Source organism: Notamacropus eugenii, chromosome 1, assembly GCF_028372415.1.
Source record: "Notamacropus eugenii isolate mMacEug1 chromosome 1, mMacEug1.pri_v2, whole genome shotgun sequence".
NCBI lineage: Eukaryota > Metazoa > Chordata > Mammalia > Diprotodontia > Macropodidae > Notamacropus > Notamacropus eugenii.
The window spans coordinates 512,441,615-512,565,254 of record NC_092872.1 but is presented as its reverse complement, the minus strand read 5'-3'; the positions used below and the strand labels follow the sequence as shown (position 1 = coordinate 512,565,254).

Below are 123,640 nucleotides of genomic sequence, written 5' to 3'. Positions count from 1 at the left end.
GGTGATGCCCTTAACAATATTAGGGAATGTTTAGGAAGAGGGGAGGGTTTGGTGGAAAAGATGAGTTAAGTTTTGGATATTCTGAATTTCACGTCTGTGAATTTGAGATGTCCAGTAGGCAATTGGTGAGAGGAGAGCAGAGTTCAGGAACAAGGTTAGGGCTTAAATGGAATTGAAAACCATCTGCATAGGAATGAGATGGATGATGAGAATGGGCAAGATTGGCAAGGGATAGCGTAAAGGGAGAAGAAAAGAAAGCGTATGATAAAGATATAGCAAAAGAGACAGAGGAGGTGTTTTTGGACAGGTAGGAGAATTGGGAGAGAGCAATGTCACAAAAATGTAGAGATAAGAGAATATCAAGGAGAAAAGGGTAAAAGGCGCAGAGAGATCAAGAAGGATGAGCATTGAGAAAAGACCAGACCAGTAGATTTGGCAATTAAGAGACCACTGATAACTGGAGAGTAGCTTTGGTTGAATGATGAAGGCAGAAACTAGGCTGCAAAGAGTTAAAAGAGAGAAAAGGAAATGAGCATTGATTACAGATGACTTTCTCAAGCAGTTCAGCCAGAAAAAAGAGGAGAACCATAGGATAATTGGAAGAGTAGTGAGAATGGGGATAATAAGAGGGGCCAGTGTCCTGGAGAGGATGGGATGGGATAAGAGGGCTGGTAGAGGGGTCTGCCTTATGGAAGACAGGGGTGAGGGAGCAGAGAATAGGAGAGGACTTTCCCAGTGTGGATACTCTTTTTCCACAGAATCGTGCATTTTGAGACATTTGTTGCCAAATTTATAAAGTAACATGGTGGGAGAACACTATCTTCCAGAGCAGGTCTCCATCTACTCTCCAGACTTTGGAACTTTGGGCCCTGAACAGGGAAGAATCAAGTACCCAGCTCAGCAGGAGAGCCACAGTCAAGGTCATGGTCACAGTGGTGGTTGCTAAAGTGGAGCCAGAGCAGGGGACCAGGGAAGGAACCCCTTCTCACCCTTGCTGTGCTCAAGTTTCCTGCAGCAGACTCCCTGTGGCCACTCTGCAAAGGGCATCCCTGTTGGAGGACAGGTGTTCTGTCCGTGAAACAGATGAAATCTGGAGCAGAGCTTTGGGCTGACATAAGGGGAAAAATTTGTTTTCTGGCACCCTGAAGTCCAGGTCTACTTGCTGTTCTTCACACATGATGTTCCATGTCCCATGTCCCATCTCCATATCTTCGCACTGGCTGTCCCTCCTTCCTGGAATGCTCTCTCCTTACTCAATTCTGCCTCTGGAATGACTGGCTTTCTTCAAGATTCTGTTCAAGCAGCTACTTTCTGAGAGAAGCCTTTTCTGTCTCTAACCTCCCTGTACTCCACACTCCAGTTGCTAATACCTTCTCCTTTTACTATGCCTTGTATAGTGTATACTTTGTATGTATCTCGTATATAGTTATGCACACATAGTTTCTTCTCCATTAGAATATAAGTTGCTTGAGAGCAGGGACTGTTTCCCTTTTGTCTTTGTACTCCAGTGCTTAGGAGAGCATCAGGCAAAGCAAAGTTGTTCATTTGTTGATTGATTTGCCAGGCAATATCCGAAGAGTGCAGACAAGATAAGAAGTGGGTAGGGAGAGACCGATGTGGGCTGCAGTGTCCAGGAAAGCTTCCTGGGGAGGTAGACCTCGAGTTGGAGCCCTGCTGGATGGTCCAGGGCTGGAAGAGTCTCTTCAGGGATGAGAAAGGCAGAATGCCCCTAGTGCCCAGGCTTGCTAATCAGACTCTAGTCTGAACCACCTGGACAGCTCCATAGCTTCTCCTTGCATCTGTCTCCAGGCGGTCCATGCACCTCCTCTGATTCCAGTAGCTTTACTCTACCTCATCCATCAACCCAAGGGAGTCATTGCCTGCCTTAGCCTCAGGCACTGTGTGTCTCCTTCCCACCCCTCCGTCCCTACCCCTTTGCCTCAGGCACCTTGATGTCTACTGGCAAGCCCTTTCCTTTATACTTTTGAGGGGTGCTCTGGAGAACCACCTTTACAGGCCCAGGATTATTTCAAAGGCAAGTGTGTTTGTCCGTTGCTGAAGAAGACTGTGTCATCAGAGAAATAATGACATGACTTGCACTTGACTTTGTTTTGAGTGAGGGAGAGTTGTGTAGGTCACCAGCCTCACTTCTACTCCAGAGCCATCTGAATCAGTGACCAGATATTCATCAGGATGACTGGAAATGACCCAACATGAGGCAATTGGGGTTAAGTGACTTGCCCAAGGTCACACAGCTAGTGAGTGTCAAGTGTCTGAGGTGAGATTTGAACTAAGATCCTCCTTACTCCTGCACTGGTGCTCTATCCACTGAACCACCTAGCTGCCCTCAAAGGCAGGTGGGTAGTTACCGAGTGGCAGAAGAATATTCCCATAGGGTGTGGTGCCCTCCCAGAAAGGACTGAGTCTATACCCTATATCCTTACAAGTATATCCTCTATAAGAGGCCAAAGACTGGGGCCTGGACTGAAACCAACCCTTGACCACATTCAGCTTTGGAAGAGCCCTACCAAAGGTTAGTGTGTTTTCCAATCATGTCAAATCCAAATAAGCCTCTACGACTTTTACCCCTTATTTCTAGTTTGGCTTTCTAGGACCCAAAAGACCAAGTGCTGGGAGAGGTTGGGGGTGAGGCGAGGAGGGAAGGGATCTGTGTGGAAGACGGGCAATACCTGAATGGGATAATGCCTGTCTCCAATTGCATTTGTCCAACTTTGCTTGCATTCCGCATCATAGGTTTTTTTCTTCAAAATGACCAAGGGAGTCATACTTCAGATCTTAAGTACAATTAGCAATGAAGAAGAAAAGCAAATTGCAGACAAAATTCTACCACTGAAATTTGTTTAAAAGTATTTTTTTTTACCTTTTAGCTACTTTTCTATTCTGTGATTAAAAAGGCACAATGATCCAAAACCTTTCATCTTCTTTGTATCTTGTATATATCTTTTTTATGTACATGTTTCTCCCCCATTAGAATTAAAACTCTTTCAGGTTAGTACAAACAGGTTGAAAAACTTGGCATTTGGGTCCACTAAAATTGCACAGCTGTTTTCATCAAGTGAAAGTAGACTGAAAAGAAAAAGATACATGGATATAAGTGGTAACTTTGTTATTTACCTGATTTTGGATTCCAGAGGAAAGAATAATGAAATGCTTGGAATTCTATCACGTAAGGAGTGAAGCTTTGTTGTATCTTTGATACATAATTCATGTCTTAGTTTCAAAAGGCCTTTAAAATAAGTCTAAATATGTTTATACTAGTTTTGTCAAATAGCATATCAAGTATGTGTGTCCATGAAAGTTTTAAGTGATCTATTTACCAAAGAGACTAAGCAATAGCAAGAGATACTAGGGAAAGGATTTTAAAAATAAATTTAGATACATTCATAGAATCTGAATAGTTCTTAGTAAATAACTTGGGTTTGCTTAAGACCTTCATCAAAGGCTACAAAGACCGAAAGATAACGGAAAGAAATTTTGGATATAGAAAACAAACTCTAATTGTTACATATGTCACAATTGAATTTTTACCCACCTTTATACTGTGCACTTAATAAGAGCTGTGAGCTATGCAAGACAATGGCTAAGTATAAAATATGGATTTTCAGTAGTTTTACCATACAACAGAGACCCCAGAAAGATAATAACATGCCTTTCTCTATCACCAATGGTGGCATAAGGACCCCAAAGAGCAAAGTCATATGAGAACTGTGAACATGAAAGAAACATGAAAGCCAAAGTCAGTCAACATGATGGAAATAGTTGTCCATATGGTCTAGCTACTCTGATGATTTTAGCCGTCTTAATTATCAAGATTATAAACTTTCCCTGGTATGAAACAGTGATGTGTGCAGAGCTGGAATACTAATACTCTGATTGCTATACCCCAAGAGAGACATAGTGGAACTGAATTAGAATTATAGAAAGTTAGATAATTACAGAATTAGAATTGTAGATAAAGGCCTGCAACGACCATCAGTGCCATCCCATAGCCAAACAAGAATTCCCTCCATGCCATCCCCAGATTGTGGTCATCTGGGCCCTGCTTGACAGTCTCCACCAAAGGTAAGCCCACTTCCTCTTGAGGTAGCTCATTCCATTTGGATATCTCCAACAGTAAGGACATTTTTCCTTATATCAAACTTTAATTTGCCACTTTATACCATTATTCTTGCTTTGCCCACCAGGGCCAAGTATAATAAGTCCACTTTTTCCTCCCAGATGAAAGACTTTCAAATTCTCAAAAACCAAACAAAAAACTCCCCCATCACCACCACCACATCATTGTAGTCTCTCTCCTCCTTCCTTGATCTTTCCCTCTTCTTCTCCCAAGTCTTCTCTTATCGAAGTTAAACATCATCATATCCTTCAGTCCATCTTTGTGACATCATGATCCTTCATTCATTTGGTCATCCTTCTCTAGAAGGTGTATTAATGTCCAAGATTCTCACCTAGATCTTGCCTGATTCTAAGTCTAATATGCTTTCCTTTTTGTGGAATTGTTTTCAATCATGTCTGACTCTTTGTGACTCCATTTGAGGTTTTCTTGACAAGGATAAGGTATAGTTTGTCATTTCCTTCGAAGCTTTTTTTTTTTTTTTTTTTTTTTTTACAGCTGAGGAAATAGGTAAACAGGGTTAAGCAACTTGGCCAGGGTCAAATAGCTAGTAGGTATCTGAGGCCAGATATGACTTCAAGAAGATGAGTCTTCCTGTCTCCAGACTCAGCACTCTATCCACTTGTACTACCTAGCTGACCTGATCTTTCCTTTTACACCCTGTTATCTCTCATCCTGTGCTCTATATTTGTCATACACCTTAGAGGTATGTGTTAGGTGCAGTGGATAGAACACTAGGCTTGGAGTCAAGAAGATCTGAGTTCAAATCCAGCCTCAGATAATAACTACTTATGTGACCTTCAGTAAGTCACTTCACCTCTGTCTGCTTCAGTTTTGTCATCTATAAAATGGATATCTCAATAGTACATACTTCCCAGAGATATTTGTAAAGCACTTTACAAACATGAATGAGCTATAGAAATGTTATCTGTTATCATTATTATTGCTGTTGCTACTTTACAATTTTCAAAGAGTATCCATATGTACTATTTTGTTTAAAAGCCAGAGCAGTCCAGCGAGGCAGGCTCAATTATAAGGAAGCAATTATCCCCATTTTACAGTGAGGAAACCAGTTTGGATAGGTTAATTGATTTATCTTTGGTAACTTAAGTATTGTTTTGTGCTAAATATTTTGTGTACAAAGCCAAGACTGTAATATTAATTATCCTGATTCCTGGTCCAGTGCTTTCCCTACTATACCATGATGATGTGTCCTATGAAACTCAACATCAGGTATAATGGGAGGGGGTCCTGGACACAGCATAGGAAAGTATTAGGAGGGTGGTTTGGAGAACAATGGTGGAAATGGTCACCAATGGTCAGATGGAGACCTCAAATCCTCAGATGAACAAACTGGTCTGATGTGAGCCAATAATTTCTGTGTTTAGGAATAGGGCACTGGGCTCATTGGTGTGGGTCAGAATTATTAAACTTGGCCACATGAAACCTGAAAAACTCCAATGGCAGATTAAAATGTAATTGAGAAATATTTAAGAAAATAAATAGAAATACAAGGCTGGGGGTGGTCTGACTAGAGATAATTTCTCTGTCCAGGGGTCACTTTCAGCCCCACTTCCCATTGAAAAGGGTATATAAACTGTGAGCTCCATTGCCATGATTGTTTTTGGTCTAAAAGAGATGGCCAAATGACCATCCTTTTGTTGAATGACAGGGCTCCATATGTGCTGAAGGATAGCTGCCACAAGCACAAGGTGATGTGGGAGATAGGATGAGCCAGTGTTGGAGGTTAAGTGTCATTTTGCCTATACATCTGCTGCTGGTTCCTGGGTAATGATTAGATTATAACATCCATGAAGGGCTGTCACCTGATACAGTCAAAAGTGGCAGGGGTAAAGGGTATTGAGAAATAATGAGTTAAGGAGGTGATGTTGTCATGTTGGAGACAAGCCCATGATAGGGTATCATGGGGACCAGGGAGAGGATGTGACCCATTTTTCCACCCTTATTGATAAAATCCTTTTGGGGTCATGCCATAGGTCACTTAGAATGACTATACCAACTTTGGAGATTATGGTCCTACAGTCCGCATTTATAGGACCTGAGTTTCCTCCTTTTGTAAAATTAAGGATTTGAGTTAGGTAATCCATAACATCCCTCTCAGGTCTAACATGCAACTTTAAAGGTTGAGAGGTAAGGGACAGCTTCAAACCCTACTTCAACTCTTTCTCTTAAATGATGAATAAGTGACCTTATGATCTAGTCATCAAGAATGATTTGTTTGAATAGGATTCTACCAAGTGGCCAAGTAACTGGGGAATTGGCAGTTAATCCGTTTACTTCCTCATAGTATCTAAGGGTCTTTTTCTTTCCACCCTTGGAGGGAGTGAGGGAGGAGGTAATGGTGGTGATGAAGGATAAGTTAGGAGCATCTGAATGTGTACTGAGGCCACTTTCACAAAACAACTTCCATATATTTGCTTTTCCATGGGGACAGACTGCTTGGTTGAATAGCTCTTTTACCTGACCCTGAATTGATGTCTAATAATGACAATTTGACGTGGCTAAAGCAATTATCATTGATCAGAGAGATAGAAGAAATTATTATTCAGTGTGAAACAGAGAACTCATTCCATTGCCAGTGTCTGTTTATGTGAATTAAGGATTCAGAATCTATCTATCATGTGCTGACCTAATATTTTTTCCCCCATCAGCAACACAAACTATTAAATTAGTAAGAGAAAGAATATTTCTGCTTTGGAACTGAATTAAATCTTTTTTGGGGGGAGAATTTGGGGGTTTTCTTGACAAAGAGAGTGGAATGGTTTGATGTATCCTTCTCCAGCTCATTTTTATAGCTGAAAAACTGAGACAAATAGGGCTTAGTGACTTGCCCAGGGTTACACAGCTATTAAGTGTCTGAGGCCGAATTTGAACTCAGGAAGATGAGTCTTCCTGACTCCAGATCTGGCACTCTATCCACTGTACCACCTAGCTGAGTCTATGTGTCCAGTAAATTAGTTTCTTGTTTACTGTATTGTGACCATCTCCACCAGTGCTGATTCCAGCATATATGTCTGCCCTTGATGCTAAATATACTTAGGTTAATGTCAGTATTAATGTATCTATATACTTTTTTACACTACAGGTATGGGAAATGGACCTGTGATTTCATTGGTATAAGGAACATAAAAAAACTCCCTCTATCAAAGCAACTTGTTCCCTCTATCAAAGCAACATGTTCCCTCTACCTCTGCAACTTATAGACTTAGATGCCTAGGATAATGAAAGTTCAGTGACTTGTCCAGGAACTCACAGCCAGTATGTGTCATAGGGAGGACTTGAACCCAGGCCTCCCTGACTTTAAAGAATGTCTATGCCTCTCAAATAAGATAATAAAATTAAAGCTATTCGTAACCCTTTAAGTGCTATCTAAATACAAGATACTATGACTATTTTAAGTTCATTTTTTGCTAGTCATCATTTGGGGCCCATTTTTCAAGAGCTTTGAATTCCAGCAAAGGAATATGGAGTTCATTTTGGAGGCAATGACAATTTAAAAAAATTCTGAATTTAACGATTTCCCCCAATAACAAGAAGAAGAAAGAATATATCCATACACAAAGTGGCATTAAAAAAATAGGATTCACTGTGAAAGCTACTAATCTCTACTAGGTATAGCTTTCTTGTTTGGAAATATATAATACATTCCACAAGTTACTTTCAAAGCTGTTTTCATTTCCTTTTCTTTTCTGTTTAAGGCTTGCAAATCTCTTTTTATGTTTTCATTTAATTTTTAAATGAATTTTTTCAGTTATCCAGCATTTTAAAAACTACTGAATTCTGTGCATTTATAAAAAAAAAAATTCTATTATTTCCACTAGTCTGGCCATCTCAAAACTCCTCATGTATGTAACATGCCATTTCCTATCTCTGTGTCTTGGACAGGCCATTCCCCAAACCTGGAATATAGTCCCTCTTTCCTTCTTAGAATTCTTAATTTCCTTCAAAGGTCAGCTCAAGCCTCACCTTCTATATAAGCCCTTTCCTGATTTCCCACTGCTGCTAATACCACCAGCCCAAAATTACCTTGTATTTGTGAGATAAATATGTATGTGTGTGTATATATGTATATATATGTATAGATAGATACAGAAAGATAGATCAATAGATATAGATACATAGATATATTGTACCTGTTCTCCTCCCAGAGGAATATAAGCTTCTTGAGGGAAAGAACTGTTTCATTTTTGTCTTTGTATCACTAGATGCTTAATAAATGCTTGTTGATTGATATAATTCAGTGCAACAAACATATGTTTAGCACAGGTTCTGTTCTAGGAACTGTGCCAGGAAGTAGGGAGCCAAAGGCAAAAGAAGAAGCACTCTCTGCAGTCACAGAGCGTATATTCTATTGGAATGGGTTAAAATCTGCACCAGTGAAGGAAGGGAATGTCCATCTCAATGAAAGGTCACAGATGCACTGAAATTTTGGAGAGTTAAGAAACAAATGACTCAACAAAAGGAAGTCATGCAGAGATTCTTCACTAGAAAAAAACAAAATACTGAACATTTTAGAGTATTTTTTTAAAGAGAAAACAAATGTGGCTGGAGACATGATGTCAATAGGCCAACAAAAAAAAGGGCAGGTTATTAACCTCAGGGTATAGAGGTGCCTTCAGAGAGAGGAGAAAAAACATCTGCTATTGACCATTTTATTATTACCACTTCAGGGTAAACTAATAAAACTCTCAGTTTCAATTAAATTGTGGAAGTCCATGTTTCCCCTTTCTCAGCTGCCTTTATGCTGCAATAAAAACCAAGGTGGCCCAGGAAAGATTGGAGGTTTGTCCTTTGAAAAGATTATCAGCACCAAACAACACAGGGTCACAGAATTCCACATTTTTCTCTGGGCTCCTCCTGATAGAGGAAATGAAGCAGATGTAACAGCTTAAGAGTTTTCCTACCATAGTCCTCTTGAACATAAAAAATATAAGGCATTAGATGTTATTGTTAATGAAGAATGGTTATAATTTTTTGGGGGGTGGATGATGAGAAATGACAGCACTGCTGTCCTCAAGGAGCCTGTTATCTAGGAGAGGGCTTAGAAGGATGTACGATAAGAAAAGGAATACCCATCAAAAGATGTAATTAGGTGTCTAGGAGAAATCGAACAAGCCTTTGCACTGACTCTTCACGGTTGGTTGCATCCATATTCTTTAAAGAGATCTCGTTTCACCTTTTCATGATTAATATTCAGAAGGTGTATAATACAGCCTGGGTCAATACCTTTCTAGTCACAGGATTTATATTTCTGTATCAGGAGCTATGCCACAGAAAATACTGAAACTTGTGAGCATCTGCCTCCTGCCACCTTCCTAATGAAAGCCTGGTCACAATTTTGTCCAGAGCTGCAACTGGGGTGCAGTTGAGGTTTTGCCTCAAATGCCAACATTTTTCAGGGGTTGCCTAGCATGCTTCTTCCCAGAGCAGATGACCTTCCTTTCTGTTGTAGTTGGGAGACTGAATGCATCTTATAATTTTTACCATCCAGTGCTCATGTAGAGATTTTGATGGGGGACAAGGTGAAAGGCAAGTCCTAAGAGAGGGCAAGAGAATGGGGTCCTGGACCAGCAGACATTGTGTTTGTAACTTTCCTCCCATTACCTTTTCCTTGAATAACTGAGGGAATCACTCTTTCCATAATCATGTCCCCTTCTCTTCTTTTGCCTCAGGTAGTGAAATTTATAGTTACAGTTCTTATTTCACTGTTTACTTTTGAGTCTACATTGTTAACACATACTATTTTAACAGAGCTTTGACCTTCCATTTGAACACATGTAATTTTGACAAAGCTTTGATCCTGTATTGTTAACATATGCAATTTGATTTATTACAAGACAAACATCTATGTGTCACAGAGGAATTTTATGTCATAGAAAACATGTACACATGTAAAAGGTTATGTTAAAAGTGTCCCTTGTTGCATATCCTTGTGTATTTCATAAAGTGGCTAATGACCTGGCTGGTTCCTGGCTCTATCTATATAGCATTTTGTCTGGTTTTTTCCCATAATTCAATGGTTTGTGCTTTCATCTGGACAGCTTCATACGTTGCTATATTAGGCTCATAGGATCATAGATCTAGAGTTGGAAGGGATCTCTAAGGTCATCTGGTTGAACTCCCTCATTTTATAGGTGAGGAAACTGAGAACTAGGGAGGTTTTCCTTGTCTAAGGTCATAAAGAAAGCCAAAAAGTGTCATACCCTGGTGGCCCTTCCTTGTCTGATTTGAACTAAATCAGGTTGGATCTCAGAAAATAAACACTGGGTTCTTTCTAGGCATGTGATTTTTTGTTTCTTCCCCTTCTCTTCCCTTCCTTTCCCCTTTCCTAACCCTACTCAAGTTTTATTCAACTAGAAAAGGTTGTGAAATCCTTGGGTCACTTCATAATACATCAGAGTAGGACTCTGGTGTATTTTTTTTACCTAAACATGAACCTAAACCTGAATCAGAACATGCAATAAATTACATCTTCTCTTCTCCCAAACTTGATATTTTCTTTCTACTTTCAAACTTTTGCTCAGGCTATTTCTCATGCCTGGAATCAACTCCTGCTTCATGTCAGCCTCTTAGAATCTTTCCAGGCACATCTCAGTTATTACCTTTTATAAAAAACTTTTGATGATTCCTGTTAGTTTTCTCTCCTTCTAAAATTGCATTTATTTTTCTCTTTTCATGTTGAATACCTCTAATACAGAACTGCACAACTTGGCAATAGGTAGGGACCAAAATTATAATAGGTCAAATTTCTTTGTGCTTCAAATAGGTCAGACTAGAGACAGACTGACAATGGATTGGTTGCTGAGGGTCACGTGACAAACAGGAGCCAGTGCTAGAGCCAGTGACAACCTTACATTTTTCTTGGACCACTAAATCCTTTGGTAGGCAGGCTACTTGTAGTCCTGGCCTGCTCTAGTAGAATATAAGGTCCTTGAGGTCAGTGACTGTGTGTTTTTCCTTTGTTTTGTATCTCCACTGGAATTAGCATCCAGCGCTGAGGTGTTTTAGTTGCTTAATAAATGTTTGTTGAACTGAGTAGAGTGCTAAACTTAGAGTCAAGAAGGTTTGAATACTGCTCCTGGCAATGACTAATTTAGTAACTAATCAATTCCTATCATTTCTCCAAGGTTCCATTATTTTCATCTGAAGATTAAGAATGACAATATCTGTGGTAGTCACTTCTCAGGGTTGTTTTAAATATCACATTTCTAAAATACTTTGCACTTTTTGTTTTATTATTTACTAAAATTAAAAAATATTAAATGTGTTTTGAACTTAAATACAAAAAGATAAAAAAATAATTTCCATATATATAGCACAACATAAGAAGAGGATCCAATATCAAACCATGAATTTCCATTTCACAGTGTTTACTTTAAAAAAAGCAACTATGTAATAAATGCTATATATCATTGTCAAAGCTGTCCTGCTTTTCTATGCTCTTTTATGTTTTTTGCTTTTGAAATACTTTATAAAGGTAAGTTATTTACTTGTGATATGGCAGAGGTTGTTTGAATAACTGAACATTTTTGAGGTCTGCTCAACCATTTTATTTCTCAAGGATCTACTGTCAAGTGAGAAATTCAAGTGTTCTTAAAATATTTGAATCTGAAAGGAAGACACTGTTATCAAATCTCTTGTATGACAAACAACCCACATTATTTGCCAACTATGAATATGTAAGTTTGCCAATATTCAGAGGTAATTTGTTAACTCCTACTTATTTCTCCTATACATTCTTTGTCCCACTCATATTTTGAAACATCTACTTTTTCTTAGTCACTTAAGCTACAATATTTTCTCCTAGCTAAGGTTTTTTTTTTTTAAATTTTAATTTTTTTTGCACTTGGGTATAAATGACAACTACTTTTTTAGGGCCATATGAGGAAAAGTAGGATTCACTGAATTTAAGGTTGGAAGGGACCTTCATAGTCACTTAGATAAGTTTGTTCATTTCACAGATCATAGGATCGTAGATTTTTGAGCTAGGAGGTACTTTAAACATCATGTAGTCCCTAATTTCACACATGAGGAAACAGATGACCCCAAAGGTTAAGTGATGACCAAAGTCTTACAGATATTAAACAACAAGCCTTCACATCCAGGTCCTTAGATTCTAAATCTAGTCTTCTTGTATACCATTTGATGGTATACCTACATCATGTTCACTGCACTGCCCGCTCCATTCCTTACTCTCTAGACTTTTCCATCTCTTTGCCAGCAGCCTTCTCACCCTGGAGGTGCTTCTGTCCTGAAGCCTTCTCTTCTGATTGGTGAGTCCTGCCCTAGGCCATCAATCCAATTCAATCAATATTTATTAAACACTTACTGTGTGCCAAGCTCTGTGCTAACGATACAATTAATAAAATAAAAGATAGTTCTTGATAATCCATCTGAAAGTGGGGGAGGGAGGGAAGACAGCATACAAAACGAGGCAGGAAAATGAGGGGTGAGGTAGGATGGGACTCCAAGGGGTGCTTGGGGCAAAGGAATCCTGTTCTGTGGAGTTGAAAACAGGCAGAACAGCAGATGCAAAGTGGAGTGACCATCATTTCACTGAACTACCCAGGCCTTACTTTCTGGCTCTGGGATCCCAGTTTCTGCCTCTCTATAAAGGAAGATATTGGGAGGAGTTTGGTACGCCACCCTCCAGCCCTCTAATCAGAGAGGAGAAGAGGCTGAAGAGAAGGGGACGATCAGGGTTTGAGTTAGCAGCTTGGGTTGAGTTTAGAAGTGATGAGCTTATTCTGGGAGGTGCACCTTGTTCACGTCACTCATAAGGAGTGACATGAGGCAGGGCAGAAGTTACAAAGCAGAGTGACCATCATTTCATGGCAGTACCCAGGCAATGCTCACTTCACTCCCAGCTCTTTGTATTGCTTACTCTCTGGACTTTTCTACCTCTTTCCTAGAAGTCTTTCTTCTTGAAAACCTCCTACACTTTGCTTTCTAGTCCCTCATTATGTGTTATCTTCCCTTAGTAAAGGAGAAAGTCCTTGAGGGTAGGGACTGTTTTTTTTTTCTTTCTTTCTTTTATTTGTGTCCCCAGTACTTAGCACAGATCCTAACACATAGCAAGGCCTTAATCTTTAGCTTGCTATTTTTATGAAATGAGAAAATTTTCATTAGGCTTCTTTTGTGATGAAATATTTGGTCAAATACTTCCATGTTAGAAACATGTTGGATGAATAAATATCTTGACCTTCTTTAGGTCACAACAAGATTCCATACTAGGTTAACCTATTTTCATGTTTACCCAGGAAGTTTAATTCTTGTCCAAACTATAGTTTAGTCCAGGGGTTAGGAATCTGCAGTCTCAGGGTCACATATGGCCTTCTAGGTTCTCAAGTGTGGCCTTTTGACTAAATCCAAACCTCACAGATCAAATCCCCTTAATAAAAGGATTTGTTCTGTATAACTTGGACTTAGTCAAAAGGCCTCACCCAAGGATTGAGAAGGCCACATGTGGCCTGGAGACCACAGATTCCTCACCCTTAATTTAGTCTAAGTTAGTTTCATAACATAATTCTAAGGGCAGCAGTATTGAGCCTCTATTTCTCAAGATTGAAGGATTTTTTTTTTTTGTTCACAATTCTGGCTTTGTTTGAAATTAACTGGGTAGATGTGATAACATTGTTTTTGTGTTAGTATTGAGAACCCAGATGTCATGCTTCCTTCTCTGGTAACTATGGTTAGACATTTGGGGTCCAATTATCTGTTGAATTCAGGCAGAGGAAGTCACGTTTGTTGACTTTTTGATTTCTCTGTACTTTCTTTGAAGTTCAAGTGCTGACTCCCTTCAGTTAGGTGAATGATATATGTGCTTGGTTAAAGGAATGATACACGTGCTTGATTAAAGTGATTGTTAACCCCTCAAAAGTTGCCTTTCCTTCTATGAATGCAGATCTAAGACCCTGTGATAGCAAGCCCTCCCACCCATGTATGTTGAGATGCTTACTGTTTCAGTAGAAAAAACCCCACACTAAATATTGAATTTCATTAGTATGTGGCATCAGATGACTTCTAGGAAAAGGAAAGTAAATAAGCATTTATATAGCATGTTATCATGAGAGTTGAGGGACAGGTAGACACCAAAGCAACCCTGAAAAGGTCTTTGCAAACCTTCACACCTCACCTGTGGCTCCAAGAAGTGTAGCATGAGCAGTACCACGCCTCTGTAAATGACTCAGCAGAAAGGCTAAACCAGGTTGAGAGTAACCAAAAGGCCTCAATCCCATAGATGAGTTAGAGGGGTCTCTATCCCAAGCATGTGAATACTTCCTCAGCAGAATGGGCAGATAAGAAAAATTTGTTCAAAGGACATGAAGGTGGTTGAAGTAGGCACTATGGCGTTCTTAGATCTTGGTCAGACACCAAGGTCACCCACTGCATCTTGGTCAGACACCAAGGTCACCCACTGCATCTTGGGCCACCACCAGTTGTCTTGACTTTTGTCTTGCCACTGGACACTGATGGCTCTGGAAGAGAAAGGGAAGCTGATGACTTTGGCAACTCTGCCTCACTTAAATCCAATTCACATTTGAGTCAAGACATCACCCCAAGATATCATTGGTCCTCTTCAAAAATGAAAGACAAGCAACAACAACCACAAAGACGTACCATGCTGGTGCTCAGTGCTCTATAAATATCTCATTTGGTCTTTACACCATTCCTGTGAGGTAAGTGCCATCTTATCCCCATTCTACAGTTGAGGAAACTCAGGCAAGCAGAGATTAAGTGATTTGCCCATAGTCACAAAGCTATTAAGTATTTGAGATTGGATTTGAACTCAGCAATTCTTGACTCAAGGCCCAGGGCTCTATCCACTAAGCCGTTTAGCTGCTCTTTCTTCTATTATGCTAAATATCTGCGGGACAAAAGAATATATAGGTTTACAGGATAGCTTTCTATTCTCCATTTCTCAATTTCATTGCTTTGTCTGAAGCTTTGGAAGATAAATCAAAGAAGCCTGTTAAGTAGACAAAACTTACAGATAGATGTAGGTTCAGAGAGGCATCAGTTTTATTACATATAGAAAATTAGCATTCAAAGATGGAGATAGTTCATAGAAGGATGAAAATATAGAAACCTTACTACAGGTAGAGCTATTTCATTCCCCAAGAGTCAGTATGACATAGTGAACAAAGTCCACCTTAAAGTGAGGAAGACTAAGCTTGCTTCAGGTTTTACCTCTGATGGATACCTCTGATGTGACCCTGAGCAAGTCACTTAAACTTTTAGTGTTATAAGCAACTGTCTGAGATTGGTCAGATAAGGTACTGGACACTGAGGTCCTCTCTCAAGTTAAATTGCCAAGCATTCAAACCCTATTTTGGAGAGCACAATTGTGATGGTCTGTTGTTCAAATATCAAACATATGTTTACCTAAAAGGCTATTTTATGGAGAACACACACAAGATAAGTGATCTCACCTGGAGGTCAGAATAACAGATATAAGGACACTTGTAAGCCAATGTGATATTCACAGCACCTACATTGGCCATGAATATCCCAGCACAATTCTGAATCATGAAATACAACAGACTCTCCACATGGAGGACAGAACCAAAACATTTATTCAAACACCAGAAAGCCAAATTCATCATAATCTCTACACAATAACAATGCAGAGGGCAACACCAGCCTCAAGCCTTCCCCCTGCTAGGCTTCCCACAAACCAGCTCCATTAAATAAATCACCAGCAGGCTCCCTTAGACAAAATCACTAACAAGCTCTTTCACTCATGCTAGCCAGCTGCCTGCTTGCCTGCATTCTTCCTAGCTGTGACTGCTCTCATGACTAACTTCCTCTCAGCTCTACTCTAGCTCTGCCTCTTCCTGTTCCACCCTTTCAACAAACTCTTCCCTCCACAGACTCATTTGACTCAGGTTTCCACGTCACATGGAAGGTATAGCAGAAAGCAGGGTAGGATTTGTTTGTTTGGAGTTATTTTCCAGGCTCAGGCTCAGTTGTGAGTGCCTGAGGGTTCACAGCTGTGCTGAGTCATGTGGATTTCGTGCTTACTGACTCTGAGACAATCAGAAGCCAAACCTTTGTTATATATACTGGGAGGTTAGTATTTTATTTTGGAGGCTCGCTTATGAGAAAGATCTTGTGATTACCTGGTCAAGACTGAGTGGCTGTATGTTCAACACCCCGACTACTCAGACCTAAAGGCTCTCTCGATCCAAGGATGTATGTAAATTGTATAGCAATATTGCTCTGATTCAGGCAGTAGAACCCTGTCTGTTGATTATGGTAAAGATTAAAAGGTTGTCTCTTGAATGGATGGAAGGACTGGTAACTTTGGGAATGTAAAAGATAAAAAGGTGTGTCTGGAAGCATTTGTTTGAACTGATTAAAGTGATTGTTGACCCCTCAAAAGTTGCTTTTCCTTTTATAAATGCAGAGTTAAGAACCTGTGATAGTAGGCCCCTCTGCATATGTTGGAATGCTCACTGATACAGAAGGTTACATGGTGGGTCACATGGGCCTTTTAATAAATGCGAAAGATCTTTTACTTAAATTACTATTACAACACTCTGAAGGTCTCTCAGAAGAACTTTAGTATCGATTGTGAGACATGAGAGACACTGGCACAGGACTGCCCAGCATGATGAGCCTGCATCAAAGAAGGCACTAAACTCTGTGAACAAAGCAGAATTGCAGTAGCACAAAGGAAGTACAAGAGGTGAAAATTTAGAGACATCTCTATCCCAAATATTTAAATGAACTATTTGTACCTGAGTTGTGGTAGAGCCTTCCAAATTTGCATTGGACTGATCAGTCACAGTTGAACATACTATACCTTGACCCCATGTATCGCCAAGGCAATACAGCACTGATGGTGACTATGAATATGCCATTGTAGTTCTAAATGGCAAAGTATAAAAGACTCTCCATATAGAAGGCAGAAGAAAAATATTTATTCAGATGTCAGAAGGCCAAATCCCAACACCAGAAAGTCAAATCCATCATAGTAATCAAGAAGTCAATACACATTAGCACTGCAGGGGACAAAGCCATTCCCAAACCTTCCCCCCAACCCCCAACCCTCAAGTTGTGGCCTCCCCACAAACAAACACTCATAAGACTATCTGTGCCAGCTGGTATCCTTTCTCCTCCACCCCTAACCATTCTCACCAACATCCTCCCAGTTCTGTTCCACTCTTCCTGTCCCCTCTGTTCAGTGAACTCCTCCCACCACATGTGACTGAGGCTTCCATGTGATTTAAGCAGGTCACATGGGCTTGTTAATGAATGGGAAAGATCTTCCCATTTAAATGACCATTACACTCCAACATTGTGATGTCATTGGTTCTCTTTGATGAGAAGGATGAACAACAACAACAGGAACAACAGAAGTTGAAGAGAAGGTTCTGACCTGCATTAATAAATTTTCTCACTTAGGGCTTCCCTATACCAATCAAATCAGAGTTGTAGTCCCTCTCTCTATTTCAGTCTTAGTTATTTTGTTTGCACTTTATTTCATTTAACCTTGTTTTCCCCCATTCTTATTATCTTCTTATTTAAAACTTTCATGTTCCTTTTCATTCTATAAAGTTAAAAAAAAGTTTGTCTTTCCATTTTGTTTTCTGATTGAGACAACTTACACTTCAATTTGAAATAATAGAATTAAATTGCCCCCCTTTCCTAGTGCTACAAACCTTTTTAAAGGTTTCTATAAATGTCAAAACTACTTTTTTCCCCTGAAAAGTAATTTCCCTGTCATTTCTTGGTCTCTTCCTTTGAGATATGATATCATTAGTCAATGATGATTTCCTTAAAGAGCATCAAAGAACATTCTCCAATGTTTTTGTCATTTCACTGATTTAGAGTGAATTTTCACTAACTCAGAGACCTGTTACTAAATGACTAATTGTGCAGAAAGAGTGGCATCATTTATTATTTATGGAAATGGAATAATTTTCAAGGAAGAGCCTGGCAGCCCTTAAAATAGTATCAGTAGACTAAGAACCAAGACGATATTCCTACTTACCTTTAGTAGCAAACTACTGACTCTCTAAAGGCAAAAATGAACATCATAACAGATAAGGGTAATGCAGTTTGGGAGTCAGGAGAGTAAAGGGTTAGAGCTTATAGCAATAATATATTACTAGTAATATAGTATGTAAAAAAAAAAATCACTAAAATGAGCAGAAAGTACAAGCATATTCATTAGGTACTTGTAATGTCAATGTGATGCCCATAGCAACTGCTGGAATATACATGCATATCTCCATGGTTGGTTTGCAAAATATAACAAATTCTCTTCCTCCAAGACAAAATCAAAATATTTATTTGAAACATCCCTATTGGGATACCAGAAGGCAAGACTTAGTAAGGGACTCATCATCAATCCAGGGAACTCCCACATTTCTCTCCCTCAAGCCTTCCTGCAAGCAAGTTCCCCTAGGCAAGTTCTTCCCTCTGCTTGCTTCTCTCTCCACCCATTCCTTTCCCTCCAAGCAATAAAATACATACTGTTTCCAATCAAAGACTCAGTACTTGATTGACTTAGTGCTGAGAAGCTTGGAAATCAGTACTTAATCAGAAAGGTGTGGAAATGTCTGTGACCCAGGACTTAATTGGCTGTGTGCCAGGGCTCCATGTGAGGCCTATTAATGGACAGGGAAAATCTTATATCCCATTAACCTTACAGCACTTCACTCAGCTCTGGAATTACATAGCTATTTAGGTGTGATATGTTATAATGGATGCCCCCATCATAGGCCAGAAATGAACTACAAATCAAATATTTACTTTGAAAGAGAATGAGCAAAATAAAAAACAAACAATAAATTCATCAAAGGAATCATTCTCAGTCCCATTTCCCCTACCCAATTCTAATTCGACTTATTCCATGGTCTTATTTTTTTTTTCCCTTTTCTGGGCATTTTCCCAGCCAGTGACTTGACTTCTGAGTGTCCTCTCCACACCTACCTTGCCTCCAGATCCACCCAGCCAGAGCTTGGGGTCTGAGATTCAAATGCTGCTCCCCAGCCTCAGGGCTTTTGGTGGGGGCAGGGCTGCTATTCAGTGTGAGATTAAGTTCAGGTGCTCAGGTGGAGGCAGGGCCGCCACAGGGGGCTCAGTTTCCTCAGGGGGTTTATGTGGAAACCTTCAACAATGGATCCGAGGTCCTGCCTGCTTTTGGAGCCCTTGTCTGCTGCCTCTGCTACTGCCTCCCAAGGGGGCCTGAGTCATGGGGACACGCTGCTCCCCTCTTGGTGAGCCAAAAAGACTCTCTCACTGACCTTTGTGCCTGTGCGTGGAGGGACCTGCGCTGCTGCTGGAGATTCTGTCCCTGAAGCCTGCTCGGATCTGCTCCTCTAGGTTCAGCATGGCCGAGACAGGGCTGGGCTCTGCTCCTGTCAGGGGCGCAACGGATCTTTTGTGTTCGTTTTTCAGGGCTCTCTGGAACAGAAATCTCCTCCACTCCATTGTTCTGTGGCTTCTGCTGCTCCATAATTTGTTGGGAGTTCTTCTTTACAGGTATTTTATGGGCTGTGGGTTCAGAGCTAGCATATGTGTATCTTTCTACTCCACCATCTTGGCTCCTCTCCTCGACTTATTCCAATAAGAAAGTGAATACATCTCTTGAAAAATAACTCTCCCAACTCATGGATGGGTTTTAGAAGGCTCCTTCACTTGTACTGTGCCACAGAAGCAATCCTTTTTTTTCTGTCAGAATATTCTTGGTTCTCTTCTTGCTGGCTTACTGGTGTAGCACCAGACCAGATGCTTCTTAACTCTGAATGGCATTCATTCCTGCTTAGTCCAGCAAGTTCATCCCTGTACTGTTGGATTCTTGCTCCCAAATCTGTCATCTGCTTCAGGTTTTTTCTCTGTTTTTGCTTTTCACTCCTCTGTGGTGTTTTCTTACTGTTATTCAAGAGTTTTACTTGCTGCCACATCATGGATGTGTGTTAATCACTTTCATGCATTATAACACTTGAGCCACATACTGTGTAGACCATTCACCCCTTTTTAAATAGTTCCCTAGTATCCACTCAGTGATTCACAAATGGGATATTCAGGCAGCTATGAGACTTCTCTGACTGAGCCCATCCCTTGGAGTGTCCCCAATCCTTACTTAGTCCCATCTGGATTAAAGTGAATTCTTACCTTTACCTTGACTCAGAGTATAACCAGGGGACTTCTCACATACTAACCAACTCCCACCACATCTTTCTGAGCTTGAGGATAAGCATTCACACCCCTTTTTATTTATCCTTTCCACTATTATCATGTCCCCACATTAACAAGCATCTGATGATGCAAGTGTCTGTGAAGGATCAATAAGCATCCAGAAAATACGAGAAACACTGTAGGGGGCAAGCTCTTAGCTTCTGTGGTCATTCATGCTGCCATAGCAAAGATCCCTGTTCCCCTTATGCATGCATCTAAGATTAGAAATCTCATAAATCTTTTTAAATAAGTACAGTTTTTCATTAGAGATCTGCCAGTATCATTGCAGATAACGTGCTCTCTCTCTCTCTTTCTCTCAATATTAGAGAAAGATGACTGTTATGGGAGGGATGGGTTGGAATATAAAGGAGGAGAATGATCCCCAAACAAGTGGGATCACAGAAGATTAGTGGTAGAAGGGATCTTAAAAGTGCAGTTATCCCTTCCAGCCCAGGGGTTAGGGAAATGATCTGGAAAATCTGTGTAAAATTTTTTGACCCACCCTTCATAACAGAGAAGAAGTCTGAAATTTTATTTTTCTTTTATGGAGTGTTTATAGTACCTTACTGTAAAGTTTGGGTTAAGTATTTGGTCATAGACTCTGTGTTATTTGCTGGTCTTTGTGTGTCATCCATGGCTTCTGCAAAACTCCCCCAAAATTGCTATTTAATTTCTATGCTAACCCACAATATATCAAAACCATGATAGGGAAAGTTGTGATGTAAAAGGGATAACTGTAATCTCTCTCTCTATCTCTCTCCTGTCTCTGTCTGTCTCTCTGTCTCTCTGTCTCTGTCTCTGTCTCTCCATCCCTCCTCCCTTTTCCCTCTCTGTGTCTCTCTGTCTGCTTCCCAACCCTTCCAATTTGTTCATTTTACACATAAGGAAACTGATACTCCAAGAGGTAAATTAAGCAGGTGACATGGCTAGTAAGTATTTGACACCAAGTTAACAGCTGGTAAGTATTTAGCAGAGAAAGGACTCAGACTCCAGACTTCTTATTCCAGATATAGCATCCTTTTCTCAATAACACGTTAATTGTGTTTTAGTGCTGCTAGCAAATCAACAAACTGAGAGCTCAGGCACTGCATTCTTTTAAGTAGCTCTCAAGTACAGAGATCCATAACTGGACAGCACAATTAAATGAAGTTTTTGAACAGAGATGTCATAGAATGCCCAAAGTGAGAGGGATCTTAGAACACATAATATCAGAATTAGAAGGGACTTTTAGAACATAGAATATATAATGTCAAAGAACTTTGAAATAAGGAATGTTATAGATTGGGGGGGTGGGTGGGGGGAAGAAGCCATCTAGAGCAGGGGATCTGTGGACTTCCAAGAGGTCCATAGATAGAATTCAGAAGATTTGTGAACTTGGATGGGGGAAAAAACTTTATTCTAATATAATTAGTTTCCTTTTGTAACACTATGTATCTTATTTAACACATTAAAACACATTATTCTGAGAGGAGGTCCACTAGATTCTTAAAGGTGTCCATGACACAAAGACCTTTGGAACCCTGGATCTAGATGAATCTTCTTCATTTTACAGAAGAGAGGAAGTTGAAGCTCAGAAACCTGAAGAGACTTACTTAAAATGATCCAGCTAATTTTAAAATTCCTTCTGGAAACCAAGTTGTTAGACTTGTAGATGGTTAGCCCTTGACAATTTATCTCATTTCAATTCTTATGCCCGCCCCCTAAGTATTCACTTTTCTAGGCTAAATATTTCTCATTCTTTCTCCACTGATTTTCCCATATGACTTGGCACAGTGCTCAATAAATAGCAAGCACTCGGTCAATATTTGTTATTTGTCTATTTTGCATCTGAGGAAGCCCAAAATTAAAGAAATTAATTTACTTGCCTGAAGTCACACAACTAATTAAGGATGAATCTAAGGGTAGTCCTGAGGTTTTTTGGCCCCTATATTTTCTACTGTATCACCTGTCCTTTGTCTTGACTAGCCTAATACTTGCATTCAATAATGAATACTCATCTTTCTTTCTTTGAACAATATTGATTCAGGACAAAAAGCAGTCATTGATTTTATCTGTTGAGAGAAAAGGTAAGTTGAAGTGAAAATAAACTGAAAAAGAGCTTGGATATAAATTCTGAGGTTATCTTTTTCCATAAATGACTTTCTTCAAGGGGAAGATTTTATTTTTGATCATATGTGTATACAGATATATATTTCCTTGGAAACATATTACATTATGTAATCACATGTAATCATGCTTACACACATATCAGTATATGTATGTATGCATGTAATCACCAGAATGGTGGTAGTGGTCACAAGTTTTTCTTTTCTTTTTTTTCTGGCCACTTCGATTCAACATATATGTCTCCTAAGGCATAGAGGGGCTGTGATGTACATTGGTAGATGGAGTATCCACACTGATAAAATCAAAGGTCCTGGCACTATTGTCAGCATATATATACATGCAAGAAGAAGGCAGGGTGGATGAAGAGCAAGCCACAGAGCCAGAAGTCTTGCTTCTGACCCATATTGGCTATGTGACCTTGGACATGTAAACTCTCAGTGCTCAAGGCAACTCTTTCCTTTACTTGAGGGAGATTTCTCACTATGAGTTCCCTGCATTGCGGAAATCACAGGTGTGGACACACATACACATTATTCTTGTCCTGTCCCCCCAAACCTTGCCCTCTTCTTAATGTTCTTATTTCTATGGAGGGTAATACCATACTCCAAGTTAACCAGGCTCACAACCTAGATATCATCCTTGACTCATTACTCTCTCTCCCCTCCCTTATCTATTCTGTTGCCAAGTCCTGTCAATTACACCTTTGTAAGATCTCTCTTACATACTCACTCCTTTGACACTGTTATGGTCATGGGGAAAGCTCTCATCACTTCACACTTGACGTACTGGAATAGCCAGCTGATTGACCTCCATGCCTGAAGTCTTTCCCTACTCCAGCCTATTCTCCACCCAGATATTAAAATGATCATCCTGAAGTATAAGTCTGACTATGGCACCTTCCTTGACATTCAGTAAAGTCCAGTGGATCCCCATCATCTCCAAGATCAAATATAAAATCTGTCTGGTTTTTTAAATTCTTTCAATTTAGTCATTTCTGACTCTTTGTGACCTCATTTGGAATTTTCTTGGCAAAGATATTGGTGTCAGTTTGCATTTTCTTCTCCAACTCTTTTTGTAGATACAGAAACTGAAGCAAATAGGGTTAAGTGACTTGCCCAGGGTCACACAGCTGTAAGTGTAAGGCTACTTTTGAAGTCAGGATGATGTCTTCCTGACTTAAAAAGGCCTAGCATTCTATCCACTTTGCCACCTAGCTGCCCATGAATTTTTTCCCTAAGTTGGCTGCTACTTGTTTTTCTCGTCTTATACGTTACTCCTCTCCACAGTCTCTGTGATCCGGTGATACTGTCCTCCTCACTGTTACTTACACAAGACGCTACATCTCCCAGTTTCATACTGGCAGATCTCCATGCTTGGAATTCTTTCCCTTTCATTTTTGCCTCTTGGCTTCCCTGGAGGAACTAAGAGTGGAAACTTCCTTCAAGTCTTAATTAAAATTCTACCTTTGATGAGAAGCCTTTCTCAGTCTCCTTTGACATTAGTGCCTTTTCACTGTGATTATCTCCATTTATTCCGTATGTGACTTCTTTGCCTATTGTCTTCCTACTGTTTTATAAGCTCCTTGAGGGCAGGAATTGTTTTTAATCTTTCCTTGTATCCTCGATGCTTAGCACAGTGCTTAACATATAGTAGGCTCATAATTAATGCTTACTGACAACTTCTTTCTTATCTGGGAGTTTTCCCCGAAGCTCTGGGTCCTTTTTTTCTTTTTATCTTCTTGATCATCTCACCAGCTCCCATAGATTCAATTATCATGCCTATGCAGGTGACTCTCAGAGCTATATTTTGATCCTTATTCTCTCTTTTGAGCTTTAGTATTATATCATCTACTACCTATTAGATATTTTCAAGTTGATATCTTATCGGCCTATCAAATTCAATATGCCCAAAATAAAACTCATCTTTTTGTTAAAGTTCATTCATCTTTTGAAAGTATCTCTTTCTTTTGAGGTATCACCACTTTTCCAGTCATTAGGTTCAAAACTTCCATCATCAACTCCTTATTCTTTCCTAGATCTCTAAATCAGTTACCAGTTCTTAATGATTCTGCCTTCCAAACATGTCTTGTATCCAGCCCCTTCTCTCCACTCATATAGCCCCCATCCTAGTTTAGGTCCTCAACCCTTCTCAATTGGACTATTTCAACAGGGTCATAATCAATCTCCCTGATTCAAATCTCTCCTCACTCCAATCTGTGCTCTAACAACTGCAAAAGTGACGTCCCTAAAATCCTTTATCACTTTCCTACTCCAAAAACTCCAGTGACTCTCTACTGAATATGGCACAAAGTAAAACTCTTCTCTTTGGTCTTCAGGGCCTTTACCAATATGGATCTAGTGTTTCAGTTTTATTACACAGCGTATTCCAAAGAGTCTTAATGTGGTTTTAAACTTTAATAACCTAAAATTGCACTAAGACTTTTGGGGCATCTTATATATTATGCTCCTTCATTCACTCTTTGGTCTGTCTGAGCTGGATTTCTTGCTGTTCTTCATACACAATATTCTATCTCTTATATCTGTGGCTCTGTATAGGCTCTCCTCCATGCCTGGGATATATTCTCTTACTGTGGACTCTTAGAATATTTCCTTCAAAGCTCAACTCAGGTGTCACTTCCTACATCTCTACTCTCCTGATCTATCCAGTTGCTAGTGTTCCACCCTTCTCGCCCCAAAGAATTGCCTTGTATTTATTTTATAAATATTTAATTTTAAAATAATTATATCTAATATAAATAATTGTACATATTGTGCCCAAAATTATAAGTTGCTGAATATTACATTAGTAGAATATTGCATTCACTGAGAGATGGCTATGCCAAAGAAAAGGTATTACACCGTAGTCCAGGACATTTTTTCCTTTGGTACTATGTGCTTATTTTGTTTATCTCAATAGAATATAAACTCCTCCAGGGCAGGTATTTTTGGTTTTTGTATCTCCAGCACATGGTACAGAGTCTGGTACATAGCAGGTATTTAATTAAGTGATTAATAAATGTCTGCTGCTGCTTGACTATTGATATGTACACATTTCCTTATATAAGCATCACTTTATGGCATCTGAGTAGAAGCAGATTTGTTGGTTGGCTGCAAAAATGCATAAAATGAAAAGACACATCAGGCCATTTCAGAAACATAATGAGCCGAGAACTGTCAGCTCAACTGTACTACCCTTTCCCTGAGTATTGATATTGAGCTTTATTAGGCGCTTCAAACCTTGACGAGAATTTAAGTAGTTCCTCATGACAATCTACTGATTAATAGAATTGCTTAAGTGAGGAGCTCCTCCTCACTGGAGGGATACATTAACTCCTGGAATATGTCAAGTGCCTCATGAAGATGAGGAGTTAGGTTGCACCCTCCCTTTGGAATAGCTGACATGTTTCCAGGTCCATTTTTTTTCTCCCATGACTTTATATGACTCTTTCATAGGACTCTCTTTCATAGGACCTATCTATATTGATTGTTTGTTCTAATAAAGGTAGTTGCTGCTTTCTTCATTATCAATCATCTCCTGGCTAAAATCTACATGTTTGATCTCTGAAGATAGCAAAGTCCAGGGTTAGGGACTATTTTTTTTAAGTTTTATTTTTTTTAATAATTAGTTTATTTATTTGCAGTATTCTGCAATCACTTCCATATATCTCAGATTTTTTCCTCCTCCCACTCCCTCTCTGATATGGCATGCAATCTTATATAGGTTCTACACATACACTTCTGTTAAATACAATTTCAGGGTTAGGAACTATTAAAGAGTTTCAAAGTACATCCTTTTGTTGACCTCAAAATGATTTTGCCCTAGCAGGAATTTTGGAGTTAATGAATATAGCTGATATTGGCTTTGAAACCTAGAAATAGAAGATATTTTTGAGGCGATTTACTCTTAGAGTTTCTCAGGGTAGTAAATGCATATTGCTTCCTAGAAGGATGTTTATTCTGCTTAAGTGCAAAATGTTAGGAAATTTTTCTACAAATATTCAAGAATTGTGTCTCCTATCATTTATTTTACAATTAAAGACTAAATACGAGAGTTCTCCAACTCATACTTTATGTAATAATAGTAAATGACATTCGTATAGCATATATTTTAATTAAAATTTTTTTCTTAGAATTTACATTTTTTTATTCCAAATATAAAAATAAAAAGAGCATTTCCATATATACTATGGAACACAAAAAGAGGATTGCATATGAAACCATCAGTCTCTATTTCATACCTTTTGCCTTTTAGGAAAACATATGTAATGCATTTCATATTTCACTTTCAAAACTGTTGTAGTTGTCTGTACTTCCTTCTGAACTTCCTTATGTTCTCTTCAGTGTATTTAAAAATCTTTCAGGAGGTTTTTAAACATGACATTATTATTGTTATTGTTCTCTCCTCCCCAAGCCTGCTGCTTGAGAGAGAGAGAGAGAGAGAGAGAGAGAGAGAGAGAGAGAGAGAGAGAGAGAGAGAGAGAGAGAGAGAGAGAGAGAGAGAGAGAGAGAGAGAGAGAGAGAGAGAGAGAGAGAGAGAGAGAAGAGAGAGGAGAAACAGATAGAGAGAGAGACACAGAGAGAGAGAGACAGAGAGGGAGAGGGAGAGGGAGAGAGAGAGAGAGAGAGAGAGAGAAAGAGAGAGGCCTTGTAACAAATTGGATTGTGAAGCAAAATAAATCCACAGTGATCACATCAAAAAAAGTATTTCTTTCTGCACTTTGAGTCTATCACTTCTCTACTAGAAGGTGAGTGGGATGCTTCATCATAGGTCCTCTGGGGATATGGTTAGTTATTGTTTTGACCAGAGTTCTAAAGTCTATCAGAATTGTTTTTCTTAATATTTTTGTCCTTATATAAATGTTCTCCTGGGTTTACTCACTTCATTATGCATGCATTTACATTTCCCAGCATTCTCTGATATCTCATTATTTCTTAAGGCAAAATAGTATTCCATTATTTTTATACACCACACTTTGTTCAGTCATTCTATAGTTGATAGTTTTTCCCTCATCCTGAATCCTCATTAATTAATTTTCTTTAGTCCTTTTTAATTCTGTCTTGAGGATCAGGAAGGTGTTATTTGTTTATTTGTTTGTGATTATAACTTTTCTGATTAGATCCTTTTCTCGACATCCTCTCACCCTGTCTCCACTTAATTTTCTATTAGTTTGATGTATTTCTACATCAAACTACATCATGCATTTATGTGTAAATGTGTTTTCAACCTTTCTTTGTTTCTGATGAGTTAAATTCATCTGATGTCCACTCCCCATCCTTTTTTCCATGTTTGTGTACTCTTCATTTATGAGCAATAGCAAATTCTACCCCCTTCTTTGACCTTTCTACACTAAGATTTCTTTCCTGAGACCTGAACCAGACCTCCTCCCTCCTGTTAGGTCTTCTATTTTTCTTATTTAATTCCTTCAGTATCCTTTAAATATATTAGATTTCTGAAGGGACAATTTCTTCTTTCCATTAGTATGTTAGCAAAACAGCTTCATATAGTCTCCTCTAATTACACAAACAAATGCTCTTTTCTAAGTTTCTCTGACTACTTTTATTTTTATTTCAAAGTTCCCACCCAGTTCTAGTCGTCATCAAAAATACTTAGAGATTCTCTTTTCCATTAGAGGTCTATTTGTCAATAGGATACTAGGCTTTGTGGATAAGTTACTCTTATTGGTTAGCCTAAATCTTTTGCCTTTTGGAACATCGCTTCCCAAGATCTTCTCTTGTTTATAGTTGAAGTTGCCAGGTCTTATTTGACTGTACTTCCCTGGTACTTGAACTCCTTTTCAGTATTTTTTTCATTGTTGTCTGAGATCTGAATTTGGACTATGCCATTCCTGAAACTTTTCCTTTTTAAAATTTCTACCAAGAAGATAATTGGTAACTTCTTTCTATTTTCATTTTGCCCTCTGATTCTAATGGATCCACGTACTTTTCATCTTTGATTTCTTGAAATATACCATCTCAGTAAAAAAAAAAAAAAATCATGGTTTCCAAAGAGTATCACTGTTTATAAACTATTTCTCCTTGATTTGTTTTCTAGGGTAGTTGTTTTAAATGCCCTATATCTCATATTTTCTTCTATTTTTTTCAGTCTTTTGATTTTGTTTATTTATTGCTATCTCACAGAGTCATTGTTTTTTTTATTTTATTTTATTTTATTTTATTTTATTTTATTTTATTTTTTTTACCATATTCCATTTTTCAGGAAGGCTGTTACTTGGACGAGATTTATCACTTTCTGTTATGTAATTTATTCTCTTCATCTTTTCCTTCAGTATCTTTATTTATTTTTAATTTTTTGCTTCATTTCATCTAGGTATTCTTGTAGTCCTTGTAGATAATCCATTTTTTCCTTTTGAGTCTCCACTTACAATTGTCACAGTTATTCTCTTCTTCTATGTTGGAGTTTTGGGTATCCCTGGATTTATAATAATTTGTATTTCTGTTAAGAAATCTGATAAATCCAGACTTTCCCATTGAGAAGGGGGTAAGCTAACTTTTCTTTTCTCTATTGTTTTTTTTAAAATTGGGGATAGGTTTTTTTTTGTTCGTTCGTTTGTTTGTTTGTTTGTTTGTTTTTTAGTACCAGACAAACTGCAACTCAGGAAAATTATCTATCTTATTTGTTGAATTGTATAACCATACATTTAGGGATGAGTGTAATCTCCAGACCCACCAGCTATGTATTATTGACATTGGATGCCTGAAAAACTAAAGTTTCAGATTTTTTAAGAACTTTGCCACATGCATTTTTCTGAGACTCTTTGGTACAAAGATGGCACTTGAAAGGATAATGTTAAGCTCCTCTAGTTGCTACAGAACAATCCAGAATTGGGAATGTAGATAAATGTGCCCAAAGAATGTCAATTTTTTGGATAGGTACAGCAAATATTTACCTGGGGAAGAGTGTGATGTGGAGTTATTGATCAGTGCACCTCTGATCAATTGATTTTCTCTCATCCCAGTTGGTGAAATGATCAAAGTTAAGGGACATGTAGTAGAGACAATGAAATATTAAGACAATAAATGTTAATGTAAAGAAGTATCTATGCTTTATTTCCCTTTTAATAGATGTGAAGGAGTTCTTGGTCAAGTTTGAAGGAAATAGAAGGTGGGGGGACTATTAGTTGATTGAATAATCTGCCATGACCCCTTATGGTCCTTTAAACTGTTGACATTTTCTATGGAGTATGAGTCAGAAGACAGCTCTGTAGGGTATGAGATCTAATAGGTGAGGAAATAGTTGCCATGTCATAGTTACCAGCTCTTGAGAGGGAATTGTTCTTTTATTCTTGATGGTGGTGGGGAGGAAATTCTTTCTTTCATCTCCTCCTATTGGTAATGGTACATTACAGAAGATCCATCTTTCAGAAGAGACCATGTCCAGCAGGAAGAAGGCCCAGGGAACCTAACAGAGAAATTGAGACGAAGGGAAACACTGAAAGGGCATCACAGGAAGAAAAAATAGTCATTGTGATCCTATGGCTTTGAAGACATGAATCAACTTGGTCACATTTGTTCCCTGAATATTTGTCATTGTAAGAGTATATAGTCTTTGGGTTTACCCATTTTCCCCACTACACTGTGTGTATTTGTGGGAGATTGTGCCTTGGTTTATGGAGGAATGTTTTGTAACTACTGTTTTTATTATGGTGTCTTAGTGAATGTGTTGCTAAAGTCTGTGTCAATTGGCTGAATATTAAAGGTTGATACATCTGGGGGTTTTTGAGATCTAGCTTTAGGTATACCTTCATACAGTTATCATTATACCCATTTTACAGAAGGGGACAATAAGACTCAGAGAAATCAATTGATAATCCCATGGTCTGTATAGCCAGTGTCAGCATGAAGATGAGACTCAATTGGAATATGAGTTAATTTGCAGGTTGTGAAATATTATTGTCTTCTTTCAAGATAAAAAGATAGAAAAACTCATAATAAATGATTGAACTTCAAAAACAATGTTCTGTTGATTTAAGTTAAATGATCAGGGAGATATAGATTTCAATTTCCTTTGAAATTCTATTACAATGACACATTAAGAGAGTTAAAAATATATTGAGGATTTTACCAACCTGATGTAGGGAAAGAAACTGATGTTTTTGACCCTCAGTTATCAAATGTGTACAAGGCACATGCCTTCCTTAATGAAATGCACAAGAACCAAATGTACTAATACCATTTTTTATTGAGAAAACACTTGGCAGTTGGGAAAATGCTTTATATACATTGTATCATTTGATTACCACAACAATCCTGTGAGGTGAGTAACCCAAGTATTTTTATCCCCCTTTTATAGAAGAGGAAACTGAGACCTAAAGAATAATTTCTAATAATCATACTGTTAGTAAGTGGGAGAACCCAATGCACTGGTATTTACCTCCGGATAATCCTTTTCTGTCTTTTGCCTCGTCTTCATACTGTTAAATGCAGTCAGTATGGAACAAATAGGTAGACAATCAATTAATCAGTAAGTTTCTTCTTTGTACCAGGCACTGTGCTAGGTGCTAGAGATATATGGGAAAAGCTGAAGCAGTCTTTGTCCTTAAGGATCTTGCATTCTGTCAAGGGGAGATATCATACACTAACGTGTTGTTGTCATTCAGTCATTTCAGTTGTGTCCAACCTTTTCTGACCCTATGTCTTCTTGACAAAGATACTGGAGTAGTCTACCATTTCTTTTTCCAGCTCATTTTACAGATGAGGAAACTGAGGCAAACAGGGTAAAGTGACCTTCCCAAGGTCATGTAGATAGCAAATATCTGAGGCCAAATTTGAATTCAGGAAGATGAATCTTCCTGTCTCTAGCCCTGGCATTCTATCCACTGTGCCACCTAGCTGCCCTCCATAAACATACATAGGTATGTGCAAAATAGATACAAGATAATTTTTGGGGGGAAGGCCCTGGGAGCAGGGCTCAGGAGAGGCTTCTTGTAGGTGGTGACACGAGTTGACTAAGGTAGAAAGTTATGGATACTGAGATCCAGTGATGAAAAGGATGATAAATGTAAACAAAGAGCCAGTGCAAAAGAATAGATATGGGATATGGACTGTTGTGTGCAAGAAATAGCAAGAAGGTTAGACTGACTGGACCAGGGAATATATAAATTTAACAAAAACCAAATAAAAAAGAGTATTATTATATAGAACAGAACAAAGAGAACAAGAAAAAAAGAGGCTTGTACATGAAATTGTGAATATTATGTATAGCTTGCTTTTCTTTTAAAGTATGTAATAAATTTGATATTGTAACTTTTAAAGCTGTTCTGCTTATCTGTGTTTCCTTCTGGCTTTTCTTCTGTTCTCTTCTGTGCATTAAAATGCTTCAGTGACCCTCTTTTCTTTCTTTAAACTTCCTCTTTTTTTTACATCCTTATTCATAGTTCCCTTCTACTTCCTACCTCATCTCATTGAAAAAAAAAACAAGAAAACATCTTTGTAACAAATATATATAATCAAATAAAATTACACATTGGCTGTGTAAAAAAAAAATGTATGTTTCGTTTTGTACCTTGAGTCACTTCTCTTTCAGGAGGCGGGTAGGTAATATGATTCATTCTTGATCTGCTGGAATTGTGACTGGTCATTGCATTGATTAGAGGTCTTAAGTCTCTCCAAGTTGTTTGTCTTGACAACATTATGTGATTATATAAATTAGTTCTGGTTCTGGTTCTAGAAGGGCAGTGTTTTTAAAACCATTATACTTTTGACAGCTTGCCAATTTTGGTAGTACCTCAGCTAGAACTAACAAGACTTTGTACTCAGAGCCTTAGCCTCAGGATTTGGAAATTTAGAATAGGAAACCATGAGGTCTGGCTGAAAGCTATCCATTCTCAGCTTTGTTCACTTCTGCTTTATCCCCTTAGGACAGCCTCTGTGATTGGAAATTGAAACATAAACAATGTTCACTGGAACTGGAGTCAGAGAACTTGGGTTTGAATTTCAGTTCTGCTACTGTGTGACCTCAGGCCCATCGTTTCATTTTTCTGGCCCTCAATATACTAATCTCTAACATGAGATTATACTACAGGATCTCTAAAGGCTCTTTTAGCTCTGAATCCTAAGATCCAATTTTTCTTGTGGAGCTCTGTCTTTGACAACTCATTATTCAAAGAAAAAAATCAGATTCAAGGGAAAGAAAAACTGTAGAAGAGATTTCATTCAGCCATGAGGGTTTCTGCAAAAACAAAACAAAAACCCAAACCCTTCATTTTCTTCATCTTAAAATAAATCATTGGAGTGAGTCATTTATGTAAATAACAAAACAATATAATTTTTCAAACTTCTGAGTAGAGAGAATAAGCCTGACCAATAATAATAACATTGTAAATGAACATATTCACACAGTGGAGCACTTAAAAGGGAAATTTTGTAATAATATTCAGCAAGCAGCCCATTTCCAACAAAATTTCTTTACAAGCACAAAAAACATAATTCTGGGGAAAATAAAAGGTATAATGTGGGAACTGCTGAATGGAAAAACTATCACATGACCTAATTAAAAGAACTGCTATGGAAGATACCTCTAAACATCCAATAAAATGAGTACCATTATGACATTTTGGAGAAAGAGCTTGTTTATTTCAGTAGTGAAAATTTAAGATAGCACAATATTAAAAGAAGAGAGTTTTGGCAACAAAAAAAGGTTATTAGGAAGGAGTCATTTAATTCTAAAGATAAAATCTTACTCTAGCTAAAAAATTCAGGATTCCTGACTTCTACCGTATTAATGTACAGTTACTGAAACTTGGGTTTCCTGGTGAGAAACATAAGTTTAGTGTCCAGGTATTCAAGCATCTGGAATTATTGATGGGATTGCCAATCAATGAGAAACCTATTGAGCGTTGCCAGAATGCTGGAGTTGGTTTATTCTAATGGTCTCCAACCTTTCTCACTGATACATCTATATTAATGAAAATCTTTTGAAAGTGCACACCAAATATATGTATGTTGCCTGTATAAAATTATTAATGCATACCAATGTACTAGTAATTATGTACATTTTATAACATAAAAATGGAAATCAAAAAGGGATGAGCTAAAGAGGAAGTAACATTTTGTTCTAGTGTCCATGGAGGTACTGAAATTAATTGAGTTAAATGCATAGTCAGATCTGTACTTTAGGAAAATCACTTTGGCAGCTGTGAGGAGAATGAATTGGGCTGGGGCAAAGTTTGAGGAAGAGAGATCAAATTGGGAAGCTACTGTAATAGTAGAGGTGAGAGGTGATGAGCTTTGAACTAGGTTGTTGGTAATGTGATTAGAAAGAAGGTATAACTCCTTGATCAGCTGGGAGGTGTAGTAAATAGAGGACTGGGCTTGGAATCAGGAAGACTCATCTTCTTGAATTCAAATCAGGCCTCAGATACTTCCTAGTTGTGTGACCTTGGGCAAGTCACTAAACCTTGTTAGTTTCTCATCTGTAAAATGAGCTAATGAAGAGAATGGCAAACCATTCCAGTATCTTTGCCAATAAAACCCCACAATGGTGTCATGAAGAGTCAGAAATGACTGCAGCAAGTCAACAACACAGCAACGACAAGAAGTAACTCCTTGGGAGCAGTGATTATTTCATTCTTTGTATTTGTATCCCTAGCATGTAGCATGGGCTTGGCATATAGCAGGCACTTAATTATATACTTGTTTAATTATTAATTGATTGACTGACAGATAAGGGCTATAGTAGTAGTACCCACAGGATTTGGAAACTGATTGGCTCTGTGAGGGAAAGAAAAATGAGGAGATGAAGAACCTGGATAGAGGGAAGGATGGTGGTGCCATGGATATTAACAATGAAGTTTGGAACATGATAGCTTGGAGAGAAGAAAGTGAAATGATATCTGTGATCCATATCATAATTTACTCCATGCCTGCTTATCCTGTGTGACTTACTCTGTCCCATTCAAAATAAAAAAGTAGTAGGGGGAACAGTTGCCAAGTGCACTGATCTGGATTGTGACTTGGGAAGCAGGAGCTGAGGACAGTATTTTCTCCATGGGCTCTGAGTAGCTGCTGTGGGTAGAGTGCCCTGAAGATTCAACACCTCACCAAATGGGGAGAGTTTGGGAACTGGCACAGTAAATATAGATTTAGAGTGTTGGGAGACTGAGTAGGTATGGCTGTGTTGGAGATAACCCCTAATTGGCTACTATGTGGAAGATAAGATGAGACCTGTCTTCCCACATTCTGACTGGCAGATCACATATTCCTTAGGGTGATCGTGGCTTCTTTAGAATGGTGTCCCTAATTTTCAGGCTCACCTCTTAATTTAATTCAATACACATTTATTAAGTGTCTATTATGTGCCAGAGACTGTGCTAAGGGCTGGGAATATAAATAAGAAAAATAAAGCCCTCAGGGAGTTTACAAAACCTAAAAGGAAACTGGAAAGGGTAAGGGACCCTCTTGTTCCACGGAGTTCAGACCAAGCAGAGATGTAAATGGAAAGTGGAATAAGCTGTAAAGTCCAGGTCGAGCCTTCCATGAAGGAAAACTTTGGATGGAGTTCAGTGCTCCACCCTCCAACCCTCCAATCAGAGGAGAGAGGAAGAGAGAGTTAGAAGGTGCTAACTGTCCAAGGTTGAGTTAAACAGCAAGATGAGATTTCCAGGGGTCAGCTTATCCTGGGAGGGGCATCTTCTTCCTGGAGGTTTAATGAAGTAGAGCTATAGATAGGTCTCACTTTGAAGATTACTACTCTACTCATCAAAAAGGTTGAAAAATGGGAGATATTTTGATTTTTGTTCATTTTCATGGTCAAAGAAGAACATTGCCTCGTTGAGCCAAATGAAAATAGCTGAATAGAGCAAGTGGAAAATGTGTAACTTCTCCAAATTTATGAGATACATTATTTTCTTAGAACATAAACAGTTATTCTTTTAAAATTTTTTCTTTATTTATTAAAGAGTATCTATTACCTTTCCTCAACCTCCCTATATTAAACAAGAAATAGAAAATTCTTGTAATCAATATACATAGTCAAGCAAAGCAAGTTCCTTTGTTGTTTGATCAGGAAGTGCTTCCTTTTTGGTCTTCTGGAATCAGGGTTTGTAATCGAGTTCTAAAATCTTTCAGAATTTTTTTTCTTTAGAAATGTTGTTGTTGTATAAGTTTTCTCCTGGTTCTTCTCAATTCATTCTGTATCATTTCATCACAGGTTGTCCTACTTTTCTATGAGACTGTTTCATTATTTCTTATGGCTCAATACTATTCCATTATATTTATACACCATAATTTGTTTGGCCATTCTTCAGTTGGTAGGTATCCCATTAATAGAAACCAATTTACTTCTAAGATCATAAGTCTAGAGATGGAAGGGACATTAAGGGTCATTTAATCTAACTCCTTCATTGTATAGATGATGAAATTAGGGCCCAGAGATGTTAAAATATTTGCCCAAGGTAACAGTAGCAAAATTGGGGTTTGAACCTAGGTTCTCTGACTCCAAGTCTTATATTCTTTCAATTGTACGCTGCTACATTGCTTTGTTCTCTTATATTTAGAAACTTCTCTGTTGCCTTGGCAGAACAGCTGGGGAAATGAAGCCGACAGAGAATTGAGGTCAGGAAGTCAGAAGAACCTGCCAACCCACCTGTCAAGAGTCTGTATATTCTCAACTCCTACTAAAGCAGATTGAGTTGAAATTCCCTTAATTAAAAGCAGCCACTTCCTTCTCAAGTATATAATTTGTGCATTCCATAATTATAGATTACATGAAACATTTCATGCTTTTTTTCTTGGGACAGATGAAAATGTTACAGTATTTTAAAATACTGGGTAAGATAGTTTTTTTCAAAGATTACACAGAATTCTATCTGGATTGGTGATTAATAATACTTCCAGATCATAAGGAGTGTTGTTTGAAGGCATTTAATAAAGACTTGCTGATTTGGTATGTGTGGCCTTGGGTAAATCATTCTCTTGATTCACCCTGTAAAAAGGAGGGGGTCTAACTAAGTTCTTTTTTAACTCCAAATCTTTAATCCCATTCTTTCACAATGAGAATGCACAAAGTTCTACCATTCCTATAGTGTCTAAAGTTAGGTTTTATTGCAAATCATCTCTAATTTGGGATACTCTCATCTTTTCATTTTTTTTAGAACTAGAACCTTGTGCAGAAGAACATCCATTTAGAGCAGGAAGGAAACATACAAGTTATCTGATCCAAAACCCTCATTTTACACAAAAAGGAACAGGCCCAAAGAGGCTGAATGATTACTTAAGGTGACACAGGTAGAAAATGCAGAGCCAGGATCAGAACCCAGGTAGGTCCTCTGACAGTAACTGTACACTATTTCCACTTCCTTTTTGGTCCTCTGGGATCATCATTTGTTGAAAGCCGTTACTCTGACTAGCATGGCTGGGGATAAGAACAGAAGAGAAAGTACCAGGCACTGTGCTAAGCATTTTACAAATTATTGCCTCATTTGATCCTCACAATAAAACTAGGAGATTGGTGCTAGTATTATCCCCATTTTACAGTCGAGGAAACAAGGGACCCAAGGGATATCTATTGACCACTTTCCTTTTTTATTTACAATCATATCTGTGTCCCCTGATAAACGCAGAGGGGAAGTTCAGCTCAGGAACAGAATTAGAGACCAAAACAAACAACCTGCCCCTTGTCCAAGTGTACTGGTAGCCATCAGTGCAATTTATGGCCTCTTGGAAAGGAATGACAAAGTCCTGCGGGGGAAGGAACTCATTAGTGGTAACGCTCCTATGCTTTAGGATCCCTGTGACCTGTGGTATATAAATCTCAACAAGGATTTCAGCATGCTGGCCAGCACGCTGATAAATAGACAGAGATGCCCTGGGGCCAAGATTTGCAAACTCTTTGGTTTCTCTGTTCCTGTGTGGCATTCAAGGCCATGGATTTTCCCTGTTAACCAAACCTCTACATTATCAAGAACTGCCAAAGCAAGGTTATCAGTTTGTCTTTTCACTTAAGGCTCTTCCCCACCCTCCCTGCCCCTTAACCTTAATTAGGAATGTCCTTTGGGGCTACTATTTAGCCGTGTGTTTAAAGAATCCCAGCATAATGCAATACCATTCATCTATTTTGACCACCTTGGTTTCAAGGAGAGAATATTGCCCATGGATGGGAATGATGGGAGTAGTATTTCCACTTCAAAGAACGATTTTTTTTTTTTTTGCAATAGGCTGCAGCTTCCCTGCTGGAGTGGCTGGGCTGATTTAAGATGAAATGTCGTGGAGAGAAACAGGCATGAAACATGGCTATTCCTCATCCTGTGGCTTATGTCTTACTGCAAACAAATAGACTCTGTGTCTTTAACACAGGACTGATGCAGGTCAGCCACCAATAGCCCTTTTTTCACAAATGTCTTCCAACCCCATGATGACACCCTTAGTGTCATCAGCACAGCTGGCCCCATTGAGAGAACTCAAGGAGAGGAAGGTTTCTGGTTTGATTATCTTGTGCTTCTGGAAATACAGGCATTTGAGGATTAAACAAAAATTCTCCAAAGAAGTGAAGTGTCATTACTGATTCCATATAAAAATAACTAGTATGAAATTTTGCCCAAAGATCAAGTGTGGCATGATATGTTACTACTATATTTAACATCCCTTCAATTAAGATGCCAATTAAAATCTGATTTATTTCAAGGAAATGTCTAATTTATTTTTAATTACTGCATGCTCTGTCAGTCACTGAGTTTAAGATCAACAACATCATTAGCATATTATTTGTCTTATATGTAGTTAAGTAAGGCAGAGCCCCAACTCACACATTTTTCTAATTTGAGAATTATAGAGAATAAACACAATAATATAGCATTTTGTCTTTCAGAAGGAAGTGGCCGTTCTAATAGATAGCTATTTGGGCTTTTTCTCTTTTCCCTTGAGCTTCTGAAACAAACACACACACACACATACATACACACACATACTCACCCGCATATACACAAGCACATACAACTTAAAAAAAATCTTGGAGAGATTAATTAAATACCCTACTTCAGTTTTTCATCAGGTAGGACTGGTTTCCTTTCCCTTACTCTACTGAGCTATTACAATTATCTGATTTTTTTCAGTAAGAGTAAGGTAGCATGCATGGGGGGGAGCTCCATTTTTTTTTCCCTAATATGCCTTTGAATGTCCTTCATGGCCCTATATTTTTTTTTGTGTATTTGCCTTTCTTTAGCCTGGGCTCTTAAAAATATATCACAGTTTTGTTTCAATTTAACAAGCATTTGTTAAGCACTTATTATGTGCCATGAGTAGCTAGGTGCTGCAGTAGATAAAAGTGCCGGGCTTAGAGTCAGGAAGAGTCATCTTCCAGAGTTCAAATCTGGCCTCATGCATGTGCTAGCTGTGTCACCCTGGGCAAGTCACTTACACCTCTTTGGTAAAATGAGCTGGAGAAGGAAACATCTCCAGTATCTCTGAAAAAGGTCATGAAAAGTGTGATGCAACTGAATAAATTTTTATTCATTGGTAGTCATAATTTTTCTCAATCCATTGATAATATTATAGTCAATGGTGCTCATCCATGCTCCATGCCTAGATGGAAGATAATCCAAAAGTATGTTATAATATATGCTTGACTCCTTTAGTGAGTGGCAGTGCATGTTCACAGTAGAGTTGACAGAACGCTGTGCTGGGAAGCCAGAAGATGTGGGTTCAAGGTCCATTTTTAACATTCACCAGCTGTATAATCCTGGGAGCTTCTCTAGGACCAAGTTTCCTCTTTAATAAAAACAGTAGGTTAGACCAGACACTCTTCCTACTGTCTGTTTCAGTTCTGTTTGTCATTCTATGTTACTATGTCATTCTATATTTCTCTGCCCACTTTCTTCAGCCTCATTCTTGGCACATAGTTGGCTATGAGCAACAAGAAAAGACAGATCTGGTCCTCTGAGTCATTTTCTGGATTGATCTAATTTGCCATGAAGGTTAATGTATTCTAAACTAATTCTGAGATTAATAACCGCTTAAAGATATATGAAAGACATTTAGTTGTATACGAGTAGTGTGTCATAACCTCTTTTATTACCTGTTCTATGACTTTGGGAGTTTATCTGATAAAACTTAAAGGGAAATTTGATTGTGGGCTATAGAGAATGACAGGGGCAGTGCACAAAAAAGTCTTTAGAACTAACTCTTTGTAATAAGCAAAGCAAGAATGTAATTTGATTTTTCTGTAATGTGATGCCAGGAATCAAATGTTTATTTTCAAGGTGGAAATAATTTTTATTCATTGAATGAGTTAATTGAATGTACTACATGGCTAAAAAGAAAGAATGAATCTTAGGATACAAAATGACATGTGAGTTTGCATTTTACTTCTGTCTCTCTCCCTTAATCAAGTAATGAGACACAACAGGTATCCAATTGCTGAATGACTCATGCATAACCCAGGGAACATTTTTTTAAAAGATTTAATTTGTTTTCACTCAATCAGTTGATAAGTATTTATTAGCAAAGCACTGTTGGTCTCCCTAAGGTGCATTTGGGTGAAAAATAAAAAAGACAAAACTCCACTCCCAACCAAGTGAATTAATTTGAAGGTTATACAATTTCTTTGCAGTTTTCCTTTGACTCTCCAACATACACTCCATACCTTCTTTCCTTCTTCTTTTTTCCTTCCCATCTCTTGTTTGAATAATAGTTTATATTTGCAGAGTGCTTTATGGCCACATGGCACTTTATGTAATTTGTCTTGTTTGAACCTCACGACATCAAGAAGTAAGTAGGACAAGTATTATTGTTTCTATTTTATAGGTGACGACACTGAGTTTCTGAGAAGTGAAATGCCTTGTCCAAGGTCACACAACTAATTAGTAAGTTCTCCTCTCCCCTCTCATCCCCTCCTCTCTTCTTCTATCTTTTCCCCTCTTCTTTCCTCCTCTCCTGTCCCCTCCTATCTCTCCTCCTCCCTTCCCCTTCCTTCTCTCCTTCCCCCCCACCCTTTTCTCCTCTTTAGTCAGCTCGCTTTCATAAAGTACATATTATATGCCCAGGATTATCCTTTGTCTTCAGCAGCTGGGTCAAATGCTAGACATATGATCAGAAAGACTAAGTGTTCAGATCCTGTTTCAGACTCTTAGAATCTCTGTGATTCTACACAAGACACTTAACCCCTTTAAGCCTCAGTTTCCTCATCTGTAAGATGAGGACAATAAAAGTGGCCCCTATTTCCCAGGGTTGTAAGAATCTGATAGCATATGAAAAGTGCTTTATAAATCTGAAGTCCAAATAAATACTAGATGGTTGCTGCCATTAGTTGTCTGATCAGCCATGCTATACCCAAAGACTAATGCGATACATTTATGGGATAAGTCCTGGCCAAATCATGTTCCCCTGGAGTCTATTGCTAGTCTTGGCAGACATTGTTCTTAATGAGAGTCTGTTATATGAATCAGAGCCTATGATTTTGTAGTAGAAGAAAAAAAATATACATTTAAATTTCCCTTGAATTATTCTTTGAGTTAATAATAGTAATAACACTTCATTATTTCAAGGATCTACAGTTTCATTAGTGTAGGTACCCTCTGTACTGGTTCAGGTGGCAACCCCTCTATGACTCAATAGATGACGTTTGAGAATTGTTTCATCTGATAAAAGTAATTTCTGTGCAGCCAAACTGGTGATAGCCTCTTTGGACTTGGCTTGGGTAAGTTCATGAAGTAGCTGTTGTAGTTTTGTCCTTCATTCTCAAAGAGGATCATGACATCAGGGAGATGACGACATGACTTGCAGTTGACTGATTTGAGTGAGGGAGGGCTGTGCAAAATCACCAGCCTCACTGTCTCCTCCATTTGGGAGCCATCTGAGTCTAGTGGCCAGATAATGATCAGGATGGCTGGAGAAAGCCCATAATTCAGTGGGAGACCTTACCCATTTTAAGCTAAAGTCTTTTCAGGGAGTGCAATGGGTAGAAGGCTGAGCCTGGAGACAGGGAGACCTAAGTTTAAATCTGGCTTTAGGTATTTACTAATTGTGTGACCCTAGGCAAGTCACTTAAACTCTCTCTATCTTGATTTCCTCATCCTTAAAATGGGGATGATAATAGCACTTACCTCCCAGTGTTCTTTCTAAGATCAAATGGGATTATAATTACAAAGCACTTAACACAGCACCTGACACATAATAAGTGCTATATAAATTTAGCTATTCTAGTTGGGTGATCAGCAAAAATTATAAATGAAGGCTTGGTGTTGCTTTATTGGTTGTCTACATCTAAGAAAGTTATGGGAGATGTTAATATTAAAATTTAAAATGTGTTAAGTTTGTATTTTCTTTAAATGTTGGTTGGTTGGTTGTTGTTCTTCATTCTCTAAGAGGACCAAAATGACATTACCATGATTTTCCTTAAACAGCTAGTTATTAAATATTTACTAACACACCCCTGTGTACAGTCCATTTCTGAGCTTATATTTGAAGCTTTGCCAGAGATTATGCTTCCCTGGTATAACCTTCAATAACCCATAGTCCTCTCAAGGGCAGAGTGAGGCATCAGAAGAACACTTTAGTGAGGTAAGAATAGAAATAACATTATTGATATATTTCCCCTATTATAGTTCTTTGAGATAAGCACTTCACATCTTCCTTATGACCAACTCTACAAGGTCATGAACAATCTGGTGATTATCCAGCACTAAGTAAACTTCCCAAGGAATCTATGAATTCCATATTAAAAGTAAATAAGGAGCTTCTTTGCCTGTCCTTTAGGATGATTATTCTATAGAGAGCAGAGACCGTCACTTGTCTTTTTGAATTTTCTCTTCAATGAGGATACATGGGGTTTTGCATTCCCAGCTATGCAACTAAGTAACTGCATTCATCTTCATCTGAAAACATGCCCTGCCTGTCTCACAGAGTTGGAAGATCAAAGCAAATTATTAATTTATTCCATGAGCATTTACTAAACTCTTACTCTGTCCAGTTCTGGGTGTTGAGGATAAAAAAAAAACGGAAAAGAAAAGAAAACAAGACTTCCTGTTGTCAAGGAGTTTAATTCTGTTAGATCTGTAAAAGTGACTTGTAAAGCTTAAAAGCACTAATCAAAGGCAATTATAATGATAAGAAAAATAATTATTGTTGCTTTTGTTATTCAGTCATTTCAGTTGTGTCTGATTCATTGTGACGCCATTTGGAATTTTCTTGCCAAAGAGAGTGGAGTAGTTTGCCATTTCCTTCTCCAGTTATTATACTACTACTACTGCTACTACTAATTTTATTCTTATTTAATAGAGTTCATATAGAGAAAGTACTAGGATGCATTGCTATCATAATATACTTTTATGTTCTGTGGACTATTGCTCAGGCAGATAAAATGTCTGCCTTTTGTAATTGAATAAAAGGATGGGGATGTAAGTGGTGCTTCTGTAGGCTTACTTGAAGGCATTTTGGGCACAACTCCAATAGCAGTTAAGATGACAGGATTAGTATGTGCCTGTTTCCACATGTTTGTAATTTCTGGAGAAAATGACTTGATCCTGAATCACTATTACAAACCCCTCCATTTCTGTAAAGAAATCTACATGACTCAGCTATTTGTTTGACACTTGTTTGGTCAAAATATTGTTAACTAAGCCTTTTTCTTGTTCTTGTTTTTCTTCCTGGTACCCTTTTTTACCTTTAGTATCTTTCTATAAAGTAGGCAGAAGGGTCAAGACTAGTGAGATTGCCTTGGGAAGGCTAAGAAGAAGGGAAGACAATCTGACAGTTCATGTTTATTTTTTCTTTGCACATCCCATTGGCCTTAGAAAAATATAGACATCAATGAAGAAGGTAGAGAATGTAGTACATTAATTTCCCATTGTTACTTCGTATTTTGCCATTACATCACTCTCTGAAAATGTCTCTGGGCACTTATGCCATGTACCCTTTGTTAACTTTTCGCATAGGTATGTCTTATCTCTCCATGTAGACTGTAATTATTTGAGGGCAAAGATCATCATATTCAATTAAATTCAACAAAAATTTATTAAGTACCTTCTATGTTCCAGTACTGTCTTCCAGGGACTATGCTAAGCACTAGTAATATGAATAAGAATTCTTTAAATTACAGAATCTCAGAGCTGGAAGAGAGAATCCAAGGCATGATACAATCTAAGTTCTTGCTCAATGCATGAATTTTCTCCCCAGCATCCCAAACAAATGATATTCTAAAACTCAGACAACTCTAGGGATCTCAGTAGTTAAAGAAGCATTTGCTTATGTTTTTAGTTATTTCTAATTGTTAAAAAGTTCTTCCACGTATTGGATCAAAATCTGCCTTTCTGTTGCTTCCAATACAATAAGTGTTTATTACTAGTGCAGTTCTATGCTATTAAAGATTAAAACTGTACTGAGGATTTTGGAAGTCCTTGTATTCTATGATAAATTAGTTCTAGTTCTCTCTTCTAGAGATGTACTTTCGTTGATACTCATAGGGACTCACAGAATTTAGAATAGGAAGGAAACTGAAAGATGTCTATTCTGGAGGCTCTAAATTTAGAGTCTGTAAAGTTTAAAAAAATGGATTACTTCATTTTAACTTAATCAGTTTTCTTTGTAATCCTATGTATTTACTTTATGTATTTTTTAAGTGACTTGCTCAGGGCCACACAGCTAGCAAGTGTTTGAGGCCAGATTTGGACTTCAGGACCGGTTCTCTATCCACTGCACTACCTAGCTGCCCCTACTTCATGTATTTACAAACATTATTCTGAGAAAGGATCCATATGTATATATTTTACCAGATGGCCAAAGAAGTCAGTGTCACAAAAATATCTTAAGAACTGCTGATTTAGACCTTTTTTTTTTTTTTTTTTTTTTACAGAAAAGAAAATAGATACTCAGAAACATTTGGGACTTGCTCAGGATCACACAGTTTTCTTTAGAATTTGGCCTAAAATCCAGCTTTCTACACTTCCATATAATGCTTAGCCCTTTATCTACATCAGAGTGAGCTTACATTTTGATATGATTCTCTTGTCTTCCCATCTTTTCTTTTCTAGGCTAAATATTTCTAGTTCCGTAGGATTTGGAACAGTATTCAGTGCATAGTAAGAACTCAATAAATATTCACTGATTTGTTTATTAAAATATCCCTTAAGGAATGTTTGACATGTGATCACAACACCCTCCCCCCCAATTGAAGGCTTTTATGGAACATGAATCTTTGCACTGGGCAAGTTTGCAAAGGCAAAAGTTGTGTCTTTAGTTAGATGCCAATGGAGAGAAAATTTGACCCAATATCATGAATCCAGTCATTGAAGCTCAGGCCCTATTATATAAATAATGAAATTACAATGGGCTATCTTCTGCGTTGATTTATTCTCACTAGTTATTGATGATCTCCTAAGTGCAGGGTGGTGGAGCAGAGCTCAGCTAGGCATGATTTATGTAGGGTCACCAATAATGAATGGAAACCAAAGATGTCTCCAGAGTTAGCCCCATTGTATGTCCCTTTATGTAACACTAAGCCCAGATAAAGGTAAAGATTAAATCAATTATCTGGTTTCAGCCATGCACCAACAAAAATGTTTAGAAAGGCAGATTTAATAGTCCAGGAGATTAATTCATCATAGATCAGTTCCTTAAGAGTACAGTTGTCACCAGAAAAGTCACAATCAAATATGATCAGGTTCCATATTGCTCCTTCCTCAATGAGCTGGCGGCAAAGCAGGAGTGTGTGGAGTTAGCTTGAATGGACTCCTGAGAGCTGATTGCTAAATTTTCAGTAAGAGAATTTACACCTTAGAAATTGGCAAATGCTACAAATCAGGGTTTGTTTTATTGAAAGTGATAGAGAAAATGTTAATAATTAATAAAGATTAAACTTAGAAGCATGTCCTCTGTGCATTTTTCTGTAGTTTTTTTAGGGGGGCAGTAGGGGTTGGTTGTTGAATATTTACCAATACATCCCTGGGGCTAAATTTCTTTCAATTTAGACATATCCACTTAAGCTTTTTAAAATGACAGATAGAGTGTCAACATCCCTGTTGTGGTCTTGCTAAGTTATTCCTGTTATTCGTATCTTTCCTGGCCCATTTTTGAATCTAATTCTGTGTCTGGTTAGCATGGGTATTTAGGGAATGTTGTTTAGACAAAAAATATCATTAGTTCAATCCCGTTCTGGGCTAATTAACTTTTATTTTGTCATCACAGGCTGTATTCCTGACTTCAGCCATCTTTCTTGGAAGTATGAAAAGAGCTCCTTCACTGGGGGACAGGGCAAGATAGTTTGGGTAGTTGTATATAAATGCTTCTCTACAATGGGAAAAATAGTTAGGCAAATATCCTACTCATAGTTGGTTGGTAGTTTCAGCCTTGCTACATGAAGGACATTAGCAGTTTTATTCCTGGTATTTTTATTGAGTACAACACTTTAATTCTGTGAAAATTCAGGATAAACAGGTTGGGATCGCAGCTGATATAAAAAAGGCTCTTCATGTTTGTTTATGTTTTAAAGCTAGTATTTTATAGGTGATAGTGTGAGGTAGCCCTTTCAGTACTTCTCTATTGTGAAAGGTTGGTCATCAGAACTTGGAACCTGTCTTTCTGGGTGAAACAATTTCTTGAGAGATTGTTGGTTTGCCTTCAGATGCCACCTTGACTTTTCTATGCCTATTTAGTACCAAGTATAAGAAGTGAATGACTTGTGATTCATTTCTTTGATATTTCATTAATAATCATTGAAATAGAAAAATGCAAAAGAATAAGCATTTTGCAATGTGGATTATTCAGAGAATTAGTAAAGTGGAGTATAGAGAGGGCCAGCCTTGGAATCAAAAAGATCTGAATTGAAATTCTGTTTTGACACATACTGGTTATGAAATCCAGAGCAAGCCACCTAACCACTCAGTACCCCCAGGCAACTCTCTCAGACTACAAGCAACTCTCTCAGACTATAAGGTTAAGTGTTTGGTGTATGGGGAGAGTCTACACTGGAGAGTTCACTTATGTATTATAGGTTGAGACAAAAAAATAAGTATTTATAGAAAGGAGTAACCTCTTTCTTCCTCACCTCCTGATAATTATAACAGAATGTTCAATATTTTGGGGGGATGTTGATATAGAAGAAACTTGTTGACACATACATGCATTTATGTCTGTGTGATTTGGACTACCTCATGTGAGAGAAAGATTTAATTTTAACAAGTTGTATAGAAGTCTAAGGACCCAGGGGATCTCTTGCTTAAATAATGAATGTTATTTCAAAAGAATGCAATTTGACGAAGTATCTGTTAGGCCCTTTATGAATATAAATCACTAACATAGATTTCATGAAATGTTCTTATCAGTTTGTATTATCACTATGACAAACAAGGTTGTATAATCTGAGAACTGAGTACTCTGTTCTTTTGCCTTCTTATATCAAGTATTATGAAATTATGAATTTTTTCTTTCTGTATACGTATGTGTGTACACATGTTTTGTAGTAGTTCATGATCCAATCTAACTACCTTTGATTTTACTTCCTCATTTTATGTTATGTATACTATTTCTATATACCATACTTTATATTATGTGTGGAAATTGCTTTTAATTAGAGCCCACTTAGCTAACAGAGGCAAACTTGTGGATCAACTTGTCTTCTCTTTGCCATGGCTTATAATTCTAACAAAATGAATTTGACAGATTTAAAACAAAAATACTGAGTGAAGTTTATTTCTTCCATTTAGTCAGTAAATATCTATTAGATTCTTACTATGTGCCAAGCATGTAGGGATAAGCACTAGGGATATAAAGGTAAAAGGCAGTCCTTGCTCTCCAGGAACTCATAATCTAATGAGTGAGAATATAGGCAAATAATTATGTACAAACTATATACAGCACAAATTGGAAATGATTAACAGAGGAGAGACATGAGAATTAAGAGGGAGCAGGAATGACTTCCTCTAGAAAGTAGGATTTTTAGCTGGGACTTGAAAGAAGCTAGGGAAGCCAAGAGTCAGAGATCAAGAGGGAAAACATTCTAGGCAGAGGGGACCACTAGTGAAAATGTGTTCACTGTAGATTCTGAAAGCAAACAAACCAAGTATTCCACTGGTATCCTTTCAATGATAAGAGAATGGCCTCTAATGTGTCAGGTGGACCCTCTGTGGGGAATGTATGGGAGGCTATGGGCAAGTTACACAGTACAGGAAAGCATGGATGGATTGCAATATGAATCTTTGGAAAGAACTAAATTGAGGAAATCTCAAATCCATTTGAGTACTAAGAATATGCTCTGAAGGCAGTTTCTTACCAAAGAATATCAACCTTGGAATTTTTACATAGCCTGAGAAAAAATAATAAGGATGATAATATATTTTGAAACTACATCACAATGTTATTATACTTTAGTACTTGAGGTATCTGTAGTTTTGTTGGTGTGAAGATTCTCTCCACTGATGGAGATCACTCACTAATCCCACCATACACCTATGCCTTCTGAGTTGCTGCGGCTGAAAAATTCAACACGTGGTAGCCAACTTAATGATAAGCTTCTCAGAACTCATGCAGGCTGGTCCTTAGACAGCAGACATAAGATCCATCACCACAACTATCCCTGAAGCCTTTTCAGCTTCTTAGGACCTGACAAATTTGCTCTTTAATGTCACAAATCTTCAGGAACCAAGGATCAGCTCCACACTGTGAAGAGGATTTGGAGGAGGACTTTATTGATAATATCATGAAAAAAATATAAAAGAAATCCCAGCAAAATGAAAGGTCAGAAAATAGTATTTTCTTGCTTGAGTTTTGGTGTAGTGTAAAATATTTAGGTCCACAGTCTAGAAACATTAGAATTGATAAGAGGTGGAAGATGAGACAATTGCAGTGTGGTAGGATTTTTTAAAAATACCATTAATAACTTCATTCTCCTTTTAGGAGGTTATAAACTTAAGTAAATCGCCCTTTTGGGAAACCCTTGGAATTAATGGCCTTCTGCTTAAGTTGCCTTTATTTGAATTTAATTTCAGTTTTTTTCATAGCCTTAATGAAAAGACGTATTAGGTTTTTCTTGATGAGAAATGCAGAGGAGATGGTAAAAAGAAATATATTGTTAGCCTCCATTTTCTCTGGATTAGGTCCATGTTTTCATCTTCAAGCCTCCTCGGTGGAAATCTAGTCTAAGTTCCTCATTTTACAGAGGAAGAAGCTGAGGTCCATGGGCTCTGACTTCAAATTCAGTGCTTTGTGTAGTATACCATGTGCCTCCATGAGATGATGGTTTTGGTTGTTTGTTTTCTATTGCACTGATTTTTCCATCTGTCTTACCATGAGTAGTTTGTAACTCTTGTGATTAAACATGTAATTAAGACTTAAACGAAATGAGCACAAGAGATTTTGTAATTAGGATGGGACTGTGATGTGAGCAACAGATTTAAATGTCAGCACCACTGCAATGGAAAGTAAGATGTTCATCTTTGAGTTAGGGGCTGGAAAGTCTCCTTTACACATTGCTAATGGGAATCAGATGAGACCAGAACTCATTGTATCCAGTAGCAATTCCTAGCAGCCTTATAATAGATTTGTCTATGATGATTTTTGGAATGATCTGTGGGCTGGCAGCATACTCATGATGTGATGCAAGCACTATTATTTCAGCTTGTTTATTGACTTGTCATTTCATATCTTTCTCTTTTCAATGTAGTATTGTAAATCTGACTCATACAGAAAAAGTCACCATGATCCACTAGCCTGTCAAGACCTGCAGCAATATTATTATGAAAAATACATTCATTTGTCTATATGGAAAGAATTTAAAGGTTGCTACATTCGTTTGTTACCAGAGTCTGAGCACTTTATCATCTAGACACTATTCAGTTGGAAAATTATCTCTTCTTCTCCAGTCCATTAATGGTACTTTTCCAGTCTTGAGAAATATAAATACTGGAGTATATTAATGAAAATGACACCCAAAGTTGATATACTAGGGCTCAGAAAGGATGATTAGGTGCCTTGTTAATTAACTTTTTTTTTGCCATAGTAATTATAAATGCATGATCATAATTTAAAGTAGTTTAAATTACTGAGAAAAAGACTGGCATGAAAATGAGGTGAGTCAGACATTTTTCATTACATACTATCAACATAAAAACATAGGCTGAAATTTCAGGAAGTATAAAGATGTTAAAGTGCTCAGAATTTTCTGTCATTGCAGTAGAAGATCTTTTTTTCTGCCTTTCAATCCTCTACTTGAATGCCTTGTCATTATTGTCCATTAGCCAGAAAAAGTAAATCAAAGAAATTAATGAATCAATCAATAAACATTTATTAGGTTGTATTATGTACCACACACCATGCTTAATGGTGAGAAGCATTTTCTTTAATAAATGAGAGCTCTATTTTTTAATTAATAGATATTTATTTTCTTTCCCCATTTTTATCCCATTCCATGGCTGAGAGGTGGAGAGAACAAATTCTTTGTAACCAATATACATAGTCAATTAAAATAAATTTCCTCGTTGGCCATATTCAAAAAATATTTGTCTCATTCTGTACCCTGATTCTATTACTTCTCTGCCAGGAGGTCAATAGCATGTTATATCATTGGTCCTTTGGAGTAATGGATGTTCATTATTAACAATGAGACTTCTTACAACTTTCAAAGTTGTTTGTCTTTATGGTGTTGTTACTATATAAATTATTCTACTGGGTCTATGCATTTTACTCTTCATCAGTTTATAAAAGTCTTCAAAGCTGTTTATTTTAAAATTTAAAAATTAAAATGGTATAAATTGTTATTCTGGTCTTCATTCTGCATCAGTTCAGATAAGTCTTCCAATCTCTCTTTGGAATTACCCATTTCCTCATTTCATACTGCATAATAGTATTCCCTCACAATCACATACCACAATTTGTTCAGCCATTCCCCAATTGATGGATATCCATTATTTTGTTTTTTGCTACCACAAAAAAGAGCTGCTAAAAATATTTTGTACATATAAGGCATTTTCATTTTTCTTTAGTCTCTTTTGGGTTTAGGCTTATAGCAGTGGTATAGATAGCTTGAAGGAAATGCACTAGTTAATAGTTTTGTGTGTGTGTGAGTGTGTGTGTGTGTGTGTGTGTGTGTGTGTGTGTGTGTGTAGTTCTAAAGTGCTTCATAGAATGTTTGGAACCATTCAAAAATTGACCTACAATGCATGAATGTGCCTGCTTTTTTTTATCCCCGCAGCCCCTCCAACATTTGACATTTACCTTTTGTTATCTTTGTTCAGTTGATGGCTATAAGGTAGAACCTCAGAACTGTTTTCATCTTCATTTCTCTAAATATTAGCGATTTGGAGCAATTTTTTCACATAGATTTCTTTACTTAAAATGCTTATTCATATCTTATGACCACTTATCAAGTGGGGAATGACTCTTATTCTTATAAACTTGAGTCAGTTCCTTATATATTTTGTAAATAGGACCTGAATCAGGGAAACCTGCTGTGAAGAGTTCCACATCCTCCCCCCCCAGTCAATTGTTACCTTTTAAGTCTTAACTTCATGACATTTGTGCAAAAACTTTTTAATTTTATGTAATCCAAATGATTCATTTATCATCTGTCATCCTCTCTATCCCTTGTTTGATAATGAACTTTTCTTCTATTCATAGATCTGATGACTATTTTTCCATATTTCTCTAATTTGTTTATGATGTGATCTTTTACATGTTGATCATATTTCTATTTTGAACTTATCTTAGCATGAAGAAAGATATATTGACCAGAAAATTGGCCTAAATACAATTTCTTTCATGATGTTGTCCAGTTTTCTCAGATATTTTTATCAAATAGTTAGTCCTTAACCCAGTAGCTAGAATCTTTTTATTTATTGTGCACTAGGCTTCTAGATTTGTTTACTTCAGTATGTTGTATGTCTAATCTGTCCCAGTGATGGTTCTTTTTTTTTAAACCAATAGTGAGTTGTTTTGAGAATTATTGCTTTGTAGTATGATTTGAGATTTGGCACTGCTAGGCCTCCTTCTTTCCCACTTTTAAAAATTATTTCCCTTGAGGTTCTTGATCTTTGTTTGGCCTCCATATGAATTTTGTTCTTATTTTTTTCTAGTTCTACAAAGTAACTCTTTGGTAGTTAGATTGAGATTTTATTGGATAAATTGATTGATTTTGGTAATATTGTCATTTTTATTATATTGAAATATGCTACTCATAACTGATATTTTTCCAGTTATTTAGATCAGTATTTTTATAACAGCACTTTGTAGTTGTGTGTGTGTGTGTTTATTCTTATGGGTACAATGAAAGACAAAAACAATCCTTGATCTCAAGAACATTGCATCCTAATGGAAAAGACAATGACATGTCTATAAACAAGTCCACATTTACATAGAGTAGATTGAAGATAACTTTAGCAGGGAAGGCACTACCTATTAGGAAAGGAACCCATAAAAAGTGGCATTTGACCTAAGTCTTAAGGAAGCCAAGAATTCTAAGACAAAAAATGGGGAGAGAAAACATTCCAGGCATGGAGAATAGACAATAAAAAACAGAGAGATGGGAGATGGAGTAGCCGATGTGTTTTACATGATACTGGGTACTTCCTTTACCTGTTCTCACCTTAGTGGTCAATGCATCTCAGTGAGGCCCAAGTAACCCTGGTATTCAAGGATCTCAATAATACGAACATTGTATATTATAACATTCTCTTGTCCCCAACCCTGTTGTTGTTGAAATCACAGGTGATGTCTTGACCTGTCTGTGAACTGGATTTAAGTGAGGCAGTTGCACAGAGTTGTTGGCCTTACTCTCTCCTCTTGAGTCATTGAAATCCAGTGGCAGGACAAAAGTTAGGACAACTGATGATAGGCCAGGATGCAGTGGATAATCCTGGCATCTTTGATGCCTGACAAAACTCTAAGTGCTCCATTGTCCCTACTTCAGCCACCTTCATGACCATTGGAACAAACTATTCTCATCCACCCATTCTGCTGAGGGAAGTGTTCACATGCTTGGTGTAGACATCCCTCTAACTCACCAACAGGTTTGATACCTTTTAGTTATCCTCAACCTGGTTTAGCTTATCTGCCAAGAGAATTTGCATGGGTGTGACTATTGTATATGTTAAAGCTTCTTAGAGCCACAGGTAAAAGTTAGGTGAATCAGGTGGACACCAAAGGTAGATGAGCTTGGCAAGCCCTCCCACCAGAGGTGCCAGTCCTCCTGGACACCACACACACCCCTGATCCTACATGGGGGCTGGAGTTAAGGTCAACCATAGACTAGGATTCAGGGTTATCTGTGGCTCTGGCTTGAGTGGAAGTAAAGATAATGGCTACTCAAGGATGATCCAGAAGTGTTGGGTTGGAATTACTAAAGTGATGAATTGTTAAGCTAGGTGGCAGAGGCAGGTAAAATATAGATCAGAAGTGTGAGCTGAGATCAACAGATGTGAAGATCAAACCAAGAGATTCAATCTGGGTCAGACAAAAAAGTTTAGTATTGGGAGAATGAGTGACTTTGAGATAAACACAGAGTCCAAAACAATTTGCTGTACTTAGAATCTTACAGTCATTGGTCTATCTTCTAACTCCCCTTGGATAAATTTCAGGGGTCAGTAATATTACTCTTTGGATAAATGGTTATCTCTAAGTAGAGTAAAACTCCATTTTTGTCTTCCATGTCTTGCTCCTCTATTCAAACTCTGTTAACAGTTAAACTTCTCTTCTCCTCAATAACATAAAGTGAATTTTCCCCTACATTCCACTTTGCTTGTAGCAAATTTCTCCTTTATTCTAACCCTTTCCCATCCTTCCAAGCTTAGCTCAAATCTCATCTCCTCCATGAAGCCTATTCTGACTATCCCAAACCCTCCGAAAAGCTTGAGACTACTAAAGGCTTAGAGCTGACAAAAGGCTTTTCCTTCAAAACAAGGACGCTGAACCCTCTTAGGATGAAGTAGCTGCTTATTTTCCAATGAATGAGGATGATGTAAGTTCCCAGGGGCTAGCAAGTGAGACGTCATTCAGTAAGGACTGGAGAAAGGTGAGACAACCTGTGGCAGATGATAACTCCCTGCAGAGGGTCCTGAGACACCTGTAATAACAGAAAAAAAAACTTCTATTTTCTTGGGGCACAAATCCAGATGTTACAGAGAATCTTATAGAATTCATCATAGTAAATTATTATTATTCATTTCTGCTGATTCAAGTGGTCACAAATGACACTTCTGCAAAGACTCTAGAAAGCATTGCTAAAGGTTATGGTCTCAGATCAGAAACTGAAGACCTTATTAGATTTCAAGTTAGAAGAGAGAGGCATAGGAGATGTTTTCAGCTCTGTTACTGATTGAAGGCAAGGGATTTCAAAGACAAAAATTTGGAAAGTGGAGAACTGATTAAGAAAAAAAGTATCTGGGAATGGAATTCAGATTATTGAACTACTACAATTTTAAATATTAGAATGATGATTTCCTGTCTAGGGTTGGAATGCACTTAACAAAGGCTTGTAAATATCTGCATGAAATTTTGAAAGGCAGTGGGGCATGATGGACAGAGAGCCAGAAGAGGGAGGGACAGAAAAAAAGATTCCAGTCCTGGCTCTGACACATACTGGATTTGTGATTCTAAGCAAGTCCCTTCACCTCTCTTCCTTCTAGGCAGCTCTCTAAGACTGTGCATTGCAGAGAAGGTGCTGACCTGCATTGGCTATGGGAATTTCCACAATGAAGAATTCCCATATCCATGAAATCCCAGGTCCAGTCTCTATCCTTCATAACTAAAAAGAACTTTAAATGGAAACTTCCTATGCATTTCTTCCAAAGGAGGTATCATAAAGAATAGTTACACTGCAGTAATGCACTGTTGGAATAAACATAGAAATGGATAGATTTATGGATGATAGCTAGAAGCTAACTAGATAGACAGACAGCTAGATAGATAAAGTGTTTATTAAGGACTCATTATGTGTCAGGCACTGTATTACATGCTGCGAATGCCAATACAAGCAAGCCATTCATAGTCCTCAATATTCTAATGGGAAGCAGACAACATATAAAGTGGTGCTTGAAAGGGTGAGGGAGGAGTACACATAACAACCCCATCTGGAGATTTCTGAGAAGTGAGGTGAAGGTTTGGAACTGGATAAGATAAGATAAAATCCCACAAGAAACAAAATCCAAGAAAAACACCAGCAACAAAACCCATGGCTTCAAATCTTTACACATTAATATCCAAAATAATGCAAAGAAACAGATTTGACCTCATAGTTATCATAGTGATGTGATAAGATGAGATTTGTCAGCCATATGGCTATTGAGAGGTATCTTCAAAAGGTACAGGATAGTTAAAAGAAGTGGTATAATAACATTACGTTTTAAGAAGATATACTTACGTGAGGAAATCTAGGAACCAGAGAGGGGAAGCTTAGTGGAGGATATTTAGGTAGGAGCCAATGGAAATCAAGACAGAATGGATATTGCCATCCAAATATGCTAAAGAGCCTCTGCACCAAAAGAGAAAACAGATGAGGGGTTTGGGAAACAGAACACAAGTCTGGCATGGAGAAATGATATGATATTAACAGGGGGCCTTGATTCTCCATGCATCTGCTGGAGTCCTCTTTTTGTCAAAAGCAGAGCAGCCAGTAATATCTTGACTTGAATTAATGGTAATTTCATTCTTCAGAAAGTAGAGAAACTTCATCAATAAAGAGAAACTGGTTTCTGAGTGGAAATGATGGGAGACTTGGGAGAAAGTATCATCTTAGAATTTGTAACTGGAAAAAGGAGGAAAACTGGCGATTTTCTGACTTGGACAATATAATTGGGGAAGGGAGGTCTCAAAAATTCAGAGGAAGGAAGGATATGATCTGATGAAATAAAATTTTATCATAGAAGTCAATTCACAAGGGAGAGAAGGTCTCAAGAATAAGATTCCCAAGACACATATAGAAATAGAATTCTAATATGGAAGAAGAGAACTGTCAAAGAGACAGATGTGAATGTAAAGGGGACTCATCAGCTTACTTTGATTTTTAAAAAGACATGCTACACACATTCTAGAAACAAGATTAGGTAATGGAGGATGAAGACAAAAGGATAACCTGATCCTGTAAGAATAATTTCAGGAATATTAAAGTTCAGAATAAGATGTGTGTGTGTATGTGGTACATATGTGAATGTGTGTGGAAAACTAAATATGAAAAAACATGTACTTTAGTTGTTTTGGGAAACAAGGGGAGGATAAAAAAAACCTAGGACTGCTCCTGGAGGCAGTTGGGGTAATTCTAAACAATATCAGAGAAGGTAAAGCTATTCAATTTTTATTTTACTTCTGTTTTTTACAGAAAATGATCTTTGGACTAGTAAGGGCTGAAAAGAGTGAATAGTAGAGATAAGTGGGTAATAATAAGAGAGCATTGAATGGATTCAAGTCACCTCCAATGAGTTGGTCACTAGCGTCACAGATGAACTACTGAATTGGCAGGTGTGATGGCTGTGCCACTGTCTGTGATCTTTGAAATATCATGGAGGACATAATATTAATTCAGGACTGGAGAAAAGCAAATGTCTTGTCTTTCCAGAAAGGTAAGAAAATGAACATTGTAAACGATAGGCCAGATAAGTTTCACTCTAACTCTTGTCAAAACTCTAAAATGTATTATTAAAGTAATAGTTCATGAATATCTAGTAAGGGAAATAGGAGTTATGAACAACCAGCATTGTTTTATCAAGAATAGGTCATGCTAGACAAACTTTATTTTCTTTTTTGGCCAGTACTTAATAAGTGTTTGGCAAATAAAGATGAATTAAGAACAGGTCATGCCAAATAACCTTAGGGAGAGGGAGAGGGAGAAGGAGAAGAAGAAGGAGCTACCTTTTATGATGGGTGAAGGAGATACACAGACAGAAGAAACACAACACTAGGAAACAAAAGAAAACTGAACCAAAGCTAATAGAGGACAGAGATATAGAAGCTGATGAAAGGGATGGTAGGAAGATGCTTTTGATGATCTGGATGACTTTTCAATCAAAAGAAAAAAGAGGAAAAAACAATATTTGACATTGATGAGGCTTAAGGAGGTATAAAAGACCTAGAGATTAAAAATGAGGTGCAAGAACCAACAGAATCAGATGACTTTGACATCATGCTTGGTGATAAAAAAGAAGGAAAAGAGGAATGTCCAGTTTTCCAGATGAAGATAAAATACTAGAGAAAGACGAAAATTTATAAAATGAAGACAGCGAAAAGGATGATGGAATTTCCTTCAGCAACCAGACTGGAGATGCATGGGCAGGCAGGGAAAGAAACTGTACATGTGATAAATTGCTGAATTGAGTATTCAACATAATGTGGGTAAAGAATCCAGATATGGTTGCTGGAGGAAAAAAGAAATTTGTCATGAAATCTCCACAGGTTGTTAGGGTAGGAATGAAGAAAATGTTTTTCCATCAACTTCTATTAAATCGCCAGTCTAAACATTTCCTGGCACTTTTATTGGTTGACTGGGCACTAGTGGTTCCATAGATGGTACCAATGTGTAATCCAAGGAAGATTCCAACAAAAACAAAAAAATGTCTTGAGGAGATATATCAAGGAGTATGTTATCTGCCATACATGTTAGTCACCAGACACAATCTTATAGGACACATGACTCATTTCTTACAGTATAAGACCTGTCACTTTTACTTCTCCATCACCATGATCAAAATTGGGTCCCAGACCATCACACATAAGAAAACACAGCTCTGTGCCAAACTTAACTAATTTATTAATCAACACTGGGTTTTGCAAAGTGTTTTAGAGATGGAACTAAACAGGTTTATGATCAGAATGGAATTAACATTGTATTAAAAGTATGAAATGAAAACTGCTGAGTTGTCATTTGGCATTTTGTTGGTTGGTCACTGAAATTTTGGGTAGATGTAGATGCTCCTGCTGTTCACATGCTTATTGAAAGTACATGATGGGGAAAAAGACACATTTTAAAAAGTCATAAAATTTTATAAGTTGAAGTTATTATAACAATAAAAATGGATTTTCTTTTCTTTTCAGGTCTGAATTCTCTCCACCATTTCCATTGAGAAAGCAAGAAAAAACAAAATCTATTATACATATATAATAGTAAGACAAAATAAATTCATGTCACAATGTCAATTTGGAAGGAAATGTTCTGAAGAGTGCTGTACTGTTTCCTTTCTTTTTTTTTTAATCCATGACTTGGATCTATTTTTCAAGTTTGCAGATGATATAAAGCCAGGCAAGTAGCTCATATACTAAGACACAAAGATGTGAAATTTAGGAACAAATGAAAGTAATAAAAGCCTGGCCAATGAGAACCCAGCCCTAATTTGTATGTGCTATATGCTTGGCTTCATGCAACCCCATATGTGGGTTTTGAAGGATAAGCCTGCATTCTATGATGATTTGCAGTCCTCTTGCCTCTAATTTATACTATGTGTATATGTATATATATATATATATATACATATACATATACACACCTGTATATATATACATATATATAGACACACACACACACACACACACACACACATATATATATGTGTGTAGTTGTTGACATGTTGTCTCTCCCATTAAAAAGTTAGCTCCTCCAAGGCAAGGACTGATGTTGCCCTTCTTTGTATTTCCTGTACTTAGCACATACTAAACACATTCATTTTTTTCTTGACAACTTGGTAAAGACTCTTCAATTGGCTGCTGAGTCTGAAATGAACAGAAGACAAAAGACGGCAGTCACTTGTCAGGAACTGAAGCTGTTGTGGGGTCTCTGGATAGGGGAGGGGCCATGCCCCCACTTACATGGACCAAAGCTCATGAGCACATAGCCCTGTTCTTGTTTTTTTCTCTATTGTGTCTCTTCTTCCCTGATCTTTGGTAAATGAGTACTGAAGATTGTTGTGACCTGGTGAGTCACATAGTCAAATAGTAGGGAGAACACCAGAATTTCATATACTAGAGTCCTTGTCAGAATGTATGAGAGGTGAGGACAGCAATGCAGCACAGTAACTGAACCTGGAGAGGATCATATCCTTTGCACAAGCCTGGATGGGTTGGGGCTAGACAATTGTTGTCTGAAAATAAACTGAGATTTCCTTTTTGGAAACTCAGTCTGAATTAACATTGTGATGAGAGTTAAGAAGAGGTTAAGGAGCAGTTAAAGAAAGCCCAGAAGTACACAAAGTACTTTGGAAATACTGTAATGTGACACTGTGATGATGGCCTTTCTTTAATAGTTTCTGCCTTAGTCTGAGTCATTTGGCCCTGATGCCGTCTCCTTAGAAGGTTTTTGGGAAAATTGACCACTAAGACCATTTCCCACATTCACACAACAAGTAGGAGGAAACCAGGGCAGTTGTAGGTTGCAGGTGACCTGTGTAGCAAAGGATTTTTCTACCATTTCAGCATGTAGAGTCAGTGTTTAGTTGAGATATTTAAGGAATAGAAAAAGTGATAATCTATTGCTGGTGGATGTAAACTCTTCATATTTCTACTGTTTTTGAGCAATATTAGCAGAGAAACTTTAAGACTTAGAGTTCAGAGAAAGGTACTTGTATACTGTATTGTTATCCCCAGGAGTCTCCCTTTACTGGGTATTTGGCTGATTAATGAGGAGGCAGTCACTGAGGGCAGACAACTGTTGATATCTTTGTACCTTTTTCCTATAGCACATGTGTGTGTGCACATGCGTGTGAGTGTGTGCACATGCATGTGAGTGTGTGCACATGTGTGAGCCTGTGCACTGTTGTAGTTGGTTGCTATTGGAAACTACATCCTTCCCTCTCAAATGATCATAATGATGCATATCTATAACTACTTATCTGAAATTGTTTTGAGATTCAGCCTTATCCCTCTAGGGTCATATTTGAAAGCCCCAGATATAATAGCCTATCTCCATGGAGTTCATAGGGGACTTAGAAAACCTTTATCATGCCCTCTAATGTGATTCTGTATTCAATAATCAATCAAATAATCATTCAACGAGCATTTATTAAGTACCTACCATGTGTGTACTGTGTTGTACAATGCCTACTGTGTTAGACATTGGAGACATACATAATCAAATAAGATCCTTTAAGAATGTATTAATAGGTTTAGAGATAGAAGGGAGTTTAGAGGTCAGCTAGGCACATTTCCTCATTTTACAGATGAGTAAACTGAGACCCAGACAGATTAAGTGACTGCCCAAGATTCTATATACAAGGCAGTAAAGGGCAGAAGTAGGATTAAAAGTGAGTTTGTTTGACTCCAAATCCAATGTTCTTTCCATGACCCAATGCAGTGTAATATTTGTGGACCCACAACATTTTGTTGCTGACCAACCCAGTCCACATTCATTATTTAACTGTACCGTATGTCAAGAAGACTGAATATGACATACAAATGACAAATACCTGAACTAACTTTAAAATGACTTTCTCTCTGTCTGACTTTTCTTATTGACAGGAACACCATGGTTACAACTGTAGTACACTTTGTCACCCTTGTATTAGAAGCCTTTCATGAGTGAGGTAATATATTAAACCGACTATACATCATGGCATTTGCATTCCACAATTATTAATGAGCCAATGGTCTGTAAGGCTTTAATGAGCAGAACATAAATGAAGAGACAGAAAAAGATATTAGCTTGTATCCCTAGAGTGAAAGGCTTTAATTACACTTCCGTCTTCAGGTCATTAGCTGCATAAGTACCTGTGCAGGGACCAGTGATCATTCTCTTCTGAAAACAAATGCTTCACTTTTACAGATGGCCTATCATTTTGTGATCTACTTTGGAGACAAGAGACATGAAAATAATGGCTTTTGGAAAATGGGTTTTAAAATGTATTCCAAGTGCAGAAAGGGAACATCACACAATGGAAAGAAAGCTGGAATTTGAGTAAGAAGACAGGTTCAAATCTTGTCCCTGCCTTTTAATAACCATGTGACCTTGGATAAGTCACTTTTCCTCCCTGGGCTTCAGTTTTCCTCTTTTGTGAAATGAGAGTGTGACTAGATTACTTCCAAGGTTTCTTCTAACTCTAGAATCTCATAAGTTAAGATCTTGCTTCATCTGGAACTTTGAAGCAAATAAATAAATAATATATAATTATAGATAATCTATAAATAAAATTACACACACACACACACACACACACACACGTCTCTTATTTTTAGATCACCTACATTTCTCAATGTATTCCCCCACTCCTCATCCTTGCCTATCAGGGATTCTTATAACAAATAGTAAAAAGAAGGGAAAAAAACAGCTCAGCAAAACTAACGAACATATTGAAAAGGTCTAATATTACATACAGTGTCCACACCCATAATACTCTATCTCTGCAAAGAAGTGGGCAGAGGTACGTGGAAACAATTTTAAAAAAATCTCAAGTGTTGACTCTGGTGGAATCAGAAAAATGGTTTCATTTTTCACATAAAGAAGAAGTCTTCTCCAGATTGTATATTAATATATCAAAATTCTCCACATTGTGGGGAAGAATCAACTGTCTCATGAAACTAATAAATCTAGGTGGGTGACAAAAATGTTTAGAAAGATTCCTCTGGCAGTAGAATGACATTGATGTTGAAGGAAAGGGGGCTTGCAAATAAAATCCAGGGAGAGTTAAACCATTAGCTTTTTGGCTTTGGAATATACATAGAGTCCCTTTTCATAAAATTAAAAAAAAATAAAAAGGACTGCAGCAATTAAAACAAGGAAGGACTCTCAATTGAGTGCTTAGCAAAAAGTGAAGTTCATTGTCAAGGTACAGCTTGAACTGCTGAGAAAGGAAATAAATGAATGCTTTCCAGGTTTGTTGGAAGGTTCTTGACTTGGAACACACAGGCTTGAAATGAGTAGTAATTTTCCTTTCGAAGTGAGGCAAGCTCAGCTTCTAATGAGCTCCAGTTTCTTCCCAAATGAACTCTGCTCCTCCTATTGCTGTCAGGAAGACACATGAACACAAGATCTCCAGGTGGTTTAGTTAATTTTTAATTGTCATTTTTATCTCAGTGAAAAATAGATTTGCCTAAGGAGAGGAGAAAGGGGCAGGAAGTCTCTGAATGGTGTGTGGAACTCTTCTTGTGCTTAATTTGCTTTCTGCAGAAAAATAAAAAGTTGCAGTGTTCACTTCTCTCATGGTTCCCTAGCTGTATGTAAATAGCATTTCCTGGTGCAAAGACCAGAAGACCAGAGTGGGGTTTAATTTCCTCCTCAGACCTTGCTTACTTGACTTTATAAACATTATTTAACCAGTAATTTCCTCACCATATTGTCTGTATGTTCTCATTATCATCATCATCATCACCGTTACCTCCTCCAAACTTGAACTCTGCCCCTGGGACTACTGAGCTTTGATAAGTGAGCTTTCATCTTCTGTCACAGAAACAAAGCCATCTTTGTAGCATGCTTCCTTGTCTTCATCTCTGCTTCTCCTCCCCACCACAACAGCAACCTTGGATTTTGGTCCTTGGATACTGAGATTTTGTCTTATCCTGCCCAGACCAGGCCTCTACAACATTTATGAGCCATCTGTCACACATGTTATCCAGCTCCCTTTTAGGAGGTCTTTTTCCCCATTTGAATGTAAGCCCTTTGAAGGCAGGTATACTTTAGCTTGATTATATTTGTATGTTTCTGAGAACTTTGCATGGTGGCCAGAATATAAATATTCTCTCTGTCTCTGTCTCTCTGCCCATCTATCTGACTCTATCTGTTGATTTGTTTATCTATCTATTTATCTATCTATCTATCTATCTATCTATCTATCTATCTATCTATCTATCCATCCAACTATCTATGTATCTATGTCTTTCTGTCTGTCTATATCATGGATTTATCTATTTCTTAGAGTCTTAAAGATTTCCCCATTTTAAAAATTGGGGATAATAAAAGTATCTACTCAACTGTCACAGGGCAGTCGTGAAGATTAAATGAGATAAACTCTAAAGTACCTTATGTTACCACTATTATTATCATTCATTAATCTCACCTTTTTCAATGGAATTTGGATAAAAATAATCCTAGGGCAATTTGCTATTCTGCTATACTTCTGTTTAACATTCTGGATGGACAGTGTAGTTTCAGAGGTTGGTGAACTATAGCTCACCTATTATTAAACAATAAATTGAAATTATTGTTATGCTATTGAATTAGCATTATTAAACATGTAAAAACTCTTCCTAATTTAGTTACTATTTTCCAGTCATTTCAATTATGTCTGGCTCTTTATGACCCCATTTGTGGTTTTCTTGCCAAAGATACTGGAATGGTTTGCCAGTTCCTTCTCCAGCTCATTTTACAAATGAGGAAATTGTGGCAAATGGTATTCTGCCTAGGGTCACACAGTTACTAAATATCAGAGACCTAATTTAAACTCAGGTCTTCCTGACTCTAGGCCCTCTATTTTATTCACTTCTTAGTTTATGGGCCATAAGAAAAACAGACAATAGATCCAAATTTGGTCCATTGGCCGTAGTTTGCTGAGCTGTAGTTTAGTGGATAGAGAAGGGGCCATGAAACTATGAAGATCTCTGCTCAAGTCCCTTCTTGCTGCATGTTGCCAGTGTGACCCTTGGTAAGTCACTCAACTTCTCAGTGCTCTAAGCAACTGTAATTTTAATTAAGTTAATAAGAGTTAAAGATCATCCTGACCCAATAAGGGCCCTTTAAGGGAAGTTTGACTGGGGAGATTTGTTTTGTAGGAAGACCCGAACCTTTTGTTAATTTCTAATGAGGCACTGGTTCTCAAGGGCTGTGATACCCTTTGGCTCTGAAAAGTGCATATATACTCTGAGGTTTTGTTTTGTTTTGGGGGCTTACTCATTGGAAGTGTTTGTTTGGCCAGAGGAGACCCTGGGTAGCTGCTAAGGAGCCCTTCCCCCCACCCCCTTGAAAACCCAAATGCTGGTGCTTCTCTCTGTCTGGTAACTAGTATGTGCAGACAGTTGGATCTGCTATTGATCTGTGATATATGTATTGCTTATGGTCAGACAGTTGGAAGCCCTGTCTGTTGGTCTTTATTTCTCTGTTTGTATTTTCTCTGAAGTTCAGGGTGCTGACTTTTTTCTCTGAACTAAGTGAATGATGTATGTATTTGATTAAAATGATTGTTGATCTCTTAAAAGTTGCTTTCCTTTTAGAAAATCGGATCTAAGAACCTGTACAGCAGGCCCTCCTGTGTATGCTAGGGTCTATGCTGTTATAGCAACTTTCTAGGACTCTGGGTTGCCAGGGTGGTACCACCCTGAAATAGTAGAGGGAGCTTTCTCATCTGGGAGTTCCTATACCAATGGAATCTGAGGTTTAGTCCTTATCTTATTTCGTATTCTTCAGGCTATTGCGTAAGTAAGTAAATAAATTAATTCTTTGTTTTTGTAGTTGAATGAAAAATTAGAATTTAAGCTCATCTTCTGTATGTCTGTTGAAAGCATCCTCAGTTCTACTCCAATTTTAGTCTCCTCTGCTAGGTCTCTATGCATTGAAAACTTTTTCCTTTCTAGGTAGACTGCAGATTAAAAAAATTGGAGATGCTTATCTCAATTATTATTATTAATTTTATGAGTCTGTGTTACTCAAGGTGATTGGAGGCAACAGTTTAGTCTGTGATATTGAACAGATTCTAGTACAGTTTATTGGTTGAATTCTTGAGGACATTGAAAAATCTCTATTGATAACATGGTGATTTCTTGTCTGTGAGGTCATGAAGGACAAGGAGCTTCTGAAGTATATATAAATCCGTGCTGCTACAGGTTAGCTTTGTGGTTTGATAGAACTTTTTGAAATGCCTGTTTGTAATAATTCTACTCTTGAATATGCACTTATTAAACAAATGAATAGCTTGTGATTAGCCTCCAGTTAGAGAGAGAAAACCTCCCAACCCTTTAACAATGGATTGGGGATAGTGTGGGGTAGGGAATGTGGATGGAATCCTAGCTCTGTGCTAGGAAACGTCACCCCTTTCTTTGTAGCTCCCAGAACTGCCCTGTGCTCTCAAGCCATGAACAAAAGAACACAAGGAAATGCAAAGGACTTAGTGAACCACTGGTCTTTAAGAGAAGTAAGATTAGATCTGTCAGATACAATCTCTAACAGAATAAAAGAGTGTACTTAGAAATAGGTACTAATCACATATACCTTAAGCATGATAGGGAAGGGGTTAAGAACCACTAGTTCCTCCCCATTTCTTACAACATACCTATCTTTCCCTCACTATTTCAGCCACCTGTGCAAGCTCCCAAAACAAAAACAAACTGAAAAAATGGTCTTATGTCCCTTAAACTTTTGCTCATCCAGTCTTCTTGGAGATATTTGAGGAGGGCAACTGCCAGTGTTGACACTGCTCCTGCTGCTGGTATGCTGCCAATTCATGTCACTGTCAGGAAGCCCTGCCTTCCACTCCTTCCTTTTCATATATTAAAAATTCCTTCTATAGTAAAAAACATAAACTTTTCCCTTTAGTTACTGTTGCTTCCTCTTCCCAAGCTTAGATGTTTAGTATTTAATGACTTAGAATTCCTTGTAAGACAGTTGGTACAAGACTTGGCTAGAATGACTTACATATAGTTCTAACTACTAATGAAGTCCTACCTACCAGTTCAGGTGCTGAATTTCTACAGCGTGCAATGATTTTCACTGTTTCCTTACATAATCTACATTTAGGGTCTAGGATCCTACAGGATAACTTCTGTAATTTTTGGTGGCAATGATGATGATGATCATTTCCATGAGAAAAAAGAATGCATGAATATGTTTATGCAGAAAAAGCAATTAATGTGTTCAAAAGCCAAGTCCAGAGTAGAAAGACAGGAACAACCATTCTCAAAAAGTGCTACTGTTCAAGTTCAGGACTCTAAATTGTGAAACATAGTCTGTTCAGTAGCCTAGGACAATGGAGGTCATTCTTTCACTGGCAAATTAGTTGGTTTATGATGAAAAAGAAAAAATAAAACTCCTTAGAGTCTTCCTTTTGTGCTGATGAAAATGAAATTAATCCTAGCTATTTCTTAGGCAGAGAAGATGGTAGTTGAATATACTTCCATATTTAACCTATCCTTGAATTGTGACCTCATGGGGCTGGATTCAGAGATGTGACATTGACCTAGTTTTTGCTTTTGATACTTTAGTCTTTATTCTAGTTCTTAAATATTTCAGTAAATAAACTTCTATAGGTTATTTGTTCTAGTAAAATATTGGCTGGATGTTTCCTTGGTGAAAGTCACTTTTATTTTTCAATTAAAAAATTGCTTTGATCAAGTTACTGTAATGAGACAATGCAAAAAGTACCAGTCTTTGAATATTGAATGGCCTCTAAAATGTTTCTTGAAATGAAATGACATGTAAATATACATCAGAATCATTACTGTTAGTGTGACTATATGGGCACAGTCCTTGGAATTCTTTAGTATTTGCATTTAGGAGAGTATTTAATTTGATTTGTAAATTAACATTTGTAGCCTAGTAATTTGTCACCTTCTTAGTCATTTAGAACTGCAAATTAGCAAATCTAATGACCCTGCACGGGGACTGGGATACTTAGCAAGAGCCAGGGCAACACTTTTAAACCTCCAAAATTTATCTATTTCATTCCAGTTCATAAAGCCCAGTGGTCCGGTTTCACCTTGTTATGAACAACTGGGCTTTTTAATTTGTTTTTGGCTGCTTTCTTTCTTCAGGTAGCCTCCACTCCCACCCCCACTATTATTATCATTATAGTGTTTAGCACACTCAACTATGCAATCACACTGCCATAGAGTACAACGTGGAGGCAAATATGTGACTTGAGTCCCCATTTAATGCAGTCTTTAACAACATACCAAGAGACCCCAAATCAGATAATAAAGTATTTAATAGGGGAAAATTAATATGAAGTAACAATTAAGTACTAATAGGGGAAAAATTAAATGACAAACTTACTCTTAGTCCTTCCTACCTCTGCAGAATGGCTTATGTGCTATTCCATAGGGGAAAGCAATCCAAAAACACATAATCTGAGGTGAAAAATTATTTCATACTACACCTGGAAATGCCTGTAGGTTCTGCTTGGCTCTCACTCTTGTAACTCATTGATATGGTGCTGAGTCTTGGATGTATTTCAATCCTAGAACATTAGGATCATGGATTGTTATTGGTGTTGTTGGTCATTTTTGGCAAAAGACCAGTAACGTCATGAGAGTGATGTCTTGACCTGAATATGAATTGGATTTAAGTGAGGCAGAGTTGTACAAAGTCATTAGCTTCACTCCCTTCCAGTCATAGAAGTCTAGTGACAAGACAAAAGTCAAGATGACTGGATTATTAGATCATGGATTTAGAGATGGATGGGATTTACAGAGACCACCTGATCCAAACTACTCATTTTACAGTTGATCTGAGGCTCAGAGGTGAAGTGATTTGTCCATTGTTATATAGCTAGGGAGTATGAGAGAGGGGGTTTGAAGTAGATCTTCTCATTACTTATCCATACTTTATCCAATATGCTTCACTGATTTTCACTGTATCAGATCAACATTCATTGAATCTTGGAAGCTTGTTAATCAATTCCTCTGCTGCTATAGTTATAAATCTGCTGCAACTCTATCCTCTCCTAATGCGTTACATCTTTCTCTGCTTTGTTTCATGGCTATTCACTCTAAATTACTATCCATGGAGACTCTGCTCTGATGCTGCTGACATTTTTTAGGAGGTATTACTGTTTTCTAGAGTGGTCTCCCCTGGGCAACATGCCTAGGTCTAGTCTACATATCTTTAACTCTATCCTTAAATAATCCCACAGTCTTTCCTCCTCTGGGACACACTCAAGCAGTTAGGGAACCGTTCTGGCTCACCTCTTCTTATATAAGGTTCTCAGTTTTTAGTCCTAGCTGAGTCAAGGCAAATTTAAGACATATACTTCTTTCCTGTTTCAAGGTGCAGGTAACCTCCTCTCTTTCCATGTTAAACACCTCATGAGTCTCTTTGAGACACTGAATAAACATTCATATCCTTTTCCCTTTGCCTTTTCAGGTACCTGGAACTTCCAGAAAACTCTAGAGATCACAGAGAAATGAAATTTTAGATCCTTCCCAAGAATCCTTTCTCCTATGTCTAAGCTTACTGGGGCATTCAGTGCTTTCTAGAGGGTCTTTATTTCCATTTGCATTCTTAGACGCTATTTCTTGGAATAGAAATGTAGAGAAGAAAGAGAATTAAAAGGACAAAGGGAGTTGAAAAGACAAAGGGAAAGAGGGTATGGTTGATTTATTTTTGCCTCAGAGACCTGGGAATGTTTGTAGACAGCAGGAAAGGAGACAGTGGTTAAGGAGAAAAGGTAAATGGGGCAAGTTCCAAAGACCAAGGCAAAAGGATGGAATCAAGGGCATAATGGAGAAAGTTTGGTCTTTTAAAAACATTATAACACTGGTTACAGTCTCCCTTACATTGTTACAATCACTATATCTTGCATATATGTATGTATAATATGTGTTAAATTATGAATGTATATAAATATGTATATATATTGTAGGATTAGGGACTGGACCTTTTTTTTTTTTAAATTGACTAAAGGGAACTCCTGGATGAGAAAACTCCTTCTACTGATGGAGCTTAGCACTTTCTCTGAAACTTAAAATATGAGAAAATTGACCAGAGTATTTAGAGGCTAAATGACTTGACCTGTATCAGAGGCTGGACCTGAGCCTAGGTCTTCTGGACTCCAAGGCCACTTCTTGATCCAATATTTCATTTTGCCTTTCATGTATTATATGTAATATATTTATATTTTCAAATGTATGCACATGCTTACACATACATGTATGCATACATGCACATATGGCATAATGTATCTGTCATTTATAAATTCCAAATAGTGTTGAATGAATGAAGCCCTGAGAATTAAAGTAACTTGCCAAATGGTCTCATGATGTTTCAGAGAAAATGCTTGAACTCAGACCTTTCTAATAACCTTTTATCTACTTTCCTGTGCTGCCTCACATAATAATAACAATAATAGTAATAATAATGCTATAAATTTCTGACATTTATGTAACAATGTTTAGAATAATTGGTACCTTCAGAGAAGGGTCCTGTTTATAAGATTGTTAGAAATTATATATTTCTGTGGAATTAACAAGAAGGAAAAGAATGGTCCTTAAAGAAATCTGACCATGTTAAAACCACACAATAGCTCTGAAGACTGTCACCAAAGTCATTATTGTTGGAGAGTTTCTACCAGAAGGATTTTCAAAAAAATAGAAAATCTTATTTTTATACAAAACTCTAACCTAAGTTGTTTTTAATTCAAATGAGACATAAAAAGGAAATAGATATGTAACCAAAGGGCATAATTCTACCCAAGAATTTTACCAGGAGCCAATGAACCCAGATTTGTAGTTCACTAGAATCATAAGCTGGAAAATCCCTGCATATTTATCCTTTTAATGAGCATCTTGGTGACACAGAACACTTCCACCAGAAAAGTCAAAGCCCTCAACATAAGAGTTCTCATGTTAATTTGTTTTAGAAATATTGAGGCAGAGTTAGATCCAGGGACAGGTATGAAGTCACATAGTGCTCAATAATTCATCCTTTAGGAGGTGCTACCAGACTTCCATTTCAGAGATGGGACCATAAAATATTAAGTGTGTATATTCATCTTCATCCCACCTGACATATTTTTATAAATAAATACTTCTTCCTTATAAGGCAAGCTGGGAGAGTGGAGAGAATATTAGATTGGAATTCAGGAATGAGTTCAAATTTTACCTCCATAGGTATGGAACTATGGGTAGGACACAACCTCTTTCTAGGGCTTAGGCAATTCTTTTTTAGAGTTATCTAGTAACTTACGGATGAGTTTGATCTGTCCATACTGATGAAATCATAGATCCTTGTGGTACTGACTCTTCAAGTTCAAAAACTTGTGACATCATCATTGTCAGTACATTTCCTCCCTATGTAGATTCCAAGTTTTGGTAGACTGTTTCATGAGTATGGGTGAAAAAATTCACACTTCCAAGTTCCAAGCCCTCTTTGGGCTCAAGTCCCAGATACTTTTGACTTCTCACAGCTTTCCTCCTGGGCTGCCACATCACACCTGGAATCTTGGTTCCAAGGTCACGTTGCCTAGTAGGGTTTTAGCCTGCATCTAAAACTGAGGACAAACAGAAGAGAACAGAAACAGAAAAACCTCAAGCCACAGGGCCTAAGAGGGGAGAAGGGGTGGGAGTTATTTCTCCTTCCTGATTTAGTTCGTCTTCTGTGAATGAACTGTCTGTGATATTCAACTTTGGGATTCAGCCAAAAATAGAGTATCACTGTCCCAGTCTGGCAATTTTAAAGACATATCCTGCTCTGGCTGTACAGTAATTGAAGGAGACTGTTTCCATACACATAGTAGGAGAATATAGGATGTCTCCCCTCCAGAAGTAGACTCTTGGTTTTTTCCAAGTGGCTACTTCTATTTTAGGTGACCTCAGCAGGCACAAAGCAAGCTCCCATTGCAAGTACTTTAAAAAGGGTTTCAATGGCTCTCTTTTTTGTTTCTTTTTTGGGAGGAAATCACTATTGATAATCATCACCCCTCCCCCCCCTTAATTGAGAGAAAGAAAATGGAAAGAACCCTTAGGAAAGTAAGCATAGTCAAGCAAAAGAAAGCTTTGTCCAAAAATGTGTATCTCTATACCTTGTGTCTATCATCTGTCAGGAGCTGCATAACATGCTCTCTCATAGGTCCTTTGAAAGTCCAGTTAGTCTTCTTATCAGATTTCTTGTCTTCCAAGGCTGTTTTTCTTTACGTTGTTGTTGTCTTGGTATAAATTGTTCTCCTGATTTTGTTTACTTCACTTTGCATCAATTTATACTACTCAGATTGTCTGAAAACTTTTTCAGTCATTTCTTATAACACAAGTTTATTCCATTGTGTTCATATACCACAATTTGTTCAGTCAGTCCCCAACTGTTTAAGAAACCTTCTAGGGCTTCCCTTTAGATTCTATATCTTTTCTGTTCCTCTTTTAATTTCTTTAAAATCAGAAATTTTGTTTGCTTTTGACTGCTCAGTATTATTCTGCCTTTTAATACTTTGCATCCCCTAACACTATTTGTTTCCCTATTGATTTTGTTGCATGCATATGAGTGAACATTAAATTTTCCTTTGTCCCTTTTGGATGAGTAAAGTTCATCTGATATACACTCCTCCATTTTCCCTCTCCCCTTTAACACTCAAATAAATGTGCCTCCTTTTACTCTCCTAGTCTTTTACCTCTTCAAACCCCGAGAGAGAGAGAGAGAGAAAGAGAGAGAGAGAGTGAGTGTGTGTGTGTGTGTGTGTGATATTCTATATCCAGATTCTTTGTTTTCCTCATTTAATTTTTTCAACATATTTTGAAAACATTAAAGTTCTTAAGGGACACATTACTTCTTCCTATTTTAGTGTTAGTGCTAAACCATGATAGAGATCTTTCTACTTTATACTTACCTTTCTAGGTTTCTTTGAATTCTTGTACTAACATATGAGTTTTTTTTCTGGTCTTTTAATTAGAAATTCTTAAAAGTCCTCTATTCCATTAAAGATCTTCTTTCTTCCCTGTAGGATTATCCTTAGCTTCATAGGATCAGTTGATATTGATTGTCAACCTTTATCTTTTGACTTTTAGAATTAAATGTTCCAAGATCTTCTCTGACTTTTATTAGAAACTCTCAGGTCTTGTGAGATTTTGACTGTGGTTCCTTTGTACTTGAGTTGCTTCTTTTTATATGGCTGAAATATTATTTTTCTTTGATGTGGGAGTTCTGCATTTAGTTTATTATATTCCAAGAACTTTGCGATTCCTTTCATGTCAATTGCTTTTGTGCAACTAGATGGCATGGTGGCTAGAACTCTGGACATGGAGTCAGGAATACCTAAGTTCAAATCAATTCCCACACCGTAGCTATTTGAACCTGGGCAAATCACTTACCCTTTATCTGCCTCAGTTTCCCTAAACGTAAAATGGGAATAGTAATGATAGCATCTACCTCCCATTATTGTGAGGAGAAAAGGAGATAATATTTGCAAAGTGTTTTGCCAATCTTGAATGCTATATAAATGATAGCTATTAATATTATGATATTTGATAGCGCACATCTATTTTTCATTCTTTTGATTTTTCTGTTTTCTTGCTGTCTCATGAAATCATCGATCCCATTTGATTTATTCAAGTTTTCAGGGACTCTGCTCCTTGAGTAGAGTTTGCCACTTTCTCTTTGAGTTTCTTATTCTCTTTCCAATTCTTTTCTCTAGAGGTTTTTTTTTTTTCCCTATCTCTTGCTTCATTTCTTCAAGATATTAGAATGTTCCTCATGGAAAATCCATTTTTCCTTTTTTTTTTTTTTGAGTCTGTTCACAGTTGTTATATTTGCAATTTTAAAAAATACTGCTTGGTCTATTTATTTTACACCTCTCTCCAGCTTTAGTTCCTGAACTGGGGTTTTGGAAAAGGGTCAGATTCTTCCCCCTGCTGCATTTTTAGGTGAATTGGTCAGTCTTGTTTGTTTTTGTTCTGGATTCTCTGAGTTCAGTCTCCCAGGGTTAGGTTCTCCTGAGTCTTTGAGGTTCAGAGAGCTTGATCTTCAGGGCCCTCTATGGCATCTCAGGACTGAGCATTAAGGTTATCAGAGTCCTTGGGCCTGAACTATCCTGATGCAATTGCTGTGGCATCCCTGTTGACACTGCTGCCCACTCTCCCGTTGCCACTTCCCTAAGGCTTCTGATGTCCCTACCCTGGAAGAGCAAAAAACCCATGTTTTCTGACCATCCTGGAACTTTCTCACAGGAACTCTTTGTATTGTCGTCAGACACAAAGCCTTGCAGGCTACACAGGTTCCATTTTTGGTCAAGTTATAATTTGTTTTGCTAGGAGTAGTTGAAATTATTTTCCTATTGCCTTTGGGTTCTTGGTTGACTCTTTTCCCTCTCATTTCTGGAGAAGAAGGTATCATTTACTCTAGCTTCTCATTAGACTTCTTGATCCTTATTTTGTCTGGTACAAACTTCAGAATTTACTGAGGTAGACATGGATGAGCTGGGCACCGTGAACCATTGATGGCAGTCTTGAATAGAGGGATTATGAAAGACACCAAGAGAGCACAGTGGACAGAGTGCTGGTCCTAGATTTGAAGGAATACCCAAGTTCAAATCCAGCCTCAGATTCTTACTAGCTATGTGACATCAGGCAAGTTACTTAAGCCTGAGCAAGTCAGTCTTATTTCCTCATTTGTAAATTGAGGATGCTAATAGTACCTTCCTCCTAGGCTTGTGAGGAATAAGGAGATAACATTTGTAAAGCACTTAGCATAGTACCTGACATACTGTAGATGCTATACAAATGCTAGATATTATTATTATAATTATAAAAAGGCAAAAGAGATGTAGGAAAACATTCTAGGATTGGAGAATATCTTATGCAAAGATCCTATTTTAAGCCTAAATATTAACTATAACAGTCTTTCTTGGGATTATTTTTTCTGTACAAAAATGGTCAAGGAAGTCCTATAATGGACATTAGAGCTTTCACATCTCACTGCTTCCTAAACATGCCTGATCATTGGATGCCAAAACAAAACACAAAGCCTTTTAGCTCCTGAACTGTCATATTTCTCTGAGTTAAGAGATAACCTTCCTAGTTCCTAATTCTTTAAAATAATGTTTTTTATTTGGTTGCTAATTCTTAACTAAATGTTACAGCCTAGCATCTAGCATCTACTCCTTTTCTTTCCCTCCTGGTCTTCATGCTCCAATCAGCCAGGCATGAACTGGTATTTATTAAACACCTGCTGTTTTCCAGACACTGTCCTAAGTGTTGGGGATACAAAAAAAAGACAAAGGACAGTCCTTGCCCTCAGGGAGCTTACAGCGTATAAGGGGAAAACAACATGCGAACAGTTACATACAAACAAGATATATACAGGATGAGATAAGGTAGTGACAAAGAGGAGGCACTAAGATTAAGCAGGACTGGGAAAGTTTTCTTGTATAGGACTGGATTTTAGATGTGACTTGAAGGTAGCCAGGGAAGCTGAGAAATGGAGTTAAAGAGAAAGACCCAGACATGGGGGACAGAGAGTGAAAATGCTCCGAATAAGGAGATGGGTTATTTTGTTGAGACACATTAAGAAGGCGAGTGCCACTGGAATACAGAATACATGGAGGGGAGGAAGATGTAAGAAGACTGGAAAAATTGGAAGGGACTGGGTCATGAAGGGCTTTAGAAACCAAAGAGAGGATTTTGTTTGTTCCTGGAGGTAGTGTAAAGAAGGTCGTCACTGGAGTTTGTTGATTAGAAAGGTGAGCTCCTTGAGAGAAGGGCCTGTCTTTGACCTTTCTTTACAGTCTTAGCACTTAGTACAGTGCCTGGCACATGGTAGACACGGAATAAGTGCTTATTGACTGATTGGGAAAATGTACACTTTAGGATGATCCATTTGAGAGCTGAATGGAGAATAGATTGGAGTGGGAAGAGATTTGAGGAAGAGGGATCAAGAAGCTGTAACAATAGTCCAGACATGAGGTGATGAAGATGGTGGAAATATGGGGGGCGGTGTAGAAAAATAGCAGGACTTGACAACTGATTGGATATATGAAGGTGGAAAAGAGGAATCAAATATAATATCGAGATTGTGAGCTTGGGTAACTGAGGGATGGTGGTCTTTTCAACAGTAACAGGGAAAAGATAATTTTATTTTGGACATGTTCAGTTTAAGATGTTTATGAGATAATCAGTTTCAGATGTTTAATGGACAGTTAGATGTAACAATTGGAAGTCAGGAGAGAAGCTAGGACTGGTCAAGTAGAGGTGATAATTGTAACCTTGGGAACTAATCCCATGAGATAATCAAATTAATTAGAGTAGAGGGAAAAACAGAAGAAGACCCAGTATAGTGGGCATGATGTAGATGAAGGTATAGCAAAGAATACTGTGGAGCATTCAAATAGGTAGGAGGAGAATGAAGAGCAAGAGAGAGAGAGAGAGAGAGAGAGAGAGAGAGAGAGAGAGAGAGACAGAGAGAGAGAGAGAGAGAGAGAGAGAGAGAGAGAGAGAGAGAGAGAGAGAGAGAACAGTCACAAAAACTAGAGAGAAGAGAGTATCAAGAGGACAAGGGTGATTGACAATGTCAAACCCTGCAGAGAGGTCAGGAAGGATTACTGATTATAAGACCATGTTTTTTAGAGTTTTTGTTTTAAAAGATATATGAAATGGACAGACCAAGACAAGCACAGGCAAGAGTCAATTGAGAATTTGGGAGCGTCTTTATTAGCCCGTGGCTGTCCTCAGAGGAGGCAGCCCTGAACGAAGGTGTGTGTGCCTTTTAAGCATCTTAGCACCTCCCGATACAGCCTTGCGGTTCCAATAGCACACATTTTCCACAGTACAGTTTTGACAGGGGTTCCTAGGTGCTGCTAGGCAAGGGGGCACAACAGAGATGCGGGCCCAAGCAGCTTCCAGGCAAAGGGGTACAACAGAGAGTGGGTGCTAGGCGAAAGGGCACAACAGAGAGTGGCTGCTAGGCGAAGGGACACAACAGAAAGTGGCTACTAGGCCCAACCCTGCCTAGAAACTCAACAGACATTTCTCAACCCAGGGGCTCCGGGAGTTGGGGTGGGGGTGCAATAATGTGCACTTCAATATACACCTTGGTGTGACAAATAGAGAGGGTCAGCCTTGAAGTCAGAAAGACCTGGGTTCAAGCCCTACCATTAACAAATATTGCCCATGTGATCTCAGACAACTTTCTATAAATCATGAGGAGGAATTGCTGGTCTACTTTGGTGGAAGGGGTTTCCACAGGAGGTGTTGCTTTTACCAGTGAAATCACAGGTTGGGAATTCTTGCTCCTCAAAAACACAAAAAATAAACAAAAAACCCACCACCAACAAACAAAAAATAAAACAAAACCTGATAAGGGAAAAGGAGAATATGCAAAATCGAAGTCACACAATGGAGCAAGGTAATTAGAATTGTGTACAAAATAAACCTAACCAAATCCAGAAAGAGTTTTATTATTCAGTCTAAATCCAGATAGAGTTATTGTTATTATTGTTCAGTCATGTCCAACTCTTCATGATCCCATTTGGGTTTTTTTTTTTTTTTAGGCAGAAGATACTGGAATGGTTTGCCATTTCCTTCTCCAGTTCACTTTACAGATGAGGAAACAGAGGCAATGTAAAAACAAGGATCCTGACATACACAGGAGGGTCTGCTATCACAGGTTCTTAGATCTGCTTTTCTAAAAGGAAAGGCAACTTTCAGGGGTCAACAATCGCTTTAATCAAGCACATATATCATTCACTTAGTTCAGGGGAAAAAGACAGCACCCTGAACTTCAGAAAATATAGAGAAATCAAAATCAACAGACAGTGCTTCCAGCTGCCTGACCATAAGCAATATATACATGACAGATCAACAGACAGAAAACTGTCTGACCATACATACATAGTTACCAGAGAGAAAAGTGCCAACATCTGGGTTTTCACAGCTGGAAGGCTACTTAGTGGCATCCTAGAGTCTCATCTGGTACAAAAAGCTTCTTCCAAAAACTAAGCTCCAAAGTAAAACCTTACCCTGGAGTCTTTATACACTTCTCAGAGACAGAGGGCATCACAACCCATGAGTACCAGTGCCTCATTAACAAAAGATATGGGCCTTCTTACAAATCTTGCCTAATCAAACTCCCCTTAATGGGCAGGCCCTTTAATGGGTGGGGAAGATCTTCTTTAATCACATTAAAATAATTAACAATACAAATACATATACTGTGTCTAGTTAAAGACTCTTGATCAATTCAATCAAAGGCAAGATGCAATCAGAGGCACTTGATTATACTAAAACAAAAACAACAAAAGATCCTACTTCCCCTTGCCATTACAGGCAAACAGGATTAAGTGACTTGCTCAGGGTCACACAGTAAAGTAGCTGAGGTCAGATTTGAATTCAGAGAGATGAGCTGACTCCAGGCCCAGTGCTCTGTGCACTATGCGCCAGGATGTATGTATTTGTCCTTCGTTGCTGAAGAAGACCATGCCATCAGAGAAATGATGACATGACTTGCACTTGACTTTGTTTTGAGTGAGGGAGGGCTGTGCAGGTCACCAGCCTCACTTCTCCTCCAGAACTATCTGAATCCAGTGACCAGATATTCATCAGGATGACTGGAGATGACTCAGGATGAGGCAATTGAGGTTAAGTGACTTGCCCAAGGTCACACAGCTAGTGAGTGTCAAGTGTCTGAGATGAGATTTGAATTCAGGTCCTCCTGACTCCTGCACTGGTGCTCTATCCACTGCACCACCTAGCTGCCCCTGTGCACTATGGTACCATCCAGCTAGAGTGATACCTATGCTCCTTTCGACCTAATCTTTAACTAGAGTTATCTAAGCCTAGCATGTCTTGTAACCCTGATAGCCATGGCTCATTAGTCTACCCTTGAAGAGAAAGTCCTTTTTGTTTCCAGGATAATGTTGCTTCCCTCCCTTGCTCACAGGTCATATATGAGCATTCAAGGCCCTAGTTGGAGGAGAGAGTATCAGGGAAGAGGAATGCAAAACATAATGGGGGTGGAGAAACTCTTACATGAGTAGGGTTAAGTGAAGGATAGAAAAATTCTGCTATGTCTCTGAGTGACTTTCTTTCTGCTTTTCTACTTTTGAATCTGGCAAGCAATACTATATCACACCTATCTCGTATTTCTCCTCACATCCTATTTCTCCTCTCCCCCACCCCACCTCCTTCTCTCAAAGTCTAAAGTAGCAGGGGCAATTTGGTCAGCCTTGAGGAACATAATCAAGCCTAAGTTACTCTGGTTTCTTCTTTCCCACCTCTGTAGCTGGTTCAATTTATTCACTATTGCTGTTTTGGGATCCAGGAAGAAAACTCAGCATCGGATTGTACAGAAACTAATAGTTAAAGCATATTCTCTATCTAGATAGTTGTCAGGGGCAACTAATACTTATCTGGTTTTTGTTCTATAAATTCAATAAATTTTGCTCCATAAATTGAAACCAGTCCAGTATTATAAATTTATCTTCGCAATTGCACTGTTTTAAGATGGACAGATATGATTCTTAACAATAATGTAACAAACCTTGCATCAGATAGCTGATGTTTTCCCATTTTTTTTTCTTTTGCTATCATCCTCCCATTCCCTCCCCTAAATCAGTGAGCTATCCTAACATGATTGTACTTTTTGGTAATGTATTAGGCATATTAAACATAAATCCTTGTGTTGTTTATCTACAAAAAAAATGAAGTCAAGGAGTCATGGAATGGCTATTTATCAGAGGTTCTGGCTCAGTGACTTGAACCATAATGTATAAGAAAAAAAAGAAAGGATTGATTGTATTAAGGTGGCCAAAATGTTTGGAGGTTAAGTGAAGTTGAATTAAAATAAAAAGTCATATTTTAAATGGCAGAACTTTAGCAGACAGAAACTGTTGATTTTAAGCAGAGGAATTTTCTGGAGAATGTCAGAAGGGGGAACGGAATGAGGAAGGGCTCTGAGTTCGTAGACCTGAGGACTGGTTGGAGAGCCTGAGGATATTTAACCTGAATAAGAGAAGGAGGGGGCAGGGAAACAAAGGGTTAGAAATGTGATAACAATAATCTAGTGTTTGAAGGGTTGTCATTTAGAAAAAAGATTGGACTTATTCTGTATAACTCCAAAGGATGGAATTAATAACAACAGGTGGAGTTTAGAGAGTCAGGTTTTGACTTAATATAGGAAAAAAAAATGCAGTGTGATCAGCTGCCAGAAGAGATAGAGGGATGCCCTTAATTAGAAATCTTTGAACCAGGTAGGGATGTTATGTGTCTGATTCTTATTCAACTATGCATTCTAATTCAATGAATTCTGACATCTCTTCCAACTTGGTTATGATGTGACTTTTTTCAAGGGGTTCAATTCTTGACTGTACATTAATTATCTGTTCAATATCAGGAAAGTAACAACATCTCTGGGTCTTAGTTCCCTCATCTACAAAGTGAAAGGATTGGACTAGATGACTTCTAAGGTCCCTTCCAATTCTAAAACTAAGATCCTATGATTCTGTGACCTTCTTGAGAGTTATATTTCAAAAGCACAAATTTTGAAAAATTTTTCAGAAGTAAAACATTTTGTTCATTAATTTGGTAGCATTAGTTACCAAAAGAAAATAAATTTTCAAAGAATTATTTGTAGTTATCTGAAACATAATTTGCCAGGAATTTTACTGATCTAGAGTAATCTTCAGTGTAGAACTATGGTCACTGAGGAAGAGACCTCTGCCAGCTTCCTTGTTTTAGGGGTGGCCCTACCTCAGGGCATTATCCAGGACCTGGGGATTAGTTAGTACCACTATTGGCCTCCATTGCCTCTTGGGCTTCCTTAGAGTCTGTCTGCTGGGGATGAAATCTCCTATAAAAGTGCATACTCTTTGACTCAGCAATTTGACTACTAGGTCTGTATCTCAAAGAGATCAAAGAAAAAGGAAAGGATTTATATGTACAAAAATACTTATAGAGACACTTTTTTATGAGGCAAAGAATTGGATATTGAGGGGATGCCCATGAATTGGGGAATGGCTAACCAAGTTATGGGTATATGTTTGTGACAGAATACAATTTTACTATAAGAAATGACAAGAGAGATAAGTTCAGAAAAACCTGGGAAGGTTTTTATATAATCTGATGCAAAGTGAAAGGAACAGAACCAGGAGACATTGTTCACAGTAATAGTGATATTATAAAGATCGTCAAACTGTGAAAGACTTGACTATACTAATCAATACAAAGATCCATGACAATTCCAAAGGACTCATAATGAAAAATGCTGTCTACCTCCAGAGAGGAAACCAATGAACTTTGGGTGCTGATTTAAGAATATTGTTTACTTTGCTTATTTTTCTTGCTTTTTTTGCAACATGTTTGATATGGAAATGTTATGCATGACTTCACATTTATAAAGTATCATGTGGTTTGTTTTCTCAGTTGGATATGGGGGATGGGAAGAGGGAAAAATTTGGAACTCAAAATAAAAATGAATGTTTAAAAAGAAAAAAGAAAGGTAAACAGTAGAATAGAGAGAAACATAAAGGTAAATAAAAGTGAGTAGTCAGAAAAGATTTTAAAAGGATGAAATGATTATATTCTAATGGGGAAGGTAGAATGGTACAAGCATTCCTTGAGAATCATGTCAGAAGAGCTCATTAAAACAGTTAATTAAGATGGAGAACCTAGGTGTAATTTTTATTGTGCTCTAATGATCTTAAAAGAAAAAAAGGGAAGTTAAGGAGAGAAAGATACAGACCTAGTATCCATATTGCTGAGTCAAAGAGTTTGCATGGTTTTATAGCCATTTGGGAATAGTTCCAAATATTCTCCAGAATGAAGCAATCCATCCACGACTACACCAACAATGTGAAAGAAAAAAAGATCAACAATCAATGCTTTGAGTGCTTTGCTCTGTTTTGTCTTTCTAACCTTTTATCAGCTACAGTCATTAGGATAAGAAGCAACTGATTTACAGTAAGGACAAAGTCCCAGATAAAAAAACCTGTGTTACTAAAGCTGAGATGTGGTCCCAGGTGAACATCTGTGTTAGTTAACCTTAGAAGTGTGACTGAATCATTATAAAGTTTATATCTTAAGTATGTGACCATAATAATCATACCCATATATCAATTTTTTTATTAAAATGATGAAGTAAGAAAGCTCATAAAGGGCTAATTGAGTCATGAAAAGGTTAATTGAGATATTATAGAAAGAACAAAGTTAGGACATCATAAAGTTAGGACATAAAAGCCTTCAATTTTCTTCAATATATGAATCAACTTCTAGAGGACTTTGTTGCACCATACATGAATCGAGACATATAAATAACTGAATTTTGTGTCTTGGGGTCTCAAACTATACTAGGAAGACTAGAGACCCCACCTTTGTTTCTCTTAATAAAGGTTGGTTTCTTTGCCCAGAAGTTTCCCAGTTTCTTTCTTACAAATGCTTTAGTGTCCCTATTTTTTCCATGTTCTCTCCATTATTTGTTATTTGACTTCTCTGTTGTATTAGTCATGTTGAAAGGTATGAGGTGGTGCCTCAGAATTGTTTTAATGTGCATTTTTCTTATCATTAGCAATTTAGATTTTTTAAAATATGGCTATTGATAGCTTTGATTTCTTCTTCTGAAAATTGCCTATTCATATCCGTTGACCTTTTATCAATTGAGGAATGACTCTTATTTTCATAAATTTGAAAAAAAATAAATTTGCTTTAGTTCTCTATGTATCTGATAAGTGATGCCTTTATCAATCACAGAAACTTTCTATATATTCTCCCCCATTCCTGGTTTCCTGTTTTCCTTTTAATTTTGCCTGAATTGGTGATATAAAAGCTTTTAAATGTCATGTAATCAAAACTTTACTTCTCATGATCCTTTCTGGTCATAAATTCTTTCCTTAGTCATAGATCTGTCAGATAATTTTATCCATGCTCCCCTAATTTGCTTATTATATCACCCTTTACCTTTAAATCATGTACCCATTTTGGCCTTACCTTAGCATATGGTGTGAGATGTTGACCTATCTCTACTTTCCGTCAGACTGCTTTTCAGTTTTCCCAGCAAGTTTTGTCAAAAGTGAATTCTTGCCCTCAAATCTTGGATCTTTGGGTTTGTCAAACAGTAAATTAGTCTGATCATTTACCTCTGTATATTGTATATCTAATGTATTCAGTTGATCAACCATTCTATTACTTAGCTTCAGATTGTTTTGATCACCACTTCATAATATAGTTTGAAATCTGGTACAGCTGGGCCACCTTCCTTCACATTTCCCCTGTAATGATTCCATTGAGATTTTTGAACTTTTGTTCTTCTAGATGAAATTTTAAATTGATTTTTTTTCCTAGATGTAAAAAAAAAAAATAATTCTTAGGTAGTTTGTTATGGCACCAAATAAGCCAATTAATTTATGTAGAATTGTCATTTTAATTATATGGGGTAGGTCTGTCCATGAGCAATTGATACTAGATTAGGCTGGGTGATAATGAGGGATGCACTGAAGAAACGGAGAGGGGAAGAAGAATGCAAAAAATTATCTCACATAAAAGAGGCATGCATTACTGTGGAGGGGAAAATGGTGTGGTGGAGGTGGACAGTGCTTGAACTTTACTCATCTGAATTGGTTTAAAGAAGGAAGAATACACACACACACACACACACACACACACACACACACACACACTCAATTGCTATAGAAATCTATCTTACCCAACAGGGAAGCAAGAGTGGAAGAGGATACAAAGAAAGGGAGGGTGGTAAAAGGAGGGATAAATTAAGGGAGGCTGTGGTCAAAAGCAAAATAGACTTTTTTTTTAAGAATTAAATTGATTTATTTTTAGTTTTCAGCATTCATTTCCACAAGATTTTGAGTTTCAAATTTTCTCCCCATCTTTCCCCTCCTCCCATCCAGAGATGGCATGCATTCTGATTACCTTTTCCCACAGTCTGCCCTCTATTTTATCATCCCTCCCAAATCACCTTCCCCATTACTTTCTTGAAGGGCAAGATAGATTTCTGTACCCCATTGCCTGTGTATCTATCTTATTTCTCAGTTGCATGTAAAAACAATTTTTTAACATTTGTTTTTAAAACTTTGAGTTCCAAATTCTCACCCTTGTTTCCTCCTCACCCATCCTCATTGAGAAGGCAAGCAACTCAATATAAGTTATACATGTGTAGTTATGCAAAACACCTCCACAATAGTCCTGTTGTAAAAGACTATATTTCCCTCCATCCTATCCTGCCCCCCAATTATTCTATTTTCTCCTTGTCCCTTTTCTAAAATGTTTGCTGCTGACTACTGTCTCTACCAATCTGCCATCCCTTCTATTACAACCCTCATTCCCTTCCCCGCTACTTTCCTGTAGGGTAAGATACCCAACTGAGTTTGTATGTTGTTTCCTCCTTAAGCTAAATCTAATGAGAGTAAGGTTCATTTACTCATTCTCATCTCCCCTCCTTCCCCCGCATTGTGAAACCTTTTTCTTGCCTCTTTTATGTGAGATAATTTACCTGGTTCTATCTCTCCCTTTTTCCTTCTCCCAATATATTCCTCTTTCACCCCTTAATTTTATGTTTTAGATGTCATCCCTTCATATTCAACTCATCATGTACTATCTATCTATCTATCTATCTATCTATCTATCTATCTATCTATCTATCTATCTATCTATCTATCTATCTATCATCTATCTATCTGTCTGCCTGTCTGTCTATCTGTCTTCTATTTCCTCCAACTATCGATACTAATACTGAGAAAGGTCTCAAGACTTACAAATGTCATTTTTCCATGTAGGAATGTAAACAGTTCAACTTTAATAAGTCCCTTATGATTTCTCTTTCCTATTTACCTTTTCATATTTCTATTGATTCTTGTATTTGAAAGTCAAATTTTCTATTCAACTCTGGTCTGTTCATCAAGAATACTTGAAAGTCCTATATTTCATTAGACAGACTTTCAAGGAGAAATAGGGTAAAAGGGGAAATAAAAGGTTAAATAGAAGAAGATAGAATTGAAGGAAATACACAGTAATTATAACTGTGAATATTAGTGGGACGAATTCACCCATAAAATGGAAGCAGATAGTAGAATAGGTTAAAAATCAGAATCTAACAATATGTGGTTTACAAAGACACACTTGAAACAGAAACACATACAAAAAATTAAAGTAAGGATTGGGGAAGAATCTATTATGCTTAAGTTGAAGTAAAAGAAAAAAAAACAGGGGTGGTGATTTCAGACAAAGTAAAAGAAGGACAAGATAGATATACTGAAATATATGAAATATACTGAATTAAAAGAGATAAGCAGGGAGACCACATTTTCCTAAAGGAAACATAAAAATAAAGAAATATAAATAACACACACACACACATGCACACACACACACACACACACACACACACACACACACACACACCCTTCCCCCAAATGGCATAGCACCTAAATTCTTTTTTTCTTATTTTTGTAAGTTTATTTTAAACTTAAAAAATAAGAGCAAAAAAAATTGCCATGTACACAGCAGACCATAAGAGAGGATTGCATATAAAACAATAAATTTCCATTTCAAGAAAACCTATATAATAAATACTACACATTGTTTTCAAAGCTGCCCAGCTTTTCTTGGCTTCCTTGTTGGTTTTCTTTTGTTTTTTGTGGTGCATTTTTTACTTTATTTTTTATTTTTTCCCTTCTCTCCATCCCCAGCCCACTAAAGAAGGCTACAATTAAGCATGGATACACACACACACACTCATATGTAAGACCATACTGTGCTTATTTCCACCTGCTATATCTTTCTCTGAAGAGGGATAGCATCCTCCTTCATGGTCCCAAGTCTTTTTATGTTTTTCTAAATCAACCACCTCATCATTTCCTACACCACAGCAATACTCCAACCCAATCACATCCTATCTGAGAGATTGTCTATGAAAGTTTTCCCCCCAATTTTCTGCATTCTTTCTATTCTTGGCTACATAAATTTTATTTTTTACAAGAAAATTTTAGTTTAAAACAACAGAAATTATCCTTTTTACACTTCACCAATGGTCTCCCTTATAATATAGTTTAAGGTCTGATATTGCTAACTCTACTTCTCAGCATTTAAATTCTAATAGGAAAAGTTAAATGAGTTACATGAGATGAAAAGTAAAACTGTACATACAAGCATCATACTCAACCTTCCCCATTCAAAGTTAAATTAATCTAATCATAGGATAAATAAAAAAGAAGTTAAGGAGATGAGTGGGAATTTTTGAAAAATTAGATATGACAGAACTTTGAAGTCAGAAGACTTCTGAAGACAGAAGTTGAATGAGAATAGAAAGAGTATGCCTTTCTTTCAGCTGTACGTGGCACCTACACAAAATTGATGATATTTTGTAGCACAAACCTCAAACACAAATACATAAAAGCAGAAATATTAAATGTACTCTTTCTGGATTTTAAGAACAATAAAAATACATTCAATTAAGGGCAATGAAGAGATAGATTGAAAATTAATCGGAAGCAATAATCAAATTCTAAATAACGAGTGAGTCACAGAACAAGTCATAGGCACAACCAATAATTTCATCAAAAATAATGGAAATATTGACCTAGCTATACTACTTCTGGGGATGTATCCCAAAGAAATCCTAAAAATAGGAAAAGGCCCACATGTATAAAAGTATTTTTAGCAGCTCTTTTTGTGATGGTCAAGAATTGGAAACTGTGGGAATGTCTATTAATTGGGGAATGACTGAACAAGTTGTGGTATATGAATGTAATGGAATACTATTGTGCTGTCAAAAATGATGAGCAGGCAGATTTCAGAAAAGCCTGGAAAGATTTATATGAACTGATGCTGAATGAAATGAGCAGAAGTATGAGAGTATTGTACAAAGTAACAGCCACATTGTGCAATGACTAATTTTGATAGACTTTGCTCTTCTCAGTAATGCAAGGATCTAAGATAACACCAAAGGACTCATGATGGAAAATGCTATCCACATCCAGAGAAAGAATTATGGAGTCTGAATGCAGATCGAAGCATACTATTTGTTCTCTCTTTTGTTATTGTTTCTTTCTTGTGGTTTTTCTCATTCATTCTCATGTTCTTTATAACATGACTAATGTGAAAATATGTTTAATAAGAATATATATGTAGAACCTTTATCAGATTGCATGCTATCTTGGGGAGGAGACAGGAGAGGGAGGTGGAGAAAATTTAAAACTCAAAAGTTTATGGAAATGAATGTTGAAAACTAAAATTAAATAAATTAATTTTTAAAAATTTATGAAAACAATAAGACAACACGTCAAAATTTGTGGGATGCAGTCAAAGCAGTACTTAGGTGAATTTTATGTCTTTATATGTAAATATTAGTAAAAGAAAGAGCAATTCAATGAATTTGGCATACAACTAAAAAAAATCATAGCAAAATAGTAAATGAAAAACCTCCAGTTAGACACCAAAAAGGAAATCCTGAAAACAAAGGAGCTGTTAATAAAATAGAAAAGGAAGAAAATGAGTTAATAAATCAAACTAGGAGCTGGTTTTACTTTAAAAAGCCCCCAACAAAATAGACAGGCTATTGGTCAATTTGGTTAAAAAAAGAAATAAAACTAAATTATCAGTATTAAAAATAAAAAAAAAAATGAAAGCATCATCAATAAAGATGAAATTAAAGCAATTATTAGTTCTTTTGCCCTATTTTGTGCCAGTAAAACAGAGAATCTAAGTGAAATAGATAAATATAAGTGAAATAGATGTTTACAAAAACATAAATTGTCCAGATTAACAGAAGAGAAATAGAATACTTAAGTACTCCTATCAAAAAAATAAATTGAAAATGCCATCAATGAGCTCTCTAAGAGTAAATCTAAGAATAAATCCCCAGGAGTAGATGGATTTACAATAAATTCTATCAAATATTTAAGGAGCAATGAATCCCAATACTACATAAACTATTGGAAAAAAGTAGGTAAAGAAGGATTCCAATCAAATTCCTTTTACAATACAAATATGGTTTTGTTACCTAAACCATCAGAGAAAGAAAACAATAGAGGAATTTTCTTAATGAATATTGATGCTAAAATTTTAAGTAAAATGCTAGCAAAGAGAGTAGTCATGTATCACAAAGATCATACTCTATGTATGACATGATGGGGTTTATACCAGGAGTGCAAAGTTTGTTCATTATTAGGAAAACTAGCAGCATAGTTGAATCTATCATTCACAAAAAGAACAAAAATTGTATATCAATATATATCAATCATATATCAATAGATTATATATCAATAGAAAGAACTTTTGACAAAATACAACACTAATTCTTATTAAAAAATTAGAGGATGCCTAGGTGACACAGTGGATAGAGCACCAGGCCTGGAATTAGGAGAACCTGTGTTCAAATCTGACCTCTGACACTTATTAGCTGTGGGACTCTAGGCAAGTCATTTAACCCTGTTTGCCTCAGTTTCTTCATCTGTAAAATGAGCTGGAGAAGGAAATGGCAAATCATTCTAGGATCTCTTCCAAGAAAACCCCAGATAGGGTCATGAAGAGTCAGACACAACTGATAATGCTTCAACAACAACTTCATTAGGGACAGATAGGTGGTACAGTAGATAGAGCACTGGCCTTGGAGTCAGGAGGATTGGAGTTCAAATCAGATCTCAGATACTTAGTAGCTATGGGACCCTGGGCAAGTCACTTACCTCTGATTGCTTCTTTAAAAAATAACACTAGAAAGCATTGAAATAAGTGCAGCCTTTCTTAAAATAATAAGTAATATCCATTTAAAACTAAGAGCAGGAATTATCTGTAATGAGTACAAGGTAGAAACCTTCCCAGTAAAATCAGGGATGAAGTAAAGATCACCATTATCACCACTTCTATTCATTATTTTATTAGAAATGTTGTCTATAGCAATAAGACAGGAAAAAGAAATAAAAATAGGAAACAAAACTACTACTCTTTGAAGATGAAATGATTGTATACTTGTGCCTAGTGCCTACAAAAATGTCCCTTATAACCTCCTTCTGACTAGTACCAACCACTAATTATCTCTGGGCAGTGAGAACTCCTGGAACCGCTGCTCCTGCTTTCACCACCACAATCTTCAACCCACACCTGGTATTCCAATCTTCTTAGTTTGCTTGGGCTAGAAAAATGTCTCACCCCCACCTTTTGTTGGTTATGCCATTCCAAAATTTTTTGACATGATATTTTAAAGCTGTTTGGAGAGTTCTGTTGGAATGCTTCCTCTACTCCACCATCTTGGCTCTGTATCTAGTATTTGTTTCTCAAGATTTCTAATCAGCTCCAGTTGTTTAATAAACTATTCTTTGTAATTATATTTCATTAGTATTCCATCACTCTTCCCCCCTGCCCTGAGAGATTACACTCAGTTTTACTGGGTAAGTTATTCTTGATTGTCAGACTTTTGTTAGCCATATCTTTTACCTTTTGGAATACCATAATCCATTCTTTCTTCCTCTTTATAGCTACTACATCTTGTGTGGTCCTGGCTGTGATGCCTTGGTACTTGAATTCTTTTTTTCTGGCCCCTTACAGTACTTCCCCACCCCCATCCCACACCCTACTGAAATGTCTGGATTTTGTCGAAGAAGTCTATGGAGAGTTTCATCTGGGGCTTTCTTTCATGAAGTGACCAGTGGTGAATTCTTTCTGTTTTTACTTTACCTTCTGGTTCTAAGAAATCTGTGCAATTCTCATTCATGCTTTCTTGAAATATGATGTCTGAGCTCTCTCATTTTTTGTTCTATTTTTCCATCTTTTGACTTTACCATAGTATTTCTTTTTGTCTCGTAGAGTCTTCAACTTTGGTTTTCTTCTAATATTGGTGGAGAATGTTACTTGGGTATAGTTTTGTACCTCTTATGTTAAGCTGTTAATACTCTTTCCAAGTTTCTTCTTCTCATTTCTTTACCAGTTCTTTTCTCTACTACTCTTGTTTCTTTTGTAATATTATTTTAATATTCATTTTAAAACTCTAGCATAATTTCTTTTAGGGATTCTAATTGATTTTGTGGATAAGCTGTGCTTTTATTTGAGGCTTTGCTTATACATATTTTGGAGTTATTCCCTTCTGAGTTTGTGTCTTGGGCATCACTGGCATCACAATAGCTCTTTACCTTTCTTCGTTTAGTCTTTGCTACAATGTTTCCGAACAATGTACAATGTTTGGGCAACCTAGTATTGCTGGTCTGCATTGGGGGCTGAATCAGAGATCAGTTTTGGTTGTCCCTGAACTTCTGGCTTGCCTCTTGAGTCTGTAATCCTGGTCCAACCCTGTTCCACAATTTCTGTTCTGACCACTTGTCTATAGATTGAATCTGTGAGCTTGGTCTGCAAAGAGGACTTGCTGTGATTTTTTTCTTCAATTTTCTAATCACCTTTCTTAGATTAATGATTATTGGAGTAGTTATAAGGGAACTTCATTCACCAAAATGGATCTAATTATCTCAATTTAGATCACTTCATCAAATTAAGCAGACAGTCAAGTAAGTATGAAAAATTTGGTTCTTTGGGGATTGTATATTAGATGAGATGGCATATTATTGGCAGCAGGACTTAAGTGTGCAGTTTGCAGACATTTTTGTCTCCCACTACTTATGGGAGTCTGTGATGTCATGGCTGTAATTAAACAAACTACTTACTCTCATAACTACTCTAACAATAATGAATCTAAGATTTTGTTGGTGAATGATATTGTGCTGATTTCATGAATACTCTTTGTATCTGCTATCTCTGCCCAAGATGGATGCTCTTCTCAGGATAAGCTCATCAATTCTAACCTTATTAAAAGATTGTTAAGTCAAGACCAGATTGCACTACCTCCTTCAGTCTTCTCTCTCCCCTGTTTGGAGGGCAAGTACTAAACTCCTCTCTTAGCTCACTGTGTTTTTGCTGTCCTCCCTGGCTTCAACTCCATGGGACAAGATGTTCATATGTTGGTATTCCTTGGTTTCCCCCTACCCTACTGTGCTGTTTCCTTTTAAGTTTTGTCTTCCTTTTTAGATTATAAAACTATTGATGCATTTATTTTATTACGTGTATCCCCAGAGTTTAGCACAGTGTGCCTAGCACATGGTAGGCACTTAATTAGATGTTTATTAGATTGGATTACATCAATCCCAGCAACATTGTAGGCCCTCTGAAATGAGATCTATAATCACTCAAAAAAAAAATTAGTCTAATCATCTACCCAGTTGAGGGGAAACCCCAAAAGAATGAATAAAGAATCACTATTATACAGATGACGAGAAGCATTATGATACAAGGAACAGAGCACTGGGCTTGGTTAAATTTTTTTCTCTTCCTCTTATTTCTTGTGACCTTGGGCAAATGGCTAAACTTCTTTGGACTCAGTTTCCTCATCTATAAAATGAGGGTGTTGGATAAATGAACTCTAGGATAATTTGTAACTAGATATGGTATGGTATGTCTTATAGTATGCAATTGAATGGAGGGCTGGTCCATGAATGTATCTCTGTATTTTTATTTCCATCTATCATCTCAATCTATTTCTAGCTATATCTCAGACACAATAGATTATGATTTGTCTCTGTACAAAATCTTCAATGCAAATTTTCATTAAACATTAATTTCCCTTTTACATTTAGGTTCCAGTTACATTGATTTTGTTAGTGAAAAAGCTTTTGAATTTCACATAATTCAAATGATCTATTTCATCTCTTGTAATGGTCTCATTCTCTTATTTGGTTAAGAATGCTCTCCTCTAGCCATATCTGCTCTGAATTTCCATGAAATAAGTGGAAGATTCATGTGGTATGGATGACTCATGCTTCAAGGAAGGAGTAGATGAGCTTGGAGATTCTATATTTTTATGATTCTAAGCACCAACCATTTTGAACTACAGTAACACCAAACCTGTTCATAAATTGGGCATCTATTTCTGAATGACCAATAGTTTTCCCATTTTCAGTGTAAAACTTACATGTGAATCTCAGAGATATCTCAGTGAGGGGCCATGACCATTTTGAAAAACAATGATTACAGAATCATTAGAGGCTAGCTTCTTATGAGTCTAGAACACTTTTTCTTTGTGCTTATTCCTTTGGAGATTTAATTCCTTTGTATATCAACTAGGTTTTCAATTTCCTCCAGCTCCAAACCCATGTTGATTGGAGTCTCCTTTTTGGTCAATTAAAATGGAGAATCTAATTTTGATAAACCTGTCACCTCTAGAGCCCAAATCCTCTGAATGAAAGCATGTGAGGAGGGGGTTATGCAAGTATATTCTATTTGAGTTTTGTGACAAGGATCTTTCCCAATTAAAAAAAATACCAGGGAAATTTTTAATATAAATCACTAGTCTGGATCTCCACGTCTTAAATAAAAATCAATATCTGCAAGGAAATTGTAGACCAAGCAGGATGAAGAGTAATGCACAGACTGTGAGTCCTTGCTGCCTGTTTCTCAGACATTACTGAGTCAGCCCCATTGAAATGAAAGCAATATTTCATAATAGGCTGAGTAGTTCAAACCTAGGTTGTCAAAGGGCAGGAAATGGAGGAAATCTGGCAAGGACACCCAGGGTGTGTCAATTGGTGCTAAAAAAAAGTATTAAAATGGGGTCCTTAATATCCCCAGAGGTAGAGGAAACATCTGTTTGCCGTCTCAGTGCTACTACATTAATCCCCAATAAGGTAAACCAGAAAGTGAACCTTCCCAAGCAGCACAGTTTTAGTTTTATGGGCACTGTTCAGAAGAGGACTTTAGGATAAATATGTAAAAGGAAAGTCTTGTTTTCAAGAGTTCTGCTTGGTAGACTTAGTGACTTCCTTTCTTTTCCCTCATTCTCCTTCCTACTGCCAATGTGGCAAACAAAGCATTCAAACCATAACTAGGAAAGCAATAAATTTATATTTTTGAAAATAGAATTTTTGCAGCCACTTCCCTGAGGCAGTGGAATGTAGATGAGTCTTTGACTGGAGGTCAAAAAATTTAGGCTTTAATCTTGGCTTTTCCATTAACTCACTGGGTGAATTGGAACAAACCATTTCCCCTTTCTAAGTCTCAAGTTTCCTTATCCATAAAATGAAGGGGTTAGATAAGATGATCTTCAAAATTTCTTGCAGCTCTGACATTTTCTGTTCCAGTGGGAAAAAGTTAATAATATCACCTAAATCTCCTTCACTGGAAGACTTTCTTAGGTTTTATTTTGGGAGGGATAGTATGCCTCAGGAAGTGGGTGAATCACTTTTTTGTACTTTCATGGGTTCAGAGTCTGTTGGTGTGGGTGTTCTCTATAGATTCCCAACCCTTCACCATCTTCTAATCCTGTGAAATAATTTTTTTTATTTAAAAAATTTTGATAGTTTTATTCTCCCCCAATTACATGTAAAAATAATTTTGACATTCTTTTTTTTTTGTAAAATTTGAGCTTCAAATTATCTCTCTCCTTCCTTCCCTTCATCCCCTCAAGAAGGTAAGCAATTTAATGTAGGTTATACATGTGCAGTCATGCAAAACATATTTCCATGTAAGTCATGCTGGGAAAGAAAACACAGACAAAAAAACCCCCGAGAAAAATAAAGAAAAAGTATGCTTTGATCTGCATTCAGACTCCATCAATTCTTTATCTGGAGATGGATACCTTATTACAAGTTCTTCAGAATTGTCTTGAATCAATTGTATTATTAATCACAATTGATCATCACACAATATTGCTGTTATAATATTCTCCGGGTCTGCTCATTTTATTTCTTTCATATCAGTTCATGTAAGTCTTTAAAGTTTTTTCCTGAGAGCACACTGCTTATCATTTCTTATATCACAGTAGTATTCCATCACAATCATATAAAACAGCTTGTTCAGTCATTCTCCAATGGAGGGACATCCCCTAAATTTCCAATTCTTTGCCATCACTAAAAGAGCTGCTATAAATACTTTTATACATATAAGTCCTTTTCTTTTCCTTTCCTTTTTCTTTTTTTTTTATCTCTCTGAGATACAGACTTAGTAGTGGTATTGCTTGGTCAAAAGGTATGCATGATTTTATAGCCCTTTGGGCTTAGTTATAAATTGTTCTCCAGAATGACTTCCTCACCTTGGGACTGATTCTGAGGACTGTAACTCAGATCCAAGTATGTGCAATGCAATTATGCCACTGGTGCCGGCAAAGGAACCCCTGTAATCTCCTTTTGACTACTTCTCTGGTCCCATTAACAGCTGTGTGCTAAGAGATCCACTGGTGCCACTGATTCATTCACCTCCAAAGTCTATTGCTGGTTTCCTAGGATGCAGCCTGCATTGCACTGAGCTGCACTCTCAATACAGTGTAGCAGACCTTTCCTACTAACCTTCTGAGTTGTCTTGGGCTGGAAAATTGTTTCATTCCATCTTCATGGGTTCTGTTCCTCTACAGTTTGTTTTGAGGCATTATTTAAAGGTGTTTACAGGGGTTTTGGGGAGAGTTCAGATGAATGCTGAACTCATTTTGGCTGTGCCTCCAGTAGAACTACTGTGAAATTCTTAACAGTGCAATAACATCATATATTTTCATTTTTATTTGTCTATTATTGTAATTATTTCAATTTCATGAGGTTTTTTATTTGTCTGTTTCTTCTGGGATATTTTTTCTTTTTTTTGAACAATCTCTTCTCCTGGGTTTAGGAACAATTTGTTACTTTTCATTACATATCACCTCAATATCACAAGGAAAACTCATGATTTGTCCATCATCTCTAGACATATGACTTCTTTCTGGGAGTAATATTGACTTGGAGATGTTAAGTGACAAAACAAGCAAGAAAAGCATATCAAACCATTAAATTCTGCAATACTTTGTACACATTTTGAGCATATGCAAAAACTTAGCACTTTCTTTGTCCAGCCTCCACTGCTTAGTCTGGGCATACCTGTGAACTTTATCATTGTACTAACAGAAAGCAGCACAGTGTCTCATGTGAAATCTTTCAAATACTGGGTACTTTTAGGACGTGCATGCCTTTGACAGCCTAGGCAATTTCACAGTATTTTTTTGAAGTGGACATTGAGATTTGAATCCATTGGCTTAGCTAATTTAGTGGGTTTCTCCATATCAAGAAAAATTTTAAATGATTGTTCTTCTCTGAAGACTTCAGTTCAGTAGGACTGAGAAACCAATAGGTACTATTGGAGTCTTGGCTCAACAGCCCTACATAGAAATTTAAAACTTAAAGACTGTCCAGTTTTTAGTGTTCTTTCTACCCTTCTCCAACATTACTTTGTATTTAGTTTGATTATGTTTTGGATTTATTTGTCTGTGTACATAGCATTCCCCTCTAGATGAATGTATAGTCCTTGAAGGCAGTTATTATTTTGTTTTTATCTTTGTAGCCCCAATGCCTAGCATAGTGCCTGTTGTATAGAGGTAGATATATACTATACTTACTATAATAAATGTTTATTGAATGCCACTTAAGCAATAAAATGATAACTCCAAAAGTATTTTTATTTCCATTTTACAAATGTAAGAATCTGAGAAGTTATATGACTTGACCAAGCTCATACAACCAAGCTAAGATGGAACACTAAAAGTCCAGTGCTTTTCCCACTATGCCACATGTTCGTGTGTCATTCACAGAGGTGTCAGCATGGATAACTGGTGTATGTGTAAAAATATTTCTTACCATAAGTGATGCCATTCACATCTCGGCATTTTACTCTGGCATCCCCTTTTCAAGAGGCACTCAATAATCATCCTCTGAAGTTGTTGCTGCTCATGACAACTGGATGAAGAAGGAGATTGGAGACCATGGGAGATTAGTAATGCATTAGATAAGAGGGGTTGCTGCCTAACTCTTACACATTACTGAATTGAAAGTAGTAGTTTATAAAGATGCAAATTAGTCCAAACCTAAATTGTAAAAGGGTGGAGATTAAGGTAAATCTGTCAAGAATACCTAGAATGCAAACTATTTTTTAAAGGGCTATGATGGCATCTTCATATCCCCAAAGGCAGAAGGATATTGGCATTGGTCATTCCAGTTCAATAATTAGTTTGGCAGTTTCTATTTAGGTTTCACAGAGTTAAGATTTATGCCTTGTGAATGATTTTTCCAGGATATACACAAGTCTCATTAGATTCAGTGTGGCATTAAATCATACTTGGTTAGTGTGTAGAAAATCAAAAGGCAGTAGGGAAATTTTGTATTTACTTTACTGGCATCTTCAGATAGCATTAGAAATAAGGGATTAAATTTTAACAAGAATAATCCACATCAATAAATTTTAAGGTTTCCAAGTATATTTAGTACAATGATATGACTGGTAGAATCTATTTAGAGATGGAGGGGACTTTAAGCTTCTATTATCTAGCTTACTCATTTTACAGATGAGGAAACTGAGGCTCAGAGATGCTAAATGATTCATCTATTATTTACAAAGCTAGTAAGTGCCTGAGTCAGGATTCAGATTCAGGTTTTCTTGATTCCAAGTCTAGCATTCTATCTATTTCTGTGGACCCTAAAGTAGACATTATAGTGGACCTAGTATCCAGAAGACCAGGGTTCAAATTCTATCTTTTACACTTGCTAACTCTGTGACCCCAGATAAGCCACTTATCCTTTATGTGCCCCAGACAACTTCTTAGAATTCATCTACTAAGTCATAGATGAATTGCAGTAGACATTACTGCAGTAGACTATTCCTGATGAAATCACAGATCTGTCACAGGTAGATAAGGAAACAGATCGGTTAAAGGAATTGCTCATGGTAACATAGTAAATATCAGAGCTCAGATTTAAATTGAGGTCTCTTCACTCCTGATTCAGCACTCTTTCTACCATATTGTATTGCTTCTTGACACAATAATTACATACAAAAATTTGGTACATGTATTGAAATGTTGGGCTAAGTGACCCTATGGAGTTAAGGGAAATATGATAGATCAGAGACATAATGGCAAATATAGCCAAATGTTAAAAAGCAGTCCAGGTTTATATATCTTTGGAAAAGAAATGACTAGTGTTGAAAGCTTATTGAAAACCAAGAATTTACCAAGGTCAAAACAGATAATTAGAGCAATTACCAAGGCAATTAAGGTAGGAAAAGTCCATTTGCCATCATTTGTTCATTTGTGTTTTTAGGTGAATATGATTTTTCTTTCAACTAGAATTATCTGCACAACTTCCAATTTTCTACTTCATGGATGTAGATTTAGACATTATACAAGGATAGTTAAAGGAACACTGAAGAAGGAGTCATAATTGCTTTGTGGCCTTGGGCAACTCAATTTTCTCTGAAAAAGGAAGAGTCAGGATGTTGTGACCTGCAGGATCCTTTCCACTTCTAATACTACATGTTCTATTTCCTAAGGTTGTTCCCAAATCCTATTACCTCTGTTCCTCATCACCAAATAGCTAAACTAGGACAATAGCCTCCTGGTTGGTCTCCCCTGCTACAAGTACTTCCCCACTATAGTCCATTCTATACTTGATCGTCATAGTTATCTTCCTGAAGTGTAGATCTGTCCATGTCACCCTACTCCTCAATAAACTTCAGTGGCTCAGTATTACTCCAAAGATCAAATATAAAACCTCTAGTTCAGCATTCTAAGTTTGTCATAACCTGTCCCTTCTCTCATATTTCTCCATGCCTAGAATTTTCTCTCTCCTCAATTTGAGCTAAAATTCTGTTTTACAGAAGAAGCCTTTCCTAATCCCTCTTTAATTCTAGTGCCTTCCCTCTGTTGATTATTCTAATTTATCCTATACATAGTTTATTTTTATATGGTTTGTTTTAGTTACATGTTGTCTCTTTCGTTGACTGTGAGCTCCTCAAAGTCTTTTATTTCTTTGTATCCTTAGTACTTAAGCAAGGGAAAGCAGCTCCTATCTAGACCTGAATATAATCATGAACAATGGAGCTTTGTCTGGCTCACTGACTTGCCTAAGGAGTGAACTACATGGGCAGAATTTGCTATGGTATTGGCACTGGTTGAATTTATCACCTCTCCTCTTCCTCCCTCTCCTCTGCCTCATAGGTGCCTAGTGAACTGGCATCACTTACCCTTAAATCTTATTTATTTGTTCTCTGTACTTTTATAATAGGTTTTGTCTCCAGGTAAAGATAAGCTGAGCTTTATTGCATTCTGAATGCATTTGCTATAAGTGATTGGACCACACCATGGAGAAGGACAAAGGGGAATCTCTTTACAAAGAGCCTTAGACTTAACTGTGAGTCTTTACACACACACACACACACACACACACACACACACACACACACACACACACACATGCACACACTCTCTTTTTCTCTCCCTCTCTTCTTCCCTGCCTCCCTCCCTTCTTCTTCCCCTCTTCCCCACCATGTAGCTGTTTGCCTCTGTCTGTCTGTTGTCTGTACACACAAATAGAAACTTCAATATGAAAGCCATTAAATCCAATGAGGAACAAATACTCATTTCAGTTTATGTGCCATTTTTACAATCCTAGGTGTTTTTTAAAGAAACCTTCTTCCTACTGTGTTCTTCTTTCTGCCATTTGCTGAGTCCAGACATAAGTAAAGAACTTTTTCAGTAAAAACCACATTAAAATATTAACATAATTAATCTACAATTCTGTGGAACATTTTCTCTTCCAAAAGAAAGGAAGTGAACTATTCAATAGGATATGCTACTGAAAAGGAATGGTGTTGTTTTTTTATTTTCACTGCTCTTAGCAGGAAAAATGTAGTCAAGTACTTTCAAAACAATGTAATTTTAAAGTATGGTAATTTGAAAGCTTTAAAAAAGCCATTTGCTCAGGCAAATAATTCTGTCTGAAGTCTGAAAGGCAAATTTTACTGTGAAGGTGAAAGTTATTTAACAGAGAAAAACCAGTGTGTTGGATGTGAGCCAAAACACTGACCCCCCAACACAAGATCTGAGTTTATGTTCATGTCCCTTCACTTACTCTGTCACGTTATAACCTTGGGCAAGTTGCTCTTCCTCTAAATCTTTGACTCCCAATCTGGAATGTGGGCACACTCATATTTGCAGAAGACATGCCCCACAGGATTCTGTGGCTTGATGCTTTGTAATGACTAAGCACCATAGAAATAGGAATGGTTGTGGAAATGGGAACACTTCCATGACTAAACCAAACATGACTTCATCTTTGCTCACTCCTTTTCAAATGTTGCCTTTAGCCTTAGAAATGTTAGAAGGAACCAGGGTATCACATCCCAGAAGACAACTTATTTTCCCAGAGTCATTGCTTGGTAACCAGCATTGTGCCTAAGTCAAGTACATCCCTGGAAACTCATTAAATGTGTATTTATTTTGGTGTATCTTGAGATACTTGGAAAATGACATTATTTAGAGGTACAATTGGGTTCTAATGCATATTGAGGTCTCTAAATTAGTGCTTTTATGTTGACCCTAATCAATTAAACAGTGATATGTAGGGAACAGTGTGTCAGTGGCCTTTAGATAACATTTGAATTGGCCTCTGGCCATATAATGTAGGTGGCTTGCTTCACTCTTATCAGAAATAATCAGCTTATGTGATGGTTGAAGTCAATATTTAATATCTGTAGGGGAAATAAGACTGGAAATCATTATGGCATATATTTGCCTCTGGAACGGTGAGATTAAATTCCCTCCTTATTGTATTATCTCTTGGAATGTGTACAAGAAGTCATTTAATTTTTTAAAAACTTTTTATTGATGCCTTCTGTTTCTTACATCATCATAGCAATTGAGTATTCTTCCCCTTCTGTCTCCCAGAGAGCCATCATATATACAAGACTTAATATTTAAAGAGGGAAAAAAAGTCACAACTGATAGATATATTAAAAAAGTCCAGAAACGTACAATATGAATACCTATGGATCTCCTTCCTCCATGAAGAAATAGATTGGGGGTTTCTCCTGAATTCAAGTTATGTTTGTTCTTAACATTTTGTTATATTCACTTCTGAATTCTTTGGTGTGTGACATTTACCTTATTATAGTTATTATATGCATATACATATATACATACACACACACGCACACACACACACACACACACACATATTTGCTTCTTGGCTCTGCTTACTATGCTCTGAATCAGTTTATATACATATTTCTTTTTTGAGAGTAGAAAATTTAATTTTGCTAGCAATTACTTTCCAAAATGAGGTTTTCAGGGGAAAAATCTTTTAAAAAAAATTTTTTTATTTGTAATTTATGGAATAAAACAATCATTTTCAGAACATTTCAGACATCTCAAACTGGATGTCCAGCAAATTTCTTATATTAAACATGTTCAAAACAGAAATATCTTTCCCCCTGGTGCTTCCTTCCACCTTCCCTATCACTTTTTTTAAAAAAAATATTTAATTTTTGATTAACAACACCAAAACAGGCATTTTCATAATAATACAATGAAACTGAAAATCTACCATGTATAACTTGCTATTCCCTCCAAACATACAACAAAGTTATCATGTAAATTTCTTTCTTTCTTTTATTTTTTTAAATTTATTTCTTCTCTCCCTGCCCCCACCGCCCACCCCAGAGAGAGCTATTATTAAACACAAGTAGGTATATATATATATATACCTATATACATATATATGTATATAACATATATGTAAAATTATTCCTTACGTACTTCTATCAGTTTTTTCTTTAGATGCAGATAGCTTCTTTCTTCCTGTCCTTTATTTTTAATTTGTGTATTTATAACAGTCAAAATGACTTAGTTGCTCAGTCTAAAACAATATTGCTGTTACTGTATATAGTGTTCTTTTGGAGTCGTTCGCTTTGCTCTTCATCCTTTTGTGCGTCTTTCCCTGCCTTTCTGAGAACATTGGATCCATCATTTCTTATAGTACCATAGTATTCTATGACAAACATACACCACAACTTGTTCAGGCATTTCCCCATTGATGGGAATCCCTGCAACATCCATTTCTTTTCTACTACAGAGAGGTGCCATAAACTTCCTATTTATATTCAAAGTTATAATTGCCATTTGCGAATTTCTCTCCATTTTATTTTTACTTGCTATTTTCTTTCTTAGCCTCTCTTTTTACCCTATACTTGTTACCTTATCTTCTCCCCTCACCCTACACTTTCACTTTACCCACCCCTCCAAGAGTTCCCCCATTCCCTTCCACCACCCCCAATCTCAATCCACACATCCCTACTAAAGTCCCTCCATTTTCTCCCCAATTCTCCCAAATTCCACTCCACACACCCCTCTAAGAGTCCTTCCCTGACCCTGTCCCCCAGTGTTCTCACCTCTCTACATGTTTTGAAGACTTCAACACCCTTCCAGATGTACACATCATTTCTTCTTCAACTCTGATGAAAAATTCCAACATTATCAGTCTTCCACCCCAAACTGCTTCCTCTGTATTAGTTCTTCCTTTTATGCACTGTTTTAATAATGTAATTGCTTCCTTTTACCTTTTCTTCCCCAATTTTGTTTTCTAGAATCACCCTATCATACACAACTCAGCCCCAAACTTTTAAAAAATTACCTTAGTAGTGATGACAGTTTTAATAATACTAATAACATTTTCATATATGTGTAATAAATAGACAATTTCATTTTAAAGAGTGCCTTATAATTGGTCTTTAATATTTTCCTTATATTTCTTCTGAATCATTTATGTCAAATTTTCCATTGAGTTTTGGTCTTTTTGCATATTTTTACTCCTTAAATCTCTTGTTGTTTCTTTGTTTCTTTGGTGAGATTTGTCACCCCAGATTACATTTTTTTCTATTCTGCCCATTATCTTTGCTGTGGAGGTCATAAATTCTGCTCTCATAATTCTCATTTCCCTTTTAAGCCATTCAAAAACAATGTGCTATGGTTCTATGTTCTCAAATTCTGCAGGGCCTTTTGTCTCACCAAATGATGGCTTGTTTTCCTTGGCTTACGTGTATAATTCATAAATATTTGAACTCTTTTACTATATTTGAAGGCCTTATTTCTTTCTGTTATTAATATTTTCTATGTTGATTTATCTGTTTATATCCAAAGCCTTTGAGTTTTCTTCTTACTGTGACCTTTGGCAATTTCAGTTTTTTTCCTCTCTGCTCTGATAATGGTTTTTTTGGGGACTAGATCTCAAAACATCTCAGTTTTCTCCCATATTGGGCAATTCGTAGCTCACTTGCCTAGGTCTCTGCCCTGAGTGAATTTTGGTTAAAAGAACTGACCCCACCTGGATACTGAGCTCTTTCCCTCAGGCTTAGTGGAGGGCCAAACAGGAACCTTCCCCAAAACACACGAACACGGACACGGACACAGACACAGACACACACAGTGACCCATTCCAGTTTCCACTCCTGATCTTGCTGTGTATCAGTTTTCTAGCTCCAGGTTCAGCAGTTCTGCAAGTGCTACACTGGTTCTATAGGAATGACTTCTGTAGTTTGGGTCTCCCTGGCTCTGGGAGGATGGTGGGGTGGGGTGAGCTCTATTTTCAGCCCAGACCCATGTCCTTTCCCTTCCCCTTTGATCTTGGTTCTACTGCAGAGATTGTAGCACAGACTAATGCCACCCCCCAATCCTCCCAGGTCTCTGTCCTTGGAGCATCACTACTGCACTGGCTGGGCCCCAGCAAATTTCTGTACCCTAGAGCTAGGATCTCCACAGAATTGTAGACAGGGAGGGGTTATGGGATGAGGGGTTTGGTTCTATTGTGAGCCATGTATAGGGTTCTTGGATCAGATCTTTATGTTGGTTAAATGCAGTCCAGCTGCTAGTAGCATGGGAGGTAGGAAAGGGACACTGAGAGACCTCAATGGAGAAATCAGTTCCTGGATTGTTGCTGTTGTCGTTGCTGTTTTTTAAAAACCTTCTTTAAGGTTCCAGTGTCCTGAATCCTGGAGACATCTGAAGTTGTTTTATCTTTAGCATATCGTTTCTGTTTTGGAGTAGTTTGACAGGTGTGTGTATATATACATGTGTGAGAGTATGTGTGTGCGTGTGCTTGTGCGTGTGTGTGTGTGTAGGGAGAATCCAAGACAATTTCCAAACTGCAATCTTGCTGATCATGTGACTCAGAAGCCCTCAGGTCATTTGATTTTTAAACAAATGTACCTTTCAGCTGTAGTTAATTTCTCAAGGGATTTTGTAACTCACAAGCCTGTCTTAAAGGTTTTCTAAAGCTAAAATTCCTTGAATTGTCTAAAAACCTGAATTTTAAATGCATTGAATTCTCTGTAGAAAATTTATGAATTTTCAATATATACAAACTTAAATATGAATCCTGCATTTTGTTATCTGTGTTATGTCATATATATACACATACACCCCATATGTTGGTCTAACATGCATGTTAATCAAATTGTTGAATTTTCCCTCTCCAGAGGAATTACCATGTTAAGTTCAAAGAATATTTCAGTATATCAAGACACATGAATTATGCAGTCTGGGTTCTGTAGCTAACTCACTGTGTGGCCTTGAGTAAGTCATTTAACTCTTAGCTCTGCAGGCAATTATCTTAAAACTTTTAAATTTTTGTCTAGTTGCCAAAATGAATTGGTTGATGGAGTTTCTTTACCTCTAAACCTGTAGTTAGCTACACTGATAAAATTATGCCAGTTTTGCTCCATTCCTGGCCTTTCATGTTTATGTGAAACCAACAAAATCTAAAAAGAGTTTGAACTGTTCTCCTAGCCTGAATAGCTGGCCTATGTAGCTAATCTCTGGACGGGGTAGCAGCCTAGTATGATTTGAATGACTTCATCCAGTTGCCCCAAAGAGATTCTTTGAGATTTAGAAAAGTCAATTCAGGAGAAAGTATAGGTACTTAAAGATCTGCTAACAAGTAAGGACAGCTTGCTCAGGCTGAGTATTTGTCATTCATTAATAGATTTCAAATCACCATATCTGAAATTATTTTAAGTGACTGAGGCTCTCTTGGAGATGAAAAGTGGATACATTAGCTTTTGTGAGTCTGGGACTCTTCCCTGAGTATTGTACTATGGTGTTACGTAGATATTTGGAAGAGGTCTGGCTGTTCATTGAATGGTGTATGTAATTTATAGGAACTGTCAGAAATTATACATTTTTTCTTCAGATTTTAAACTGATTTTTTCTTTGCTAATTTTTATGTTTTTAAGAGGATTTGCTTTTAGCATAGTAGATTGAGCTAGCAATTTCTTATTAGACTTATTTTAGAGGGTGGGTGAGGTGGAGAAGAAGTTTGGAGACAGAGAATTGAGAAATTCACCAAAGTTAGAGCCTCTTATACATAGGTTGGATAAGCCATTTAACTACTCAGATCTTCAAGGTCTTTATCTGTAAATTAATGAATTTAGACCTGGAAGGGACCTCAAAGGTATCTACTTTCCACTTTTCATTTAGAGATATAGAAAATGAGCCCTTGAGAAACTGAGCGATCTGACCAAGGTGATATAGGTAGCATTTGAACCCAGAACTTCTGACTTCAGAAGTAGTTCTCTTTGTGCCATACCAAATCTATATCCCAAGGATTATACCTTCATAGACTACCTACTATTTCGCAGGGATCTGACAAAAATAGAGCTGTAAGATCACTTGCTTGGGTGGTCAAACGTAGGTACAAGAGGTACAAGATACCACGTGAAACTTTAGGCCTGCTTTGTGAGTGTCATTTTCCAAATGACTGCTCCTTCTACCAAACTGTCAACATTTTCCAATCCATTTTATATATGTAGGCTTAACCCATCTGTGATGAAGAAGGTGGCACTTCAACAAATTTCATTCTCATTCATTGTCGCTTCATGATCAGTGGGGTGTTTGCTTCATCGATGAAGTAGGAAAATCATCATCTCTGTGTGTAGAGCAGGAATGCAAAACTTTGCAGTTTTCTTTGTTCATTAGAATTAAAAAAAAAAAAAACAACCTACATGAGTTCTAAAATGTAAGACAGGACATAATTGAAAGTCTTGTTTAGACATTTTGCTGACAGTAATAACTGCATGGCTATGGAACGTATGGCATCAATTAGCATACATATTAAATGTCAGTCTTCTTTTCAAAAACTAATTCAATGCTGTCTATCCAGGCTCTTCAGCCCAATGACCAAAAAAAAAAAAAAAAAATCAGAAACATTCCTTATCCATTTTATGCAGGAATCAGAACGCAATTCTTCATTTGCTGCCAAAGTTTCAGATAATTGCATGCGAACACCAGTGGCCTTCTCTCAAGTGTACTTATTAAAATTTAACTAGTATTCTTTACTGAATGATTTTAATTAAGAAAAATGTGAAAGATTTAAATTAAATGATTATTGCAGGTACCTAATTAGAAGAGTCACAGGGGGGCAGAAAGAAAGGGGAGTGAAGGTTCTTCAAAGTTTCAATTTAATATTCAACTTTGGGAGATGACATTTAATAATGTATAAAGAAAGAGGTTATTTTGGAAATAGTTCCTATCCCTACCTATTTCAGTGAACTGCAGAAAAGTTAATGAGGTAGGAAGCCCACTTTCCAGGGAGAAATGAGCGTCACTAACTTTTATAATGATGGAAGTGAAAACAACGGTACTAACAACAATAATTCACATTTTCAATACTTTAAAGTTTATATATTCTGGGCCCAAATCATAATTTTTAGGGATCAGTTAGGCCTAGAATTGAGCAGCAGAAGAAAAGTGGTCCATATTATCTTTGCTCATTTTTTTTTTTAATGATTTCCAGTTTCTTGAAAAAAAGGTTCATCTCTAATTTTTTTTTCTAGTTATCAAATATCTATTTGTTCTTCTCCATACATGCCTCCAATTTCCGCAGAAAAAGAAATATGAAACTCTTGCAACACCTAAGTATAGTAAAGCAAAACAAATTCCACATTGGCCATACCCAAAAATGTGTTCATCATTCTGCATATTAATCCATCACCTTTCTGTCAGGAAGTGGGCAACTTCTTCATCATTAATATGTTGATCAGATAACTTAAGTCTTTTAAAGTTGTCTTTATGATGTTTTTATTTCTGGCTCAGCAGTTCATAAGTCATTCAGGTTTCTCTGAAAGCATCTCTTAAAATTTCTTACAGCATAATATTATTCCATTCCCTTAATATATCATAATTAATATCAATATTCTTCTGGTGATTTTACATGGCTGTGCATCATGGAACACTGTGGTCTCTGAAGATTTGAAACTGAGGATGTCCCAAAGGACAGCAGGAAAACATATGGTAGGTGCGTGTGAGAAAGTTACAATGAATAAAGGAAGAAGTATGCCTGAGAAATGGTGTGAAGAATGTTATAAAGAAAAGTATAAGTGAAAAAAGATGAGGTTGTTAGATAGTGAAAGTGAGGGAGGAATGAAGGCCAGCCTGGATGCCACACTGGTATCATCCCCAGGTTGAGAGAAAACAAGGGAAGCCCTCAGTACCTTGGATTGATGCACTGTGATGAACTTGTGAAAGGAAAAATATGAATCAGAAACACACAGGATGGGCACTCATGGAGAGTTGTGATCCACATTATGGGAAAGGATCTTACCCAATTTGGTGAGATTGAAATTCTGTTGGAGTATTTGATTGTGAGATTTACAAAGCACCTTCTGAGTGACCCTGGTATTGCAAGTATTATCACACTTATTTTCACATTTGAATTAAATTTGATTAAATAACTGGTCCAGGAGTTGAACCCAGTTCTCTTTTATGTATCTGCTCAGTCTTTGTATAACAATTCACTCAGTCCTTATTGATTAGAGAAATGCAAATTAAAACAACTTTGAAATACCATCTCATACTTATCAGATTGGCTAAAATGATAGAAGGGGAAAATGACAAACGTTGGAGGGGATATGGAAGTACTGGGACATTAATACATTGTTAGTGGAACTGTGGACTGATCCAGACATTTTGGAGAACAATCTGGAATTATGCTCAAAGAGTTATGAAACTTTGTATACCCTTTGACTGTAGCAACAAATACCTCGGTATATACAGGAAGGATCTGCTTAGATCTACTTTTCTAAAAGGAAAGCAACTTTTGAGAGGTCAACAATCTAACAAAGAAAATACAAGCAGAGAAATAAAGACCAACAGACAGGGCTTCTAACTGTCTGACCATAAGCAATACATGAATCACAGATCAACAGACAGACCCAGCTGTCTGACTATTATGTACATACATCATTACCAGATAGAGAAGCACCAGCATCTGGGTTTTCAAAGCATGAGGGCTTCTTAAAACAGCTCCCCAGAGCCTCATCTGGCACATGAACCTTCCTCCAAAGAGTAAGCCCCAAACTAAAACCTCACCTTTATATATACTTTTCAGAGCCAGAGGGAATGATCCTTATGACCTCATTAGAGATTAACAAAAGGTATCTGAGGCCTATTAATGAGTGTGAAAGATATTTTACTCTAACATTGTATTGGCTTAGCAATCCCACTCAATATTAAGTCTGTTTCCCAAGGTGATCAGGAAAAAAGGAAAAGAACTCATATGTTCAAAAGTATTTAGAACAGCTCTATTTGTGGTGGCAAAGACCTGGAAATTGAGGGGAGGCCCTTCAGTTGAGTGGCCGAACAAGTTGTGGTATATGATTGTGAAAGAATACTATTGTGCTGTATGAAATGATGAGCTGGTTGATTTTAGAAAAAAACATGGAAAAACTTGTATGAAATAATTAAGAGTGAAGTGAGCAGAACCATGAGAACATTGTAGACCATAGCAGCAATGTTGTTTGAAGAATAATTGTGAATAACCAAGCTATTCTGAGTACTGTAAATACTCAAACCAGCTATAAACAACCTGTGAAGGAAGATGCTATGCACTTCCAGAGAAAGAACTGATAAATACAAGTACCTCAAGTATTGTTTTACATATATTTATAAATCTGTATCAAATGATGATCTTCTCTAGTGCAGGATGGGGAGAGAGGGATGAAGATAGTTTGGAACTTAAAATGCAACAAAAATTAAAAAATTAATTTAAAAAACCACTTAATTTAGCTGGGTAACAGAAAACTGAAAATAATCCCTATTGTAATTTTTTTGTGGGGATTAAGTAATCCACTTGCATAGATCCCTAGAATATCAGAGCTAGGAAGATCCTTAGAAATGATCCTGCTCCAATTCCCTTATTTTACAGATAAGGAATCCAAGGCCCAGGGAAGTGACAACCAAGTTAACAGTGGTAGTCATGGGTATATTTCTAACTGTTTTTTCCCCTAGAAAACTTTTAGAATCAGGAATGTTGTACAAATAAACCCAATGTAACAGGTAGCAAGGTCACTACTGAGTTTTTGGCCAGACACTATGCTTGGATATGATGTGATACAGGGAGCATGCATGTACATGTGATAGATTTGAGTACAACACTTACTAATGCACACTGAAATGACTTGTATGAGTTTCCAAGATGAAAAGTTGTATAATTTAAAGATGTATTAAATGTATTGAAGATTTAGAACTGATTTGTATTCCATAAGATCTCCATGGTTACTGACTTAAGTCTTTAGCTCCCATGAATTATATGTCTACATGCAACTCATGAATGTAAATTTCAGTCTTTCTGGTGTAACTATATGTAGTTAGATCATTGCATGATTATACATCTCATGTGCTGCAGGGAAAAGGGAGGCACTTTTCGCTGCTTAAAAAACATGAATGGTCTTCTGACACTATACAAATTATCAAGGGCCCAGAAAGGAAGAACTTGTCATCCAACTACTGAGTACATACATTGTGTCAGTTAAAAACAATTTATAGCTTTCATGCAGTGAATTTTGGGCTTACCCTACTTCTCATTTTTTAAATAACATTTCATCCCTAATAATTAAAAGACTCACAGAAGGTTGTTCCCCTTTTTTGAGATGAATGTGGGGAGGTAGGTGGGATTAATGGTGGTGTCTTAAACAACATGGCACCTAGTTAAATAGATTTGGAGCAATCATCTGGTGATTTTGATTGGTTAATTTAGACAGTCAAACTGGATAATTTAGCTCTCTAATGGAATGATTTTCTTGATTTGTGTAGTTTAATTTTTGAAGCTACTTGAATTACCTAAATAATTATGCAAACTCCACTTTCCTTGGAAGAGTGAATAGACAGATTCAATGGAATTGGGTGGAAAGATGTCTCAACTTAAGAGTTAGGGAACCTAGTTTCGAGTCCTGAACCTGTCATTTACTAATTAACAACTGTTATCAAAGCACTTAATCACTCTCAGACTCAGGTTGCTCATCTGTAAAATGAGGAACCTAACATTTAAACTACCTGTATTACAGGGTTCACAGGACAGTTGGATCATAGATTTAGCATTGGAAGGAACCTTGGGAGTCATCCGGTACATTGTGTCTCCCTTCACATTTTATAGATGAGCAAACTGAGACCCTGAGCAATTGAGTGACGTGTAGAGGGTGGTAAAATACAATGAATATATAAGTCTTTATAAGAATAATGTATGATATATGTATGGGATATTAATTATAAATAAAAATCATACATTTTGACTAGGATAGATAGAAACGAGGTCTGGTAGAAAAGGCATAATTTTAGAAATTTCTTTCCAATCCCTTAAACCATTTTCTTTAAGGAAAAGTGCTGGCAGGGTGAATTAGTCTGATAGATCTTACTACACTTTGCTCTAGAATAAGAGATTTTTTGCAGTGATGTCTGGGCCAATAGCTCTCTTAGTGGTATAGGTGGCTAATCAAGAGTTTTATGCTTTCTCTCTCAAGTCATGTAGTGATTAATGGGATGCTCAGCCACATTTTCATATTATCAACCCATTTACCCAAGGACTCAGTACAATCCCTGCTATAATATTTCCTACTTAATGATGCATACTGTACAGCATCTGGAGACTTGGATCCAAATCCAAGTCTTGATAACTAATAAAAATGGATTTAATTGTCTCAATTTAGCCCTTATCACTAGATTCAATAGACAGTTCAGAAAATCTGTAAGATTTGACTCCAATGAGATTTGGAGCTAGAAGAACAAGGGTGAAGGGGGAAGGCATGGAGATAGGGATATTAGAAGATGTGTGTGTGTGTATGTGTGTGTACAGTGTTCCCTCAGGGAAAGTTCAAAGGGAATCTTGCAAGACAAGTATGACTGCGGAAAAAGGGTCAAAATCACTGATTCCAAACATATAAATTGAAACTTCGTATTCATACCCTGATTAGAAAACAATTATAGTGCTAACACAAAGGATTACCTAATACGACATCAAATTATTACAACCATGGAAATAAATTCTGCTCTATCTGAAATTAGAAACTAGATAGTAGTCATAATGAAAATTTGCCAATTAGCCTAAAATACCATGTTTTCTCTTTTAAATTTTCACTGCTTTGAAATATAGCTCAAAGAACAATTTGAATAAACTTCAATGGTAGACACAAAGGGGTGTGTTTGTGTGTGTGTGTGTGTGTGTGTATGTACACATATATAGGTGTATATCTATATATGTGTATATGTCTGAAAGCTTAACATATAAGTATTATATATGTATGCATATGTATATATACATGTATGGATATGTCTGAAAACTTGATATATTATATATGTATATTTGTGTATATATACATGCATATACACATATATCAATACCTTAGAAAAAGAAAAAGCTGGTATAATCATTAAGTTTTCAGATGACAGAGAGGTAGCAAGGATAACTAACATATTGGCTATGAACCAAGATCCAAAAACATCCCAGCAATGAACCCAAGCAAATAAGGTTACATTTAATAGGGATAAATATAATTGGGTTAAAAATTTTACAAGTCTGTTATTTTAAGGAAAATACCCAGGCCAGCTATGTCTTCATTTCTCTACAGACTATACTCTTGACCTTTTGGACTTTCTCTCCCATCCCCCTTGTCTTCTCTCCTTCCCCCATATTCAGCTGGTTTTGTGTGTTGTTTCCTAAGTTAGCATGCAAGCTCTTTGAGGACAGAGATTGTCCCTTTCTGCTTGTATTTGGGTTCCCAGCACAATGTCTGGCATGTAGTAAGGGAGTATAAATGCTTGTTTTCTTCACTACATTATCATATTCTGACCTGACTTTCAAACCCTAGCTGTAGATCACTTCACCAAATTAAGTCAGATAGCAGATGAAGGAAGAGAGATTTGTTATTTTTGAGATCAGTAGAAGTAGAGATGGTGTATTATTGGTGACTGAGCTTGAGGGAGCAGTGCATAAGCTTCTTTTTAACCCATTCCTCACACCTAGGAAGCCACTGCTCCAGTAAAACAAGCTTAGTCATTCTCTTTTGAATATACCTTGGGATTTTCTGTCTCTTTGCTTTAGCTCATAACATTTTCCAACCTGGAATATATCCAGGGGTGTGCTGGTAAATGTTTAACTAAGACATTTCAAAAAATATATATGCAGGACACACTTTTAAGCTTGATCTGCTTTATTAATATTCTCCTAAGTCAAAGACTTCAAACTCTAGACTCTGGCTCTGGTCCCACAAAACTCTCAGAATAAATTAAAATGCAATTGGGCTTAACAAAATAAAAATATAATAGAACATGGATAATGTTAATTTGTGGTTTTCTAAGTGAATATTTGGTCCGCAAGAATCCATCTTTATTTGAGTTTGACATCACTGGTTCAGACAACCAACCAAATAATCAATGGAGCCCTGAACTGTTTGTTGGTTAGTTGTTTTTCTGTTGCATCTGCCTCTTTAGAACCCCATTTGGGGTTTTCTTGACAAAGATACTGGAATGATTTACCATTTCCTTCTCTAGTTCATTTTACAGATGAGGAAACTGAGGAACACAGGGTTAAATGATTTGTGCAGGGCCACATAGCAGGTAAATATTTGATGCTGGATTAGAACCCAGGTCTTAATGACTCCAAGTCTGGGCTTTGTCCACTGTACCACCTAGGTGTTCTGAACTGTAGTCTTTGGCGATTTATGAGGGTGTAAATGCTCACATTTAAAATTTAACGTCAGAACAAGCTAACTCTAGGATTCTCTGAAGTCCTCTTCTGCTGAAACTTTATATCCTTCAAAGGCCATATATTTTTTTTATCTTCTCCATGAAACCTTCCCTCATCTCCTTGGTTAGTAAGGACTGATCTCTTCCTTCTCCAAACTCCTTTAGCCCTTTATAACTTTGTACCTTTCTCATTAAATCTAATTTATATGTGTTTAGTCTTTACTTTCCCCATAGGACTGTAAACTCCTTGAAGCTAGGACCCTGCCTTACTTATCTCTGTAGCTTTATAGTACCTAGCATAGGGTCTTGCATGTATAGGGTAAAAGCAATAACAACTTCTTGAATGAACATTGTATTAAGTTAGTTGAATCTCCTGGTTGCCAGGAAACTAACTAAACCAAGTTTCCAAGAGTTTGGCTTTTGGCTACTTTGTTGAGTAGTCCTCATCCTCTAATAATGCAAAAAAGGGGAGTTTCTCCAACAGATTTTTGAACCCTCTTTTTGTCTGGAGGAACCTAACTCTTCTTGGGAATAATTTGTTTACAAAAGGATGCTATTCACCTAATTTTCCCACTTGAGATATTCTGGCCATCATGATAATTTAATAGGATCAGCAGTGGGTTCAAGTGGATTATTTGGAAACTGCTCGTAACCCCCTAAGTGAATAAAAATGATCCAGTTGTAAGACACAATTGTTGTGTGCATAATTGTATGTTTCCTGAGCTGAGGGATGTGCAGAGATGCAGGAAGTAATGATGGCTAAACTAGAGAGAGGCTGAGATTAGAGATGAAGGCCAGCACCAATGTCTTACGTACTTGTAATATTCTCTCAGAGAATATAAACTACTTGTGGGCAGGGGCAGGAAGGAATATCATATTCTGTTTACTTTTCAGTCACTCAACGAACATTTATTAAGCATTCACTATGTACCAGCCATCGTGATAAGCACTATGGATACAGTGAATGAAACACATTCCCTGTCCTCAAGGGGCTCACACTGAAATGGGGGAGACAACATGCAAAGGTGGGGAAGAGGGAGAGGAAAGGAAGTGGGAGAAGTCTCCTGAAGACAGAGGAATTTGAATTGTGTCTTGAAGGAAGCTAGGGAAGCAAGAAAGTGGAAGTGAGGAGAGAGCACATTTCAGATGTGTAGGATTGCCAGTACAAAGACATAAAATTGGGAAATAAAATGCTGTTTGTGATTCCAATGTAGCTGTATAGTGCTTGGATAAGAATAAATATAAGGATATCATCTAGTTGTTCAGAGTCCAGGTTGCTAAGGGCTTTAAATGTCAGAGGATTTTTTATATGAACATGAAAGTAATAAGGACTCACTGGATCTCACTGAGCAAGAAACAGGACCTCATTGGTCAGACCTATATTTGAGAAAAGTCAACTTGGCTTCTGAGTGGAAGCTAGATTGGACTAGGAGAGAACTGACACAAAGAAATCAATTAGACAGCAATTACAATAGATCTTTTGAGAGGTGGTTAGAGCATGTATCAGAGTGGTGGCTCTGTGAGTGTAGAGAAGGGAATGGATATTTGACATGTGAAAGTTGAAATGAACAGTGCATTCATCACAGAAGACACTGAATTAATATTTGGCATTCATTCATTCACTTATTTAATAACTTGGTATCCCAGATAGAACCTGATATAAGATGATTAGCTGAGACCTGACAGAAAAAATTTTAATATGATTACAGAAATTGTTAATACCAAATGTAATATGGACTGCCACTCCCTTAATGATTTATATAAAGTCATAATTTCAGTAGTGTCTTTACATTCCTGCTCTTAAGATATTTACTCTTGTTTAAGTTGAACTAAACCACATCCTAAGACTCCTCACCCCGAGATTTTACCTTGTAAAGGAACCTAACTTAAGCTGGATCTCAATTTATAATACTCTGGTCCCCTTCTGTTGCTATTCATGGCAAGAAGCCAGAATGAAGTGGTTTTCCTTTCCGGGATTGCCAAGGGCCACTGGGGTCTCATGACCAGATCTCCATACCTCATACTTCCTCCTCTTCTCCTCCTAAAGGTATAAGGAGCTTTTGCATGGGTCTTGGAGCTGGGAAATCCACTGTGCTCTGTCCTGATGGGATATCCTCCAGGGTGTCAGGTTTGGTACCATGTTATCTCAGTTAAAGATGTTGTATTCTTTAACTCATGGCTTTGATTTATTTGAGAACTTGACAGATGTATTCATCCAGAGGAAAGAAGGGATACACGTATCAGAGACAACTATAGTTACTAGTGAATATTGATGACTGTAACCCTGATTCCAAAGAAATTCTACTAAACACTCTATTTAAGCTTTTCCTAATCAGATCAACATATTCAAAGGCACTCAAGATCTGTTTATTTAGGTTTGACCCTTTATAACAGACAAAAGTTGCATTTTTTTTCTACCTTAGTAGCCAAATCTTCAGGATATCCAGCAATAAGGATATGTTCTGTGCACACATATTTTCTTGGGAACAGTTACATGTGTAGCTTTATCTCTCCCTGCCAAAGATGGGAACTCAAGTAGAACATATATATTTTCTTGTACCCTACATTGTGAGTGTTTATTTTTACAAAATGATTTGTACACCATCAACAAAACCCAGAGTTAAGCCAGCTTGATTATTGTATGTGTTTTCCAAGTTGGCTCATATACAATTAGCAAATCCATAATTTTATCAAATTTCAACAAAATCAAACTGTTTTTTTGTTCCTTGAAATATTGGAATTGACTATTATGAAACCTTCGGAGACTAATGATTTTCAAAACCTATTCTCAGCCTGGCAAGTAATGCTATGGTAATGAACTTGAAGAGCCATTCACTTGTTACCATCAGATGATTTCTCAAGTGTCAAACTAAGGGTCAGAATTTAATTGCTTGAAAATTTATGCAGCATAACAATAATCTGCATTTACGTAATACTTTATGGCAATAAAGCACCAAATGCACATTGGCTCATTGGATTTTTATAGAAACATTTTGAAGTGGGTGGTGCAAATATTATCCCCAGTTGTTGGAGTTGAGGTAGAGAAAGTGACTTGCCCAAGGCATACAATAGGAGGTAGATTTTTTTTTTTTTTTTTGTAGTGGAAAGCACTGTATTTGGCACCAGAGAACTTGGGTTTGTATACAAGATCTGCTGCCTATGTGACTTCGGATAAGTTGCTTAATGTTTCTAGGTCTCAGCTTTCTCATCCATAAAATAAGAGACTGGGGTTGTTTTCACTCTAATTCCTACATGGGATTTGAACCTATATACTTCTACATTCATGTCCCAGGGTTTTTTTTCCTTTTTAAAATTTTATTGTTACAGGAAGCTATTATGAATTCCTATCATATGATGGTGACCACAAAGATTCCCAAGTATTCTGAAAACCCGTCTCTCTGAGAAGTTATTTTAGAGCTTAAATGCCACCATCAACTCTTCATTTTGTATCTTATTATTCTTCAGAAATGGGGCTTCATTATATTTAATAAGCTCAGATTTAGAATGTAGACCTTGACAGTAGGAGATTACTCAATAGCCTGGCAATTGTTAGGATCTGAAATATGCTTCCTTCTTAAGCGCAAGAATTCTGGATAATGATTGAAGGAACACACCTGTCATAATGTAGTGGGAGAAACAGAAAGAAAAGTCATAGTCAAGATGGCTATGTTATTTCACTATTTATTTTTGGTGATTCTCGTTTTCCCCTCACAGCTATAGCAGATAGTTCAGTTCTCTGAACTAATTGCTAATAAAAGACATATATTTGGGATATAAGGAGCTGAAAATGTTCTAGCAGAGCTCATAGTTCTTCAGGAGATTATCAGATAAAGGAAAGAGATTGCTGGAAGATCTCCAAGAAAAAAAGACCATCTCTTCTTGAGGCAGTCTATTTTATTTCACTTCTTATTCTAGCTCTAATCGTTAAGAAATTGTTTTCCTGATATCAAATCTAAACTGGTTCCTTTGAAGCCTCTGCTCCTTGTTCCCAATAAAAAAATGTCTTATCTCTTATCTGCATTACAGCCCTTTAAACGCCTAGAGACAGCTACCATTTCCTTTCCCTCTCCCATTTGGTTTTCTCCTCATTAAACACTTCCAGTTCCTACAACTGATCCTCATATGACATAGTCATAAGAACCTTCCCCATTCTGGTTACTTTTCTCTGGAAACACTTCAACCTATCAAAATAATTCTTGAACTTGGACCTCCAAAATTGAACCTAGTACTCCAGATGAAGTAAAATGAAGGCGAGAAGGTGCAGCGAGACCAACACCTACCTATTTCTAGCAGTTACGCATCTTAATGTAGGGTAAGATGATATTAACATCATTTAATATCACAATTGTTAGTTATGTATTGTACCACATTACTGACACGTTTAGTTTTTCGTGTTCATCCTTCGTTGCTGAAGAAGACCATGCCATCAGAGAAATAATGACATGACTTGCACTTGACTTTGTTTTGAGTGAGGGAGGTCTGTGCAGGTCACCAGCCTCGCTTCTCCTCCAGAGCCATCTGAATCCAGTGACCAGATATTCATCAGGATGATTGGAGATGACCCAGGGTGAGGCAGCTGGGGTTAAGTGACTTGCCCAAGGTCACACAGCTAGTGAGTGTCAAGTGTCTGAGGTGAGATTTGAACTCAGGTCCTCCTGACTACTGCATTGGTGCTCTATTCACTGCACCACCTAGCTGTCCATATGTTTAGTTTACAGTCTACTGAAATACCCAGTTCTTTTTCAAAGCAACTCAATCTATTCATGCTTCCCTATCATATACTCATAATTTTTTTTCACTCAAGTGCATAACTTTACATTTATGCCTATTATATTTCATCTTATGAGATTTAGTCCAATGCTAGAGTCTAACCTTTTAAGAGTCTTCTGAATCCCAACTATGTTATTCATCATTAGCTATCCCTTTTTGCTTTGCGTCCCTGGTAGATTTGATAGGCATGCCTTCTAAATACAGAACAGGTACAAGGTCATGTTAGAGGGAAAGATACTAGGAACTGGGAGGAGTAGGAAAAAATCTACTGCATCGATCCTATCATTGATAAAAAAAATGTTATAAGCAGCACAAGGTCAAGGTCAAGCACAAATCCATGAGGTATTCCACTGGAGGTCTTCAGCCACATTCATTTCAAAGCATTCATAACTATTTTTTTCAATCTGACCATTCAATCTACTTGATTATATTTAATCTACAACTTTTTGTCTTCTTCACAAAGAATAGTATGAACTATTTAATCAAATGTTTTGCTAAAGTTTAGATAGACTACATCTATACAATCTATCTTATTTATTAATTTTGTAATCTTGTCAGAAACGAAAATGTGACATGACCTGTTTTTGCTGAACCTACATTGTAGTCATGTGCTGATAAATGTTTAACAAGCATCCCGTACCGCAATCTTCAGAAAGTCGTCTTAACGTTTAATCTGCATTATTAACATCTTTCTCCATAACTTTCTAAATTTGAGGCAACTGACAAAACAATAATTCGAGTCTGATTTATAGCTTTTGCTTATTTCTGAGGTGTAAATATTTGTACTGAAAATTAAGCAGCCAGCTTTGGTAGGTTTTATGAGCTGGCTTCATCATATTCCAGACATGCTATTGCTTCCCTTTTTAGGTGCTCACCAACGATTTTCTCAATGAGGCATTTTAGAATTTTCCCAAAATTGATATCACATTCCCTGGCCTATAGTTTATAGACAGTTAGAACTCTTCTTTTTTGAAAATTGGGCATTTACCTTTCTCCAGTTTTGCATTACCTTTTTCCTTTTCCATGATCCTACAGCTCTCGCTGACAGCAGCTCAATAGTTATATCTGCCAGTTCTTTGAGAACGTGAGGATGTAGTTTATTTGGGTCAGGTGACTTGAATTAACCAAGGGCAGCTGTTGTTCTATCATTATTTACTAATTTATCTTGGTAATCAATTTCTCATTAGTAATTTTTGTTTTGTCATTTCCAACCTTAGCCATTCCCCTTTGCAGAGAAACAAAAACAAAAAATTACATCTCCTCTCTCTCTCTTTTCAATTATCATATTACCCCAAATAAAGGTCCTATCTCTTGTTTGATCTTCCTTTTCCTGCCAAAAGAGTTAAGACCCCTTTTGCTGTCCTTATCTTTCCTTGCCAGCCTCAGTTCACTGTGGTTTTAGCATTCCTAAAACAATTTTTACACAACTGATGTTCATCTGTTGTTATATGACATTCTTTTTTATCTAAGTTGGCTGGTGAGTTTCTTATAAATACACATCAGTTTCTTCAGACAAATGGCATTTCCCCTCCTTATTGCAATGGTTTCCCTTTCTTCTGAAGCATCTCCCATATCTCCTGGACTGACTTTCCCTGAAGCCTTTTCCCCCATACCCTGAACCCTTTGAAATCTGTGTTCTTGGAATCTAAAGTGCATGCAAGATTATACCCAGATTTCTTTAGTCTTTCTGGAAAAAATGAATAACCCTTTACACTATGGTTCACCATTTTTTTTTTAGCTGTTGTCCCACTCAAAGATTTCAAGAAAGACTGCCGTTAAAATACAATTTTTTCTACCCCACCCCCATCACTCTCTACTTCCTCGTGATTGGAATCTATTGATGCTTAACAAGCATTATCAATTGCATAAATAGTATGCAAGGCATTGCCATACGTTCAGGACACACACAAAAAAAATAGTCCCAGCTTTTAAAGAACTTACATAAAATGGGGGAGACAAAATGTACACAAATGGGTATGTACAAGATAAAATATGGAGTAGCTACAAAGACATGTCAGAGGAGAAGGTACTAGCAATTGGGGACAGGGAAAAGATGGTGCAAGATCCAGAATGGCTGTCTAAAAAAGGGGAAAAGAGCTGAATCTTGAACGCAGGAAGGGATTATCTGAATTGGAGTTGAGGAGGGATAGCATTTCAGCCATGGAGGAAAACCGGTTCAAAAGCACAGAAAAGAGGGATCGAATAGCCAGGAGGCCAGAACAGCCAGAATGTGCATTGGGGAGAGTAATCATATATAAAACCAGACTGGGAGGCACTAGGTTGTCAAGAGTTTTAAATGGCCCAAAAAGGAATTTCTATTTCATACTAGAGGTCACAGGGTGCCCCTGAAGTTTATTGAGTAAGGCAGGTGACATGGTTATCTCTGTGGTGGATGGATTGGAGTGGAGAGAGAACCCTAATATAAAGTCTCAGAACTCTGCAGTATCATTTTTCATATGACTTGTACTACAAAACTAACTTTCCCCTGTATCTTTGTTTCACCTAATCTTGTATTTTTCTAAAAGCAATTAATGATATTATCTGTTTTCATATATATATATATGATTATGCCTGTTTTCTCCTCTTCTGTGGGAAAATTGAAAGCAATAATCCCTTACATATATACATTTGAAAGAAATCAACTTAGCTCTATATTTGCCATTTTTCTTATGCAAATTAATAATTTTGGGCATTAAGCCACATTGAATATCTAGTCCATGAATATGTATTTCTACACTTAAAATGAAGAGCAGGTGTTTATGTTGTGGGGTGCTTAGGTAACCCTTACATGGTTTGAGAAAAAAGTAAATCATTAAAAAGTAAAGTAAAACAGTGTAATTCCAGTATGATATCTGAGCTTTTTTTGTAAGGGTGTCTACTTATTGAGATGGTCTTTAATATATGGATGCTTGCCTAGATCTGTGGTGTCCTTGTTGTTGTTCAGTTGTTTCAGTCATGCTTGACTCTTTGTCACCCCATTTGGGGCTTCCTTGGAAAAGATACTAGAGTGGTTTGACATTTCCTTCTCCAGCTCATTTTACAGATGAGGAAACTGAGGCAAACAGGCTAGCCCAGGGTCACAGATTTGAACTCATAAAGAGGAGTCTCCCATATTTTAAGCAAAGTGCTCTATCCCCTGCACCACCTCGTTGCCCCCATTATATATAGTATATCTTATATAATAATAAAGTATAGCATCACCTGTAGTGAAGAATATGATAGTAATACTCTATATTTTGGAATGATAAATGACAAATTATAATACATTGGGCTTTACTATGATATTTTATACCCTGCTATGATGTGCTACGCTTCACTGTGCTATATATACTATGCTATGGTATGCTATATTATACTTCAGCATGCTATCCTAGCTAATTATGTTGTTATACCTATACTACTCCATACTAAGCCTTACTCTTCTAGAATATATACTATACTATATTGTAGCATGCTATACAATATTAATGTAACACTATGCTGTACTACACTATATTATACTATAAAATAATATATTCAAAATCTTGCATCTTGCTATATATACTATGTCACACTACAGACTATACTACAGAGGATATGTAGGATATTGTATCATAGTAAAGTATAACATGTGGTAATGGTTTAGTATGATATGGTTTAGCATAGTATTGTGCAGTGTAGTGTCATGTGATAGTATGTATGGTAATGGTATGGCAGTGATGTCAAACTCAAATCACCAAACCATACATAAGTGTTCCTGTGAGTTGCATGCTGATTTGGAAAACGACATGATAATATTATCAGTGTTCTATTTTATTTTAATTTATTTGTTAAATGTTTTTAAATTACATTTTAATCTGGCTTAGGCTGCATTTGGAAATTTTGTAGGTAATGTATGGGCCATGTATTGATACCTTTATATTATGTTGTGATGTATTGCGTGGCAAGGCATAGTGTGGTATAGCAAAGTGTGATATAGCACAGAATAATAAAGTATGAAATAATATGATATAGCATGGTACATAGCATAACATGGCATACCATATTCTTGCATAATGTAGAGTAGAATGACATGGGAGAGGATAGGACAGGAACACATAATATACTATACTGAAGACTATGCTACTATAACAGTAAAGAGTATAGCATAAGCTGTACTATATTATAATACATAGTTTAAGATATATTATATATGTGGTATGCAGAACATGGTATATGTACAATATGCTCTATAATATCTCAAAATTAGCTATACTAAGTTCTTTGCTATACTTTGCTAGTTTCTTATATTAACTTCTATGACATATTTCATATATGAACTATACATATGTATATAGTGGCATAGTAAAGTATAACAGTAAATTTTAGCAAAGTCTACAATACGTCACTTACCACATTAGCATAATACATGTCATATTATGCTATGCGATATAGTGTTATACTGTGCTATACTATGCTATGTTATGCTATACTATACTATATTATACTATGCTGTTATATTATGCTATGCACAGTACAGCATGGTATAGTATATAGTATAGGGTAGTATAGTATAGTAGGGTATAGTATAGTATAGTTGTTTATAGCACAGAGTGTTGTATAATTTTCCACAATATAATATAATAAATATAATATAATATAATAAATATAATATAATATTAGTAAGCACAGTGGAATACAATGTAGCAAAAGTATTACTATTGTACTATAGTATATACTATATATGGTATGTGAAATAGCATAGAATATGCTATAAACTATATGCTATATTTATATACATATATACACACTCTACTACACGAAGCTATAATGTACTAGGCTCACACTAATTTACTATTTGGTTAAAATGATTAAAATTTATATGTTAATATAGAATGATAAAATGTACCATGCCATTATATGGAAAATGCAGGATAAATTATATAGTATAGCATAGTATATAGTACAGTATAGTAAAGCATAGTAAAAAATATAGCATAGTACGTATGCTAAGAATATGTTACTAATCATATAAGTGTTCAATGTCACTAATCAAATTAACAAAATAAATGTATTCTGTTCTTTAATATAGTGCTCAAGAAAAATAATAGCATGCTGTGTTGTCATATATTGTGCTGTACCAGCTATGCTACCGTACACTACAGTACACTATTATACATACATACACACACTCTACACTTTACTATATTATGGGCCGTATAGAGCTTTCGGGGAGGATTAGCACCTCCGCTGTGGGGGTTTGCTGAGGCCTTTTCAGGGCTGCTCATCCACCTTTGGTGTTCACCTGTCACCCTACTCTCACCTGTAGCTCCAAGAAGCTGTAGCACGGACAGCAGCCACACCTCAGCAAAACTGTCTTGGCAGGCAGGCTAAATCAGCCTGAGGGTAACTGATCAACCTCAGACTCATCCTTGAGATAGAAGGTTGCCTTCCCCAAGCACATGAAGACTTTCCTGAGTGAAATAGGTAAATGAAGACAATTCATTTCAGTGGTAATGAAGGGTTATGGAGGTCTTTAGAACTGATGGTTGTGGAGTCTTTAGAACTTGGTCAGACATTGAAAGATGCCAAGGTCATCCACCATATCCCAGGCCATCACCTGCTATCCTGACTTGCTTTGTCACTGGATTTAATGACTTTGGAAGGAAAAGTGAGACTGATGACTTTGTGCAACTCTGTCTCACTTAAATCTAATTCATGAGAAAGTCAAGATATGATCTTGTGATGCCATTGGTCCTCTGAAAAAGAAGGACTAATGAAGGAACAAAAGAGCAACACTGTATCATACTAATTCTATCCTGTCCCATCCTACTATATCATTCTATACTTAGATATACTATCCCAATAATGCTATGCTATACTACATTATATTGTATAATACTGTAGAATATTGTGCCACATTATGTTATACTCTGCTATACAATGTTATGCTTTACTGTGTTGTAATCTATCCTATGCTTTATAGTATATATTATATATTCTACCTAGTTAACTATTATAAACTTAAGATACTAAAGCAAAGTACATATTATAGCTTATTATAGCATATAGTATAATATAGTAAATAAAGGCATGCATAGCATATTTATATAGCATAGTATGCTATTCCACATCCTGTATATAACACGTGCCATATTATTGCCATTTATCCTGTGCTATTCTGTACTCTACTATAGACTATGTTATGCCTTCTTTGTAAGTACTGTATAGCCAAAGTAGGTAGTTGCTTACAACTGTGATTTTAAGGGAGGGAAGAGGACATCCACCCCAAATATCTCCTCTTGGTTTGGTTTAAAACCCTTGTTGTTTTAAGGACCTAGTATATATGTGTGTGTGTGTACATGTATACACACATATACATATACATACACACATATATGTGTGTGTATTCATACATACATATACATGTTTTTTGATGAGGCATTTGGGGTTAAGTGACCTGTCACACACATAGTAAATGTTATGTCTGAGCCTGGATTTGAACTCAGGCCCTCTTGACTCCAGGGGGACCACCTATCTGCCCCTACAGTATCTGGGAGGGATAGAGGCACAAAAATGCTTACCTTATATTTATTTTTCCAGTAAAAATCAAAGAGATTTATTTATCTGTAAACGATTATTTTCACTCAACTATAACTTCTTTTTCTTATTCTTTTCCAATGAGCAAAGTGAGACAGGGAACAGCCTGGGCTGTCTTCTTTGACAGAAGAAACAAAATGAGACAAAGAAGGTCACGCAAGGATAGCTTACATTGCACATCTAGGAAAATTGTTGGTTGACAGACTCATCCCATTCACCAAGTTGGATACAACTTGCTTCTTTCTGCCTCAGCTTCAGGCTGTCATGGATCTCTGAGGACAGGCAGGTATAAATGTTCCCTGACTTATATGGAACTTAGGAAGCTCTATCTTTATTTCTTTTGTCCTTTATGGGCAACTGAGGATTCAGAATTTTCTTAGTATTTTCAAATCTGCTTTTCCTCAATGTCTTGTGAATCTAAAAGTATTAGTGATCAGTGACAAGTTTGTAGGATTTAATATAGCTTTGAGAAGATAGGACCACAAATTTCACGTAGGAGGTGAATAAAACATTGAGTCCTCTGATTCAAAAGGCAGACAACCCAGACAACCCAGGCAGTGAATTTAGGACCTTATTGATTATGCCATGCTAACCCCAGCCATAACCAGAGGACTCCAGTATGGTGGCTATCCCACTGAAGGGACTGGAAAGCAAAAGCAGAGGCCTTACTGGTAATTAAAATGGAAGCAGGGCCTTAAGATCATAGTTCCTCTTTCATTTTTTTTTCTCTGATGGCATGGTCTTCTTTGGCAACAAAGGAAGAACACAATCCTGTGAGTAGAGGTAGCTGGCTGAATGGGGACCCAGCTAGCTGGGTAACTCAGCTCCTCCCCTCCTTGTCTGCCTCCCCCTCCCCTTCTTTCTCCTCTCCAAAGGATGGTAAATTTGGATGGCCAAAAGATATCCAGTTGACTTGGGTTTTACTGTCTAGTTTCCTTTTTCCTTTTCTCCCTTCCTTAACCTTCCCTTCCCTTCCCTAACCTTCCCTTCCCTTCCCTTCCTTAACCTTCCCTTCCCTTCCCTTCCCTTCCCTTCCCTTCCCTTCCCTTCCCTTCCTTAACCTTCCCTTCCCTTCCCTTCCCTTCCCTTCCCTTCCCTTCCCTTCCCTTCCTTAACCTTCCCTTCCCTTCCCTTCCCTTCCCTTCCCTTCCCTTCCCTTCCCTTCCCTTCCCTTCCCTTCCCTTCCCTTCCCTTCCCTTCCCTTCCCTTCCCTTCCCTTCCCTTCCTTAACCTTCCCTTCCCTTCCCTTCCCTTCCCTTCCCTTCCCTTCCCTTCCCTTCCCTTCCCTTCCCTTCCCTTCCCTTCCCTTCCCTTCCCTTCCCTTCCCTTCCCTTCCCTTCCCTTCCCTTCCCTTCCCTTCCCTTCCCTTCCCTTCCTTTCCCTTCCCTTCCCTTCCCTTTCCCTCTGCCCTGTCCTGTCCTGTCTTTTATGCCAATGGGTTCCTGCCTAAGGGCTCTTCTAGATCCTCCTGGCTTTAGAGTGATTATTAATAATAACTGCTGCTGTTTCCCTCCTAGCCTGATGTCTTTCTTTTTTTTGGCCTCATTAAAGAGGTCACGCCCTGGCTACTTCTTAAACAGGCCTATTCAATGAGTGAGCATTACCTCACCCTAAGTGAGTACCTGCAAAGACCTTGGCCTAAAGGGCCCAAGGTCTCCCAGTGCGTCGTGGGTCATCTCCAGTCATCCTGATGAATATCTGGTCACTGGATTCAGATGGCTCTGGAGGAGAAGTGAGGCTGGTGACCTGCATAGCCCTCGCTCACTCAAAACAAAGTCAAGTACAAGTCATGTCACCATTTCTCTGATGGCATGGTCTTCTTCAGCAATGAAGGCCGAACACACAATCCTCTTTCATGATGACACACAGAGGAATGCTTTGTGAATGCTTAGAAAGAGAAGCTGCTGTCATTAGGACCTAAAATGGCATTGTCAAGAACAATTCATGCTAGCCAAATTCAATTCTGTTCAACAAACATTTATTAAGCACCTACCACATACAGTGCACTCTTCTAGGTTGTGGACATATAGAGACATAAATAAGATAGTCTGAATTTAATGAGCCTATGTCATACTGGAAATGATTCTACCTTACCTAGACGATTATTTCTAGAAAATACTTAATCATGTTTCATTTCACTCCTGACTCTTGACACCTCCCTACATCTCCCGAGTTTGGAACCAGGAATCATGGTTAAATCTACTCTTGCCTTGTCCCTGGATAGGGTGTATCAGTCTACTACCCAATGGTCCAATCACCACAGCAGTAGCCAAAAGTACCTCTTCTTGGACATTGGTCTTTTTTATATATTATCTTTCCTATTAGAATGTAATCTCCTTGAGACACTATCTTTGCTTTTGTATTTATATACTTAGTGCAATTGTGGACAGATGTCAACTTGGAGGTTGTCTGCAGCAGAATGTCCCACTGAAATGTGTTTGCCTTATAGTTTTATCAATGGTGTAAATAAAGACATAGATGAGCAGGGGAGAGAAGCATTTATATCGCATCTACTATGTGTCAGACATTGCACTGAGCTCTTTTACAAGTACCATCTCATCT

At 37.2% G+C, this 123,640-nt stretch overlaps 1 long non-coding RNA gene and 1 pseudogene across 1 annotated transcript; both read left to right on the top strand.

Moving 5' to 3' along the window:
* Window positions 1-3,573: 3,573 nt before the first annotated feature.
* Window positions 3,574-57,510, top strand: LOC140527209 (uncharacterized). The gene is made up of 3 exons (XR_011974720.1): window positions 3,574-4,083; window positions 55,700-55,940; window positions 57,409-57,510. It is a non-coding gene; the product is annotated as an uncharacterized lncRNA (long non-coding RNA).
* LOC140529701 (eukaryotic translation initiation factor 2 subunit 2 pseudogene) lies at window positions 56,175-57,120 on the top strand (annotated as a pseudogene).
* Window positions 57,511-123,640: the final 66,130 nt, after the last annotated feature.